Source organism: Rhineura floridana, chromosome 4 (genome assembly GCF_030035675.1).
Source record: "Rhineura floridana isolate rRhiFlo1 chromosome 4, rRhiFlo1.hap2, whole genome shotgun sequence".
NCBI lineage: Eukaryota > Metazoa > Chordata > Lepidosauria > Squamata > Rhineuridae > Rhineura > Rhineura floridana.
The window spans coordinates 37,403,255-37,521,395 of record NC_084483.1 but is presented as its reverse complement, the minus strand read 5'-3'; the positions used below and the strand labels follow the sequence as shown (position 1 = coordinate 37,521,395).

The following is a 118,141-nucleotide window of genomic DNA, read 5'->3' as shown; positions in this document are numbered from 1 at the left end:
GTGTTTTTCTTTAAATTCAGCTTCAGGGAGGTTTCACAACTGATTGGTAGGTTGGCTCAATACTTTGCTGTGGTGGGCCTGAAAGATCTGAAGGGAGGTGTGGCCAGCTGTCACTTCAAAATGCAGCCAGAAAAACCATTCTCCTTGCTTTTGAAGCAGCGTGCCCACAGCATAAGTGATTTCACTCAGGGCAGAACTAGAGATTACAAGGGTCACTACTTCATGTGTCATGCTAAATTGAGGGAGCAATTGCTAGAGAGAATTGACAGATGGGATGGGGCTATTTTTAATTTATTCTCCCCCAGTTTTTGAGGGGGTGTTTGTGTATATGGGAAACCTGAGGAACGCATCTACAATGGAAAATCAAGCACAGGAATGCCCCTCTCACATACCAATCCTCCCCACAAATGCCTCTGTGTTCCTATATTCTTGGCAAATTAGTTTGGAAACGTGATTTTGCCAAAATGGTCCAGCCCTTAGTAGCCTAGCTCATTTGAGTGGGCAAAACTGAATGTCCGCAAGACCAGGGACTCAAGGGCTAGAGGGAGGATGTTCCACACACAAATCCTGTCTCCCAGGATAAACATCATGGCAAGGGGGAGACCATTTTGGGCCCATCCGTTTAGACAGTGAAAGAGCAGCTGTATAGGAGCTTGCTGCCCCTCCCCTCCCCAGAAAGAACACTTGGCTCCAGTTGCCCTAGGAGTACAGGTCCAAAGGAAAGCATGCTCTGATGCTGTCCATCAGCAGGCAGACGTCAGGGCTCCTGGACTGCGTGTGAGTTATATGTTAATAATAAAAACTACTACATCTTGTAAGCTGCTTTGAGAATAATTCTATTGAAAGACAAGGTAAAAAAATCCTAGTAATACAAATCCTTAAAAAGAAAAATATTCAAAATGATAATTCATTTGGGTAGGAGCTGAAATGCAGCCTTTAGCTGCAATCCCTTTCATGTGATAGGGCTTTGTCCTTTTAACCGCACAGCCTCATAATATTTGAAATACAACTTTTAAGCTGATTACAGTGACTTGTGTACATCTGCAAGAATCAAATTTAGACGAAAGCCACAGTGTCTATATAAAGCTAAATACTGTATGCCACCGAGACAAAATAAGAATATGCTTTTTAAATGGTAATTCTCTTAATCTCTATTTTTATTGCTATAACCATAATCATATACAACAAATTGTGTCCAGAATTCTTCCATTCTTATATTTCCTTTATGTAGGCTTTTGAGATTAGTTCTCCCACCCCTCTTTCAAAATATGTAAAATACCACAGAAGCAATTATGGGGCTTGATTCCATAGTAGTTCAGCAAAATCTGCCTCTCTTCAGATGGAATGTTGCCTAAACACAGTTTGCAAGTCTGTATCCAAACCACATATCTTTCATTATGGATTGCATCAAGCCTTAAAACCACAAAGCCATCAGTGCACATGTTGGAAGAAGCAGGATGGCGTCTGGCATTCCAGCCTTACACCCAAGGCTCCTCTGCCATTACAACCATTGATCGCTGTTCATCTCTAGAATATTTGCTACTTAGCAGCTGAATATATTATAGCCTGTAGAAATGGATCTTCTAGCTTGGATGAGAATCTGTGGCAAGTGGTGTGGCTTTTCTGTACAATTCTGAAGTGGAAAAGGTTCTCAAATTTAGGGTGATTTGTATAGGGAAATTTACACTAGGAAGTTTTCTGATGCTTTGGAGAGTGATCTAATGTAGCATGTCTATCTTACTTTTCTTTAAGTAAACAAGGCTAAAACATTTGATCCTTCCAGTCTTGCCTAATACTGTATTTGCAGTTGGCATCCATTCCTTGTTATGGATGGACTTAGGAAAAATAACAAACTGGAAAAGTTTCCACTCTACATCACTGCTTGTGCCCCTCCAGATGTTGCTAGACTCTTAGCTCCTGTCATCCCTGCCCATTGGTTGTGCTAGCAGAGGCTCAAGGGAGTTAACTATTTCTGGAGGGCAATATGTTGGCTACCCCATCCTAGTCTAACGTTTTGCAAGAGCAGGTGGCCCAGAGAGGCAAACGACAATGCTTAAGACTGCAATCCTATCCCTACTTACTTGGGAGTAAACCCCATTGAATTCCATGAGAATTCTGAGTAGCAGTGAATAGGACTGTGCTGTAAATGCGTCTATAAGACCTTTCCAGACAGTGTTTATTGTACAGCTAATGTGTGAGTGTTTCTGTGTGGGGTATTGGCTTGAGATTAGAGATAGTAATTCATTGTGCAAACAAGGTGTTCAGTTCTGATGTGGAGGATTCTCTTGCTCACCCCACTCTCCCCTTATCCATGTGAAGCTGATTCCCAGTCCATCTGTCATGAACCACCCTGTTCAGATCTTGTAAGTTCAGGTCTGTGGCTTTCTTTATGGAATCAATCCATCTCTTGTTTGGCCTTCCTTTTTTTCTACTCCCTGCTGTTTTTCCCAGCATTATTGTCTTTTCTAGTGAATTATGTCTTCTCATGATGTGTCCAAAGTATGATAACCTCAGTTTCATCATTTTAGCTTCTAGTGATAGTTCTGGTTTAATTTGTTCTAACACCCAATTATTTGTCTTTTCGCAGTCCATGGTATGCGCAACGCTCTCCTCTAGCACCACATTTCAAATGAGTTGATTTTTCTCTTATCCGCCTTTTTCACTGTCCAACTTTCACATCCATACATAGAGAACAGGAATACCATGGTCTGAATGATCCTGTCTTTGGTGTTCAGGGATACATCTTTGCATTTGAGGACCTTTTCTAGTTCTCTCATAGCTGCCCTCCCATCCTAGCCTTCTTCTGATTTCTTGACTATTGTCTCCATTTTGGTTAATGACTATGCCGAGGTATTGATAATCCTTGACAAGTTCAGTGTCCTCATTGTCAACTGTAAAGTTACATAAATCTTCTGTTGTCATTACCTTAGTGTTTTTGACAAGCTGGCTGGCTGAGGTGGCTCCTGCTTTGCAGATTGCCTGGCTTTTTGCGGGTCTTGAGTCATGTGCCTGGGAGAGAGGACTCAGAACCAAGTGGGAAGACGTGAGGGCCCCCCGATTAGTGTAGTGATGGGTAGAGGGAGATATGGCGTTGTGAGGAGGACTTGCCAGGTAAGGGAAGTAGAATCCCCAGCCATTACAAAAATGCTATCCACCTGATTTTGCTACCCTTGGAAGGGATAGTGAATCTTTTTCAGCCGGTGGGCTGCATTTTCTTCTGAGCGACCTTCTTGGGACCACGTGCCAGTGGTGGGCGGAGCAATGAATGGGAGTTTCACCTTGGTACAGAAGGCTAGTTTCTACACTCACACCTCCCTCTCTATCCTCCATCTAGGCAAGCAAGAAACATTATCAAAGTTCAAGGGCACATTTCAGCCAGACAAATAGGCTCAAGGTGGGTGCAAAGCAGGGCCAGGAGGGCGGGAGTGTGGCTGGGGAAACAGGTGTGGCCTGGGAAAATGCCGAGGTCTAAATAACAGAGGTGTTGAGGGACGCATTTGGCCCCTGGGCCTGTGGTTCCCTGCCCTAGAGTCTCTCTAGGTGAAACATTTTAGCCATTCTTGACAGTTACTCTGGCAGTACTTCTACCTCTTGTATTCTAGGGGGGAGAATAATCCTCAGTATTAGTATTCCCCTCTGAACCGCAGGATAATTAAAAACTAGAGGTTTTGTTTATTTGTTTCCTGCATTCTGGGAGGAAGGGTGAGAGAGAAATTTTATAAATAAATTAATTAAATAATAACATAGTTTATATAACGAAAATTCTCTGAGTGTCTCATGAGAGCAACAAGGCACCCATTAATGTACAATATAAAAACAATAAAAGCTGTATTATGATGTTGTAGATGCTATAGTAAATTAATTTAAAACATACAATAAAAACACAATTTAAAATCCAGTTTCACAGCGATCCTCAATCACTAGGCTAGGGCTGGCTAAGTTGGCAGGGAGGTTAGTTTGTTTGAAAAAATCAGAGTCACCAGGTCTGAAAGTAATCAGGTGGTATTGCTTGTAAAGAGTGTTTCACACAGGACATGTCATCATAAAGTCCTTTCCCAGTAGCGCATACAATGTTCATCCTACTTACAATGGCCAGAAAGCACATTTGGTTTAAAATTGAACACAGACACGGATCAGGAGTGTTCGCACAACCACACAAATGAGAAGTGCCTTTGCAGTGTGTGAAAACACCCTTGCGACCTGCGCTCCAGCTCTTGGAGCACCACTGGCAGGGCTAACCCTACCACCGGACTGTGAGGATGCTGCTCCAGGCAGACCTTGACTTTGGGGGACCGAGGCTCTATTTACAGTTCCGTCTCAGGCAGCAAAATGTCCCGGGCCAGCCCTCGCCACTTGCTCCTTCTTTCCTGCCCTGTGCGCCTCCATTGCTGTCTGGCAACCAAGAGAAAGAGGGCTCATCCAAATGGAGCGGGATAATCCACATTTTCCATATCCGGTTTGTCATCGAGAGGACCCATATTTCTTCTCGCTTTTCCCCAGCTCCGCCCATAACACTCCCCCTATCAGCCAATTGGTCTGCAAAAATATGTTGTATGCTCCTCTCCCCCTTTGCAACAAAGCACAACAAGGCGCATGCGCTTGAATGTACGAGCGTGAAAGTTTGAATTTCCTGATGGTTTGGTAGTAGTGGCTGTAATGGAGTTCCTTGTCGCTCACCACTCTGGAGCAGCGCTGGCCAGGGTGTGTGTGTCTCCAGGTGCCCCTGACCATCCAGGGGGATTGTGGGCAGTGCAAGGGATCAGCGCTTGTAATCCCTGGGCGAATCCCCCCATAACCCTTGGGCTCATTCACTGCAGGGTTCAGCCCCAGTCCGTTATGCAGCTAGGTGGCAGGAATGCTGCCCCTGAGGGAAGCAAACAGCCCCCCCCATGGGTGTCCGCTCTTGGCTCAGGCAGGGAATGCGGGCAAACAGCCCCATGTGCTGCTGTGTCAATCTGCGCTGAAGCGACCAGCACAGGCTTTGCGGTGTTCCCTCTGATAAAAGAAACATACAAACCACTTATATGTCTATAATTCCTGTATTTTTGTTTGTTTGTATTTGCGATATTTGGCAAAACCAACTGTATGCTTTTCTACTTTTAACGTTTCTGGAGATACACATGATTGCAATTCCACTTATTTCTCCAGAAGAGCACGTAATGATGTGTCATGTCTAGGAAGGTAGACCACCAGTCTCTATGGTTGCGGGTGGCTGAGACGCTCTAGCAAACCACTTATATGCCAATAATTCCTGTGGGTTTTTTGCTTGTATTTGCCATATTTCGCAAAAGCCACTGTTGGGCTGCAGAACCTGAAGCTGTGGTTGAAATTGATATAACTGGAAGAGAGTAGCCTTGCAGCAATTTCAAGCGAAATTGACTAAGGGTGCATGAGTGTTTGTTATCCAAGAGGAAAGCCTCTATTTCTCTTCTCCCCCCCTCTCCCTCGACTCTGGATGCCTGGAAGCAAAGACCAATATGTTCAAGAAGGGCATTTGATGCGCGGGGGGGGGGGAGGTGGAGGTTAGGCAAAGATAAATATTTTCTCCCTTGAAAAAGTTTACAAACAACCACAATTGCAGATCTCACCCTGAGCGGCTGCCCAGTTTGCAGGCTGGCTAAAAATTAACGGCTGTTGCCGCTTCTGCACAAATGCGCTTTTTTGCATCCGCACAGTAGGAGTTGCAGGGCCTCCCCCAACACCACACCATTGCTCTGATAGGTTCCTTTTTCCCAGGCTTCCCCCCGACATTAGTGCACATGCGCAATAGTGGAAATATGTGATTGGCTGAGAATGAGGGAAGGGATATGGGGAACCGCCCAAGAACCCCTCATCAAACGCCCACAGCTGTAAAGTCTGCAGTATTGCATCTGAGCGCCTGAAGGTACAGAGGATGATTCCCACTTTAAAAAAGCAAATTGCATGATTTGCGGTATTGCAGGAGCGGATTTAACCCCGCGAAAATGCGCAAAAGCGCGTGGCGTCATATGGACGACCGAAAAATAATGAAAACACAAACGGATCATGTCACACATTTTACAGTCGTCTGGATCAGCCTAGAATCCTCTAGGCAACAAACCCGCGCCTCGGCTTGAAGTGAACTCGAAGGCTCAACCAGCTGCAACTGGCGCTGCCAGCAGGCAGGGGGCGCCCTAAGCATGAGCCGTACTCCGAATTTAGCGGTGGCTTCAAAGCGAAGCCGCTACGGCTGCGAAACCGATGAAGCTTAATGGCGTCCTTGTGCTCCGATTAGTTCTTTCCTTTCCCTCCTCCTCCTCCCACCCCACCTTCTTCCTTCCTCACGGGGAGGAGAGGAGGGGGCAGAAGGAAAAAAGAAGCAGCAGCGGCAAACGGCGCAGACTTCGCCTTCGCTGGGAAGAAAGGAAGGAGGCGGCGGGGATTCCACAATACGCCAGGCGCCGACACCCTTGAAAGGCAGCGCGGGAGACTGAGGAGCGAAGGGCACTGCTTGGTCCATGCAAGCGGCGGCGGGAGTAGCAGCAGCAGCAGCGCGCAGGAGGCGCCCGCTTGGAAGAGGCAAGAACGGCGGCGGCGAAGGTTTTTCCTCCTCCCAAAAGCATCAGCAGAAGCAGGGTAAGCACCCCCAAGCCTCTTTGTGTCTGCTTCAAGGCGGCATCCGATGGGGATAATGGGCTCGCTCGTGTGTTGCTAGGCCGCTCTCACCTCCCTCGCTCGGCGGCACGAGTGGCGGCTTGGCCACAGGCAAGGCGTTTGTATTGCGCGTCCACGCACACACACATGTCATATAGGTATAGGTATGTGTGATGTATTTCCCCTGCCTCTTCATCCCAACGATGCTGAAGGCGGCGGCTGCTCGGCGGGCGAATTGTACAGTTGTCAGCACATGCATAGGGTCCAGCTAGAACCAAGTAGCACCGAAAAAGAGGCGCGGGTGGGATTTTTCTTGAGGTAGATTTTAGGCCTCATAGATTATTGAGGCAGAAAACACCTTCTTAGAAAGTTTACATTGCCCTCCGGGATTGCTGGAAATGCAAATTTTGGGTGCTTGCTCCATTGCTCACTCTGTGTTTGTATTATGCACTCTGTAGGGTGCTCTGGAGCCTAGTGGCTAATGGATATCCTTTGCTGTTCTCTTGATTATATTCAGTGGAGCACATTGCACAGTGCCATGACGGTGTGGCATTGGGTCACACCAGTCAAATTCGTGTAGGAAGTTTGATTGGGCGGTCTCTTACCGGCCTGTATTTCTGCAACATCAAATCTCCCTGGAAAACTCTTGTAGAGGCGAAGAGATCACAGAGGCGTTGATTGAGTTCTTGTTTATTTCCATTGATGCTTTTCAATCCTATGGGCAATGGAGGCTGGTCTATTAAGGCAAATGTGGCACTGCCCAACGAACCCCAGTCTGCCCTCAGCCATCCCCCCACTTGCCTTCCTCCTTCTCTGTCTCAGTGTTGCCATTACAGAACTCAGTAGGGAGGAAGATGGGGACAAAACCAGAATGACTTGGCTCTGCTTGTCATTGGCTCTGGCTCCACCTACAGTTTGGGGTCCCTGCGTCTGCCCTACCAATTCCAATGGACACCTGCCACCGCTGGCTGTGGATTTGGGATGACGCACACATTTGGTGCCATACTGTTAATCAGTGGCAGGTACAGATGATTGTGGAAGTACTGTATTGTATAACTATGTCAAATGGACATAGTTATGTTCACTACCCCCCCACACACAATTTCATATAATTTTCGACTTCTCTCCTGTTGTCTTTTGGCACAGCTACATTTAACATCCTTACTGGCTTGATGTTCCTTTTACAAAGTCCTCCTCATGGGGTGCTTTTTTGCTTAATGCTTACCCCACACTCAGGGGAGGAAGGGAAGTAGAGTCCTATGAAAAGACCAGAGGGTGCAGCCAACATCCACAACTGCCATTACTTAAATACACAGGCAGAGACTTGGCATCCCTTTGGCTGGGGAAGGAGCAGCGAGAGCAATCTTCTAACTTAATCCTTTCTGCTGACAGATTTTCTTCAGGGGAAAAAAGGGCAAGATCTGACAACCTTTGGGCATACAGTAGGGCCCCGCTTTAGGGCGCTTCGCTAATGTGGTGGTCTCAATTAGACGCAATTAGACTAAAGCCCCAATCATACGGTGCTTGTTCTGCTTTTACGGCGGTTTCCGGGCATCACTTGCCATTCTATTCAATGATTTCCGCTTTTCAGCAGTTTTCCCTTTTCGGCGGGGCTCCAGACCTTAACCCGCCGTATGAGTGGGGCCCTACTGTAATTGAAGGTCTGAGTATGTTGGGAGGGCTGGTAGAACAGAGGGAGAAGTATTGGGAGATTATTTAAGAAGCTTTTGGAGCGTTTAAGCTTGGGGTGGGTGAACGATTATAACGATGGGAGATTCCCCTTTGTTGCTTTTCTGACTGGACAATATTTTGTCACTCAGAAGGGTCAAGGCTGTAAGACAGCGCTGGGAAATCTGACACCGTCCAGATGTTTCTTCGTCCCATCATCCCAGACTATTCACCATGCTGCCTGGGGCTGATGGGAGTCCAATAACATCTCGAGGGCCGCAGGTTCCCCATCCCTTCTGCGTAAAATAATCAACTTCTTTCATTCTTATACCTGTGTCTATGTTTGGATGAACTGTCCCTTCAGAATATATTGGCAGAGCAGCTGCACCTGTTGTCCTTTTGTCTTATGCTTATGGGTGAAATGGAGGTTTGTGTGTAAATCAACTTCATCACCAACTTGGACAGGGCTAGTGGATGGGGAGAGGAGGGGAAGGTGGCTGGCTTACATGTGTGAACCTGCTTGTTGTGATTGGGAGGAGCCAGATGGTGGGAGCGTGGCTGGATTAATTAATGGAATACAATACAATACAATACAAGGAAGGAATCTGGTTTATGGAGTATCAGGTTAACAATTTGGGAACACTTTGTAACGCATGTTCTCATGTTCAGTGAACGTTGTGGGCAGATATTAAATCGTTTCCCTTTCTTTTGCGACATATGCATTGGGCACGTCACAGAAGCGGTTTTCAAAATGGTGTTTTCTTTTGAGTATAAGGGTGGAAGGGGGTGAGGCTTTGGGTGCAACCCCTTCTCCTGCTTCCTCTTTCAGCTGTAATTATGTGAATGGTAAGCCTTCCTGTGTTGCTGATGGGATGCCCTGCTCTTCAAGTTCAAGCCTACTAAAATGGCTGAAGATTATGTATCTAAAATTAACCTAGGAAGAAGCAGCAGAATTTTTTAAGTCTTAAGTGTGGGAGGAGCTGTATATTGTATCCCACCTCCTCCTTCAGGCTGCAAAACACACAGCAGCCTCTTGCATGTTTTCTGAAGAAGCTCCGGTCATCTAATCCAAAGGCCGAACAATGACTATTCCACTCCCTCTAACTCTGCTACATGGATAGGCTCATATGCTATTCTTGGTATACTGAAGCTGCTGGCAGGAAATGCACACAAACTGACCCGGGACACTCATGAGTTTGCTGCAGGGAAGCTGAAAGGAGACAGATTGAGACAGGAGAGATGGTACCCTCAAATATGCTTTCATGTACTGTGCCAGCAGCTCTAGCATTTTTCCTTAACCTTGTGTCACATAAAGAGGCTCAGAGTGCGATCAAAAGTGTAAGAAATAAAACAAAGTAAGGCAACAGGTATTTCAGAATTGCTGTATGCAAGCTTTCAAGTTACAGAGGTTTCTTCCAGTAAAGGTGTTCAGTGTAAATGATAAATCAAAACTGAGAAAAATATATGTATAAATTACATTATATTTGGGCTATATTTATTTATAAACTCATTTATAGACATAACCTGCACAAGGCAGCTTACCTATAATAAAAAATGCAATACAGTTTAAAGCAGAACTAGACTATTTAAATGGCAACAGTACATTATTTAAAACATAGGCCAGTTAAATGAAACAGCAACTAATTCAAACAGCTAAAAAAGCTATGCATTTTGAATCAGCGATTTAATTTTAGATAAATTTAAAGTAGTTTTTTAAAGCCCACTTTAAAATTTACAAAGTTGACACTATCTGCAGTTTTGGATGAGACCTGAAACTTTTGAGTAACTAGTTTGTGAATTCACTGGGTGTCTTGTCCTGAGAGACACCTGACATTGAAAACTTCTGAATTTTAGCTGTTTCGCCTGTATTTGTCATAATTTGGCGGAGTTCTTTTTGAGCTTAAGTGCTGAAACCCTATGTCTTTTCCATCTTGGTTTATACTTGGGGGCATATTTCATTAATGTCATGAGTCATCTCAAGCTATTTCCAATCTCGTTACATCATAGGAATCTATTTTATTCCAGCAAACCTTCCACTCTAATAATACGATTCTCCACTGCTGACCTTTGCCCTTTATGTCCTTTAGAATTCTTGTTCTGTTCTGATTCCCTGCCATTTCCTGATACCCCCACGAAGCCTTATGGGGGTTATACGAATCCTATAGTTCACTCTTAAAAACATTTCCCTCCCCACCCCTTTTACTTTTTTGTTTTCAGTTTAAACAAGAACATCTGTTGAGGGTTTCTCTCCTAATTATCTTCATCAAAGAAAGAACTTGGAGGGGGGTGGGAATCACAGATGGAAGGAACTTTGCTGGAAATATTTACAGCATAATGGAGTTAAATCTGTATAAAGAAGGAAGCTCTATAAAGGCTTTCTTGTGCTCTAGTGTGCAAAATGATCTACAGCTTCTCAGTACAATGTCAGGATAGTTGTACCTTCCAGTACAGGGGCTGAAACAGCTCTTTTATAAAGAGAAAAATTATGAGATAAAAAGCATCCTGCAGTGTTAGCTGATAAAAAGGCCACGTTTTCTTTTTTTGCCCTGGTAGGTGTCATTGGCTTTTACAGCTCTCTGACAGGCAGACTTTTCCTCACATGAAGATGCATGTGTGGCTAAAGCTGCACCTGCTACATTTCTGCACCCTAGATAGGTGTTAAAAGCCCAGCAGTTCTGTCAGGAAACATTTGGCAATCTTGGCTGCAAAAATGAAAAGTAAAAATACTAATTGTATTGCTCACACACTAATCACTTATACTGGTGTGATCTAAATTTCTTTTTTAATGGGATACTAGTGTTTGGTTAATTGTACCCTTAGGCATAATGTGCATTTTGTCTGCAGTCCTCAAATGCACACTGTACTTCTGAATTACAAGGGAGAAACGGGCTATTTTAAGTGGGTTAGGGAGGCCCTCAGATACATTTCTTTAACAGGAATTATTTGTTCCATTTTGGGAGCACCTTCTCTCTCCCCCGCTTCCCCCCTCAATGCATAGAAACAGCTGGCATAAAGCACAATAAGGGTGGGCTTATGGAAAAAGTAGATAGTAAGCTTGCCTCACCAACCATGTAGAACTCTTTGAGACTGTCAGCAAATATAGAAGGAACAACCCATTGGATATGATACGTGTGGACTGATGTGCCCCCCCTATCAAAAGCTCCTAAGTAAATTTAGCAGTCTTTGGGTGAGGGGATGGATTCTCGCGTAGATCAGTAATGGATTAAAGAAAAGACAGGGTGTGTGCACAACTCTCCATGTATTTTGGTTTTGTGCATGGCACTGAGGCGTAGCAGTGTGTCTAAAAGGCTGTTTGTTCAGAGTTTCACATGCAGCATGGGCCTGCACGCAGCTGCCCCCACCTTTAATTTTTGGAAGGGAGAACGTTGTTTTAGTTGTAATTGAGTTGCCTTTTTTGGCAACTGCTTGCTTGTTCATCTCAGATTATTTTATGAGCTAATCGCCATTTTTGTGATATAAAACAGCCATCTATCTTTGTTTTGGCTACTTGTCCTTCTGGATTGCTTGTTAAATGCAAAGGCCAGTCTCTCCAACATAGCTTGATTCAATCAAAATACTGACTTATGTGTCTCGGAGTACACCAGAGTAGCACATCAAAAATGCTGCTATATTGTTTGAGCTGAAGTAAATGGTGCATTTATAGTAATATTTGGACTTTTTGTTTTATAAGATTAGGGCCTTCAAACCTCTTTGTTTTGCAGTACTTTTTGTCAAAATGCTCCAGCACCACCTATTTAGTGAGACTGCTTTTGGATTTTCCTAAATTAAAAATTATATTTAAATTAACTGGTTTGAAAATTGCATCCATTTAACAAAACTTACAGTATATCATTCCCAACTTTTTATAGCGGGAAAAAAGGAGCCCTGGCTGCTGCTTCTTTTCATCTATTTAGGACTTTTGGTACAGTATGTTCTGGATACTTTTGCAACCATTGTAACCATAAATGGCTCAGTTGCTCCATCAAAAGCGACTGGATAATGTCTCGCTCAAGAACTGCCCATGTAATCCATTCTTGTTGTCTCCCCAAAAAAGCAGTGCAAGAGAGAGAAATTTTTAAAAGCCCAGATATTAGCTGCATACTTCCAAGCTCCAGTAAACTACAGCAGAACAGTGTGTCTTTTCAAGTCCAGACTTTTAGGAAATGGAAGCTCCAGCTTGGCTGTATCTTTAAATAAATGTTCCAAAAGTGTGATTTTTGGAATGCAGGAGGTATCAGCAGAAGACTACACTCAACTGGACAACGTCATCACCTCATCTCATGCATGATCTGCTCAGTTCTGTGAACATGGGGTGAACAACTCTTTTCTGAGGTCTGCTTCACACATGATTCACATGCATCCCTTGATCTTTCTGTCAGTTCTTATTTGATTGACTGTTAAATGCCCAAGTCCACTGAAAAAACAGCATTGTGATGATAAAACTTTCCTATCAGTGATGATGGTCCACTCAGACATGCAGGCCATCACTGTCATGAAGTAAGGAGCATATGTGTGGACCTGACTGGAGATATGTATCAATCTAGCTAAATATCCCTTCTCCAACTTTTGGAAAAGTCTTCTGTTTTGTTTACTTAGCTGCTAGCCATCAGAAGTGCATAGAAAAGCTACTGCATGTCCAGTTTCAGGATTTGGAATTCACCTGCTGAGTCTCTTGTGCTGGATTCTTCTGAACAACCAGTGTCAGGAGCTAAGAGGGTTAGACTGAAGTTGGCTCTGTGTGTAGCAACTCTGTATTATGAGCAACTGGAACTGTGGCTTGAAGCAGCTTCCCCGGAACTAAAGTGCTCTCAGGACTGACCCTGCCCACCTAGGCTGGCTATTGGACAATCCTAGATAGGAATAGATAAATAAAAGGCTTTCTGGTTGGCCAGAGGCCTTGCCTCAACAACAATGGTTTTCCTGCCTGTAGTATGTTTTGGCTTGCTCTTTGGTTCTGATTCCTGGCTTTGACATTTACTCATAGCTTAAGTCTCACCCCCTCCCAAAAAAAACATTCTCTAGCCCAACTCTTGACTCCTGGTTTCCATTTCCTGACTCCCTTCTCACAGGTGCCTATGGTTCAGCCCTGACACAGCTGGTAAAGAGGGTGGTGATTTCTAACACATCCTTTGAGAATTGTCACTCAAGAGAGAACTATTTATTTAATTTTATTTATATCCCACCCTTCCTCTCAGTAGGAGCCCAGGGTGGCAGGACACTAGGAAGTGTGACACTTCCCAGGAGAGACATGTCTGTGCTTCAGATCCAGGTTTGCTAGGACTTCACCAGAGATGTGCTTCAAAGGTTATACATGGATACAGGATGCACATCCTCACTGATGCTTCCTCTGTCATAATTTCCAAAGCCACACTTATCTTAGATAAATTGCAGTATAGATAAACCTTGAGTTGGGTGCCACCCAGCAAAGGGTCTTTGTGAGTTCTGCACTGCAGTCAGCCTAGCCATAAGTGATGTGCAGATGTCCTGTGCTTTTCCTACCCATAAAGGCTTACCCTGGGCTTAGCAGAAGCAGGACTTTATCTGTAGCCATCTGAGGTGCCAGCCTCCAACAAAGCCATGGAACCCCCTGCCTGAGAAACATTTGTGAGAGGTACATCCAAGCCAGAGTATCTTCTGCAGAAGAAGTAGAGCTCTGTACCACCAAGAAGCTGGTTTCCTTCTGTCGATAACTCAGGCTTCTGAGTGCTGCCGTGAGACTGGATCAGTGTCCTCTGAGGTTCTATGAGAGGTGCTGGCAAGGTAGTATTCGGCTCCTGGATCTCTCAACCTTTGTATATGGGTATGTAATTCTAGTCGCATTCACTGTAAGCCAAGGTTTAATTTAGACACTCTCCATGCTGCTGACAAAATTGAACGTTCCTCAAGGGTGAGAGTGCAGAACAATAATTCCGTTGGGATGATGTGAACAAGACACCATTTTCTCCAGTGATTCAGTGAGGAAGGGGGGAGTCAAGGGAACAAACACATGAGCATAGAAAAAGAAAGCACCATTTATTATTCTGAGGGACTTCAGATGATTGGAGATGCCAGTAGGTGTTACATACATGGTGTCATGAAATACTGGGAAACTTTGAAATAAGCAAAAATTTAACATGTGTGGCCTTGTTTTATTCAGTACTGTAGCACATTTCCTGTGGCTTTCATTATCCTCAAGATGGGATGAATGGGATTCTGTTTTTAATGTGCCTTGGAACATTTACTCGTGAAGTATCACTGCCAGATACTGGCTGCAACCTTCAGTGGATGCCAGTCAAAGATACTTGTGTGTGTGCAGCAAACTTTCCAGACTCAGTGCCAAATTGCTTTTATGCCATACAGGATTTTAAAAATGATTTGACTTCAGTGAAAATAGAAAATCTCAAGAAAGCTTTGAGCCCCTACATCATGGGAGAGGAACCTGTGATCCTCTATATGTTGCTGGACTACAGCTCCTATCCCTGACTATTGGCCATTCTGCCTGCGGCTGATGGAAGTTGTAGTCCAACAACATCTGGAGGGCCACAGGTTCTCTGCCCCTGACCTACACAGTAACTTTTACAGGTATGTTGGTGGCTTCTGGTAATCAGAGTGGCAAGCTCCTGCTGCTATTGTTACTTGACACATAGCAGATCTTAAAAAATAAAATAAATAATAAAAAAAATTAAAACACACAAATCTCCTAGTTAGAGGCAATGAAATCTGGAATTCCATAGTGTTAGACCCACACCCCACTGCTGAATATTTTGGGGGTCATTCGTATGTGACTGCATACACCTTTGGAATGTTAAATTCAGCCCAATTCTGCATAACTGCCTGGCTGTTTATAAAATAATCACAACGTGATTTGACTGCAGTTATGTTTGCAAAGTGAATATTTTTTTTGAAAGTGCCCTTAATATGGTTGAGAGGATATATTAGCACCCACTGAAAATTAATTTGCCTTAGTGTGTAAATGCCAGCCTCTGCCACAAAAGAAGGCATACCAACAGAATATTAACCCACAACTTGATAAAATCACTATGTGGTTATATTTCCACATCAAAAACAGTCAATAGAATTTAATTTATTTAACATAATTTGCATATACTGCTTAATTGTAAAAACCTCTTAAGTGTTTATATAAAATACACAGTAAAATTATAAATAAAAGCCAGAAGTTAAAAACAAGTTCTCCTAAAACATGTCAAAATATAAATAAAATTAGGAGTTAAAAATACACATTGTAAAATAAAGCTGCATATTAAAATACATGTCACCTGTTCACATCTGGGTAGGCTTGCTTTCCCTTTAGATCAGGCTTGTGGAGTTGGTACGCCAAACCTTCGACTCCTCCTCTATTTTTTTACTCTCCGACTCCGACTCCACCCAAAATTGCTTCCAACTCCACAGCCCTGGAAAGGGCTGTAAATGTCTTTTTAAATTGGAACCTCTCATAGGAGCATTTTTATCGCTGCCTGAATACAGTAGGGCCCCGCTTACCAGCGTTCCGCTAATGCGGCGGCTTTCCTCCCCTCTTTTAAAGCCGCTTTTGCGGCAATTTGTGTCGTTTTCACGCGACACGCCCCATTAAAGTCAATGGGGTTCCGCTTTACGGCGATTTCCACTTTACGGCGGGGGTCCGGAACAGAACCCGCCATATAAGCAGGGCCCTACTGTATGCGCTGATCTTGGCATCACAGCATTTGTCTTCATCTGGGTCCTGTGTCATACACTGACACACAAAATGTTTTCCATCTTGAGTTATGGTGAAATGCTCAACTACAGCTAACTTCATGGGAAGCTTCTTTGACATTTTGGATTTATATTTTTAAAAAATTGTCAATCAAAATTTATTTTGAAGCTGGAGTTGGTACATTTCTACCAACTCTGACTCCACCCAAAATTGCTTCCAACTCCACGACTCTGACTCCACAGCCCTGCTTTAGATCATGTTGCTCTTCCATCCCTACACACTGTCCCCTGCCGTACTGGATGAGGCATGTATGCTTGAGCAGAGCTTGGAAAAGTTACTTTTTTTGAACTACAACTCCCATCAGCCCCAGCCAACATGGCCACTGGATTGGGCTGATTGGCGTTGTAGTTCAAAAAAATAACTTTTCCAAGCTCTGTGCTTGAGTCATTGGGTCTGCTTTGCCAAATTAATCACACTACAACAGAACCTCAACCTTCTTTTTGACTAATGGCAGACTTTTATCAATTTTAAAAAGCAATGAAATGGATTGAAGAGCTACGATTGATGGCAGAATAGTTTAGGATCTGTTTACTTTTTAGTAGAGACAGTGGGAAGATGAGTGAGTTTGTTACCTCTGGAATGTCCTTGTTGAATGAACATGTTGAATTTGTTGAACATGCGTAAACCTAATTGGTATTAGGCATGGCAGTTGAGAAGCCTGGTTTGATTCATTCTCCCTTCAAATTGACAATTTCCCAGCATTTACAGGTGACACAGGCTTGTAGATACGTTTTTTAAAAGTCACTATCCAGGATTCAGTCAAGTTGCATCTTGATTTTCCTCCAAGGAGTTTAAGATCAAGTATATAGTTCTCCCGCCTAGTTTTATCGTTCGTACAGCCCCGGTGAGGCAGGTGAGGCTGAGAGATGATGACTGGCCCAGTGAGCACATATCCACACAGTTGTGTTAGCTAATTACCTGTGGCATGTTGATGACCTGAAAGGGAAAAGAAACTCTCTTCCATTTATAAACCCTTCTAGGCCTGGTGGAATACTCTCCTCACCACAAGCGACCAGAATAATGGAATACTCTTGCAGAATAGAGGCAAGGAATTTTAGAGCCATGGCACACTGTGACAATTGAAGCCTGTTTGTTTCTGGTTTCTGTGGGGTGGTTGGCTGGGGTTTTGGGAGTATTTGCTTTTGCTGTTACTATGATAGCCCAGTGAGGCTAAGAAGGTAAGTACCAAACGAATGCCAAGTGAGATAGTTTCAGATCCCAACAAATTACAATCTAAAACCAGCCAGGGCGAGCTTAGGACAGTGGTACATTGAGGTGGTGATTTGCTGGGATTAAGATCCTTGTTCTCTCACTTGCCATCCAATCCGGTTGCCTAACCAATAGTGCAGAGCGCCTGGTTTCTAAATTACTTTAAATTTGACGCTTCTGCAGTTGTTACCTGAATGAGTGGGAAGCAAACTTCTAACCTCAGCCCCTAAAATAAACTGTTTTTGTTAGCATGTACTGCATTTTCCCAGTCTACTCAATAAGTGACGTAGATGTCAATAGGACCGGCAAGAAATCCACCAGTGTTAGAAAGCTTTCACTCACATTTTTAACTGATTACCAGATTAAGGAATCAGCAGGGTTTATTTTCTTTCTGCAGATGGAATTTGGCAGGAGACTCTGCATTTTTTTAATCCCAGGATTCAGTTTACTTGCCTGAGTCATCACATCTTTCTTGCCAGAATTAGAACTGCCATCTCGGAGCCAAATTTATACATTTTGCCTTGGCCTCATGTTTTTTACTCCCAGCTACCATTTCCCCTCTGCAAGTCAGAAGGTGTGATATGTGTTTATAGAGGGGTTGGACAGACAGGCAGAGAGAGGCTTTCCCCTGCAGCCCAGATTCCAGACCCATGTTTCTGTGTCCAGTTCTCTCTCTCTCTCTCTCTCTCTCTCTCTCTCTCTCTCTCTCTCTCTCTCTGTGTGTGTGTGTGTGTGTGTGTGTTTGGGGGAGCTAGGAAGAAAATTAGAGGGCAGCAGAAGGGTTAAGGTCAGCCTCCAACTCACTGCTTCTTCCATGCAGATCAAGCCCTCTTACCCATAAGTGGCCACACTTATTAAATATACTAGGGTGAAACAGAAAGTAGTTCCTCCTTTGAAAAGTAATGTTGTGCTTCCTGCTATTTCTTTGTGTTACAGCAGTGGTCCCCAAACTTTTCTTCTCATGGACCTCTTGAAAACTGTTCAGATTCTTGAAGGACTACTTAATGATTTTCCTGCCTACTACAATTGTAGTAATTGTAATGTGCTATGCTAGGTGAGATATGATTTTTAACTATTTTTATTGCTGCTTTTGTTTCGTGTATTGTATTTTATTACATTATAACTTGATTTCTATGGCATTCAAAGTGTAATACAATAAAATATAATACAAGAAATAAAAGAAGCAATAAAAATACAGTTAAAAATTCAATATAAATATTAATGCAGACACATTGTGGACCACCCAAATGAAACTTGTGACCATCCACCGACCACAGTTTTGGAATCCCTGTGTTAGACCATAATAGTCCAGTGCTGAGCAGGCTGAACTTTGCTTTTCATCATATATAATGTTTTTTGACTGTTCTTATATGATTTTGGGGTGCTGAATCCAAAGAGTGCCACACTCTAAACCTCGGGGAAATTTTACAGTATTACATTTGAATCTGAGGCAATGCAGATAACTGAAACAGCAGGTCAGAATTGGACTATCTTCACAACTGATTTACAACTTTATAAAGTTACTGCCAATTTAACTTTGGTAGACTGGCCATTACTTAATAATGTCTTATCGAGGCTGGGAGGCATGCACATGCTTATATCCTTTGTTGGTTGTGTTGGTACACTAATGAGTCGTAGGGGACTAGAAGACATTCTAAAGTGTGCTTTTGCTGGGGTACCAAAGCTGCTTTCAGGACAGAACTTTCTTCAGAATGTGAGAGCCCTTAGGATGATCACAGAAGAAATATTGCGGTGAGTTATTAGTGATCTCCCAGATGCAGGTATGAATTATGTGGTGGAACTGATTGATAAGAAGTCTGAAATTAATCCTGCTTGCGGGCTTCCCCCAGGCATCTGGTTGGCCACTGTGAGAACAGGATGCTGGACTAGATGGGCCATTGGCCTGATCCAGCAGGCTCTTCTTATGTTCTCATGTTCTTAATCAGACTTCAAAGCTATGGGTTGACTGCTTTCTGAAGCTTGTTTTTTTCATGATGAATTTCATCCATCCTGAGATAGAAAGTGATTGGTTACTGCATTTATATGCAGTAGAGTCGATGCTCCCATATTTCTTAGCTGCAGGGCATGTCAATTATGCTCAGTATAGGTCCTACTACTAGAAAACTGCAAAGGTTTTGTAAGTTGCCTCCAACACCAGGTGTACTGCAGCACACTATAAATGAGCACGCCTCCAAACAGCACTGTGGATGTATGCCCATTTAGTTAGTTCATCTCCAGTAGACACTCTGGATTTTGGATGGGAGATTTTATCAACCACAGCGGAGGAGTACACACATTAGAAGCAGCTATGAGGTACCTCTCTAGCACCTAACACGGTGAATCTTATCAGATGTTCATGCACCAAGGGTTGTAGTCATGCATTAAAGTCCAGTTAGGGTTTACGACATTCTGCACTTGCCAAGGGGAATGCAGTAGTGAATGATCTGGATGACAGTGATGAAGATATTTGTGCTGATACTTAAAATTAATAATGGAAATAACTATACTAATTTAATTCCTAAATAACAGTAATAAAAAACCTTCTAATGTTTAAAAATAACATCTAAAATTGTAAATATATTGTTGCGTGCCACCCCAATCTCCAAACAGTGAGATTTCTTGGGGTCCCTGCACTCGCCCTGGGTTTGGTTTCCTTGGGAAGGTCAGCGGAGACTGTGGTGTCTTTATGAAATATGGTTTATTTATTTACACACATTCCAACCTGAGCTTATGATGGAGGGGTTCAAGGCATCAGCAGTCTAATATTCAGTTTTCAGTCAGTGTTACAGGAGGCATCCTAAAGCAGTGGTGCAGAGAGCCAGTCTCTCTGACTGCCTCCAATTCCCAGCCTTTCCCAGACACACTGAAATACACAAGCCTCTCCTTGGCCCCAGAAAGGGGGGAGGGAAGGCTCTCTTGAAGAGTTTCAATGACAAAAGGATCTCCCTGGCCCGTTCACCGGTTGCTGGGCACCTGATAGACCCATTAACCCACCTGTCCACCCTATTAGCTTAACAAAGAAACTCATCTGATCAGAGTTTCTCACCCCAAGGCACAGCATTCCAAATCAGAGGCTGGAAGGGGACTCATAGGAATTATCCATTTCAACCCCCAAACTCACAACAATATTAATAAATGCTGTTTTTTAATTGGAATTCTGCATTTTATTTGAAGGTAGGCAACATTTGTAACACTCCCGGAAAAGCGCCTCCCCAACAGTATCCTTGGATCCACCACTGATCAGTGTCCTCAAAATTCTTAAATAATTTTGAGATGCTTATAATCCAACTTGGATGAGTCACACAGTTGAATAAAATGAAGTATAAAAGAAAACCAAGAAGGTTTAGTCTGCTATATTATGAAATTTAGAATTGAAATTGTGAAAATTCCCCAAGGTTTAGAGAGTGGCGCAGTTCGGATTCAGTACCTCAAAATCATAAGAGGATAGTAAAAGAAACTTTACATATGATGAAAAGCAAAGTTCAGCCAGAAAATGGCCCTTCTGCCTCGGACAATAACTACATTTTATAAGGGTTCTTGTTCCTAGTAAGAATGGGATCCTGCTAGGGTTGCCACTTTTTGTGCAGGTGTCTTGTGCTTTTAAGTGATAGGGAAACTTTACATGATGATTTTTTTCTTCATAATGCAGCTGTTAATAGTGTGGGAACTCCATTATTTATTTTAAAAAATGACAAACAGAGATATCTTAAAAGGGCAGCGTAGCAGGACTTAGGCACACTCTTGCACAGGTTTAGGCTGAATCCTACACACACTTACCTAGAACTCACCTTGAACTCAGTGACACTCACTGCTGAGTGCTGGATGGACTTCATGCCACAAAGTATTCGTGTAAATTCTTCTGATGTGTGTTCTTAAGTTCAAACGGATTTAAGAGAATTTACTAAAACAAGTTTTCTATAGGCAGAGGCTAAACAATAAATTAAAAAGTGCTAGCTGGCAAATGATGCTAGCTGTTTGCCAACTTTGTGTCCTTTTTTTTAAAAAAAAAACCCTCTGGAAAGAGAAGCTAAATATAGAAAAGTTCCTTTGGCAGTGATGTGGAAATACAACTTGGTATTTTTATTTGTCAATTTTAACCTCACATGTGCAACACACAAGCGTTCCTGGGTTGGCTAACAAAAAGAAAAAGACAGCGGGAGGAACGAGAGTGAGAACAATACAATAAATCACAACTCAAAAAAAACCAGAACAGCAAATAAAATACAACAGATAAAAATATGTAACACAATCCAATGCATGTCTACTCAGAAGTAGAGATGAGAGAGAAATTAGATTCCATTCGCATTTGAAGGCAAACCAACCTAATTTGTGCTTTCTGAAACAAGACGCAAACCAAAACTCAGCTATCTGAAATTTGCACTAATCTGAATTTTGCAGAGCAGTTCTCCACTCAAGTGATGTGTACAAATATGTGTATACTAATGTGTGCATAAAAATGGGTATATTAGTGAAAATAACATAGAAAAATGCATTCAATAAGAGGAAGTTGCTTTGCCAAAATGTGTATATTAGCAACATTGCATAAAATGAGTATATTAGGAGAAATTCACTGATGAATTTTCATGGGGACTTTTAGAAAAATTGCAAACTGATATGGAAATGTAGAAAACCAAATTTATGATTAGAAAAATGAGAAACTGAAATTGAGAGATTCACCCATGCGTACTCAGAAGTTAGTTTCATACTTCCAGGCAAGTTGGTATACAATTGCAGTCTGTTTTCCTGGCAGGGACTCTGTATCCCTGTTTTATCCCCTAGATCTCTCATACCCTGACTGCTGTGGAATAAATCCAGATTCCAGCTTGCTTCAATAAGCAAGAGAAGGTGGTCATTGAGAGGACCAGCGGAGGCCAACTTTTCAGTATGTCTCTACAGCTATGCCTTTTAATAGCCACATGGTGCATAAGAATTCCTGGGTAAAACTTTTTTCTGGTGTGGGGATGAACATTATCACATGCTAATTGCTGTAGATCACACTGTTTTTAAAGACTTAGTTACAGAGGCTGGTTGAAAAGTTGGCAGCCTTAGACACACAGGATCTGGCAACTCTACAGTTTGGTTTCATAACCATGAGTGATTATTTGCAACCGCTTTATAAAAATTGAGGCTGTTTATTTACCCAGGTATATAATGGGCTTATGATTGCTATCCTTTGCTGGATTAGGGTTTTTTTTTTACCACTGAGGAGCAGGATGCTGAGGCTTTCAATTTTTTTTCCAGAGGTCTAGAGCCTAGATGTGGGGTGGGGGGGAGAGAAAATGAGAATAATCTTGCATACAGTCTTTCAAAGCAGGATGGGACTATATTAGGTGGTTCCCTTTCTTTCTTTTTTCTTACTTCAAGTCGTCTGATCTAATTTGAACTACATGTTCCAGGTTGCACAAACATTGTTTTTGTTTTTGTTGATTATTTTCACACACTGCTAATTGTTCAGTAGGGTTAAAAAGCAGGGGATTGGAGTAATTTTTTCCACACAGGGCCGTGCTTTGCAAGAGTTGCCAATCAGTTTCCTGGCAGGCATTCTGTGCCTTAATACTTGCCTGGCTTTTAGTAATTTAGCAGGGAAAGCAGTTTCCCATGACTTGCTCTCCAGGCCTAGAAAAGTTTCCCCCGCTGAATGACTGCATGTCAGGCAGCTGTTAAAGGTACAGGAGCTCTGCCACCCATACAAAAAGGTGGAAATTGGCATTCTCTCCCTCGTTCCTGCCCAAATGAATGGCTTAGATTTACTCCTACAAGTGCCACCTTTTTCTAGCAGGTGCTCTGTGCAAGGTGTCACCTTACAGGTGCAGTGATGGCAAAGTTTCACTCTCTGAAGCTGTGCTCATATGACTGCAGCTGATAAAGGCATCGGAGCTGTGTCAGAAAACATGGTTGTAAACAGTTCCCTGAAGCCCCCTTTGTTTTGCGTAGCCCCCTTCTTAAGAGGTATGGGGAAGTGTGAGTCATTCCTTCGCTCTGGGCTTTAAAGGTACAGTCCTATACATGTCTACTCAAAAGTGAGTCCCACTGCGTGTAATGGAGGGCTTACTCCCAGGTAGGTTGGATACAAGACCTGGGAAGCCTGGCTTCATTCATGAAGCTTATTGGGAGACCTTAGGCTAGTCACTGTTTGTCAGCCTAACCTACCTCGCAGGATTGTTGTGAGGATAATATGAGAAGAGGGAGAACAATGTATGATACCTTGAGTTCCTTAGAGGAAAAATGGGATATAAATGTAGTGTATCATCTCCTGCTTTTCCCATGTTGCATTGGTAGGAATTTCAGTTTGCTTGTGTTCATATCCTATATGCTCTTGGCTTTTCTCTACCTCTCTTATAACACATGCAATGTTAATATAAATGTGTGTGTATATGTGTTGGTACCCCTTTAGCATTACATTTAGGAAGGCAGCCCAGCACCCCCTATTTAGTCTATCAGTAAGATCAGGCTGTTTACATAATTACTTCGCATTCAACCTTCACCTGTTATTTCAAGATGATGCTCCATTTAAAAACTTTTCTGGAAGGCAGATTTCACAGTGATGAGAGATTAATTTTAACTGCACTTCATGTTAGAGGTTTAGCTTAAAATGAAGCTTTGACATAATACCTCAAAGACTTGCAGATCAAAGCATTGGAATGTCTCTGCACACTGTAAGCTGGTGCTGAAATATTTTCGCCAGCCAACTCACATTTCATTTAAATTATCAAACAGCTCCACTTCACAGTTGTGCATAAATCCTAACACTTCTGTCTTGTTTCTTACTTTTGATCATGTATTAGCCCTCGTCGTATCGTTACTCCAAGTTTTCCTTGTTGTTTGTTTTTGCTTGTCACTAAATACAAGACGGTTGCTCTTTTTTAAACAATGCTGCTGCGTCTTTCTTCATCTGCCCTGCTCTTTGCTAAGATCATTTATGCTGAATAATTTAATTCCATTTTACAAACTGTTCCAACACACAGCTCCTGTTATTACTGAGAGCCAGCCTAAGTATTTTAGGTGCATGTGATCCTTACCGGGGGGGGGCGACTGTACCCACTATATATAGAATCTATAGATATTTATTTGGACTAGCCAGCAATCACAAAGAAGTAAGGGAGCATTTGAGTTTCATAGAAGTCTTGATCAGGCTTGATTTTAAACTGGGGTGCACAGAAGAGAGAGAGATTACTGAGAGTAGGTGTGATGGAAGTTCTGTTTCAATAGGTTAGGCTTCACATACTGATTCTGGAAATTCACGGTCAAACTAGATTAGACATGAAATGCTTTTCCATCTCTTTAAATGGCCTTTTAAAAAAATCACTGCAATGGGAAGCACTGAACAGTGATGTGTGATTTTTCTGGGAGAAAATTCTGGAGAGGAGAGGCTGACCTTAGTTTTTTAAAAAAAAGTTTGAAAGGAAGGAAATGCATTTGGATATTTCTTGTCTCATCTAGTTTGATGTTGAGGTTGCAATTCTAGGCATAACTTACTGGTAATTAAACCCATTGAACTCTAGGACATTGAATAACATGCTCTGTGACTGGGCTGTAAACAGATTATTGTGCCCATTGCAAGAGATAAGGTGTAAGACCCAGTAGGGCAGCGCACTAGTGCATAATAGGGAACAAATAAATCGCCCTTTGCATTTTGAAAATAGTTTAATCCCCCCCCCCATTCCCAGTGGAAATTGTTTTTCCCCAACCTGCTATTTGCATTGGGAAATTTTCTTTGGTGCCAATATTATTTACCAGCTGGTATTTATATTGCAGAAAAAGATAAATTCACCCAATTAACAATTACATCTAGTCTGGGTGTATGAGCAAGGAGCAGGTGTACTGTACTGGTTGTCTTAACTTTATCCACCATCTGGCCCATTAAATGTGCCTGTTCAGGAATCAAAACCTGCCAAGAAGTCTCTCGTGACCTTGTTATTGTGGATCTCTACCTTAGGTTTGCCCCTAATTTTCTAGGCCCCAAGGCCTTACAAAGTTTTGCTTTTTAAAATTTTGTTTATATTCAGCATGCTGTCATCCTGGTCACTTTCTGTTAAAAAAAATCACACTTTGAAAAGGCCCTTTAAACCCTACTCCTTGCCTCCCTTTTTGACCAATGCTCAGTCTGTCCTGTACTTTGAAGACATTCCTCCCAAATATGATGGAAACTGCAGGAAGGACTGGTAAGCTTAATCAAGCAGATTCTTGAAATGTGGGGGTCTTATTTAAAAACATACATGTACACAAGATGTTCAAATAAGTTGGTTGCTTGTTTATTCCTTAATGTACTCTGAGTAAAGAAGATTGTAAATAGCTTCTCTTACTTGCTGCCTGGTGTGTTTTGGTAGATGCTTTTGGTATATGCATTCTCTTCTGAAAATGCATCATAAATGCAGGGTATGTAAATACAAAAGGAATGGCTTCAGGGTAATCGCTCTCAAGACACACAAGAATGGTGGCATCTGATGCATGCTGAAAACTCATGTGCTTTATCAAAGATACAAGGACTTGTCATACATATAAATAGCCCCTTTAAAAAGACTTGCAGAAAACAAAAATGCTGAATGACTGACAGGCAGTATCGGTAGCATTTCTCTCTCCCAGTGCATAATACTAAAGGATCTTTAACTTTGTTTATAGTGAGAGCTGATTCCTACAACCAGTGCTTTTTTGGTTAAAAAAAAATGAGGTGCTGGTAATCAGACCTTGATGAAAGTACCGTGGGTGCCATCACAAAGTGCCATGAGCAGCAAAAAAGAGGGGATGGTGCTCTGTACTGGTGAGTACCAACACAAAAAAGCACTACCTAAAGCTATTTTTTAGTGACTTTATGTGCCAGAAATCAACTTAACCTGGTCCAGTAAATCCAGATGGTAGTGCAGGAAAAGAGAATGTGATGGAAATATATAGTGCCTGACAAAAGTTGACCCCTGACAAATGCTCTCATATTACTGAATTACAAATGGTACATTGTAATTTTCCACAGGTAGCCTGCCATCACTCTGGGCTATCACTGCCATCTAGCGTCCAAGGCAAGAAAGCACTGTAGATAAAACCTGGGCGTCCAGCCCCTCCCACTCCAGTTTTCATTCTTGCCTCGTCTGAGACGTTTGGATACCTACAGAGCGTGGATAAGTTCTCTCTCTTCTTCTTTTGCCTTCTTAGATAGTTTTGTTTGTTTTCCTTTTTGGTTGAGCGGCGACTGCTACTCCTCCCCCCCCCTCAGTTTTTGGAGTGGGGGATTGTTTGTTTGTTCTTGCCCCCGTTTTTTCTTTTTTCCCTGCTTGCTTGTTTTTTCCCCATGCTTGGGTAGAGGCGGCCGCCTCTCCCTCGTTGGAGGCCGCGGCTGCGGCCTCTCCTCCCCCGACCTTACTTTCTCCGTGGCCTTGCCTCGTTTCCCCGCGGCTTCAGCAGCGGCCTGCCGTTTGCAGCCGGGAGCCTGCGGCTGCGGCCCTCTGTTTGGGGAGCGGTTGGCCTTGGCGGCGCTTGGTTCCGACTCGGAGGGGGTGGCGAGTAGGACCCCCCCACCAGATCGCTCCTGTGATCTTTTTCTCCCCCCTGTGGTTTTGGAACTGCGGGCATCCTCTTTGAAGCTTTTCTTTTGCCGGCCGACATTTTAGCTGCTGCCTGATTTTTGAGTCATTTTCTACTCTGACTCACTGCGGCCTTTTTTCCCTTTATGAAGGTTTTTCTTATGCTGACTGAACCAGGCTGCCTGTTAGAATTGTAAGACTGAGCACCCCTCAATACCGCACCTTCCCTATTGTGTGCTGGTATTGGGCCTTGTGCTTAGGCCACATTAATGCAATATTTCCTCCTCAGTGCATATTAGCAGTACCGCACCTTCCCCATTGAGTGCGTGTATTCAGCTTTGAGCCACACTGTGTAAATATAAAAATAAAAATAAGATATAAAAAGCTTCTTTGCCTGGCGCTCAGCAGTGTACTATAGCGGTCTCACACCTTCCCCATTGTGTGCATGTACTTAGCTTGTGGCTCATATTGCATCACTAATCATTAATCCTGTGGGCAATTTCTCCTGTGGGCGTGCCCACACCTTTTTTCCTGGGCCATAGCGAACCTAACCTTCTCTTGCTTGGCCACCTAGCCTGCATGACGCTCCTTGTTCACTCACAGGGCTGATACCACACCTTCCCCATTGTGTGGGTGTATCCGGACCCTGACATGGCAGACCAGCAACCAGAGGCAGCGCAAACCTCAGGAGCAAGTCAGCAGTGCAAAGCTCCAGGGCAACATAAGGCCCATAAGCATAAGCACGCCAAAGCTCTCGCCAAGATGAAACATCTGTCTGCCCACAGTGCCTCCAAGCGGGCCCGGTATGTTTCAGCCCGACCTTAGAGGAGCCTGCCTGTCAAGCATTACCTGCTCTCTTCCAATCTCCTGCTGGGTCCTCAGAGGACGAGTTTGAAGGTTTTCCAAGTCAGACATCTCGATACTCGGATCCTCCCTCTGCCGCGCTGCCTCCTCCGGTGCAACCACATCTGCCCCCACAGGAGCCCCCTGTACCTCCTGAACCACCATCAGGACTACAGGAGACACCAGAATTTTTGTCACAGCTGCGAGAGGTACTCAGGTTTCTCTCCCAAGCTCAGCCTCAGTCTCAGGCATGCCTCTCGCCTCAACTTCCATCCCCGCGGCAGTCTACCTCGATTCAGCAGCCTGGTGGTCAGGATGACATCCCTCATTCTTCTCCTAACCCGTTTGATATCTCCAGAGGCAGACTTGGTGGTGAGCCCTCAGGGATGGACGACATCGTATCCCTCATGCACCCAGTCCTTGACGAATGGAGTGAAGAATCTGATCTGGATGAGGATTCATCCTACCGCCTCTTCAATTCGGCTGATTACCTCCCCCTCTGCCGTAGAGTGTTGGACACCCTGGACATCCAACCTGCACAAACACAGCAGGCGGCTCCTCCTGTGAAAGGCACCAGGGTCCTCAAATCACCCCGGTCAGCGGACCATTCAATTCCAGTACCAGATCCCATCAATAAGCTGGCCAGAGAGGAATGGGCCCGTCCTCTACGTCCACGTCGCTTTTCACCATTGGCCAACAAACTTTATTCTTTGGCCCCGGACTTTATGTCCTTCCTGAATGTCCCTGGCATCGACCAGCCGATTTCGGACTTGATTTCTAGGTCTCTCCTTCCGAAAGAAGGAGATTCGCAACTCAAGGACCCCTCTGAAAAGCGACTTGACTTCGCACTCCGCAAGAACCATGAGGCATCCGCCTTCTCCATCTGGGCCTCGGCTGCTGCCTCAATTTTCTCCAGGGCCTCCATGATGTGGCTTGATGACCTATTGGACGATCCCAACCAGGATCCAGCCACACTGAGAAAGGGGCTAGTCAAGCTACATAAGGCGGCCGCATTCATGGCAGATGCCACCTTGGACGCCACCCACCAAGGAGCAAGGGCCCTGGTCGCCGAAGTAGTAGCTCGAAGGACCTTATGGCTACGACACTGGGATGCCGATTCTACGGCCCGAACCAATTTGTCCATGGCTTCCTACTCGGGGTCACTGCTCTTCAGGGAAGACGCCCTTAAAGCGGTCCTGGTTGACTGTGATGTTCCTCTATTAGTGTATATATGGTAAGTGCTGTTTGTATAGGAGATACATGGTAAGTGGAATGAAAGAGGAGGGGGGAGTGAATGGGCAGTAGAATGCTGGATGATTGGCTGAATGTTTAAAATGGCTGACAGTATAAATGGAAGGATGACAGGAAAATCTGTGTGAACGGTGAGCGTGAAGTGGGTTGTTTTGGTGGGTTTTTGAGAGGAGATTGGGTGGAGAGTGTGGAGTTCGGATTAATACTAAGACCAGTACCTCAGGAATAGATGTAACCATATGCTTAAGTGCCTTTATGAAGAAATCTTGTTATCTTTGTTATTTAATAAATATATTTGGTTTACCAAAGGCCTGATCCTTGGCTGGGGTTTCACAGACCAGAAGGGAGGGTAAGGTAATGACCAAGGCTGAAGGGAAACTGTAACAAATGGTGGCAGCGGTGAAGGGGAGAATATAACACCACAAGTATTCAGAGCAAACCAGAATTATCTGCATTGATACAAAGGGAGTGGGACAGCTTGAGCACTCAGTCACAGAGGTAACCTGATAGAGAGCCTCAGGCAGAGTCTCTGGAAATACTGGTTATAGGACGTGACTGGTGGTGCTGCCTAGCAGGGGGATCTGTTGAGATCTGTGCTAGAGCGGGGAGAGAAACCATAAGAGAGGACAGTCCGGACTGGTGGAGTCCCTGGTGGTGCCTAGTGACAGGCAGTAACCACGAGCAGGTAGGAACCTGACAGGGAGAGCCAGGGAAGGGCGTCACATTGACCCCAAGGACAATCGAAAGCCTACCCTAGCCACCGCCAAGAGGGATGACCGCAGACAGTTTCGCCGGTTTGCCCCATATCGCCCCTTCCAGCCCTTTCGGGGGGCGTGGCCGAGATACACGAGTCCCCGAGTTCCGATCATCCAGGCCATCCTGGCCCAGACAGCGCTACCAGGGCAGATTCCAGTATCAAGGCCGACAAGCCCCTTCTTCGTACGGCAGAGGAGCTCGGCAGCGCAAGCAGTTCTGATGCCATTCCTATCGGGGGGTGGCTCTCTCTCTTTGCCAGTGCCTGGCTTCCTCTGTCAAGGGTCCCCTGGATCAGAAGCATCTTCCTATGTGGATACAACATGGAGTTTTGGCTGCCACCCCCGGACAGATACCGCTCATCACCAGTCTCCAATTCACGCAGGAGGGTCATGCAGGATGCCCTATGCCATCTACTCGACATAGCGGCAATAGAACCCGTACCACTAGCGGAAAGGTCGCAGGGCATCTACTCCCTCCTGTTTGCAGTCCCGAAGCGAGATTCGTCATGGAGGGCAGTTCTGGACCTCAAATTCGTAAACCACTTTGTCCAGCATCGCAGGTTCAAAATGGAGTCACTGACGTCCATTGTGGAAGCACTGCAACAGGGAGATTTTTTAGCATCTATAGACCTCAAAGACGCTTACCTCCACATTCCAATCTGTCCCACCCACAGGCGATTCTTAAGATTCACGCTGGGCCAAGCCCATTTCAGTACCGGGCCATGCCATTCGGCCTTGTGTCAGCCCCAAGAGTGTTTACCAAGGTAATGGCCACCCTGGTGGCCACACTCTGACTTCAGGGGGTCCATATTTACCCTTATCTCGACGACCTTCTCCTTCGGGCGAGTTCCAAGGACCAAGCTGACAGACAACTCTGCTACACTCTAGAGGCTCTCAGGTCCCACGGCTGACTAGTCAACACCGAGAAGAGCCATCTCAAGCCAACTCAGCGGCTCCAGCATCTGGGAGCAGTACTGGACACATCCCAGGCCATGGTGTTTCTGTCCCCAGAGCGCATCTCCACCATCCGAAGCATGGCAACATCATTGGTTCGACATTCAAAGGCGGACGTCATGTTCCTGGCAAAGGTCCTCGGAACGTTGGTCTCCACTATTCACATTGTCCCGTGGGCCCGACATCACACTCGGCCTCTCCAGTGGCCCTTGCTACCCTTTCAGGCCGACATTGCCATCTCCTCACATCGTGTGATACGTCTGAAGCCATTGCTCAGAGCCTCATTTCACTGGTGGACACTGCAGTCACACCTCAGCAGGGGCACTCCCTTTCGGGAACCAAACAGGATCACTATCACCACGGATGCCAGCCTGACCGGATGGGGGGCACACTGCAATTCCAGCTTTGCCCAGGGCACATGGTCCAGAGAGGAGCAATGTCAGTCTGTAAATTGGCTGGAACTCAGAGCCGTCCATCTGGCCCTCCGACACTTCCAGCCACTATTCTCCCTTCAGCACGTACTAATTCGCACAGACAACACCTGCGTCAAATCACATTTGAACAGGCAAGGGGGCACCAGGTCCCGAGCTCTTCAGGCAGAGGCGACCCTAATCTTCAACTGGGCCGAAAGCCACCTATTGTCATTATGGGCAGAACATCTCAGTGGGGTGCTGAACGTGACCACCGATTGGCTCAGCAGGTAGAATGTCTCCCCAGGAGAATGGAAGCTCCATTCGATGGTGCTCGATATGCTGCAGCAACACTTCGGCACCCTCTCGGTGGATCTGTTCGCCTCGAGCCACAACCACCAGCTGCCCCGTTACTTCTCAAGGTACCTGGACCCGTCCGCGGAAGCAGTGGATGCCTTGACAGCACTTGGCCAGAGGGTCTCCTGTATGCCTTCCCACCGATATCCCTCCTAGGCAAGGCATTGAAGAAACTGCCGCACAAGAGGGCCCAGCTACTCGTGATAGCCCCACATTGGCCGCGTCGACCGTGGTTCTCAGACCTCCTTGCACTGTCAGTCATGGAGCCCTGGACACTACCTGTCAGGCCGGACCTGCTCTCTCAGGGACCGATCTGGCACCCAGACCCAGCCTGGCTGAGTCTCACAGCCTGGCGTTTGAGCGGAGACATTTGAGTGCTGTGGGCTTACCCCCAGGAGTTGTGGATACCATTTTGGCTTCTCGAAGACCATCAACAGCACGTATATACCAGAGCACTTGGCGGGCGTTTTCCACCTGGTGCACCTCCAAGGGCACCCTGCCCTCTCAGGTCACTGTGCAGCAGGTATTACAGTTTCTCTATAGAGGGCTCAGAAGGGGTCTGAAGCCGAACACTCTACGCCGTCATGCCGCCACTATTTCATCTATCCTGTCTGCCTCTTCCTCGACCGTCCCTGTGGGTTCCCACCCCCTCATCAAACGCTTCCTGAAAGGGGCCTCATGTCTCCGCCCGTGCGCCACTACTTCCCATCATGGAGTCTCTCAAAGGTCCTGCAAGCCCTACAGCACCCATTCGAACCCCTCGCGTCTGTCTTTCTCCGGCTGTTGTCTTTTAAGGTTCTGTTCCTGGTCGCTATTACATCGGCGAGACAAGTCTCAGAGCTGGAAGCGTTGTCTTCGGCACGCCATCTCTGCATCTTTCATAAGGACTCTGTAGTGTTACGGCCAGATCTATCATTCTGTCCTAAAGTTTCTTCAGCATTCCACTGTAACCAGGACACCGTTCTCCTGTCCTTCTGTCCCAGGCCAGTCCACCCATTAGAGAAGTCCTGGCATTCCCTGGATGTTCACAGAGCCCTCAAGATCTACCTCTCACACACCCAAGATATCAGGCTCTCTGAGGCACTATTTGTATCCTTTCACCCTAGAACCTTGGGAAAAAAGGTGTCCTGGTCCACTTTGTCCCTCTGGTTGCAGGCCTGCATCACTCTGGCATATGAGTCCATGAATCTTCCTGTGCCAACTAATATCACGGCCCATTCCACTAGATCAGCAGCCACTTCGGCCGCCTTCGCGACCAACGCGCCCATTGCAGGTATCTGTCGGGCTGCGGTTTGGTCTACGCCGAACTCCTTTGTGAAACATTATAAGATTGACCGGTACGCTTCCTCTGACGCTGCTTTCAGGAGGCGTGTCTTGCAACATGTACTTCATGATAAATAGTTCCTTGGTGGTCCCTCCCTATGAGGGGCTGCTTTGGTACATCCCAGAGTGATGGCAGGAAAATGGTCCATTGGACTCACCTGAAGGGTGATTTTCACAGGTATGCCTGCCATCACGGCCCTGTTGGAGGAGTTCTGGCTGTTATGCTTCACCTTATACCCTGCTCGTAGGTAGTTTATGCTGCACTGTTGGGTTAAGTTCAAATCTCTAGATTTCCATTCTAATGCATTTGGTTATATATTGTTGTCAAGCTGGTTGCTCCATTTTCCTTGCTCCTGGGCCTATGGGCCTTTCCGTTCCTCTCAGATACGCCACTTCGGACTCATTCGAATGAAACTGGAGTGGGAGGGGCTGGACGCCCAGGTTTTATCTACAGTGCTTTCTTGCCTCGGACGCTAGATGGCAGTGATAGCCCAGAGTGATGGCAGGCGTACCTGTGAAAATCACCCTTCAGGTGAGTCCAGTGGACCATTTTGTTATGTATGATATTTTATTTTGAAACACTGAAACTCAGAATCAATTATTGTAAAGTGGCATTGGTTTTATGTTGGGAAGTGTTTCTAAGAAACATAAAAAACTGAAACATATTGCTTGCATAAGTATTCAACCCCCACACATTAATATTTGGTAGAGCCACCTTTCTCTGCAATAACAGCTTTAAGTCTTTTGGGGTAGGTACGTACCAGGTTTGCACACAGTGTCGAGGAATTTTGGCCCATTAATCTTGGTAGATTGCTCCAGGTCGTTAAGGTTGGTTGGACATTGCTTGTGGACTGCAATTTTCAAAGAGCGCCACATATTCTCAATGGGATTGAGATCAAGACTTTGACTGGGCCACTGTAGGACATTCACCTTTTTGTTCTTGAGCCATTCCAATGTTGCTTTGGAGTCGGAATCGGATTTGTGGAGTTGGTGTCAGAAGCAATTTTGGGTGGAGTCAGAGTCAGTAGAAATGTACTAACTCCAACTTCAAAATAAAATTAATATTTTAATATTTTAATGGATTAATATTAATATTAATACATTTATATACATTTTCCATTTATGAAGGAGTCAGAGTCAGACAGTAGAAAAATTAATATACATTTGCCATTTATGAAGGAGTTGGAGTTGGACAGTAGAAAAATAGAGGAGTCAGAGTCGAAGTCGACGGTTTGACATACCAAATCCACAGCCCTGCCCGCCCACCACCACCCTCTTGCCAAACCCCCCACTGCCCCCAGGCCTTGCCAAACTCCCCCTCCCTTTAGACCTGGCCAACCCTCTTCCCTCCCCCCATATGTCACCAAGCCTTCTCTCTTCTTTCCCTTACGGGTCGCCAAGCCACCTCCTCTCCTTCCTCCACCACAGGTCATCAAGTCTGCCTGCCCGCCCTCTTCACTCGCTCGCCCACCCCTCTCGCTCCTTTGCTCGCCTGCCCCCTCACTTACTCACCCGTTGTGCCTCACCCACCCACCAGCCATGGAAGGCTATCATGAAGACAGCCGAATACAAATGTAGTTATGGGAAGAAAGACAGTGTAGGTAACCAACAGCGTGGAAAAGAAAAGAAGACAGCTGCACCATTTGCTAGCACCAACAATGAGGCAAATCCTAAAAGGTGATAAAAGCATTGTGGGGGGGTGAGGTGCCAGTACAGGACAGTGATTGTTCCCAAAGTTCTAAAAGAGAGGTTCAGAGCTCCAGATTTAATGTTCTGTTTGGGTCTTTCCTGAAGCAGCATGCAGAGCCTGATTCTATTCCCATCTAATGTACACAGCAGCTGTGGACAGTTGCCTTTTCTTCAGATTCAAAAGCAACTTGCTATTCAGAAAATCTGCAACAGCTCATTTAGCTCTTTGGTTACCAGCCTAATGAAGCCCAAGGTATAAAAGAATGACTCTTCAAACACAAATAACAATAGTCCTGCGACTCAATGCTTTTATGTCTGTTTTAGTTCAGCAATCTATATAAAGTTTGGTCCTCTAGTCATTGCATTAGGATATTATGAGCTAAATACCTAAAGTGTTTTTTGCTGCCTTCTTGTGGGATAGGCAGTGCGGACAAAAGGGAGATTGTTGTCAAGATAGCTAACGAAAGATCCAGCACAACTGTTGACCTCTACACACAGTTTTTGCTTTTTATCCTTTTCTTAAAGTCTTATGCCAAGCAGAACATGAATTTTACTGTACTTAGAAATACATTTATGGTAAATTCCTTTGACGGGGTCTGAGATACATAAATAGAAGGATGCACCTCCTGCCCCCAACCCTGAAAATAATGCAGTTGCTTTGTTAGAACCAGAAATTATTATACAGCCATGAGAGTGGCTGTATACTATAGTCAGTAGGGATTTTTCGCGTTCTACCATGTTAAATGAAAATACCCCCCACACCCCTTTCTGGTGCTTTCTATAGTCCCAATTCAAAACAAAAACTTACGAGTCTTATACTGTTGAATTCAGAATCGCTTGCTCTACAACTCTGAAAGTTTTCTTGGTGATACACAACCCCCCCACAGAGAATCCACAGGTTAAAATGAAAAACGGGAGAGAAACAGGAAGCCGTTTGGACTTTTTTCTTGAGAAATTCTCATAATCTGTTGAAATTCATTAAAAATCAGAGATGACTGTAAGGTATCTCTAATCAAATCCCTGAGCTTGCCCCAAACACAGACCTTCATCTTCAGTAGGTTTAAAGTAAAAAAAACGGCATGGTTTGTTTGTAATTAATAGATTAAAAATGCATTACCGTGGGTTATAACATCACGCAGGCGCGGTAGAAAGCAGGAGTCCTTTCGTTTCACTCCCCTTCCCCCTCCTTCCCCCTCCCCTTCCAGTTACTTGGAGGAAGCAGGGGAAGTCTTCTGCTCCTTGATTGGTGGGCAACAGACATGTGACTCACACTGGCCTTCTGCTGAGCTTGCTCTTCCCTCATGCTCTGTGTGAGGAAGCATGAGAGAGAGAGAGAGAGAGAAATGGCTGGTGGAGGGAGAAACCCAGAGGGTAAGGATGACGGAGAAGGCAGCAGCAGAATGGAGGAGAGTGACGGTGATGTGTGTGTGTGTGTGTTCCCACCCCCTCTGTCTTCCGCAGCCTGCTCTTTCCACTGGCTCAATCGCCCTGCCACCCCCACCCCCTATCCTTAAATGGGTTTATAAAAGACAAACGTTCAAATACTTTTTGTTTGCAGTGTGTGTGGCTGTTTGACCTGTGCTCATAACATTGTTGTAGTTATTTTGAGATTGTATGAGACTCTTCGTTTGTAACACTTTAATCATGAATTTAGCTCTTGGTTCTTAAATCTCTCTCCCTCTCCCTCTCCCTCTCCCTCTCCCTCTCCCTCTCCCTCTCCCTCTCCCTCTCCCTCTCCCTCTCTCTCTCCCTCTCTCCCTCTCTCCCTCTCTCCCTCTCTCTCTCTCTCTCTCTCTCTCTCTCTCTCTCACTCACACACACACACACACACACACACACACACACACACACACACACACACAATCATTAGGTTACAGCAGCCCTGCAAAGTAGCCTAGTGTGGCTGTACAGATGATTGGGGGGGGGCTGAGAGGGAGTTGTGTATGATAACCCTGAAGTGTAGTCCAGTGTTGTTCAGTCTCTTGGTTTTGTGTTTTTTCTTTTTCTTTTTTGAAAAGAACTTTTAAATTGACTGTAGCAGCAGCATTTATTTCTTTAATTTATTAAATTTATACCCCACCATTCCTCCCAGAAGGAGCCCAGGGCAACAGTGGGTGGAGGGAACATTGCTTTCCCACTCATGGGAGAAAAATAGAGGCTTCTTCTGTTTGGGTTGATGCTGGTGGTATAAATCCTTAAATGGGTTTATAAATGACAAACACTCAAATACTTTTTGTTTGAAGTGTGTGTGGCTGTTTGACCTGTGCTCATAACATTGCTGTAGTTGTTTTGAGATTTGATGCTACTCTTTGTTTTTAACACTTTAATCTTGAATTTAGCTCTTGGTTGTTTAATCTTAAATCTCTCTCACTCACTATCTGAAATTAGTCCTGTTTTGAAGCCCCCATCTGAAATTAGTGCTCTGTTGGCTACTGCCTCCCACTTTTGTGAAAGCCTTTGTTGTATAGGGAAGAGGCATTTTCCTCTTCATCTTTTGCAGAGAACAGAAGGTCTTCATCAAACATTTGCAGGAGCATCAAACATTTGCAGTTAGTGTAATACCATATTAGACTAATGAGGTGGCCAAGTGGTTTTTGTGTTTGTGACCAGTAGTGCAGTAGCAAATTAAAAAGTGCAGGGTCTCTTCATGATAGTCACAGCCATGCCCCTCCTTTTTTCCTGCTGCGTTGAGAATAAGATCCTTTTTGATGCCTTCTCCCATAACAATAGACGTCCGTAGGATAAGCACAAAAGACGAGAGTGTTAGCTACTGAAAAGACTCTTCTCAGTGACTGACTGACCTCCTTTCACTCTGATTGGCTCCAATCAGCAGGAAAGGACAAGAAAGCATGTTAGAAGACTCTTCTTAGCAGCTAACACTCCCATTTCATGCTGATTGGTTCATAAGATGCTGGACATATAGGGACCCTGCTGGGACTCTGCTCCCAAAAAAGTAAAGTGTCTAAGACCCCCTGAGACCCTGGATGAGTGCCCTCCTGTTTGTGACTTAAACAAAAAATCCTCCTGCATCCATACACTGCAACGTAGAGTTCACCCCCCACTCTCTCCCCCGTCTGCGTCTCCGCACACTCGATCGCCCAGCCCCCTGCTCTCTCCTCCCGCCTGTCCATGCTCACTCGCTCAATCTCCCTGCCCCCCCAGCCCTGCTCTCTCCCTCTTCCTGCGTCTCTGCTCGCTCAATTTAAATAATAAATAAGTCAGGTTAGCTTGGAAAGTGACTTGGCTGTAATATAGCCTTCCTTTGCAACACTGCTGTTGTCTGCTATGATTTAATTTTAATCGGTATTTTCCATACTGTGGATAACGTGACTCTTTTCAGGTTTAAGAATCTCAGAACACACAGTTGCTTCTTAAGTGTATACTCCGTCACAGTGAGCCCCTATGACTGGCATTCAGAGATTAAAGCAGAAGAGGTAGTAACTGCTGATACTTTGCAAAGTAATATAGATTGCAAGATGCACAATGCTTAAAGAAAAGGGTCTCAAGCATATTTCTTTGTGTATCCCCTGTAGAGTATAGGAAACATAGGAAGCTGATTTATACCAAGTTGGACTATTGGTCCATCTAGCTCAGTACTGACTGACAAGGTTTCAGATAAGGATCTCTCCCAGCCCTAATTGGAGATGCTGGGTACTGAATGTGAGGACTTTTGCATGCAGAGCATGCTTTCTGCCACTAAGCCATGACCCTCTTGTAAAAGTAAAGGCATTCTTGATGGTAATATAACATTTAAAATACACTGCTGAACTATTTCTGTCACTCCTGGTGCTAACTTGCACAGGATCCCATCTCTTATCTCCCGGATTAAAAAGCAGGGAAATTCACTAATAGGTAAAAAACCTTGCGGTTTAAGAATGTACCTATAGCCCACAGCTATTTCTATCAAACTTTAAAAAGCAGGGAAATTGGGCAGCTATAGTGAATGCACCAGGGGAGCAGGAGACCTGAACTCCTCTCTGAGATATTGGACTGCCCTACAAATTGGTCAGAATGCAAACACCATTTGGGTTGGTCTTTCACAGTCCAATCCACTTGCTGTGTAGCTTGGAAGAATTTGGTAACATGTGCCTCTGAGCATATGGTGAGTGGTGGCAACACCTGCAATCAGCCCAAAGAATAGAAAGAAGACATGTGCTGTGCTGATCTTGCTTCAGCAGGGAGGAAGCAACATTATGAAGACAGTTGATACAGTTCACACGGTCACTTTGAATGTGTCTGATTTCCTTTGCAATTTTAGTGAAGTTTCCTATAGGAAATCATTCTCTTTTGTTTCTGTTTCTGCAGATATGTGAAGTACAGCAATACTTTGCAAAATTTACACTAAAAAAACTCCAAACATAATAATGGCACTGACTTCTGCAGAATAGTCTCCAGTGGACCTCAGGAGTGTCTCAATTTGCACAAGATAAAACAGTGGGAGGTGAAATATATTCTAGCAAAATGTTAGGTGTGCTCTATGTTTCTAATTGACCATGCCCACCTTGCCTTAAATGAAGTGGTTTAAACAGAGAAGGATGAAAACATGTATCCTCTTTTTCCCAACAGCTAGAGTCATTGCTGAAGGAGCAACATACTGGAATCAGTCTGATTTTACATCTAACTAGTTTCAGATTCCACTGTTAATTCACCCAATATAGAAATAGAACATAACCTCCAATTTGAAACACAAAAGGCTGTCTTCACCATCGTATGACACTGACCAATAAAAAGGCTTTGAAATTAATAAAAATAAATTTGACACAGATTTCCAGGATGAATAATGAGGAAAATAAAATTTTCTAGTGTAGATTCTGTGTAGAAACATTAGTAAGACAGGAAAGAAGCAAAGTAAGAAGAACACCAACAAACATACAAAAATATAATTCTCTATCTTTGGAGATGGCAGGTGTTGCCACCACTCACCATATGCTCAGAGGCACATGTTACCCAATTCTTCCAAGCTACACAGGAAGTGGATTGGACTGTGAAAGACCAACCCAAATGGTGTTGGCATTTTGACAACTTTGTAGGGCAGTCCAATATCTCAGAGAGGAGTTCAGGTCTCCTGCTCCCCTGGTGCATTCACTATTTATTTATTTATTATTTCAATTTATATACCGCCCTTAGCAAAATAGCTTTCAGGGTGGTGAACAAACAAGATAAAATACAATATATCATAATAAAAATACAAAAACATATACAAACAAACAACAAAAAAACACAGCAAAAACAAAATAAATACTACAAAAATTAAAAATACAGATTAAAAGATTAAAAAAGTTAAGAAGATTAAAATGCCTGGGAGCATAAAAAGGTCTTTACCTGGCGCCGAAAAGATGGAAGTGTAGGTGCCAGGCGTACCTCTTCGGGGAGGCTGTTCCACAACTCAGGGGCCACCACAGAAAAGGCCCTAGATCTCGTAACCACCCTCCGGGCTTCCCGATGGGTTGGTACCCGGACGAGGGCCTTAGATTCTGAACGAAGTGAACGGGTAGGTTCATAGCGAGAGAGGCGTTCCACAAGGTATTGAGGTCCCACGTCCCAGCTGCCCAATTTCCCTGCTTTTTAAAGTTTGGTAGAAATAGCTGTGGGCTATAGGTACATTCTTAAACCGCAAGGTTTTCTGCCTATTAGTGAATATATATATAATTTGGATATACTCTCTGGACACATTGGCACCACATGGCCTGAACCTGGAGGACAGTACCAGCATCATTTAGCTTCTGCAAATGAAGCCCCTCTGAGCATTCCATCCTCAAAGCTCTGTAACTGCCACCTGTAACAGCATTTGTATGTTAGCAGCTGATGAAGGCGGAAGCCGAAACGTTTTGGTATTACAATAAAAACCTGTTTTGTTAATCACAATTACATGTATATAGATGCGCTACTCAATGCAATATTCACTCTTTTCATCATATGAATGCACATTGCTAAGTATTTGGTAACAAATTCCAATGCAAAAAAAAGGAGAGTTCACTAGATTTTTGGCTGTTTGCTAAACAGGCTTAGGGTAAATTACTTTTTAAAGTGAATAATTGGTTGGGCCTTTTGTCTTTTTAACTTGAGGGTTTTTTATGTAAAATACCTAGCTTGGTGTACTTGATCAGTTTAATATAATACTTTAGTGTTGCATCATAAATGCATTCTTGGTTGAAATATCACAAAAATTTCTATTATCCAAATAAGGTATTAGTGAAGCAAAATGCCAGATTTCCTTTAATACTGGAGAGGCCCTGTACATTATATAATTAAAAGAGAATCCTGTAGTAGTGGTTTCTTATTAACTGTATCTTTGCTCATGGCTTAGAGTGGTAATCTTACGATTTTGTTCTTTGTGTACCGCTACTTTTTCTGACAATAGCCACCATTTTCTTTTCTGACATTATGGCCACCCTTGGGATGATTTCTGAATTGCTTCCATATTAAAACTCAACTCCTCCAGAACTCCAGTTCAGTTGTACTGTATACTCTGATGAAGAAAATAAATGTGTAAGATGAATTTATGTGCTGCTTCCTAATACACAGAAAACAGCCTTTGGTCATGCTACTGTGTCAAATATATGGAAATGTCCTTTTATTTGGAAATTTTACTTTATTATAATATCAGCCACAGTATATTTTAGGTCTGATGTGATGGAATTATGTTCTCTAGACTAGGGTTCTAACAATAAGCCTGGAGCCCACCTTCAACCCCAGCCCATGTTCTGTGACCATCTTGATTTATCCATAACCAAAGTGCAGACCCCCAATTTCCTGTATCTTATCCCACTTCATTGAGCCCTATGAGCAGACTGATGTCTTCAGAATGCAAGGTCAGTAGATGTTGAGTTCAGAAGACTGTGTCACCATGTGCTGAATACTCTCAAAATAACTGAACATTTACTGCACCACCACAAAATGGCTGAAAGTTGTACACTGTGTGGTTGAAGGTTGAATGGTTGAATGCTGGCAGAAAAAAATGGTTTAAGAGCTGGGCATGTGGTGAATCACTAGCCCTCTTCATGTATTACAGTCCCCCCCCCATCATGAGGATGAAAGCAGGAGTGAGGGAGCCGTGCCCCACTCCCTCCGTCACTCTCCATAAGTTGGAGGACAAACGTTTTTAACAAAGAGTGTGTTATAGCTGTGATGGCAATTTAGAAACTTAATTTCCAGGGCTCTAAGCTGCACTGGGAGACTCCATGAGTATAGGAAGCTCCTTGCTTCAGAGGTTCACCCTCCAATTTGTGGAAGGGGGTGGTAACAAAGGAGAGCGTTCACCCTCTCCTGATGGTATTCGTGTAGGCAGTTATAATGCCTGAAGAAGACTAATCAAATTGCCCAGTGCCAAAGTCATCTCAGATACGCTTGACCCAAATACTTGAGACCCACACCAATCTGGTCACATGAATTGCCCATAACTCCCTTGTTTCACCGTTCATTTTCTGCCTTATTGTTAGACTTGGCCAGCATCAGAAACCACTGCACAACTCATTCGTTCCACTCAAATGGACTTTTGTTTCTAAAACTGCAGCCCCCCCCCCTGCCCAAGTCTATACTAGACTGCTTTTAAAATTGAGCACCTTCAAAATACATTTATGTTATAGCCTAGTTGGGAGTTGCTGTTTGTACACTTAAACAGCACACCTAAAGTAGCTTCTTGGATCCTGACCCTTTTGCCTGCTGTGCTTTCTCCCTTTTCTGTTAACATTTCCAGCATCATGCTTATGAGTGAGCCGCTTGTTAATTTTGTTATAGTTACGCTTGGGGAGGATGAAGCCACTTCTTTTAACATAGTGAGGGGCATCATAACAATAGTTTTCTACAAGTGCAAATGTAACCTGGCCTACACAGGTCAAACACTTGTTTGTTTTCTTAAAACTGTCTCTAAAGGGAAGGAAGAGCTCTATCATTGGAATGTGGTGAAGGCTAAATTACATTTTAATTGTGTTCTGTGGTCCGGAATGAGCAAATTTAGAACTGTCCACAGCAGGTCTCCCACTGATAAAAACCCGGGGCTTGTATGGGTGACATCAGGACATTGCATAGTTAACTTCATTTCCAGTTAAGTAAGGTCTTTTGAGAACCATCAGTACTTTGGTTTTCTTTTTTTGGAACCTTGATTATCATGAGTAACCAGACCCTCACCACTTCCCTGGAAGTAAGTTGCATTGAAATAATATGGGCTTAATTTCTATTAATTCACTGGGTTTGGGTGTCGAATAAACACTAACATGGGACGTAGCTGCCCATGGCTTTGAAAATCTAGGCTTGAAAACCCTGAACATTGCCAGATGCATTAAGGAGAATGGATCACATTGCTGCTTTGAGCTTGGCTGCAAACCTAGTTTGGAAGTTTGCTCAAACCATAGTTTACATGTGTAGACATAATAGCATTTTAATTGTTTTACTCTGTTTTGTAAGCCACCTTAAGGATGATGTAAAGATACAATAAATAAATAAATAATATACTAAGCTAGAAGGGAGGAGGGAATGTGTAAATACAGGGCTTGTCATCTGAACCAGGATTGGAAATGTGAGTTGCACCTGAATCTTGCCAATGGGACTTCAGTCAGCTTGCAACTAATGTTTGTTCCACTGCTTTTAGTAAGAGTCTACAGTGCAATGGTAATCATGTCTACTCATCAGAAGTAAGTCCTGTTGAATTCAGGCTTACTCTCAGGTAAGTAGTGTTAGAATTGCACCATTAGTTAAGACTGGCCTTAGTTGCCTAATTCTCATGTTTCTTGCCTCAGGAAAAGTTCCATGGCCATTTCGCTCTCTGTGTAATCTATTGATTTGGACAGCATTTTCCCACACTATGAGCAAGCAGTATCAAATATCACAGATATGGAAAAAACTGTAGTCTCCAGATATTGTTGGACTACAGTTTCCACCACCCTTGACCATTGGCCCTGCTGATAAGAGCTGATAGGAGACGGAATCCAGCAACATCTGGGGGGCCACGGGTTTCCCATCCCACAAATACTAGGCTTCAAAATACCTTGCACAAGAAGAAGAGGAAGGAAATCAAGTGATTTCTGTATGGAAGGGTATTTTTTCCCCCACATGAGCAAATGGTATACACCACGGCTGCGGGGTCTGAGACAGGAGGTGAGATGACTAGAACGCCGGTGGCGGAAATCTCTCTCTGAAGACGATCGGACACTGGTTAGAGCAGCAATAGCTGCCTACCAGGTGGCAACAAAGGCAACAAAGAGGGAATTCTTTGCTGCCTCTATTGCGTCCGCAGAGTGCTGCCCCAGGAGGTTGTTCCAAGTGGTCCGAAGCCTGGTCGGTCCAGTTGCTCAGGAACCCATGGAGCATTCTAAAGCCTCCTGTGACATATTTGCTAAGCACTTTGCCAATAAAATCGAGCGCCTGAAGAGCATGACTCCGTACACCGTGGATACAGGAAGTGAGCCAGAGTAGGCCAGTTGCATTCCGGTTAAACGGTGGGATCGGTTTCAGCCTCTTCCTTCTGAGGAAGTGGACAAGGTGCTCTCTACTGTGAAGCCAACCACCTGTCTGTTTGACCCTTGCCCTTCATGGCTCATTATGAGCTGCAAAGAGAAGCTGAGCGAAGGGATCAAGGCAGTGGTAAATGCATCCTTGGAAGAGGGTGCAATGCCATCAGCCCTCAAGGTGGCAGTAATAAAGCCTATCTTGAAAAAGTCCTCCTTGGATCCCCAAGAGTTGAATAACTTCCGCCCAGTCTCTAACCTACCATTCTTGGGCAAGGTGATTGAGCGAGTGGTGGCCAAACAGTTACAGACACACTTGGATGAAGCAGATTATCTCGATCCATTCCAATCGGGCTTCAGGACTGGACATGGAACTGAAACAGCCTTGGTCGCTCTGGTGGATGATATGAGGAGGGCGTTGGATAGGGGAGAATATACCTTCCTCGTCCTCCTGGACCTCTCAGCGGCTTTCGATACCGTTGACCACGGTATCCTTTTAGATCGCCTGGAGGGATTAGGAATAGGGGGCATTGTTCTACGGTGGCTCCGTTCCTATCTCTCAGACAGGCACCAATGGGTGGCATTGGGGGATGAGGTTTCAGACCCTTGGCCTCTTAACTGTGGAGTCCCACAGGGTTCTATCCTCTCCCCCATGCTATTCAACATCTATGTAAAGCCGCTGGGGGCCATCATCAGGAGATTTGGGCTGCAGTGTCACCAATATGCGGATGACACTCAGCTCTATCTCTTGTTTAAATCCTCACCAGAGCTGGCTGTGAACACCGTGTCCAAGTGCCTGGAAGCCGTAAGTGGATGGATGGGAAGGAATAGGCTGAAACTAAACCCCGATAAGACCGAGGTGTTACTCGTGGGAGACAAGAGAAGGTTAGGAGATATAGACCTGGTGTTCAATGGGGTAAGACTACCCCTGAAAGACCAGGTCCGCAGCCTTGGGGTCATTCTTGACTCCCAGCTGTCCATAGAGGCTCAGATTTCGGCAGTGAGCCAGGCAGCTTGGTATCAATTACATCTAATACGGAGGCTGCAACCCAACCATCCTATCCATCTGATCCCATGGGTGATACATGCCCTGGTCCCTTCCCGCTTAGACTACTGTAATGCGCTCTATGTGGGGTTACCCTTGAAAACGGTCCGGAAATTACAGCTGATACAGAATGCGGCGGCACGTTTGATTAAAAACAGCCGTCGCCGTGATCATATTACTCCGGTGTTAGTAGATCTACACTGGCTGCCAGTTGTTTACCAGGCCCAATTCAAGGTGTTGGTGTTGACTTTTAAAGCCCTATACAGTTTCGGCCCAGTTTATTTATTTATTTATTTAATTTAATTTATATACCACCCTAAGCCCGAAGGCTCTCTGGGCGGTGTACATAAAAGGCAAAAGCAAGCACAATATATAAATACAATAACTCAAGAAACAAAAACACACAAACAATATGAAAACCAAACAACATCCAGAATACAACATAGTAATAAAATACTGTAAAAATACACTTTAAAATGCCTGGGAGTATAAAAAGGTTTTCACCTGGCGCCGAAAAGATAGCAGCGTCGGCGCCAGGCGCACCTCATCAGGGAGACCATTCCACAGTTCGAGAGCCACAACCGAAAAGGCCCTATTTCTAGTCACCATCCTCCGAGCTTCTTGATGGGATGGTACTCGGAGGAGGGCCTTAGATGTTGAGCGCAGAGTACAGGTAGTTTCATATTGGGAGAGGCGCTCCACCAGGTATTGCGGTCCCATGCCGTGTAAGGCTTTATAGGTCAAAACCAGCACTTTGAATTTAGCCCGGAAACAAATAGGAAGCCAGTGCAGACGGGCCAAAACAGGTGTTATATGAGCGGACCTTCTGGTCCGCGTCAACAATGTGGCCGCTGCATTCTGGACTAACTGTAGTTTCCGAACTATCTTCAAGGGCAGCCCAACATAGAGCGCATTGCAGTAGTCCAATCTAGAAGTTACCAGAGCATGAACGACTGAGGCGAGGTCGTCACTGTCCAGATAGGGACGTAGCTGGGCTACCAATCGGAGATGGTAGAAAGCATTCCGTGCCACTGAGGCTACCTGAGCCTCAAGAGACAGGGAAGGGTCGAAAAGAACTCCCAAGCTACGAACCTGTTCTTTCAAGGGGAGTGTAACCCCATCCAGAACAGGGTGAACATCCACCATCTGGGCAGAGAAGGCACTCACTAACAGCGTCTCGGTCTTGTCTGGATTAAGCTTCAGTCTGTTAGCTCCCATCCAATCCATTATCGCGGCCAGGCAACGGTTTAGTATGTTAACAGCCTCACCTGAGGAAGATGCAAAGGAGAAATAGAGTTGCGTGTCATCAGCGTACTGGTGACAACGCACTCCAAAACTCCTGATGACCGCACCCAGCGGCTTCATATAGATGCCGCCCGACGAGATCAGCCATACAAGACCTTCTCTCGGTCGCACCAGTTAAAATGGCTAGGCTGGTGCGGACCAGAGAGAGGGCATTTTCGATTGTGGCCCCCACCCTCTGGAATTCCCTTCCTTTCGATCTTCGCCATGCCCCCTCCCTGATAGGCTTCCTCCGGGCCTTGAAGACCTGGCTGTTCAGGCAGGCCTATGGGATCTCTGGGGTAGATTAGCTTTTGATGCTGTTATTAACTGGAAGGGTGGTGTTTAGATTAATTATTGATTGTGGTCCTCATTGGTTTTTATATTGTATTTTACTGTGTTATGTACGTCGCCTAGACTGGCTGTTCATTCGGCCAGATAGGCGACTCATAAATAAATTTTTATTATTATTATGAGCATCAGAACCACTTTTAGTCCTTTAAGAGCATTTTTCTGCAAGGCTTTTCTTCAGGGCTGACGTGTTCTTTCAACGTGTTTGATCTCAGCAAGCAACTCAGCCACACCCAGCTAGATAGTAAGACTGTGGGGGAATCATGGAGTCAGTTTGGCAATTCCTTTGTAGACATACACTTAAGATTTACTGTTTGCAATTCTTCCTGTTCCCCTCTCCTTCCCAAAAGCCATGAATTGCCTTTCAAGTATTTTCTGCTTCCATTTTCTTAATATCTGAGGGGTTCATTCGTTTAATACAAGTGTTACTTTATTGATTCATATATTCTATTCAAGTGCAGATCTCTTTGGTAGACATTAGTAGCTGCACATGAATACCTGCCTTGAAAAGTAGGTGGAAGTTTTATAACCATTCAGATTTAATTTGTTACTGGAAATGTATGAGAGTGGCTTGGAAATCCTAACTTAAGCATTCAGGTGTAATTTAGGTTGCAGTTTTTTAAAAAAAGAAAAGTTGAGTTAGTGCCCTCTTGGAACCCATGTGCTATTTTTGTATGTGAGATGGTATTTCTGGACTATAAGGCTGCCCTTAAGGAAAGAGTGGTCATTAAAGTAAATAGGAAAGAACAATAATGAAAGAGTGTGCCCCAGAAAAAGATTCACTGTTAGAACAGTGGGATTGCTTTAAATAGGCATGTATGTCCCAGGAGCTGATTTTGTTTTGCCACATGACTCAGCTGAACTACTGTGGATGGATCTCCATCTATGATCTTCCCAGAATCTTGAACAGAGGGCAGGGCTCTGTGGGTTTTGGACTGATTTGATCTCTGTCAGCACAAGTTCAATTTTGAGATTCCTACCTCCTAAAATATTCAGCAAACACTTTCTTTGGGAAATTTTAGAACATGTTTTTTCTTTGCTTTTTTTAATAATAGGAGACTGTGGAGCTTTTTTGACGGCTGTGAAGCTTGAAGGTTTTTCTTTATGTTTGTGTATTCAGAAAAGGCAGGCATTTTAGGCCTCTCCCAATAAAAAAAAACCTTTTTAGAGAACAGATTGCTGAGTAAAGCCCAATTCAAGCATTGCTTTAAATGTGGGGTTCTGCTGATTTTAACCTCCAAATACAGAATACAGAAAGAAGCCTTAGTTATGAAAACCATGAAAAAGGAGAGGGAGGGAGGCCTGGATTTTTCATTTACTTTTTAATTTTTTATCTACTTTTCATAATTACTGTACTCAACAAGGTTTTTCATGGATGAATGCGTATGCATTAGATTTGTCAGGAGGTTGGTGAAGTTTGGTAAGACTATAGAGCAGCATTCTGAATTAGCAAATCCACAAACTTTTCCCCAAGTCCTGCTGTTGGTATATTTCAGCAGCAGCATTTCAGAAACAGGATGTACTTCAACATTTCTCTTACTTCTGTTCCTCTTTTGCTTGCTTGTTTCAAAGTGGCTTCATATGAGCCTTTCTGCCCATGGCATGTGCTGTTTTTTTTGTTTTTGGTCAGTCCAGGCTAACTTCAAGCTGCACTGCAGCCATACACTGGAAGTGTCATACTGCCACCACATGCTGACGCTGGCGCAGATAAGCTTTCAGGACAACACCCCAATACAGTAATACCTCACTTCACGAAGTATATGTGTCCCTGGACATTACTTCTTTAACAGAACTTTGGTACCAGAGGTAGGAATAATGTGCAAAGAATACAGATAGATTCCTACACCACAAAAAAGAAGAGCAGTTCAACATATTTCAGCAAACATTTATTAAAAACTAACACTACGAACGTCTGAAATGAAACAATCCAATCAGGTAAGCCTACAGATCACTTGCGGGCTTCTTCCAAAATGCATCCAGGGATGCCTGCCTTGCCTTTTTCTCTTTTATTATGTAGCATCTTACTATAGCAATCTAAAGCTTTGAACACAGTTCTCTCTGTCTGCTCAACCAGACAGGTAAGGGGCAGCCATCATCACCCTGTACTTGGTCTCTGTCTCTCTCTCCCCTCCCCCTCCCCTCTTTCCATGCCATCTTCCCCTACACTTAAGCAGAAGTGTCTGCAGTAAACAGTGCTTCCAGTGCACTCGAAGCACTGTTTACTGTGCAGGCACCACCTGGCAAGTAGAGCCATTCCAGCCACATGTGAGAGAGCTGCCTGCAGCAGCTCGAATCCAGTAGACAAGGAGCCACATTCTGAGTATGTTACAGTGCCCCCACCCCACCCCCTGCACCCAAAAGAGACTTTGTTAAAAGGAGCTTCTTTCCTGGGGGATTTGTTTACTGAGCTTTACTGTAGTAACTTCTAAAGGGCTTGCAGCAGTGTGCACATAGTCACATAACCTGCTCCACGCACAGGCTGCTATTATTATTATTATTATTATTATTATTAGTCACTTGGCTCCCCAAGCAACTTCCGCAAAGTTTCATAACGTTAAAACAAAAACAGATAAAACACTATAAAACATAACAATAAAGAACAAAACAATAAAAATAGTCAGACCAAGCAGAAAATTGTGAGCATGGGCCCCTCAGTCCTATGCAGGTAAAGCTTTTCCTTCCTAGTTGTGTTGTGTAGTCCTATGCATGTCTACTCTGAAGTACCTCTCTCAATCCCTTTTGTGTCATGTCTTTTAGATTGTAAATTCAAGGACAGAGATTGTCTTAACGCTGACATTTTTAAGCGTCTGTGGAAGCCCTCTTTAGCTGAAGACTGGGATAAAAAAAAGCTTTAAATAATTTTCACTCTCTTCAGTGAGTCTTGCACCTTGGTGTGTTTAGGAGGATCACAGCATTACGGTGCAATCTACTCAGAAGTAAATTCCACTGAGCTCACTGGGATTTAATCCCTTGCAAATATGTATAGGAATGCCTAGAATTTGTAGGCACCGGGCTCTTTATAGAGCAGGAAAACAAAAGTTTAATCTCCAACTTTTTAAAGTTTGCAAGCATTCAGGATTCCAGAATATTTTTTACAGTCCTTCAATTGCGTCTTTCTTCTTGGGTGATGGACTCCTCACAAGACAGTCATAATAAAGCAATTTCTCTTTTCTGATAACCACTCATGGCTTATTCTCCAGTAGGGACATGTTGGATGTCATAGCAGGACGTGGTTGAAGGAGGATTTTGTTTGATCTTCTACCAAAACCACTTTGCTACTTGGAATGTGCAGTTCTGAAACACACAAGCAGATGCTTTGTAACGAGCACCAGGATTTATTCAAGAAGTCACTATGTTTGAGCCCTTCATAGAGTCTTGAATATTATTAACACTGACATAGGTAGGCTTGCAAAGGTAAAATAGCCTGAAAGGAAAATTCCTCCCAGAATAGTTTCTTGGCAGGACAACCCGTACTCCTTCACGGAGCATGGTCAGCACAATATGGCATGTGTTGTCTACTACATGGTGCATCCAGTCATAGATCCCAGAGGGCACACAATCCATTGGGAAGTTTTCCTGCGAAAGCCCCATTGTAGTGAATGGAATCTGCAGGATTCTGTGATGAGCAAAATGGTTTTGGATTATTTTATTTGGGTAAAGTGCCAGTCTGCAGTGGACCATTATATTGTCATAGCTTACATGCAGGTATCTGTAGAAAGCATGTCAGCTCTAATGCTATTAATCACTTGTTGAACTCTGTCCCCCAACTAGGCAGTGCCAAAGGGAAGGTGTGAGGGACGAATGCCCATTTCCCTAAAAATAGATCAATCTCTCATTGTTGGATCCCTGTGGTTACTTGAAGAAAATGCATTTTTCACATGCAACTTGTAACTTAATCATTAACTGGAAATTAAAATAAAGCTACAGTTCTGAGTGTGCTTACTTAAAGGTTAATTCCATCAAAATCAATATGACTTACTTCAGAGAAAAAATGTTTAAGATGGTATTTTTACTATCAAGTATCTTCTGAAATCTGACATGTGGGGTAGATCTTATCCTGCCCCCTGAAACACACTTTGGTCCTTTGTTGCATTGTTGCACTTTGCTGCAAAAAACAATCACAACAGCCCCTGATACAGAAATTCAGGCATAATTTCTTAATTTCCCTTTTAAGTACGTGTACAAAGATAGTACACCTTATTCTCAGGCTGGGATCTGTTCAGTCTGCTCTTGTCATTTGCACAAATCCAGCAGTTTGTTGCATGGCAGCTAGCAGGGCTGTGGAGTCGGAGTCGTGGAGTCAGGGTCGGAGTTGGAAGCAATTTTGGGTGGAGTCGGAGTCGGTAGAAATGTTCCGACTCCGGCTTCAAAATAAATTTTGATTGACAATTTTTAAAAAATATAAATTCACAATGTCAAAGAAGCTTCCCATGAAGTCAGCTGTAGTTGAGCATTTCACCATAACTCAAGATGGAAAACATTTTGTGTGTCACTGTATGACACAGGACCCAGATGAAGACAAATGCTGTGATGCCAAGATCAGCGCATATTCAGGCAGCGATAAAAATGCTCCTATGAGAGCTTCCAATTTAAAAAGGCATTTACAGCCCTTTCCAGGGCTGTGGAGTTAGAAGCAATTTTGGGTGGAGTCGGACAGTAGAAAAATCGAGGAGTCGGTGTTGAAGGTTTGGCGTACTGACTCCACAGCCCTGGCAGCTAGGCCACTTGATCTCTCAATCCAGGTACCTCGGAGGGGGTACCTGGGACTCAGCTCCTTTAGCTAGAATGGAGGAGGTAATACTAGTGAAGGGGAGGGTTTAAAATCCATGTATTTTGCACCATGCTGCTGCTGCCGCTCTTGGACTTGTTAGTTACTTGTTACTGAAGGTCCCCAAGCAACTTACAACATAAATATTTTTTTGTAACAGTACTCACCAAAATGGAGTACCAGCACCTCTATTTTTCCCCATGGCAGCCATTTTGTGCTGGCACCCATGGTACGTCTATCAAGGTATGAGTATGGGCACCTCATTTTTATATTAAAAAACCCTGTATAAATATAAATACATAATATCATGGTATAGCTGGTATAGCACAATGGGGAGGAGATCCTGGCTGGGAGTCCAGAGTGCGAGTTCAAATCCCTGCTCATGTCTCCTGGGTGTAAAGGGTCAGCTAAAGATCATCCCCACAGTGAGAGGCTCAGGGATTGCGTGCCCTGCCACCTGTGCAGCCGTGGGCAAACTGCATAGTCCCAAGGAGCCCAGTTGCCCCCCAGCTGGCAGTTGCGGACAAGGAAGGGGCTGGCTTGTGCAGCTGTGGCAAGCTGAGCAGGCCCTAGCCAGCTGGGGAGGACTAGCCACAGAGGGAGGCAATGGTAAACCCCCTCTGAATACCGCCCACCATGACAACCCTATTCATAGGGTAGCCATAAGTCGGGATCGACTTGAAGGCAGTCAATTTACATTTTTTCCAATATCATGAAAGCAGAACAAACAATCCCCACAACAGCCACAGGAAGCTTGGCAGCGTACTAATAACAAAACATCATCTCAGGCTATCAAATGCCTGGGACAGAAGAACTTGGCAGCAAAAATATATTAATGAAGGCACCAGGCAGGCCTCATTGGGGAGAGCATTCCACAGACAGGGAGCCACAACGGAAAAGACCCTCTTGTTTGTCACCACATATCTCACCTGTTCTTAAAACAGCTTACACTTGCTTGCCAGTCCATTCTAAGCACAGGTGCTTGTGTTTACCTTTAAAGCTCTCAGTGGCTTGGAACCATGGGACTTAAAGGGCTGTCTCCTCCTATATGAACTTGCCAGGACCTTACAGTCTTCATCAGAGGCCCTCTTCTGTATCTTTTTGCCCTCTGAAAGTGGGCAGGTGGTGATTGGAGAAAGGGCTTTTTAAGTAGTGGTACTTGTATGTAGAGTGCATAACCATCTGGAAGGTAGACTTAAATACAGGCATACCCTGCTTAACATCGCTTCACTTAATGTCACCTCGCTATAACATACATACTCCATATGCCTGTATTTCTCCAGAAACGCAGCGCAGCAGCAGAGGCTTTAGCGCGCAGGGGTGGAAATAGATGTGATCGCGCCACTGCAAATCAGCTGGGAGGCATGATCGCGATCAGCTGGGAGGTGCTGCACCACAGCAGCAGAGGCTTTAGAGGGCGGGGGTGGAAATAGATGCAATCGCGCCACCGCAAATCAGCTGGGAGGCACGATCACGATCAGCGGAGAGGCGCGGCACCACAGCAGCAGAGGCTTTAGCGCGGGGCTTTGAGGCTCCGCATGAAGGAGAGGTAAAAAAAGTTTTAAAAGGTAGTGCTTCACTTTAAGAACATTTTCGGTTTACATACTCGCTCTGGTCCCATTGAGTACGTTAATGCGAGGTATTACTGTATGTTTAGCTCCAACTGAAACAGAACATTAATTTTGAAATCTGGCATTCCCCTTTCTTAATTTGCTTAGCTCACTAGAATTGCTAAACCACTTTCAGGGCTTGTCTGAGAGAAGTGGACTAAACATTGAGGAAATAAATCAATTTACTAATTTATAAGCCTATTTTGAGTTTCTATTTGAGACTATTGTGGCAGCAATATCCATCTTCCAGCTGAGGCACTTTTTTGTTGTTATGTTTAAATTAAAGTAGCAGACCATAAAAATATAATGAAATTCTTCCCAAATTACAAAGTATGTTGTATTTTTTGTTGGTTTATTAGTAATATTCACTAATAGATTAAAAAAAAGCCTTGTGGTATAAGAATGTACCTATAGCCAACAAATATTTCTTACAAACTTTAAAAAGCAGGGAAATTGGGCAGCTATAATGAATGAACCAGGGGAGCAGGAGACCTGACCTGTACTGCCCTACAAATATGTAAAAATGCAAACACATTTTGGGTTGGTCTTTCACAGCCCAATCCACTTCCTGTGTAGCTTGAAAGAATTTGGTAACATATGGAGGGGCGAGGGAGAGAGGGGAGGGGAGGGGAGGGAGGAGAGACAAGGAGTGGAGGAAGGGGGAGGGCAGATTTGATCATTTGCATATTTATTGGGTTCAGTGGGATTTACTCTGTGCAATCATGCTTAGAATAAGTGAGACTGGCCTAGGGGATGGGCAGGTAGGGGAGGAGAGGTAAGGGTAAGGAGAGAGAGGAGGGTGGAGGAGAGAGGGGGAAAGGGGTAAGGAGGGGAGGAGGTTGGATGGGCACCAGGCAGAGGGAAAACCCCTTTCCTTTCCAAAAGGAAAACATTGTTAACAGTATTATTGTTTTTTGAGGAAAACATTGTTAACAGTATCATTGTTTTTGGGGGTTACCCCCACCTGTTTATTCTACAGCAGACACATGTAGTCTCCCACTCAAATTTAAACCAAAGCTGTCCATGGCCATATCCACACCAGACATTTATTCCACTTTAAACAGTCATAGCTTCGCCCAAAGAATTCTGGAAAGTGTAGTTTGTGAAGGGTGCTGAGAGTTGCTGGGAGACACGCTATTCTCCTCACAGAGCTACAATCACAGAAGAGGGGCTGACTGTTAAACCGCTCTGGCCACGGGAGCTCTGTCAGAAGAATAGGTGTCTCCTAACATAAACTACACTTCCCAGGATTCTTTGGCAGAAACCATGACTGTTTAAAGTGGAATAAACATCTGGCGTGGGTGTGGTCCCCTGATTAGCCAAGCCAAATAGTTGTGAGTCTGGCTTTTAGAACACTGACAGTTGGTTCTTACTGAGCATGCCTGTGCTGTCTTAGACTCCAATGTTAATTAAATTAATTAAAAATTAGCCATGCATTTTTTAAACTTTTAAACTGTAGAAGTTGAAGGCCAGTGTATAGGGCAAGGTCAGTAATAGGATTATAGGCACTCTGTGAACATGGCTGATTTTTAATTAATTTCAACACATTTTGACACCACTGACAGAAAAAAGTCCAACAGGGGTCTGGATTATTTTACTCTTGTTTTAGACTTTAAACTCTGGATTCTCTCTGAGTGTTTTGTGTATCATCACAAAAACATAGAGGGTTGTTAAGCAAGCATTTCTGAGTTCAGGACTATACGTTTTGTAAGATTTTGTTTTGAAATGAGCTTATGGGATGCAGCAAAATGGAATGGGGGTATTTTCAACTCTTGTGGCTGTATAATAACCATTTCCCTATACTTCAAGTAATTGCCAGAGGGGGTAGGAATTGCCTGGCTAAAATTAGGTTTTGCCTCAAAATTCCCACTCTTGAGACTAACAACCTTTCCTCTAGAAGAAAATGTCACAGCTAGGAATGTTTTTCAGAGGCTGCCGCACCTTGTCTATCACACTATAAAATGTAGCATCTCAGATAAGCCTTACTGTGTTTTATTGCCATTTTGGGTAGACTTGTACACATTGTAAATTATTATTTATGAATTGAAATAGCCATCAAGAAGCTTGTGGATTGTTTTTGTTGCTTACAGTTGCTTTCGGCTATTGTAAACTGTACCTCCTGATATTTTTCCATTGTTTCACTGGGACACTGTCCCTGTTGCAAACAAATTGTGTGTGGTTTTGTGAGCTTAAATAGACTGCTCTTCAGCATATTTATTGGGTAGTAAGTTACACTTTGTTGAAAGTGACTTACTCCCAGTTAAGTATGCACAGTTCTCCCACATGGACCTTTAGTAGTATAGCTTATGCTGACACTTACAGTCTTGATTCAACACATACACACAGCTCAGCAGAATCCTTTCCCTTAGGACCAGTGTTTCCTCGTTCAACTTCCCAAATATATATGCAGACCTTTGTTGTTCACCTGGATTGGGGATTAATTATGTACCACAAGCAGCAAGTGCATTTGGTGGGACTGTGACACATCATAAGGCTCTCAAACTGCTCAACCTTTTTACACCAGTACAGTGTTGTTAAACAATATCATGTCTAGGCAGTGGTAATCCACTGTTTTTGGACCTTGGCATTTAATTTCTGCGGCAGCCTTGTCCAATCTGGTGCCCTCCAGATGTTTTGGACTCCAACTCTCATCAGCCCTAGCCAGCATGGCCAATGATCAGGGATGATGAAAGTTGTAGTTCAGACACTTGGAGCCCACCAGATTGAAGAAGGCTGTTTTCTGTTTCACTTGGGGTCAATAAAACATTATGATCGAACCATGTGCAATGTTAGCGTGAATACTGCTTCTCCCTTTTTGAAATATCTTCAGGGAGGGGCAGTTTATAGCAAACAAGGGACAGAATGGGAATGTTTTTCTTTACCAGCCTTGAAACTCTCCCAAGCTGTTCCTCTTCCCTGCACAGAGCACTAAACTCATAATTAACTAGGGGTACTCTACGGGGGAGCAGCAGTTATTAGACTAACATCACCTGTAATGTATAGTGTAGCTTTACCCTAGGCTGCCCAGGCATGTGAGATATTTGCAGCTGAGCTATATGGCAGCCAGTGTAGTTGTGATATCATGGAGCTTTGCAGCCACAGATGACATCAGAGTTGATCAACCAGTGTGTACCAAAAGAACAGGTAACAAGGATAGAGTTGGAAGATGAGATTGCAAGAGTGACGAGGGCAGCAGAGAAAGAAGAGATCTTATGGGGTGATGGAAATTATATTGATGGGTTTTAAATAAAATTAGCTAACAGTACAAACTGATACTGTATTTCTTGATTCCCCAGAAGCTTGGCCTTTTAAAAACTTCTCTCGGATGATGTCTCTCTCTTGCTTCCTTTAGGTCATCCCTGACAATAACAGAGGAAATGCTCACCTTTTCTTGACAACCCTGTGCCTTTAATGGTTCCAAGGCATGCACACAGGCTAGCCCTATAGCAATTCGCAACAGGAAATAACACAACCCTGGATTTCAAAATATTAAGTGTTCTACTCCCACTTGGCTTCTGACAAGTAAACTGGCCTCTTTGTTCTCTGCTTTGCACCAACTAAGTTCCTGGATTTTTCTCACCCACAGACAACAGACTTCCTCTCTAGGAGCAGTTTGTTGTGTTACGTTTTGTACTTGGATAGACAGTAATCCACGTAGAAAATACACTGGCTCCACATCAGTTAGGAGGGTGCACATGTGTATAAATAACCACTTTACCCTTTAAAATCTACAGAGTTGGCAACTGGGGAAGGCTCTTCTCCCCCACTTCTGTGTACTTTAACAGGAAAGTAGCACAATAAGCCACCCTCAGAATTTATTTAAAAACAAACAGTGACTTGAACTGCAACAGAAGAAACAACATTTCTAATGTTCCCACTTTCAGATAAGCGATTTTGTAATGCAAAAATAAATTGTACATCCAATGCATCGCAGTGCTTAAAAAAGAACGATGTACTGCAAATTTCATTTCCTCTAATGATAAACACGAGTAATTTAGTGTCTGTCAACTTGGAAGTGAAATGGGGCCATCCAGAAATAATGTCGGGGTTTCTACATATTTGGGGGATGCTTTAGACTTGGAGACATGTTTGTGTGGAACATTTTTTTTTAAAGCATGGGGGTGGGGGCGAGGCCTAATAAACCCAAACCAAGAAAATGTGTGGTTTAATATACCCACAAATATCCCTCCCCCTCTTTCTGCCCGGCTCACACACTGTCGCACAACCCTTCAAATGTCACACAAGAAAAATAGTTTGTTGCAGCTCCACTGCATCTCTGTTACAACTTGTGATTTGGAGCTAATATCATGTTCAGTGACTTTTTACCTCTCTTCCCCCCCCCCCAATGGAACAAGGTTCATGCTTGTGGATTTTCAGAAGAAATTATCTGGAACACCCCCGGAAAACAGAAATGCTTGATCTTTTCTTTCCTCATTTCTCTCATCCAACTCTTGCCAGATCTGTGTTAGCTGCCACGATGCTGCTTTGTGGCCAAGAGCTGAATGATTTTGTTTGTTTCCTTGGCAAGCAGAAGACCAAACTATGAAGTGATTTTGCAACCCTTGAAACACATCTGTCTGCAATTGATAGTTACAGCAAAATACAACCTTTTGAACTAAAATATAAATGATGATAAAGCTAAAACATTGAAGGTGTAGCTCCTTACACTGACAAATCATGTAGGTACATTGTTAGACATGTGTGATGCATGTTGTCTTGTTTAGTGTTAATATATAGGGGGGAGTGTTTCACATTTAAAAGAAAAAGCTATAAATCATGGATGATGTAACTTGTATCTGAAGCAGTTAGCGTCTCTGGTGCTCCTAGACAGGAGCAGAAGGCCCGTAATACATTCACTTCTACCTGCCTATGTTGTGTTGTTCTGTTGCCCTGCTCCCCACCTAAGTAGAACAGAATTGAAAGCACATCAAGGCTCTGAGAAGCTGCATACACGGTATGTATTGTGTACCATTAGAGTGGCACAGTCCAAAGCTTTGGACTTCACTTACAGTACATTTCCCAACAAGACTGGCCACCACTGATATAAACATCCTCTATGACCAGTGGATCTTCTTTTTTGGGGGGATATGAAAACATTTCCCTTGCACAAGATTCTGTCTAAGCATTCACTTTAGCCTCTGCTGTTTGAAACAAGAATTATGATTGAGGCAATTAGTGCCATGATGAAAGTGATGAATAGCCTGATAGGATAAACTAAGCTGTGGTGCAAATCCAGGGGCAGAACATCTAATTAAATAGAGTTGCCATGGCTGTCTCCTTCTATGAATGTGAAAATGTATGTGTGTACTTGGTGAAAATATTCCATTGCACACACAACACATTTCCCAAACTTGGAAAATGGGGTACCTCCTCCCCCCAGGAGCTGCGCACAGCTTGCCATTGAGGCCAGGCTATTGAAAATTGATGAGGTACCCAATAAAGATTTTTATTGATCCACATCTTGTCTCTCTCATTTCAGATTACTCTGCAATGACTACAGCAAGATACAGACCTACTTGGGACTTGGTGCTTGACCCTCTTGTGTCGTGCAAGCTCTGCCTTGGGGAATATCCAGTGGAACAGATGACGACCATAGCACAATGCCAATGCATCTTCTGTACCCTGGTTAGTAAGCTTCAAACAATTTATACACCTGGTTCTACACCCACACCATGCCAATCTTAAGTCCTGTTGAAGTCATCAAGAGTTATGCTTGTCGATCTGTGGATTGCACGTGCCATTGTGTTTTGTTTTAATGTACATCTACATAGTGAACACTTGTTAGGCAGGTGAACTTAATCTTGGGGTGATATAGTGTTTTTGCACCTCCCGCATCACCCTGGTGCTTAACTCCACACATAACAGACCCTGGGGAGCATTTTGGGATGCTTAAGGGATAATCGGAACTTTCCAATTTATCAGTCAGATGCTCCCATGAAGCACTTGAGTAGAATTCATTTGCCTGGAGGGGAAAAGATCAAACTGTGGTGCCACCACCACTAGCAATATTTTTGTTTGTTGACAGCCTAGAATATAGTACAACAAAATAATTAAATCTCTCAAGTTTTAGAGATTAGAGTCTCAGAATCCCTGGGTGGCCTTGAGCCAGTCTCTTAGCATAATGTACCTCACAGGGTTGTCATGAAGATAAAATCAGTTAGGGGAAAAAACCACATATGCTGTTGGAAAGGGAGATGACAAAGCTTGTAGTTAGTGACCTTAACCAGGGTGTGTTGGGTGGAGTTAGACAGATAGAGCAGTGTTTGTGTTCCTCTCACTGACTGTCTTGTGACTTGTTTCTTGAGCCTCTTTTCCTCTTCCTTCTCAGACCACATTCCTTTCTTTGTTCTTCCGCCATGTTGTGAGAATATGCTCTCACTCAAATAAATTTTAACTTTTCTTTCTCACCTTTCCAGTAGTCTTAACAGACTGATTTGTGGCAAGTGCTGTGTTAACTCTGCTGACTTCCAATATATATCACCCTGAGCGTTTTGGAGGAAGGGTGTGATTACAATGTAACAAAAAAAGAGAGAGGTGAATAAAGATGTCTGCATTCAGTTCCGTGCTCAGCTATGGGTCTTGCTGGATCACTCGCTAGTTAGGGATGTAGGAAGGTGCCTTGCACTGAGTCAGACCATTGGTCCATCTAGTTCAATATTCTCTACTCTGATTGGCAGTGGCTCTCACATAGACATCACCAAATGGTCAATATAGGAATCAAATTTATTTCATAATTGGTAGCAGAAGATGGAGAAGTTCCATGCTGTCTCCAAAAACAAAACCAGGAGCAGACTGCGGTACAGATCATGAACTGGTCGTATCGAAAATCAGAGTAAAGCTAAAGAAGAACAACAAAGCAATCATAATGCCAAAATACAATTTAAATAACATCCCAGAAGAATATAAATATCAAATAAGGAAAATGTTTGAGGCTTTAAACTTAGTTGACAGAGAACCAGAAGAACTATGGAGTGAAGTCAGAGACATCAGGGAAGAATGCAAAAAGTTAGTTAAAAAGAGAGAAAGACCTCAATGGATGACCAAAGAAACTCTTAACATGGGAACAGACAGAAGGAAGGCAAAAGCAAGAGGAGATAGAAGCACAGTCAGAACCCTAAATGCAACACTACAGCGACTAGTACATAGGGACAAAGAGAACTATTACAATAGTTATTGTATAGAAATAGAAGAGGACAACAAAAAGGGAAGAACAAGAGCCCTATTCCAAAAGATTAGAGAAATGAAAGGGAAATTTAAACAAAGAGTAGGGATGTTGAATAATCAACAGGGGAACACACTGACTGACCAAGATGAAATAAAAGGAAGATGGAAGCAATACACTGAAGAACTATAAAAGAGATGCCAGGATAACAGATTCATTCATGGAAGAACCATATGATGAAGAACCAGAAATTTTAGAATGTGAGGTGAAAGCTGCTCTTAAAATACTTGGAAGAAACAAATCACCAGGAATAGATGGCATACCAATAGAGTTGCTACTAGCTACTGAGACTGAATCTGTCCAAATTTTGACAAAAATTTGTCAAGAAATATGGAAAACTAAACAATGGCCAACAGACTGCAAGCGTTCAATATACATCTCAAAGAAAGGGGATCCCAGGGAATGCAGTAATTATTGAACTATTGCCTTAATATCCCATGCAAGTAAAGTAATGCTCAAGATTCTAAACAAAGGCTCTTACTATTGTTATGACACATGTTCTTGGAAACCTGAGTGTGTGAATTTGCCACCCACATGTCCCATGAAACAGACGTCCTTGAGAGGAGGGGGATCTTTTGCTAGGGATAAAACAAGCGCTCTGCCGTGAAATGTGCTTAAATGGTGCATGTATAACCCAAGAAATGCAGGTCCAAACCAGACTAAAGCAAAGCTTTATTAAGAGAAAAGAGCAGACTAGTATTACAAATTACTGGCTGCGTGGCAGCATTAATCATTAATATCCTAACCCATTCATAACTTTAAAGAGATTAAAGGCCCCTATTACTATAAGAAGTGACAGGTAGGAGAGATTACCTATCCTAGGCCCAGGAGTGGGCAACTGAATACAGCTGAAGCAATGTGGAAGAGCTCTGGCCCCAAAACAGGAAAGATTCTGTTTGTCTCAAGGCATGTGCCGAGACACAAAATCCCTTCCTGGTTCTTCTCCCTGCATTCCTGCATGGAGAGCGTTACACGTGTTGGAGCTCAGATCACCACTAGCCTCTTTTTAAAAGACACTATTTCTCTCTCACCCCCCTGCAAAGGAGGGGTCTGGGTATGAGGTGATTTCGTGTGTGTGTGCTTGCGCGTGCACCTGTTTCTTGCTCACCCTGAGAAACTCAGGCTACTTTCTTTGAACAATGGGATTGTTCTGCTAGGCATGAGGGAAGTCTGTCAAGGAAAAAGATAACTATTTAAGTTCCTCTTAGTTATTTTTGTTACTTCCAAAATGGCCTTGTTGTCCTTCATACCATACCTCAGGAACGCATAACCAGCAAAACAAGGGGTGTTTGGGGTGGGAGTTATAGTTCAGCAGGCTCCAGGGCCTTTCACCTAACACCATAAATGGAGCAAGAAATGCCAGACATCCAAGCTGGATTTAGAAAGAGAAGAGGCACCAGAGATCATATCGTACACATATGTTGGATAATGGAACGGAGCAAGGAATTTCAGAAGAAAATCACCCTGTGCTTTATGGACTACAGCAAAGGCTTTGACTGTGTAGATCATGAAAAACTATGGAATACTTTAAAAGAAATGGGGGTGCCACAGCATCTGATTTTCCTGATGTACAACATATACTCTGGACAAGAGGCTACTATAAAGACAGAATATCATATGGAAAGTGGGATTGGACCAAGATGAAGAAGGTGTGGAAATTGGAGAGAGAAATATCAATAATTTAAGATATGCAGACGATATCATACTACTAGCAGAAACCAGTAATGATTTGAAACGAATGCTGATGAAAGTTCAAGAGGAAAGCACAAAAGCAGGACTACAGCTGAATGTCAAAAAGACTAAAGTATTGACAACAGAAGATTTATGTAACTTTCAAGTTGACAATGAGGACATTGAACTTGTCAAGGATTATCAATACCTCGGCACAGTCATTAACCAAAATGGAGACAATAGTCAAGAAATCAGAAGAAGGCTAGGACTGGGGAGGGCAGCTATGAGAGAACTAGAAAAGGTCCTCAAATGCAAAGATGTATCACTGAACACCAAAGTCAGGATCATTCAGACCATGGTATTTTCGATCTCTATGTATGGATGTGAAAGTTGGACAGTGAAAAAAGCGGATAAGAGAAAAATCAACTCATTTGAAATGTGGTGCTGGAGGAGAGCTTTGCACATACCATGGACTGCGAAAAAGACAAGTAATTGGGTGTCAAAACAAATTAAACCAAAACTGTCACTAGAAGCTAAAATGATGAAACTTTGGACACATCATGAGAAGACATGATTCACTAGAAAAGACAATAATGCTGTGAAAAACAGAAGGGAGTAGAAAGGGAGGGCAAACAAGAGATGGATTGATTCCATAAAGGAAGCCACAGGCCTGAACTTACAAGATCTGAACAAAGTGGTTCATGACAGATGCTCTTGGAGGTCGCTGATTCATAGGGTCGCCATAAGTCGTAATCGACTTGAAGACACATAACAACAAACTTCAAGGTTTCAGACTGGGATTTCTCCCAGCCCTACTAGGAGATGCCTGTGGTTGAACCTGGGACTTTCTGCATGCAACGCAGATGCTGTACAACTGAGCTACATCCCTTTTAGCCCAATCTCTCTTGCAGAACCTGTGAGAGGATAAAATGGGGGTAATTTTCATATGTGCCACCTTGAGCTCTTTAAAGAAAGGAAGAAAGGGATAAAAATATTATAATCATAATAATTTGCCCATTTTGGATTTGTAGATGAGCAGACACCTGGAACTTATTCGGACCCAGTTATTATTAAGTCATGTGCCTTTTAAAGCACATCTAAAAGAAAAGAAAATGGAGCGAACATGGAGGGGTGTCTTTGCTACATCAATGACATTTTGAACAGAGAAGCCAAAGAGCAATCTCCTAAACAGCTGTGTGGAGCTTTGACATCTAAATTTCAAAAAGCAGCATGCCATGAAAAAGAAACACCATCTGGTTATGGTCATTGAGATCAACATGGGCCGGAAACGAGTAGAAGTTGAACTTCCTCCATCAGTTAAAAACAAAAGCCTAAAGTAGCTGCAGTATGTATTTCCAGGGGGAAAACTTGTTCAAGGAAGTGTATAGAAGAGTAATAAGTAAGACAAGTAGTTTAAAATCAAAGAACCCACCCACATCTAACAAAAAAAAAAATCTGAACGTGATCCACAGGATTTTTTTTATTTAATTCACAACAGAACAGAGAAGTAGAAACATCTGGGGTGACTTTGGAGGGGATATATGGTGCAAAACTCCCCCTTGGCAAAACCAAAAAACAGAACCCAATTTACCTTCACCTTCATTCTTCTGCGGCTGTTGGCAGTCGTTACGATCTTTTCCGTTTTGTAGGTAATGGGACTCTCTTCTTTCCTTCAGACATTGCACTATGCAGAACAGCACAGGAAGACAGGAAAGTATTCCTGTGTTGCTTGGGTAACCAGGCACTTTTCTTGATATAAAACTAAGCGCAAGGGCATCTAACTCAGTATGCAAAGTTTAACAACAGCAACATAAACTCAGCGTGTAGTTTTGTGCTTACTACTATACAGATCTCAAAGGGGCCTATCCCAAGGCACAGCACCAGTCTCTGATAGGCCTAGACCACCTTTTCAAGTAGCTGATGACAAGTAGCAATTGTCACTTGTAGAGCTGGTGACTGGCAAAGTTTAACTACTTACTGGTCTTCCCTCCTTTTTCCATTTACCCACTTGCTCTTATAGGTCCCTGTTCCAAGCTTTTAAATCCATGATTTGCAGTGTGAGTTGCCCAGCCCTTCAGTTTTCAGCCTGAAGGACAGCACATGTGCCTCTGTCCTCCTCATTCTTCTGTTAAAGTAGGTGTGGGGAACCTTTTTTTCAGCCCCAGGGCCACATACTCTTCTACGCAACCTTTCAGAGGCTGCACGCCTGTGGTTGGCCGGGGTCAGAAGCAGAAGTGTATAGAGCATCAGGTGTTAATTTACTCACACCATCCTTTCTATCCATTCCTGAGCAATTAGGATCATTCGGTTTTTTTCCCTGTTTATACTGTACCAGAATGTTTCAAACATGAGAACTTTATTGTTTATGCATTGTTCTAATTAGCAACTTGTGCAAATCGTTGTACGTGATCTGACTTTCCACATCATTTGGTATGTAAGTACACAGATGGTTCTTTGTAGTTCATGCTTGTTTAACCTTTACCTTTTGTGTCTGGTTTATTAATGAGTTTGTTCATTTATGTATTTTAGCCCCTGATGAAGGCAGGAGTTTTTCCAGCCAAAACACGTTGGGCATACCTTTTAAAAATATTTTTACAATAAATCTCCCAATTTGATTCACCCACATTTGCCTCTTGACATCCTGGTCCCCCCCCCCTTTTTCCTGCGATTTTTTTCACTTAACCAGGTATTCTGCATTCCATGGCTACAGAACATGCTCATTCCTCATTGGGCTGTTTTTGAGGTTCTCTTCCTCCTCTCCCACGTAAGATTTTTCTCTCTCTTTTTTGTACTTCTGTAACCTCAAGCTAGCTGTCACCTCTCTTTTGTGTGTGGATAGTGCCATTTTGGCCACATAAGCAATGTCAGTGAAAACCTCAATGTTGCAAATAGAAGAATTAATGATAGGGGCCTTTTAAGGTAGGATTCCCAGGAGTGAGTGCAGGCATGTGACTCTGCAGAAGATTGTGTTCTCAACTCATTTTTTGTTGAGATCACTGGGACTTACTCCAGAGCCAACTTTATATAGAATTGCAGCCCTGAGCTGCTTTCTTAACTGGGGAGAACAAAATGTAGATAGAACAGTGATCTACTATTTATTTTAGTACGTAGTTGGAACTGCTGGAACATCTTTTTCATTTTTGTGGATTTTACTTAACCTCAGTGTAAAGTCATTTTTCTAAGTGCCTGTTAATGGAAAAAGAGTTACACAGAGGTCTTTCAGAACTGCACAGTCGTAATGAAGGCAGATCTTACACCAATGCTTAAGCCTGCTCAGATAGAGAAATATTAATCCACTGAGTAGCCCTCATTCCCTCGGCAACTCATGAAGTGTTGCTTTAAAGGCGCTCCTAAAGGATAATCCCCTTGATACACTTGCATACGTATGTCACTTTTGGATAAAAAAATTGGTTGGCTTTATTACAAACATGGCAGAAGAATAATCTGCACAATTTTCCATGTTTTGTGCCAGGCTTACTTAGGAGTACATGAGTCAACTTTCAGGCTACATACTAAAAAATCTATGTGAGGTTTGCAGGAAATAATCATTTCAGAGAACAATAAATAACAGTGATTAATAAATACTCTTGGGGAAGAAACGTACATATCTTACATTCACCGAAGCTCCCTTCAGTTATTCACCCTCACATGTTTAACAGTTGCATAGATGGGAGAGCAGGGCTGCAGTTATTAGCCCCGTGCCCACTGTAGCATTGCTGTCCTCCCTGCTGCCTTCTCTACTTGAGTAAGCTCCCCCAGTGATTTAGAGCCATGTACGATCAGGGTTTTAAATTGTGGAGGAAGCCAGTGTGTGTAGAGCAGACTCCTGTTTTCAGTCCTTCCACCTAATACGTGGACAGTTGCCCCCCATCATACACACACATTATTAATGGTTAACTGTGTGAGGGTGGACACATATTGGGGGGCTGAAAGCTTCTTTAAATTAAAATACAGTTCAAAAGTTGGGAAGCATCTAATTGTATTAACTAAGCCTATCAGTGGCCATTTCTAAGATGGATGCTTTCCCAGAATACATTCCAGTTTCTCAGCTATTAATCTCCACTTCTGTAATCTGCCATAAGTGTTCCTGGAAGCCATAGAACGATCTCTGTGACATATGTGTCTCCACTTCAAAGGAAACTGTGATTAAAGAGATATTAAATCTCGTGTATGGACACAGCCTTGGATCCAGCAGTGTGAACAGAAGGAACGTCTGCTCATGTAAGGGCAAAGGGTCTCTGCTTTCTGCCAAATCTCCCCTGCAGCCCTCAAAGCTGTATCAAAACGGTGTGTTCCAGAGGGGTTCCCAAAGGGTTCAAGAGGAACTTTTCAGCATGGGGGAGCACAGGAGGCGGAAGCAGGACAGAGCTCTTCAGATGCTTCCTAGGTTCCAAGTCAGGCTCCAGCATCCTGTAAGCGTTTCTGACAACTTAAGCTGGAAACCTCTGGCTTTAGAATCTGCTCTACCAAGTCAGGAGGTCACAAAGTCCATTAATATTAAATATAATATAAATAAGTGCTACTTGGATCCACATTCCTACAACCATGGAGAAGGCGAAAGTGGGGAGCAGTATGCAGATCTTTCTGATAAGTGAGGACTTGAGGGAAATCTTTCATGTGAAGCTGAGCTTTTAGAGCAGACACTGCCTGCTCTAAAAGCTCAGTGTACAGGAGAGCACCAACAGCTTCCCCGTTTCTCTGCAGAGGAACATTTCCTTCTGTCGTGCTGAGCTTTGGAATGAGAGCATTCTCATTCCAAGGAAGTGTGTGGTGTGCTTCTGTCTGCTGTGCTGAGCTTTGTAGGAAGAACAGAAAACTGGCCCCAGGGTGGTTGTGGTGGGGGGAGAGAATTGGTGTGTGGCAAGCACAAGTGGCTACTGAACCAAGCCAAAATCCTATGCCCCACTTTCTTTTTATCTCAAGTACCTGGGCTGAGAAACACCTCTCCCAGAGATCTTGGGGAGCCCCTGCTGCTTGTAGTAGATATTACTAGTTAGCTAATTACCCTGTGTGACTGAGATTCAGAACTGGATTGAACAGATGTTCGCTGTGACACCATAGTTTGCCCCTACATTTTGTTTTTCTATAGGAAAAGGCATCCAGATAGCTGACCGCCACTCTTATGCTAGCCATGCTTATCTCAACTTCTTTATGCTTTGTGAGGGCCTCTGCTGCATAATGTTCTTTGACTTGTTCTTAGACACATGCATAGCCCAGTGCCATTTTAAGAAAGTATCCCTTGTAGCTCCATCTGAGGCTTTGTATAACCCACAGCTGTGACTAAAAGTGCAATGATGCTTTGCAGGGAATTACTTGCAAGCCAAGTAGGATTAGTGTGGTACTAAGTTTGCAAGAATGGGCCTGTTTGTAAGCCTACATTTGTGTGCTGTGGGGACAGGAAGTATATTGGAGCTTTCCAAGGTTGCCAAGCTGCTTGTTCTCTTCTGGTGTAGAGAAAATATGTAGAATGTTGGCCCAGCATAGTTGCCAGCCTCATTTGTAGGAAAATGTAGGGAAACTAGTTTGCAAAGGGGGAGGGGAAGAGAGATTGTGTTCCTGTTGCTAAAAGAACTGGTCTGCTGCTTCCTCACATTTGGGTGTGCATTCCGTTGAAATTAACAAAGCACAGAGGAATGGCATCCACATTTGGATATGGATGCAATTCCTCTACACTATATTCCTTTCAGCTGGATGCACATCTTCATGCAATGTTGGCCTGGTTACTTTGGCAGCCGGAAAAGGGTATCCTCTGCCCCAAGCAGGGCAGATCAGAGAAACAGAGAATGGACATCCCCCCCAAATTGTAAGCAACATGAACTTTATCACACCTCAAAATGTGCAGACTTTTGCAGCAAATATGGACCCTCGATAAAATTCAGCCCAACAACTCTAAAAGATGCTATTTACAACAAAGATAAAATGGCCCCAGTGACACTGTCAGCTTTATATAAAAATGTTCTAAGGGGAATGAAGTATTAAGTAATTATTTCCATTATGAAAACTCATGGATGGTGTGTTTATTAAATGTAAATGATATATTTGTTTTACTGTATATTTCTAGGTTTGATGCATAAACGTGTTGTATGTCATCATACAGGCATGCTACTTCTGGCTTGTTTGTGACACAGCTGTCATCCTTTCCCTCTTGGCAGCTAACTGGTGGACTAACAATTGTGAATAGTGGGCATGGCTCTGAGGAATATGGTAGCATTAACAGATCCCATGATCATATTAATGCAACCTGACTATCAACTGTAGCAAGGAGATCTATTCTATTTCCTTTGCTTGAAGATGTCAGGAAAGGAAAATAAAATTCTGGTGACCTTGACAAAATACCTGGTCAGTGTGAGAAGAAGCCTTTTTTTGTTAATTGTTCATAGTTGCAAGGTGCACTCATCTCTAAAAGTGCTCAGTAAATGGAAATGGCCTGCATTCAAGTCGATCCCGACTTATGGGTGACCCTATGAATAGGGTTTTCATAGTAAGCGGTATTCTGAGGTGGTTTACCATTGCCTTCCTCTGAGGCTGAGAGGCAGTGACTGGCCCAAGGTCACCCAGTGGCTATGTGGGGATTCGAACCCTGGTCTCCCAGGTCATAGTTCAACACTCTAACCACTACACCACACTGGCTCTCAAAAGTGCTTGGTAGGGGCTAAATATTGTCATTAAAAATGTGTGTAGTCTCATTTTAATTAATATTCCTTATGTGCTGATAGGATAGTATGCTGGATCCATCTTCAAAGCCTGCTCATCCTCCCTCTCCAGTCAGGTATCTGGATCAGCCACGCTATCATACTGGATAGTGTGGCTGATGAGAATTAAATGGTGCTCATGTTGGAGAAAGAAGTCTGTTTCTTTCTGTGATCTCTTGTAAGTGTGGAGAGCTGTGATGTGCACAGAGCTCCCCTGTCCACAAGGCATTCCAGCTTATTTCACTGGAAAAGATTGCTCTGTTTACACAAAGGAGCTCATGTATATATTTATTTATTCAAAATATTTATATCCCACTCTTCAACATGCAAGATGATCCCAGAGCGAGTTGCCAGTAAAATATATAACCAACAATAAAACACAGGTACACATTAGCAAATTCTAAAAATATGAAATAGCAGCAAAATAAATAAACTACATAGCAGCAGGCATAGAGGCCAGTAAATCACCCAGAGGCCTGGGTAAATAAATAAGTTTTGATTGACACCAAAAACTTATTAGAGTAGGCACTCCTTGAATTTGTGAGGGAAGAGCATTCCAAAGTTGCAGTACCTGTACCAAGAATGCCCTTTCCCATGTCACTGAATATCTAATTTGAGGATAAGGAACCACCAGACATACAGAGTATCACTCTCTGTGAAAGAGAATAGGAGAGCCTGCTCTCATTAGAGGTCCATGTGTGCACTGCAGCACATTTGAGGGTCTGGGCTGGAATTTGAGTGCAGATCCGATCACTATAACCTGCATAGACCATGCAGTAGGCTCATTCGGCTTTAGAGTGCCCATGTGGGGCATCATGGGAAGAAAGGAAGATACCAGGGACTGCTTCATTGTGTAAAATAATACAAATAACAAAAAACTATGACAAAATAAAAAAAACCCAGCAGTATCAGGTCATATTAAAAGGTGAGCAAAATGGCAGTCTCTTTCTAAAGGACAACAGAGAATGGCAAATGGTCAGAGGGAGGGCATTCCAGAAGGAAGATGTTACAGCTTAGAATCCAGTTTCTTATTGCTACCTGCTTGGGTGTGACACCTTTGCCCAGGTGACTGTTCTGTGTCCCATCTCACCTTGTGAACTCCAGCAACTGCCAGAGGACCCTGAAGTGTGCTTTTGTCCAGTCTGACTGCTTGAATTGCCAGAGATGCTGGTTTCAAGCATTATGGCACCCAGCCACCCTCTCCTAATATCATTCCTATTCATGGTCTTTTCCATCTCTTGTTTCCTCTGGACTTGCCACTCCCTTGTTCCGTCAGTCCCCTTCCTTTAAGCTGAAGTGCAGGAAATTGAAATCTTCTGCCTCGCCTTCACGCAGACTTGTGGAGTAGTTTTGGCCCAGGGTGCACTTTTGTTGTGTAATTTACACATAAGTAGACCTACTGGGATGTAGGACATTGTCACACATTTTAATCTGTACAATGTCCCCAAATTTCAGCCGTTTACCACTTACTGTTTTCCTTCTGGAAACAAAACACTACTGGGGGCCAAAAAAATGCCCCAGCAGAAAGCCCTGGAGGCATACTTTCTGCCTTTTATTGTCTACTCAGGGCTGGCTCTAAAGGGTGGCAAGGTTGGGCCCTGGCCAAGGGCCCTGTGGCCCAAAGGGGCCTGTGAAGAGCCCTTCTTTAGGGTGGGGGAGTAGTGCTCCCCTTCTGCGATCCGCAGCAGAATTGCCGCAGATAGCATCGCCCGCACATTCCCTCGCTCCGCCCACCTTTCCTGTGTTTTGTGGCTGTGCGCACAGCGCTGCCCTTAACCAAGATAGCGGCCGAGGTTTCCCTAAGAGGCTGAAGCGTCTGCTGCCATCTTGGTTGATGGCAGCCCTGTGTGTGCATAGCACACATGTGTGCCATCAACCAAAATGGCGGTGGAGGCTTCAGCCCCTTAGGGAAACCTCGGCCGCCATCTGGGTTAAGGGCAGCGCTGCGCGCACAGCCACAAAACACAGGATAAAGATAGGCAGAGCGAGAGAATGGGTGGGCAGTGCAATCCACAGCAGCCGGGACCTGGAGCAGGCTGGAACCCAAGGGCTTTGCATGCCTGGAGCCGGCCCTGTGTGTACTTTACACATGAGTAGACCAACAGGGTTGTCCTAGGCCATTGTCACAAACTCACCTGTACAACATCCCCAAATTTCAGCCAGTTACCACTTTCCATTTTACTTCTGGAAACAAATAAAAACCACTGGGTTCTAAAAATACTCCAGAAATTGTGGTGTTTACTCAATATGCATGGAGAAGGGGTCAACATATACTGCTCAGAAATATGCTACCACCTGTGAATAAGTGCTTTTTGGCTTAAGGTGCTTTGATAGTGTCAAGGACATGTTTGACTGGGGGACAAAGTGACTCCATCCTTCTACTAGAAATCTCATTGGGGTCCAAATATACTCCACAGTCCGCTGTTGTGATTTTTTGGGGGGGAGGGGGGCTGGTTCTCCATAAGGGCAAGCCATGCCTCTATACCACCTTTCCACCTTCCTCTGTTGTAAGCCCTTTGGAGTAGGGACTTGCCATACCTGTTCATTGTAAAGTACCGTGTACATAAATGGTGCATTATCACCACCACCACCACCAGCAGCAGCAGCAGCAGCAGCAGTAATATATTAATGAATACTAACAATTTTGTTATTATTGCCAATGTAAATTACATTGGTAAGCGTATTCTTTGGGCCGGAATACCAATGCAGGTAAAACCAAGCCTGCTGAAGTAGGGTTTAAAAGGAGGAGAAAAGAAGCAGAAGGAAAAGATGGTGCAGACAAAACAGGGAGAAGCCCCCAGAGGCCTCTGTGAGGTGGGTGAAACGGCTTCAGACCCCTCTGAGGCTCTCCTGATAATATTCAAGGGATAGGCAGCTAGTGTGATATAGTGGCTGGACTAGGGCTGGGGAGATCCAGGTTCAAATCCATGTTATGTTATGTTATGTTATGGTTGTTTTCTAGGCCACCTTTTGGCCAAAAAGGCCCCCGAGGCAGCTTACATACAAATAGAAAAACACAAACACAAAATACAAATTAAAAACAACACAATTTACAAAAATTCAAGCCAACAAACTCCTAGCATTTCTAAAAAGCAACAACAGCTAAAAGCCAACAGCACTCATTTTCCTGGTAAAGGACAGTCCCCAGAAAAATGTCACTAAGAGAAGGGGTGAGGGGCAAGGCAGGTGGAAAAGCATGCCCCTTGATGGTCCCAGCACAGTCTCATCCCTGCAGCAGCACGTCTCAGCCTGCAGCTCCTCCTGATAAGGCCCAGGCAGAGGGGTGGGGCAAGGCAGGTGGAAAAGCTTGTCCCTTGAGGGTCCCAGCACAGTCTCACCCCTGCAGTAAATCCATGAAGCTCACAGGGTGACTTTGGGCCATTCACTGTCTCTCTGGTTAACATACTTCGTAGGGTTGTTGTGAGGACAAATTGGCAGGGGTTGCAACCATATTTTCAGCTTTGAATTCCTTGAAGGGAAGGGAAGATATAGATGTAATGAATAAATAAATAAATATGGAAAGATGCAAATACCTGCCCTAAGAGACTGCAATTCTCAGCCACTGGGAACAGTTACTGTTTTAACTGTTTTATGTATGTGGCTGTTTTATATATGTCTTTATTATACTGTAAATCGCTTTGGGATGGCTCATGGAAAGTGATTCATAAATGAAATAAACAATAATAACAACATGGGTAGAGAAAAGAAAGTTGGCCTAACTGTTTTTTCTTTAAAAAAAGGCTGCTAATTGCAGCACTATGGTAACACATGCATGCGTACATATGGAAGTTTGTCCTTTACAATACCATTACAAGGACCGCCTCCAGTATCATCAACTAAGCTGCCTCACAAGATCAGCCACACAGGACCTCCTCTCGGTCCCACCAGTCAAAACAGCTAGGCTGGTGCGGACCAGGGAGAGGGCGTTCTCGGTGGTGGCCCCCACTCTCTGGAACTCTCTCCCTTATGATCTCCGACATGCCTCCTCCCTGACGGGTTTCCGTAGAGCTTTAAAGACCTGGCTCTTCAGGCAGGCCTATAATTTCGGGATGGATTAGATTGCTGTATTAATCAGATGTTTTGATATCAGTTGTATTGTATATTGTAATTTGTATTTTATGTATTGTATATTGTATATTGTATTTTAATTGTTGTTGTAAGTCGCCTAGAGTGTCCGTATAGTCGGACAGATAGGCGACTAACAAATAAAATTTATTATTATTATTATTTAACATACATTCCCTGCTAATGATGAGAGAGCCGAGTCTGATCAGAATACAAATCTATATGCCCAGACTCTTTCATTTCTTCTGTAACCATTAATATCCCAAAACCTGAATTCTCAGTTACAACATACTGAATGCCATATAGGAAAAAAAAAGGTATGACAACCTTTTAATTTGGGGAATGTTATCTACTGAAGTGAACAAAAGCCACCCGCACATGCATTTTTAAAGGCATGGGTTTATTTGAGTTCTTATGTAAAACACTGTGGGTGGAAACAGTTATATAAAGAAAACGACTGTAGCAAAATGCTCTGGTATCGTATACTTGAAGTTGGGAACGGCTTAGTAGTTGCTAAGAGCATCTTGGAATGAGAATCTAAAATTCACATCGGAAAGAATAAAAACATTTTATTGGTCTTAGAAAACAAAGGAACTGCAATGTTGTTGTCTTTTTAAATTAACTGTCAGTAGATTCTGTATACTACGCTCTCAGAACAAAGGTCAGTAAGAAACCATAGAAATGCACAAATAGTTCCAAGGGTGATATGGGTGAGCTTATTCAATAGCAGCCCCCATGCCGCATGCTAATCTGCTTCTGAAACAGAGCAGCTTGTGATGTGTCAGGTGGTAGGCTGCTATTGAAAGGGGGAAAGTTCAACAAATCCTACCGGGTGAGCTGAAGTAGCCTTTGGATCTGGTCTGGGTCATTTGTTGCTGGCGAACCATAGTATGGCCATCAGGAACATGCTGTATTGTATGCTTGGGGGGAACCTCATGAGTGCTGATGTTTTCCAGCAGTTTCTGGTTCATAAGTAAATGTAGTTTGCCATGATGTCTGCCCCCAAAACAGAATTGGGAAGAACTTCAAGCTATAGTTTTTGACCCTGGTTTGGAAGCAAACTATGGCCAGCAGCAACCATAGTTACTTTGCCCAGCTTGAAGATCACCCTCAACCAAGACATGCAGAACAGCTACTTGTTCTAACATGCAGATGGCTTGTTTGCTATAGGAGGATTAGTTGTCCTTTTAAGCTGAAGGGCCTGCCAATTCTCATGTGGCAAACAAGTTCTGAATAACTATTCATAGTCTCCGTGCAGGATGTTGGGTGATTTTAACTAACCACAGGACTATGTTTTCTTCCAATAGCATTTTGGTTAAAAAGGGAATCAACATGTACAAGGGGAGGGTGCAAGAGTCCTCAGCGTATCTCTGAAGTTCAAACCATGGTTCAGCCATAATATCTCAGCTGGACCATGGACAGTTCAGATGTTGTTGGAGCTGTTTGATGAGTGCAACAAACATTCACACAGGGTGGGAGGTTGGGGTCTGATATTGCAGAAGGCATTCACAGAAAATTATAGTGCGAAAGGGTCTTAAAGAAAATCTGAAATCAGACTGCTTATGTGAGTAGACCCATCAGGGGTTGTAGTTTTCGGAAGACTGAGCATCTGAAAAGCTTGTTAAGCATTTTTTTTGGTCAGTAATATTTACAGCCCCTGTATCTGAATTCCTTGCAGTGCCTGAAACAGTACGTGGAGCTTTTGATCAAGGAAGGGTTAGAAACAGCCATTAGCTGCCCTGATGCTGCCTGTCCAAAGCAAGGTCATCTTCAAGAAAATGAAGTACGTTTCCTGATACAAAGTTGTCTTACATAAAAGTCTTGCTTAGTTATTACTGCAGGGGTATGTGTGTGTGTGAGTGAGAGATAGAGATGTAACTTTTGCTCCAACCTCATTGTCTGTCTTTGCCTAACATCCCTTTTGGTTATAGCTGTCGTTAATCTGCTGCTCATGTGTCCCTCTCTCTTTTTTCCTTTTCTATTTTTTGTATACAACAGATTGAGTGTGTGGTTGCATCAGAAATCTTGCAGAGGTACAAGAAGCTACAGTTTGAAAAAGGTATAGTATGCAACAGCAGTCATTACTCCAAAATTCCCATCTAGACCTAAACTGTGTGAGGAAAACTTTATTCCATATTTTCAGCTTTGTCCCATTTGATGGATATTCTAATACATGTTTCCATGTGTTTATATACTATTCATACAGTTGTAGATGTGAATGGATAGGTGTTTACATGTTGAGGATAATTTCCTCCCCCTCTCTTTCATGTTCCATCCCTGTAAAGGTCCGTTGATGTGATTTGTTCAGGAGCCTTTGTGTAAAAAATATAAGAATGGTCACAGAATGTTCTCCTGCCCGCATCTGCCCCTTGTGTTCAGTGTGGGAAACAAGAGCTTTAATCGAGCTCAAAGTTAGGCATGCTTAAACAAGTTGAAATTGCTGGATACAATTGCCTCAAACTTGGTGTTGGATTGTAGCTACATGCTAGCCCTTTTTAGACTGTTCTGATGACTGAGTTGTCCTGATCACATGGAGAACAGCTGCTCAAGCATAAGTTCTTATTTTCAGACATTCACACTCAACATGTGATTATTGGGGGGGGCAGAGATGTAGGCAGAGCACCCCACTCTTATCTTCCATGCCTTGGCCTGTATGTAGATCACTTTAAACAAAATGCTGAGGCATTATGACTAGGAATGTATCCTTGCATGAGCTTATTTCTAGATATATGTATTGATGCGAAGCAGAATGTGATTTTTTATCCTGAACCCTCCGAGGCAGATAGAATTCCCACAAGACCACAATATGTGTGTTATGGCCCAATCCAGCCGCAGACGGTCAAAATGGGATGTAACAACACAAACTTATATGTGAGTACTCAGCAAATCCCATTGAATTCAGTGGGACTTTCTTCTAGGCAAGTGTGTTTAGGATTGCCGCTTGAGCTAGTTCTGGCTAACCTTTTTCAATTGATTTCATGGTACAGGTACAGTATATAGTCTGAGAATACTCCTGGATCCACCAATGTCACTGGGAGGGTTGAGTATTCTGGACAGGGATAGCTTGGTCACAGTGACCCATGCGCTGGCAGCCTCTAGAGTGGACCACTGCAATGCACTCTGTGTGGGGTTACCCAGAAACTGCAGCTGGTGCAGAATGCAGCAGCATGGTTGCTGACTGCAGCATCATACTGTGCACATGTAGCACCCCTTTTGAAGAAATCATACTGGCTGCCTCTTTACTGAGCCATGTTATTTTTAGTTTATAAAGCCTTAAACAACTCGGGTTACACTGAGGCCGGCAGAGAACGCCCTTCTGATGATGCCACAGCCTTGGGAAATACATCTCCGAACCACCAGGAACAGGCCTTTACCTTATCATGTGTAACAGTCTTGCCACAGAAATATTATATGCACCTTATGTGTTGGATTTACAACAGAAGTTAAAACATATCTATTCACCTAAGAGTTCCTTGATTTTTTTATATTGATTATACATATTACCACCTATAGTAGATGTTTTATTTATTTAAAATATTTCTATCCCGCCCTTCCACCCCACAATAGGACACTCATGGCGGCTCACAATGCAATCATACACAGTAAATAAAAACACAATAAAACATTAAAATACATAAAAAACAGTTAACAATTCAAGGGGAGTGATATTAAAAGGACACTAAAGAGGTAAAACCCAAAAGGGGAAAAATAAAATCAGTTTCAAGCTATACCTTCAGTCGCTCTCAAAGGCTGTCTGGAACAAAATGGTTTTCAAAACTCTCTGAAACATCATCAGGGAGGGAGCAGAGCGGGCTTATTGGGATAGGATATTCCAAAGTCTGGGGCCCATGGCTGAGAAGGCCCTCATAGTATATGTGACTACATATATTATTTAATAATGTTCTTTTGATTTTTCTTATGTTATATTTTATGGTTATATACTACTTTGGATGTTGTATGTATAAAGCGACATAAAAATGTGTTTAAATAAATAAAATTAACTTGCTGTTCCCCTCATACATTCCATAATGGTCTAGATCACTTAGAATATGCTTTTGAATATAATCAGGAATTGGGCATTCCTCTGTTTGTCTCATGACTCAAGGTCAATTCTGCATTTTCACTTTTGCATGAGTCAGGCCATTGTTGTCACTAGCTCTGTTTGTTTACATTGACTAGTAGCTGCTCTCCAGGGTATTGGACCAGGGGTCTTTTTCAGCCATATCTGGAGATGCTGGGGATTGGAACTGGAACATTCTGCATGCAAAATATGTGCTCCAACACTGAGCCTGTGGCTTTTCCCAATTGTATTTTGTTTCAATGCAGAAGTGCTTTTGGATCCTTGTCGGACTTGGTGTCCATCTTCATCCTGCCAAGCAGTTTGTCAGCTTCAGGAATCAGGCCCTCAGAATCCCCAGCTGGTACAATGCAAAGCTTGTGACATAGAATTTTGCTCGGCATGCAAATCCAATTGGCATCCAGGACAAGGCTGTCAAGAAAATATACCAGTCAACTTCCTTCCAGGGGAGACAAGGTACAGGGCTATACGTTATCAAGAGATGTTGGTATGATTCTTAAGACATTAATAGCAACTCCTTCACTCAGAACAAAAAAAAAGACTGACTTTCATTGTCATTGCCTCAGGTGTCTCACTAGTCAACAGGTACTTAAAACCATTGCTTCCTCCCATGACAGACTCAAGCAAAAAAAAGCCAACTCTTGTGCAGATAGATTGTCCTACTAATGAAATCAAGAATTTCCCAAGATTCTGGAAGTTATAAGATGTTACCTTGTCAATGAGGTTACTTTTAGCAGTGTGGCTTTTTCCCATGCTGTTTGGTATTAATGGACGTCCATCTTGCCATGAAAGGATTCCATGCCATGGTTTTGTCTCATATCTGTGTTTACTCAGTTTCCAGAAAGGTCAGCAATGGTTTGGGAAGGCAACCCAGTGTGGATTCTCCACACATCTCTATGGAATTCTAATGCTGTTGAGCAGCATGGAAAAAAGCCACACAATAGCACACCACAAGAAGTATTTTTGGAAGGAGCCTAGAATAAGCTGCACAACTCAACTTTTTTATTATTATTAAATGTATTTATATGTTACATTTATATCCCACCTTCCCTCCCGAAGGAGTCCAAGGTTCACACAATACAGATCCTAGATTGGTGGGCAAGCTTGTTGCTAGTTGATCTGAACTTTTTGAGGGTTGTAGCTTGTGTTAAGGGTGAATGACAAAGATGAAGGATGTGTAGCCTCAGTGGAAACAAAAATCTGCCATTGGACAAGTTTGGATTTATGGTTGTGTCAAAAATACATACATACCTAGGAATAGCTTCAGTATGAAAGTGTCAGAGTGTTTAAAAATTGCTGCTTTTAAAAATCAAAATTTTCAAAATGTCTGTTCCAGCTCTGTTTATAAAATGGAAGAAGATGATGCACCAATCAAACGCTGCCCAAAATGCAAAGTTTATATTGAGCGGGACGAAGGCTGTGCCCAAATGATGTGTAAGAACTGTAAACATGCCTTTTGCTGGTACTGTTTGGAATCACTTGATGTAAGTATATAGTTTAAGACTGGAAGATGATATTCATGGAGGTTATCCCCTTACTAAATTCCTGTTAATTAAATGAAACATTTCGAATGTATTTTGATGGAATGTTCAAAAATTGTCCAGATGAACATTCAAAAGTTACAAGTCCTAGATATTAGGTTGCCTCCATAGACCCAAGACAGACTTTTGCACTCCTACAACTGTACTGCAGTGAACAATTAATATGATGGCATTGCATGAGATAGTGTTATTACAAAATGTTACATTTAGAGTTTATACATAATTTTGGCATTATTGTCATAGAAAAAAAATCAGAATTTTGGATAATTAATAGAGGAAATGAAATATTCTAAAGAGCCTGGTATAATTTGCTAGCCACACTGGAACAGAATCTGTTGCTCCTTCATTCAGCCCACATTACTTTTTCCAGCTAGAAGATAACTATTTGTCAGAAAAGGTGTAGGCAGTAGTGGCAGCCTGGAAGAGGCTTTTTAAAACCTGGCCTTTCTCTGTATTTTGGCTCATTTGGCATGGAAGTGGGTTTTAGTATGGAGTTATTTTGGCAATATCTGAGTTTAGGCTTGGCCTGGCTATGCTTGGAAGCTGCTGTGGAGGGCAAATGTGGCTTTGTTTTAGAGAGACATTTTTGTTGGTGCTTAAGTTGGTGCTGTTCCTGTATGTTTCGGTTACATTAATATGAACTGGATGATGATGATGATTTTATTGAATCCTTCCTCCCAAAGTAGCCCATGGTGCAAACACATCAACAAAACAATTTTATTATTATTGTTGTTGTTATTGTTTGTTTGTTTGTTACATTTATATCCCACCTTTCTTTCACCATGGAACCCAAGGCGGCATACATGTGGTTCCCAGGCAGTCTCCCATCCAGGCACTGACCAGACCCAGACCTGCTTATCTTCAGCAAGGTGGTGGCCTCATGTGCCTTCAGACTATAGCCTGGGACATTAACAACCAGATAAAAGCATTCTAAAAACAATTTAAAACTTTTTCTAATGAACTGTTCAATCTTAGCATTATATTGAATGTTTTTGTGAGATGTTTTGGAATTTACCTTTTAAAATGTTGATTCTATGTTGCTATAAACTTTGTATGTGTTTGGAATTAACTGCTAATGAACTGTTTTGAAATGCTGGTGTTACATTTTTGTTACATATTATTGTTTTACTGTTATCTTCTACCAATATTGTTGAGCATGGTTTATTATGGAAAATGGGCACAGAAAGAAGATGATGATGATGATGTATGTACTATGTACTGGTGAATATAGCCAAATTATTGTATATTCTGGTTCCTCTACATATCTTGGCAATGTCCACATTGGCTTCCCAGTGTAGGTGCTGAGATCAGCATATCTACTTTCATTTCCATTCTCTCATTATGTTATATTCTAGGCCGAATTCAAAGTGTTGGTCTTGACCTTTAAAGGCATTCTCAGCGTAAGACCAGGATACTTGAAGGACCACTTGCCTCCACATGTGATTACAGTAGGGACCTGCTTTTCGGCATTCTGCTAACACGGCAGCGCCAGCCGGGCGATCAGCTGTAGCGTGGGGAGCTCCAGCTGCCCTGCTCCAGCTGACAGCGATCAGCTGGAGCGCGTGGAGATCGCGTGCTCCAGCTGATCACTGTCAGCTGGAGCACGGCGGCTGGAGCTCCCCACGCTACAGCTGATCGCATGCTACGGCTGATCAGCGGTAGTGCGCGATCAGCTGTAGTGCGGGGAGCTCACACGCTACAGCTGATCGCTGTCAGGTGGAGCATGGCAGCTGGAGCCCCCGCGCTACAGCTGATCACACATTTAAAAACATTCTAAAGGACAGTTAAAAATATTGTAAAGTATAGTTAAAAACATTATGCATCAGTGATCTCCAGGTTGCCAGGAATATTCCCCTTCATCTGTCAAATGCCTGGGTAAATAAGAATGTTTTCAAATTCCTCCTGAAAGTCAGTAGTGATGGAGATAGACACAGCTCGCTAGGGAGGACATTCTACAAATGGGGAGCCACCTCTGACAAGGCCCTGTCACAGGTCAGTGTCAACTAAGCAGCACTTGGTGGCGGCACCACCACCAAGACTTCGCCTGCCAGTCATTAGCTGCAACCTGCTCAAAGAGGCAACTCAGTTGACATCACTGCACGTTGCAAAGCAGTGGAATCCATATCCGGTGACGTCCCCATTACATTGTGAAACGTGGCTGATGCCAAAAGTAGGTAGAAACAAATGGAAATGGACCTCTGAAAAAGCAAAAGAAAGTGCTATTACCTCTGGCCATGCAGCCCCTCTAGTCTCTGTCAGAATCCTAGGCCTGCAATCCTTTGCACATTTACTTGGGAGTAAACCCTACTAAATTCAGTAAGACTTACTTCTGAGTAAACATATATTGAGTTGGGTTCTATATGTCTAAGTGGCAAGTGTTCTTTTGTAATATTTTGAGTGTTTGGCAAGGGTCATCTCTCACCACCACTGAAATATCTTCTCTCTCTCTCTCTCTCTCTCTCTCTCTCTCTCTCTCTCTCTCTCTCTTAACTGATACTTTATAGGATGACTTCCTCCTTATACATTATGACAAAGGACCTTGCCGAAACAAGCTAGGTCATTCTAGGGCATCAGTTATTTGGCACAGAACACAGGTAGGTGCCGGTTTGATTACAGGTTTCTTTGCTGTTTCTCTAATTATTGTCTTCTTCATGCAGAATTAAAGTGAATTATGAGAACCATGAGTCAGAGGCAGGGAGGCGGCATGAAGAAAACAGGAAAGATTTATTAAAAATAATGCTAACTGCTTGCCTTGCATATAAGTACTACTGATGAAAGCTGATCTAAGGTATAGGAATAGTAGCATCTTAGTTCCTGTTTGAGGTGGAGAGAATGTAAATTCACATGGATGTTCCTTGGTAGTGTTGCAGGAAAATAGAAGCAATTATCCAACTTGAGGTGGAAAGTAATGAAAAATGGGGGACGCAGTCAGAGCTATTCTATTGAGCGATGTGGGTATGCTGCTGGATTTTTGTCGGGCAGAGAACAGTTACAGGATATACAGGCATCAGTCCCCAAACCCAAAATGACGCTACTAAATTGAGGTGGCCCACAAGACAGGTTGCTAGCTATTAAAATCTACAATGATTATTTGGACACAGAAGAATGTTGGAAGAATAATATTAAAGAGCAAAATGAGCTTTAATTCTTACAAAAGGCATGATATGATATTGCAATGGAGAGCTTTGTTACTATTGCTAAAATTACACTTCACAGATGACGGGCGATAGGAGATTTTGGAGGGGGAAGCAGATGTATTTTTCAGGGCATCCAGTGATGCAGATGATCATAAATTCACTACTCCACAAAAATATATACAAATATTTAAGGAATTGTGGGATTTAAAACAAACAAACAAATTGGAATAGAGACCTCCAAGTATACTATTACACAATACAGTAAGTAATGTATGCCATACCGTACTTTGGATGTTGTTCAACAGTGCCACCTGCCGACCAAAATCAAATTGATTTTTCAGGGCCAATTAAGAGAAAGTGAAGTAATAAAATCTGAGGGGGGGAAATACATAAATACATGATGATTGTGAAGTAGTAATAGTAGTCTTATTATTGTTATTGTTATTATTATTACTACATTCATTTATATCCCACCTGTTTCCCAGAACTGGGACTCAAGGTGGCTTACAAAAATTAAAACAAAGACAGTTAAAAACATATAAATAAAACTTAGAGACGTTATAATTAAAATGTAAATAAACTAACTATAAAATTAAAACTATTTAAAACATAGGGATTAAAAAAACCCCACAAAATACAAATCAGTAAAAACAACACTAATAGCTCTTGCATTCATTTCCCAAAAGCCTGTCGAATCAGAAAAGGCTTCATCTACCAATGGAAGGACAGCAGGGAGGGAGTCAGTAAAACCTCCCTAGGAAGGGGGTTCCTGAGCCTGTGAGGGTGGCGGTGCTGAAAGACTGGCTCAGACAGGCTCATATTGGAAGATGCGATCCTTCAGATAGCCTGGACCCGAGCTGTATAGGGCTTTGTAGGTCATAACCAGCACTTTGAATTGTGCTCGGAAACAGAGTGGTAGTTAACGTTAATTTCTACTTACTTTTTGTTTTTATATAATAAAATCCCCCCCAGCACCCCGCTTTTACTTAAACAACGACATGTACAGATGTATTATGCCAAACGCCAAGGGCAGCACCTTAGGAAGCTCGCTGTCTACCGAATAGCAGTTGTTGGGACGGCAAAGGGCGGGGGCACTGCATACCTGTCTTCTGAATGCCAAGTGTTCCTGCCGCTTACCAAGAGAGCGAGGTGTGGTGGCAGCAGGAGCATTGGGCTTGGCTCTGCACCACACTGAGTTTCCTCACACTTCATCCCTCTCCTTCTCAGTAAGTGGCAGAGATGTTCGGCGTCGGGAACCCAGGTATGCAATGCCTCCCCACCTTCACCGACTGATCGGCCACTACTGCATCTTCCACACAGTTCCTTAGGTGAACAATAGTGAAATCAGTGGAGTTGTATTATTCAAGTAGGTCAGCAATTTGGTGATTTTAATCCTCCATTAAACTAAATTCTTGGATTCATATTGAATCATACCTCTCCAAATCCCATAACTTTTTGTGAAGCCTTTGCCTCGACTCCTTAGTCCTCCTCATCCTCTACTACGCCTAACCCTAAGAGCACGTGACTGCATCTGTGCATAATCTTGCACATTTCCCTCTTTTGTCTAATTCACTATTGAAATCTGAATAGTAGGTTCTTTAGGGTAGGAACTTTGCTTATGTAACAGTGTTTAGCACCATGTATATATGCAGGAGGAGGGACAAGATGGCACTCTTAGATTGAGTCAGCAGGGTCTCTTCTTAGATTGAAATTCAATAAATACATCATTCTTGTTTGGAGCAGTAACAGCAGAGGAACGCTACTCTTCACTGAGCTTGTTGATAAGACCAAGTAATACTTACGCGAAATGCTGTAGACAGAATTAGAGATGAATTTAGGGAGAGGGTTGGAGTCATTTCAAAACTAACAGCCTGATTCTCTGAGACGCTGTGCAAGGGTGTTTCCAAACATTTATGCTGATACAAATCAGAGTGGTGTGCTCTTTCCTGGAATCTTTCAGACTCATGCCCTTTCGCTAATACAGCGGCTTGTGTGGAATCAGGTGGCAGTACTACAGTCTGGCCCTGCAAGGCAGGAAACACAGTCTAAGCACTGGAGGTGCTGCAGCTATTGGTGCTGCTGTGCCAGGGCTTTCCCCCACTATTGTACCAAAGGGTCTTGTACATGGACAGTTTCTTGAATAGAATTCTAAGAGCTGTTGGGGTAGCCCGGGATTCCCTGCATCGGTGTAGAGAACATATGGCAGCAGGGCTCATCCAGTGACTCAGGCTGTGTACACATGGCAGTTCAAAGTAGATTTGATACATCCCATGTGTGCATGTTTTTTGTGTCATCCGCACAATATTGTTCTCCACGTGGCAGCTTGTACTGCCCCCCCCCAATTTTTTTCTTATTTTCCCAATCCACAGATAATGCAGTAATGGGGAAGAATTCATAATAAAATTGTATCTTACCCATCTGTGGGCATACTGAAGCATGATGTGTAGTCGGGGTTTTTTCATGTGTTTGCTGCCATTTTTCTGGGTGCCACGTGTCACCACACCCCCTACTTCCATTGGTGAGGTTCTCCTTGGTGGGGCCAATCAACACGCACGCACACACACACACACACGGTATATAATTTTTAATCTGTTTTGTGCAAGTCTGTTATATCAGAAAACGTCTGTCTCAAAAATAGCTACATTGTTAAATTGGGCATGTGCACAGATAAATACCTGCATACATGCCCACATTGAACCTCAGGTTTCTGGAACTCAGGGTGGGTGGGGAAGTACTAATTGAGGGAGAGAACAACAACATGCAGCGCTAATACATCCCATCGAGCACCACTCACTAGTGTGGATGAAAAACATTGAAATAGAATTGAATTAAAAGCACTCCAGTGTGATCCACATGTGTGTTAATATTCTGGGGTGTACACGGCACCGGTACGTCAAGCAGCAGAGCTGCTTAGCTCTGTTCCATGTGTCATGAAAACCTTGCGGTTCAACAGCTCTTTTGGATTAGAGTGCCAGTCAGACTTCGGAGACCCTTTTTAATCACCCTTAGGAATGCCTTGCTTTCAGGGAGATAAACATTAGGATGGTAGTCTGTTCTTCAGTTGCCTGCCTGACAGCAGAGAGATGAACACAACAGATACAGCAGCACCTGAAATGCTTCACTGGGTAAGAAGATGGAGCCAAGCTCTTGTAGCTGTTTCTTCTCTCTCACCTGTGCCTCCTGCTCTCCTGCAGCAATTGTTATTCACCATATGCAAGTTGGGGAACGTCTTAACTCCATGACTAAGTGCAGGGCCTTTCATGAGAGAATGTTTTTATTTATTTATTTAATTTAATTTATATCCCGCCCTTCCTCCCAGCAGGAGCCCAGCGCGGCAAACAAAAGCACTAAAAACACTTTAAACATCATAAAAACAGACTTTAATATACATTAAAACAAAACATCTTTAAAAACACAAGTGGCACAAGCGGTGTTAGGTGACTTTTGGGATGAACAGTATATCTGTACAGGAATACCCCGCATTAACATACGCAATGGGTCCAGAGCGAGTACGTAAATCGAAAATGTACTTGTAGTGAACCTTTTCTTTTTATCTGCCATTAAATTGCAAAGCCAAACGTGTTTGAACGGGGAAATGGCAGCCGCCGGAGCCCTCCTAAGGAGGAGGGAAGGAAAGTAAAAAAAAACCCCACCGCCGCCTGGAAAGAAACGAAGCTGGCGGCAAAAGGCGAGAAGGCTCCCAGCCCAGGCTTGTCTTGGGGGAACGGCAGCCACCAGAGCCCTCAACAGGGCTGAGGAGGGGAGAGGTAAAAAATCCCCCAGCAAACGCCCCAGACAAAATAAAACCATGAGAGAGGGGAGGGAACGAGGAAAAGGGAATAATGGGTTCAGTCCCACACACTCAATCACTCATAAAACTTAGCTATAACGCTACACTAGTAAAATTAAAACAGTTAAGTGTCCGTTCTTGCGAAGCGAGCGTACGTAAACGGGGATGGTGCTACTGTAAATATGTCCGTACTCACGAGTGTCTGTAAATTGATAGTCTGTATAGCGGGGTATTCCTGTATTGTTTTCATGGGTCATGTATATTACATTTTTGTATTTTATTGTCTTTGTAAATCGCTTCAGAACAGAGATAGATAACAATAAAATTGCAGTTGCCAGGATTGAAAATAAGCCCTTCAGCTCACCAGAGGAGGCCCTATTCTAAGTGGTGTGTTTGTATGTGTTGCTTTTAAAGAAAAAACACTCCTTGACATTGAAACAGTTAATTAAAAAGATTAACAAATTCTCCCCCAGTCCCCCTTAAAGCAGAATTTGGTGACATTCTTTTTCTGTTGATTTTGTGTTTTCTTCTTTTTTCTCCAGGTTGTGGGGATCTTTGCGGGATTTGGTCTGTTGTTGTTAGTGGCTTCTCCTTTTCTTTTACTCGCTACCCCATTTGTTCTTTGCTGCAAGTGCAAGTGTAGTAAAGGAGATGACGACCCTCTACCTACTTAGATGGAGTGAAGATGGGACTGGCTCATCATCGCAGTTTCCTACCCCCTTCTTGCACTTAACATTGTGTTAGCCTTACTTGCCCTGATCCTGACTTCAGTGCACGAGAACTAAGGTGCCATGATTCCAGGCATTCTTACCCACAAGTCGGATTACAGAGTACAAGGCATTTTGGTGTGTTTAGGGGCCAGTGTAAAGCGAACTGAACATCAGAAACATTAATGTATTGGTAACACAAGGCTATGTTGGCAGACTTGGAACTATGATGGTACATCGTTGCAACAAAAACTCTTTTAACATACCTGTTTGCATCAAATTGAGGTATCTTACTGCTAAACGTGTATTTTAAAAAAATCACCATTTAAAATCAGTCTTTTTTAGGTGTGACTTTAAATATCTGTTTAATGAAACTGAAGTCTCTGAATACTTGCTGTAGGAAAATATCGAGCATCCACACACCCGTACCTGCCTCACACACAAAATTATAATAGCAACCTGGTAGGGTACATGTAGGCCAGGATGGCTAATCCTCTGTTGGGGAGGCCTGAAGTGGGCTCTCCAAGAAAATATTTCTGGCCCCCTCAAGATCCTGCCAAATTTGTCAGGGACAAAAAAAAATTCTAAAAAATATAGACATAGTCCTGAGAAGAGAGTTAACCCTCTCTGCCCAGGCCAGCACCCTAATGGGATACAAATCACCCCTTTCCCAATCATCAGATTGATCATTTTTTGAGTAGGGGGAGGCTATAATGCCCTCCTCAGCTGATCTGCATGTGGATGTGTGTTTTTGTGTGTGCATGCGAGAGTATAGAGTGGTCACACCCACCACCGGCATGCAGCCCCAGGAGGGATCGCAAAGGGTGAATGTGGCCCTTGGGCTAAAAAAAAGATTAGCCACCCCGATATAGGACATCCTTTGCCTGTGACTTTTCAATGAGATGCCATTTCTGCCTATTTACATTTTGGGAAACTTTGTGAGCTATTTGTGTGGAAATACATTTGGTTAAAAGAAGATTTGAGGCTGAGATACATGACCCAGACCTGCTAACCTATCAAGGCTCTTTTTAAAAAATGTTATTTTTTATTCTTTGAAAGTCTATCTTATCCTTTTTTCCCCTCTATATATCTTTGACCTGTTACTTGGCTGTCTGTTACATAAATAGGGCTACCTTTAATCAGGTATCTTTTTATGTACATAGAAAGTTCTGTTTTAAACCAAATAGATGTTCTCTTGAATATTATGAAGGTTCAAGGCACATGACTCATCTGTTTTTGATAGTAGATGCCATTTATAAAGAAACTATGGTCATGGCCATTTCCTACCTGGACACTGCTCTGTGAATGGGGAGGAGTAAGCATAGGATTCAGTGGAGCCCTCTTTGCTTTTTCACCCTCACTGTTACTTGTCAGATGCACTACACAAAATGGGAGATCCAGGGCTGTATTCACCCAGTCGTCCTGTTCTTCCCTAGTGCTCTGGTTCATATTATTTGACCCTCTAGGAATCTAGAGAGGGCTGGATGCATATAGGAGGAGACCTGCTATCTTGTGTAATGGTTAGCATGCAGCAGACAGGTAGGCAAGGAGAAGGAGGAAAAAGGGTGCCATTAAGCCTTATGTCCATCTCAGTCCGTATGGGGAAGGCTAATGCCCAAAGGTAATGTCCAAAAGTAATGTACAATACTCAGCAACCCCACCCTATAAAGTATGCAAATTTGGAGACTCGAGAGTTTGCTTTGTTTCAATTTGCTTCAGTTAATAAAAAATGCCTGTAATAGCGATAATGTAGACTGTGTTAAAATTACTAGCATTTTAGTTGATTTAAAAACAATTATATCTCATGCTGTGTGATACTGTGGCAACAAACATTTTGTTTTTGTTTGTTTTTAAGTATCCCTTTTTCCATCTTATTTTTTAATCATCTTGCTGCTTTATTGTTGTCCTGGCTCTTGTGTATTTTGAGGTGCTGCAATTCCCCTAATGTGGACATCAATTTGCTATTGACAGTTGACATTACTGTTTTTTGTTATTCCGTGTGAGAACTGTAAACAACGCGCTTAAAACACATAGATGTCCGTACCAGGAAAAAGTATTAGCTGAAATATAGTATAACCATATGAAACATGATCCCAAACAAAGAGGAAAACGCGAAATCTTTAGATGCATGTAACAACAGATGTAACAACAGCAAAACAGAAGCTGTTTCTGGGCATAAGTCCGCAGCAGTTGGGATTGAGGGGTAGTGCATGAATCTAATCAATACCTGATCCCTGCTATCCCCAGATGCCAAAGAATTGATCCATTGATTGCAGTCTGCATTTCAGGAGGAAATGTTCTGCCCATTTTGGGACCTCTGGCTTTATACTAATACACCCAGTCAGTGGCATAATAAGTTGTCATGGAGATGCACCCTCAGACATCATTATGGTACAGTAGGGCCCTGCTTTACGGCGCTCTGCTTTACGGCGCTTCGCTTTACGGCGCTTCGCTTTACGGCGCTTCGCTTTACGGCGCTTTGCTAATGCGGCAGTCTCAATTAGACGCAATTAGACTAAAGCCCCACTCATACAGCGCTTGTTCCGCTTTTACGGCGGTTTTCGGGCATTGCGCACCATTCTAATCAATGAGTTTTGCTTTACAGCAGTTTTCACTTTACAGCAGGGGTCCAGAACGTAACCCACCATATGAGTGGGGCCCTACTGTATTGGTGGCCACAGCAAGATGAAGATAGTATGTCTGCTCCTAACGGTCAAGTTACAGAGCCCACCATGCATGGAAACATGTAGTTCTCTGCCATGTTTCCAGACATTCTGCTTATTAACCACCAGTAGGTACAAATTCATTGCCCAGTTGTTCTTCCATTTCTCATCCTTTAAGTAGAGACAGAAAGCATCAATGAAAATTGGAGAGACCTGCTAATGTGGTCACTCACTTTTGTTCTCTGGTTTGCTGACTGCAGCGTGTATGCATGTGTGTGTGTGTGTGTTCGCTCACAGAACCTCCAGAGGAATTCTGTCAATCTGACCCCATCAGATTATAACAAATGTCTAAATCTGCAACACACAGAAACAAATGGCTTTAGTGAAACATTTCTTTACCTTCAGATTGCAGTCTCGGTCTTGTCTTTGGAAGCCATGTTCTTCCTAACATATCACATCCAATACCTTAAAGAATACTTTAAATAGCAAAAGGTTCTTAGAACTGAAGCACACTTTGAAATCCATTTTACATCCTGCATATCAGACATATCACTCTGTATTTTAAGTTTGGCTCCTTGCCTTGAATCAGGTAGTTTCCATTTGTTGAGAATTGATTGTTACATATTTTGACTGACCATCTTTCCCTGAAATAGAGGGTAATGTAATGAACTTGTTTAAACTTTAATTTTGAAGCCTCTGTACAGGAACATTAAACAATTTTTGTTGTAATTCTAATGAACTTCATCTCCTGATATCAGTCATGTTTTATTTCTGTTTCGATTGTATTAGTACATTGCCTTAAATCTCCTTTTAATGGAGGATTACATCATTTTGTGTATTCTGTTGGACCAGACTGTCAAGTTTATTCCATGGCCTAGGATGTTCCCAGCCCCCCCTCCCAATGACCTGGGATATAATTCTACACACTATATGACAGCAGCAAATAGCCAAATGTCCTGCTCCATTGAATGTATGCCAAATTGAGTTTTGTCCTTGTGGAGCTGGCCACATAATTTTAACTGCATCTTAGTTGGTCCACAGATTGCATTTTGCAGATTTGTTGTAACTTTAAAGCTTCTTTGGGAAGCACTTAGGGTATGATATCATTGTTTTCTACTTGAGCTCTTGTACCATACAAAGCTATCATTTTTCCAGTGTCAAGTATCTCAGTCTTTTAGATAACATTTATTCTGTGTAATTTAGATTGCAAAAAATAAGAATATTTAGACCAGTTCTTTTTATACAGTGAATGGTCTAGTATAATTAGCACAATATCTTTCTATACATACACTTGTATGTGATTATAAAGATTTGGCAGAGGGGAAAAGCAATAGGTTATTTTTCACAGATACCTTTTCCATGGATTTGGTTTCTGAATTACATTATCTGGTTTCCAGAGCAGCACCAATGTATTAGCAATCCCATCGTTTTTCCATTTTTGATTTCCAGACTTTGTTCAGACTGCCATGCATGCACAATTTGTCACATTCAGTTCCTGTTTTTTCCTTATCAGTTGCCAATGAGCATGAGTACATATGCATGCTGATTTTTGTTTCAGTGCAACTGAAGCAATGCTGTGATTGTATCAAGAGCCTTTAGAGCCTTTGTTTTAAATACTCAATGAAGTTCTTGGCCACCAGTAACCTGTAAGAGAGAGGACAGACTAAAAATGAGAACTGAAAACTGCAGCAAATTAAAAAAAAAACAATTTTAGACATTTTTCAAGTTAAGTGGGGGGGGGAAGGTGGAATGTAGGACTGACCCAACCCACAGACCAACAGCAAAACAAAGAACTCATCCCTAGTTTTGTACAGGCATACCCCGCTTTAACGTACGCAATGGGACCGGAGTGTGTATGTAAAGTGAAAATGTACTTAAAGTGAAGCAATTATCTATGCATGTACTGCACTGCAATCGCCACTAGATGGCAGTGGCGTCATGCCATGAAGTGTCCGTAATTGCAACGCGCGCGTATGTTAAATGGGGTATGGTGGCGTATGGAGCATGTATGTTATAGCGAGGCGACGATAAGTGAAGCGACGTTAAGTGGGGTATGCCTGTATAAATCAAAACTCTTTGGCCTACAGACTGCTCAATCTCAATAGGAAGTTTGTCCATTGTCTACTTAAAAGCACATGAAGGTTAGTGTTACAAAGAGACTTCTTCCAGGAAATCTGAAGATGGATAACAATAGAATTAGTTGCAGATGATGATGTTATTAGGGATTTCCAAACAGCCTGCAGTCATGCTTACTTACTAATAAGGTAAACGTCTGCCATTTTGTGTTTAAGGCCCTGTGGTAGTTCTTGCTTTGTTAACATTTCTATCTTTTAACAAAGACCAGGAACATTTAGTACAGGTATGTGCCATGTAACTGAACCTTCCTTACTCATTTTACCATGGATGTATTTTTAACCTTGTACAGAGAAGCACGGAGGAGTCATGCGTACGTATAAATGATGTATTTGACTAGGGTAAAAAGAACTTAATTTTTGTTTCTGTATTTGAAATGTAACTCCATTTTGTGCCACTAACACTGTGATGTATAAAAGAGCTGTTGAATGCCTTTGAATGTTGTTTTGTACTTTGAATCATATTGAAGAGTTTTATTTGTAATTTCAATAGATATTTTAAATGAATCTGTCTCCTGTATGGGTTATTTTCCATTCCCGTCTCTTAACATACTAGCCTTCTAGTAGACAGTTCCTAAGGGGCAGTTTACATATCTATCTGGAATGAGACGTCAACACAAAGTGATTTTTTTTCAGGACTGTACACGAGTATTGTAGGCCAGATTCCTCTTCCAATTGCAAGGAAAAACACATTAAGATTTGCATCCTGGACAGCAGCCAGCCACGGAGACTATTAGTTTATTTCCACTAAATCTCCTGTCACATACAGCATGTATTTCATCTGGCTCACTTTGAGCAAGGATAGTACTAAGAATCACTGCCCCTACTCCATGGAGCTAAGCAACAAAGCTTTAGTTTACAGAGATTATAGTGTCTCTGATGCTTCCTGTTCATGATAACTTGTCAGTCACTTATTACCTGAAGGTCTGCAAGCAACTTATAACACATTAAAAACTTAAAAATAAATACGTAATACCACAAAAGCAGAATTGAACAACCCCCATAACACCCATTGGAAACTTAGCAGTATACTAATAACAAAACAACATCTCCGTCTATCAAATGCCTGGCAGGAAAAAAGATGTCAACAAAGGCACCAGGCAGGCCTCGCTGGGGAGAACATTGCATAGACGGAGCCACAACTGAAAAAGTCCACTCCATTGTCACCACCCTCCAAGCCTACCTCAGAGGGGGAACTGGAAAAAGGGCCTCAAGTTGAGCTGAGGGTGGTAGGTTCATACAGGGCAAGGCATTCCAGAAGACAGCAACCCGTAATTGAGTAATAGAGATTTAATCTTGCCCCATATTTCATTAGTGGCCTACCAGCTACCTCTTCTCCACATAATCAACCCAAACATCTTGAGATTATGAAGAAATAAGGTTAAACATGTCTGTTACAGTGCTGTGGCTGTCAAAAGGTCCAGCTTAAATGTATAAGCCTGGGCTGATTCCAATTACATTTTGGCCTAAACTAGTCCGTTACCTGCAGCAGCCTGGGTCCACCTGTCCTCCCCATCCAACCTGGCATCCTGTCTCCATGACCTTCCACACTGGAATGGGACATCCAAATTTGACCTATGCCTCAATCACTTGGTCAGTTTTCCAGGGGGAATCATTCATATCTTTGATGCTTACACACACTGGATTTTACATGCAGAGGACAATTTTTGACATGCAGTCTGCACAGGGGCAGTGAGGACGGGCATACTTCCCTTTTGCTCCACATGATCTGCCAAACTGAAATGAAATTATCTAAACTGGCCTGGCAATATTTCCCCTGGAATTTAAGCATAATGTGCCCATTTCTATATCTATTCCTAATAACAGGTTGAGTGACCCTGTGCCACTGGAAATGTGAATAGTGAGAAATGAAAAAATTCCAGCATGCTCAAGAAAACCATAAGATTTGCAGATGGTTTCCAGGCTTTTTAGCAGTTTAACAGCAGTTTTCGGTGTTTCAGAGTTTTAACATCTCTCAGCTGGTGGTTTTGGGGGGAGTACTTTCTGAATGGAGATTCTTTCAGTTCTGTGCATAAAGTGGGGTTTTGTTGCTGTTAAGCATTTTAAAACTGGAATATTAATTGTTGTAAGTCACATAGAGGTTATTAATCAGTACATTAAAACACACACACACCAAAATGAGGCCATCCCACCAAAGAGCCCAGTGAGGACTGAACATGCTCAGTAGCTATCAGGAGCCACAAACTCTTGACTTTTAGTTGAGAAAGAAAAACAAAATTGGGGGGCTTAATGAATTGATTTGCTTGAGCCTCCTACATGTCTTCTCCTTCTAGGTGTGGGTCATTTCCCCCGCATCTGTATCGTTTTGCTTGAAGTATGCCTGAAAACTAAAAGCAGGCTTATTGAACCCCTAAAAGCTCCTGAGTTGTGTTCAGCTTCTTGGGACAAATTTTGTACAGTCCTGAGTTAAACCCAACAGATGCAAGTTGAGTGGATTTGTATGAATATTTGGAAAATCAGGTGTTAACAAATTAAGTGTTGTTTTGTTTTGAATAATTTGAGGGTGATAGAAACATTTGTGTTTCCTCAAAAAAAATCTACAATTATAAGTGGAAGACAATGTGAACTGCTAGCTCAAAGATTTTCAGGCAAAAACGGTCATGCATATATACATTTTATGCTTCAATAAATGTTCATTTTTTATTCTAAAAACTCAATGGCTGAGGGCCCAGTTGATTGTTACTTTAATGATGCAATTCTGCCCACGTCTTTTACAAGCAAGTGGGTTTCTTAACATCTCATTTATTCACTTATTTTGCTAAAAACCAGCAGGGAGCACTGTTTGCACACAACATTAAAGTATGCCAAATAGCTTCCTTGCTCAAATATTTAACATGCATCACATAGAAATGAATAGCTGCCAAATAGCTCAGATATTTAACATGCACCACATAGCATGTGATAGTATAACAGCTGTGATAGCATGTGGTAGCATGATAGCATGTGATGGCACAATAGCATTAGCATAATATCTGTCGAATAGCTCAAATATTTAACTTGCATCACATAGAAATAAATGCATCATCTACTTGTGCTAATGCACTAAACATTATCAGTCATCGCTAAATCCTTGCTGTCAACAACCTACACATGTTTAGGCCACTGCAGAATATTGTCTTTTGTTGTGTAAGAGCATGCTGTGTTTTAGGAAAAATACACCAATCCAAAACACAGATGCAAGGAGAAAAAAATATTACATTAACTGAGGTCAAGCACTTTCTTATTAAGCTGTGAGTGTCCAAAGATAAAATAATTATTGGAATAGAAGGCTGGTGAGAAATGGTCCAAAATAAATTCATTGCAGAAAAAAAATAAGAGGCAGGAGTCTGAAAGTGAGAACTACAGCAGACAGTTTTTCACAATTATTCTAGAGCAACAAGATTTTGAAGGAAATGTGCAATCACAGCAGAAACAGATTCGGAAAAATTGTTTTCAAAAATGTTTTTTGAGGTGAAATAGTTGACCATTGTTGCTGTTATGTGCCTTCAAGTCGATTACGACTTATGGCGACCCTATGAATCGTTGACTTCCAAGAGCATCTGTCATGAACCACCCTGTTCAGATCTTGTAAGTTCAGGTCTGTGGCTTCCTTTATGGAATCAATCCATCTCTTGTTTGGCCTTTCTCTTTTTCTCCTCCCTTCTGTTTTCCCCAGCATTATTGTCTTTTCTAGTGAGTCATGTCTTCTCATGATGTGTCCAAAGTATGATAACCTCAGTTTCATCATTTTAGCTTCTAGTGACAGTGCAGATTTAATTTGTTCTAACACCCAATTATTTGTCTTTTTCACAGTCCATGGTATGCACAAAGCTCTCCTCCAGTACCACATTTCAAATGAGTTGATTTTTCTCTTACCTGCTTTTTTCACTGTCCAACTTTCACATCTATACATAGAGATGGGGATGCCATGGTCTGAATTAGCTCCTAATTGCTTTTGCTACATCACTTCTCACTATTAAAGCAACCCTGTTTCTTCTTAATTTCTCATTTCCTGCATAAAATATTTTGTGCTTGCCTGATTGAAAATGTCCCATTCCTGTCCATTTTAATTCACTCACGCCAAGTATTGTAATGTTGATATGTTCCATTTCTTGCTTGACAGTTTCTAACTTTCCCTGGTTCATGCTTCTCATATTCCATGTTCCTATTGTGTGCATTACAACTCCAGACTCTCCTTTCACATCTGTGCGCATCAGCTTCTGGGCTTCCTTTCAGCTTTGACCCAGCTGCGTCATTAGTCACAGCGCTACTTGTCCTTGTCCTTTGTTCTTCCCCAGTAGCTCGGTGAGTGCCTTCTGACCTGGGGGTCTCATCTTCCAGCACTATCTCCTGTTGCATTTTGGATACTCTGTTCATAGGGTTTTCATAGTAAGAGGTATTCAGAGGTGGTTTACCATTGCCTTCCTCTGGATTTGGATGCATCTTAGTCTGGTGTCTCAGCTTTGACCATTCCACCTTGGGTGCCCCTGCTAGGAGTCTGGCCTCTTGGTCTAGACTCCTGACAGCATTGCTCTCAGCTTCTTCAACACTCTCAAACCCTCTCACCACATTAAGGTGTGCATCCTAAAGGGGGAGTTGACCATTAGCATGTAAATAATTGCAACCTTCTGATGTAAAATTACAGTTAGCTTGTAAACAGTGGGAATTAACACTGAACATTTTTTAAAAAATATATTCCCTTCCCCCAGGAGCATAGTTCAGTTTAGTCATAAATTCCTAAACCTAATAATCTTATAAATAAGACTTTGAATCAAGAACATCCATGAGCAGTATAATCAAAAGTGGCAGTGTTGGATACAGTCCTATAGGTACTTGAAATTTCTTCAGGGAGTGGGCCACAATTGGCCTGAGGGCTTTTGGCCCCTTGGCCCTAACTTGAGGTGTTGGCACAAGGAGAAACACATATCTTCTTAGGGTGGTTGTTGATTCATCCATATCCATCCATCTACATGTTCATGTCTAGCTTATTTGAATAATTAACCTTATAATTGTGGCCCTATATAGTTGCTGTAACTCTGGAGGAAACATTGGCATGTTTTCCCACAATGAATGAGAAATCCTATACCTGGCATTGGTTAGAGCCTTTCTTCTCTGCCTCAGTTTCCTCATGCCAGTGCAGCCCCCACCCTGCCCCTCTCCCATTGTTGTTGTTGTTGTTAATAATGCATCTCTTATATGCCAAAATGGCTTCTAAGGAGTTTAGAACTATAAAATCAATTAGAAAATACACACATAATATGTTGTTGTTATGTGCCTTCACGTCGATTACGACTTATGGCGACCCTATAAATACTTGACCTCCAAGAGCATCTGTCATGAACCACCCTGTGGCTTCCTTTACACACATAATTAAAATACAGAATAACAGTTCAATCAGGACATTAAAACATCCTTAACTAAAATATACAATAAAACAAGCCAGTTAAAAAGCATGACAATTAAAGCAGTTACAACAATAAAATTAGAAGTTCACATTCAGGGGAATGCTTGCTTGAACAGGTATGCCTACAGAAGCCGGTGGAATGCCAATTCCATTTACCTCTATGACATGGAGCCCACGGTTGCTCATCCCAAGGGGGCCGCTCTACTGGCTCTCTGAGAGCAGTATCTAGAATACATATAGAAGACTTAAGCCAGGGATGGGGAAACCTGTGGCACTCCTGATGTCATTGTATTCCAACTCCCATCAGCATTGGCGAGAATGGCCAATGGTCAGGGATGATGGGAGTTGGAGTCCAGCAACATTTGGAGGGCTGCAGGTTCCCCAACACTATTCTAAGCTAATAGGCTTTTATTATTTTCCTTGCATGGGAAAGAAGAGAAAGTTGGGTGTGCTGCAGGAGCCAGAGAAGTCAATAACTGGAACCATAATTGAAAGGACAAACATCACAAAAACAATATGCTTACTTTAAAATTGGGAGGGAGTAGTAATTGGATATTTCTAGCATTGTGTGCATTCTATCCGTTAATTAAAAACCACTGAGTTTCTTCACCTAATCCTACCCTAAACAGAGAAAAGCATTTTTAGTGTTTTGGCCTGTTCATTGTTCATCTGCATCAGGTATCCAATTGCTACATTTCTACCCCTGGGCTCAGAATTTACAGATGAGATCCAAATGTGCAAAGCTCAAACATTTTAGGAGCCTAGAAGCTTAAATCAATAACATTTTATACAAAATATATCTTCTGTCCAATATTTCATATCTGTGGGATAAAGCCAGTCTTCCAACCTGAAGCAGTGGTTTAAAAAGAAGCTGGATGTCTGCACTTGCAATATTGATAAGTACTTTTGGTTCTTTTGGTTCTGGCTGATCTTTATTATTTTAAGAGCAATTAATCACATTAAATGTAAAGTAATGCATTCAATTCAAGCATCAGGATGAGTGCTTTCATGATGGCTTTGTATTCCAAGTTCTGCCTGATAATTTTTTCTCAGCTGTCTCTCTGTAAGAATTATCACCAGCACTTATCTCTTCCTGAACATTTCCACAAACTGAGCTGGTATTTTTTTAGCATACAGGGAGTGGATGATCACACTGTCAGCATGAACATGTTTTTGGCAAGTACTTGCTCTCTAAGGTATTTCAGGATAAATCCTCAGTTTATTCTTGTATTTCAGTTTCTGCTTTTGTCTGAAATGCAAACTGCTAAATTGACAAACTCTTTAAGAGGGAGAGCTCAAGGGAAAGGAATGTAAATATTTTTTTAAAAAAAATTGGGCATGATCCAGACTCTGCAGGACTCAAATGCAAACATGGGGTTCTTCCTATGTAGACAGTGCCTGGATTCATCTGTGGTGATCAATACTTCATGCCTGCAAATATGCAATCTCCATTCAGATCTGTGTGGAGCACCCCTAAATAGAGATAGTTTTGGGTGTTGTTTTGTTTAGTATATTGTCTCTTAAAGAGAGAGATAGTTGATGGCACCTGTCATGCCATTTTGTAATAAAAGCATAATACAAGTTAATATTTTTAAAATATATATTCATTATAAAATGGCACAACAGGCTGTTGGAATAAAGGAAATCAAAGTAGAAAAGTCAGTTTAAAAAATGGTCAAAATAAAACATTCTAAAGTTCTAAAAGGAATGATAATACTGCATGTTATGCAGAATCTTTATAACATGGAAAGAAGCCATAATCTCTGTTAAACTCCAGATTAATCAAGTCAAATTTCTGTATCTTGATTACATATATCACATTTCATGTGCCCACATGCATATCAAATTGTTCAAGTGGTTGTCATGACTAAGTGGATTTGAACAAATGCAGCTGCTAGTTTAAAGCTTATTTATTTATTTATTATATTATTAAGTACATTTTTAACCCATCCTTGATCACATGATCCCAGGGCAGGTTATAATCCCATTAAAACATAAAACAATTCTAATGATAAAGAGCAGGTAGAACAATCTATTCCTAAAAAAAGTTATCAATGGAGTCATCCACAGTTCTTCATTCCAGCCACAGGTTAATCTGAAAATCTCAGACATGCCCAGGCAAAGAGGAAGGCCCTCACCTGGTGCCAAAATGCCAACACCATCAGAGCCAGTTATGCTTTCAGGGGAAGGGCACTCCATAGCCAGGGTGTCACTGTGCAAAAAGCCCCTATCTTATGTCACCACATAATGTATTTCACCCCATGGTGGGAGCATGAGAAGGGCTTAATGAGAAGGGCTTCATAAGACTTACTTCTGAGTACATATGGTTAGGATTGTGCTGTTGGTAAGGCTTGACTAGGGATCTTCTGCAAATATATCCAAATCAAAGAGTTGGCCTGCCTGGAATGCCCTGCCTGCCTTTTAATGTGGCTGCTCCAAACTTTACAGAATTGACCCTTCACTGCAGAAAGAGGTATGAGAAATGAGTAAGAGTTAAGAAGATTCTCTACCCTTTTCTGCCTATGCTGTGGGCTGAGCAATAACTGACAGAGAGAAAAGACACATGGTTGGTCTTCCTTCACAGGCAGCAGCTTCGGAACAATAGCAATTGAAGCCACATTTCCCAGTATGTGAATACTCTTTTACTATTATTGGGCAAGAAACAAACAGTCATGCAAACAACAAGGTGCATCATATGTGGGTTTAAGGGGGTTGAGCTGAGCATATGGAACCACTCTTGTTGCTTCTGTGGATGAAAGGGAGTGATGTCAGAGGTAAATGAAATGCAAATAGAAAAAGAAAAAAGACAGTGATGATTTCTTAATCCAATACCATACCAACCACAACAAGATTCCTATGAGTACGGCAGAAAATTCAGCATCCCACAACCAGTCAGGGTTCTTAACCAAAACTAAAAAAATCCTAGCAGCCAGTCAACCAAGGTCACAGAAATCCCCATGCAGCACAACCTGACCTGGGGGCTGCAGTTAGTGCAAAATGCTGCGGCACGATTGCTGACATGAGCGAGACTCTTTCAGCACATAATACCTCTGCTCTGAAATCTGCACTGGTTGCCAATTTGCTACCAGGCCAAGTTCAAGGTGTGCTTTTAATGTTATGGGTGCCACATAGTACTTGTTCTGCTCTTGTAAGAAATTAATCCTATGCTTTGCAACTCCCTTCTTATTTACATTAGGCAGGCACCTTCATTGTACTCATTTTGGCACCTGCTAAAAACATTTTTGTTTAGGCAAGGTTACCTAGGCATGTAAAAGTTATTATGTTTTTATCTGTTTTAACTCATTATTGGTTTTATTATTTTGAAAGTTTTTAAATATCTGTCTTTAACTGTTTTTGCCAATAATGTCATTGTTTTAATTTGTTCTGTAAACTACTTTGAGGTTTTGTTTTTTTACAATAACCGGTATATAAATGTTGTAAATAAAATACATAAATAAATTTCAGAGTCACTGTGGCCCTTGGGTCTCTTTCATCTTTTAGGAACAAAGGAATCTGCGTTATATCAACATAGGCCATTGAGTACCATCTAGCTCAATACTGATGACATGGACTAGCACTGGCTCTCCAGGATTCCAGGCAATAGTATTTTCCAGAGATTGGATTTTGTACCTTTGCATGCAATGCACGTGCCCTACCACTGAGGTATAGCCCTTCCCACTTCAAAAGTATCTTTTAAAATTGTTCTTTTCAGTTCACTAATGAATGCACAGCATACCTAGGGCAGATCCACACCATTCATTTAAAGCACATTCAACACACATTTGAAGCACATGAATCCTACCAAAGAATCCTGGGAACTGTAGTTTGTTAAGGGTGGGGGAAACTTTAACTGTGAGTGGGAAACTACACTTCCCACGATTCTTTGGGGAAGTCATGTGCTTTAAATGCAAGTTGGATGTGCTTCAAATGTATTGTGTGGATCTGCTTAATAAACTTTGCCTGCATATACATTATTTTAATTATTTTTTTAAAATCAAAGCCAACCCAAAATTAATTATCATGCTACTTTAAGCTGTTTTGCAACTGTTTTATACTTGTTTTTATGGATATTAGATTTTAAAGGGATTTATTTCTTGTGAGCTGCCTTAGTTTCCAACCCTACCTCACAGGGATGTTGTAAAGATTCTATATATACATACACACTGGAGATGTAAAAATACATACACCTCATATAATACTTTATTGCCAAAACCAGTTGGTCATTGCAGAATATTTTTTTAAAAAAACTAAAATATTAGTTTCCTACCAAATAAAAGCAGTGACACCTAGGCAAGCTCTGCCTAATTGCTTTTAAAAATAGGATTGGAGGAGGAGAGGATTTACAAGACAAACACAATCCTTTGCTATGTTCGCTCAAAAGTCCCATTGATTTACAGCACAATCCTAACCATGTCTACTCAAAAGTAAATCCTACTGAATTCAGTGGGGCTGAGCTTGTAAAAGTTACTTTTTTGAACTACAACTCCCATCAGCCCATTCCAGTGCCCATGCTGGCTGAGGCTGATGGGAGTTGTAGTTTTAAAAAGTAACTTTTCCAAGCTCTGCAGTGGGGTTTACTTAAGGTATGTGGGATTAGCATTGCAGCTTTACTGCCAGAAAAGTGAGTACAGGATTAACGTTTCATATTGGAAAGGTTTTCAAAATCAGGCTATGAATTAGTCAAATAAACTGCCCTCTTTAACAGCCCAGAAAATTTAAACTTGATTTAAATTTCTGTTTGAAAGATAACATGTATAACATGCTATTTTTGCAAGTAATTTAAAAAATACTGCATGTACACTTTTACTATAATCATAACTGAAATTGTTTACAGCAAACAACTGCCTACCAAGATCCTGCTGTGATATTTTGTTCTACATCTTCTGACCTGCACACAAAGAGAAAAGGACTTTTGCTACTGCTGAAAGCTATAAACTTACTCAATTATGAGATTTTCAGACAAGCAGGAAAAGACAACCGTTTTCTGGCCTTGCAGTGGGTTCTAACTATTGCCTGGAGGTCAACAAATCCCTTGTCAATGACTTCACTTATTGGCTACAAATCTGAAAGGGCAGGATTTGAGTAGCCAGCTATGGCTCATTTAACAGATGTTGCAGGGGGTAGCTACCGTTTGTTGTATATCTTTTGAACCAGACCACCTAGAAATTTAATTTTGAAATTTTAGAACTTTTGAAAAAAATGAAAGCTGAGAGTCAGGAGATTGGGGCGACTCACCCGGAGACCCAGAGAGGACCCCAAAAATCCAGAGTCTCTGGGCAAAAACCAGAGACCTGGCAACCCTATATTACAGTTTATTGTTGCTAACCACCCTTAATGGTGCATAATCACTACAAAGCAGGATATAAAATAACATTAAATATTGCCTATATGCATAAAATCAATAAAGCGCCTTCTGTGCCTAGGTATGTTGTGCTGAAAGTATGTCCTTGGCTAATTCAAATATTAACAAACATTCTCTGACACCACAACAGGTAGCCAATGGCTGAGGACTGATTTAAAAAACTGAAGGTAGAACTCTGGTACCTCTGACTTTCAAGGGCAGCTCAGAGGCAACTGCAGACTGTGTTTCCCTCAGATATGTCTTAATACTACCTACTACTTTTGGAAAATTACTAATACTCTTCAGGAAATAAGCATACTCCATACTTTAATTTGACACATTATTCAAATGCCTTGGTCCTTTTGGAAGAGAAGGGAAAAAATCTTGACAGGTTTTTTAAGTCTCCTCTGGGGTCTTTTATTGTTGCTGTTTTCATTGTTATATTCATAATATCCTTTATTATTTTGGTATGCTGCTTTGGAAAAGCACATAAATAGAAATGCACACGCTTACAAACATACATAATCTATGACCAATTCTAGCATTAAAAATTACCCCCTTATACCAATAATCATGGGCTCATAACAAGAATATAAATTCCACAGGCTGATATAGGAAAAGAAAATAGATGAAAAGTATAGTGGGGGAAAGGTAAGATAATTTAGACAGATATGTAAGTTTGGATGCTAAAATAAGCCACTGTATCAGTGAAGTAATACTGTTTTGAAATCCACAGGAATAAGCTGCTGAATGCTGTGCCTCTCTTACAACTTCTACTTACATAGGAACAAAGGAAGCTGCCTCATACTTGGTCAAGTCATTGGAGCATCTAGCTTAGTATTGTCTACACTGACTGGCAGCGGCTCGCCAGGGTTTCAAACTGGGAACATTCCCAGCCCTACCTGGGAAAGCCAGAGACTGAACCTGAGACCTTCTGCACACAAAGCAGATGCCCTACCACCGAGTTACTGTGCTTCCCCAAAAAGTTCTGCTTCCGTGTTTTTGTTTACATTCTTGTAGTGTTTTATATGCAATCCTCTGGTCCCTGGGAGGGTAACTAAGACCTATAGGATGCATCAGATCTACCTCTCCGAGGGGAGAGAGATCCAATCTCAGATTGGAAGATCCGATTGTCAGATGCACCCTCCTCACAGCAGAAATGTCTGCAGATCTTTCCTTACTGACATAAGAGCTCTGATGTCGGTAGTGCTGGAAAGGGGGAAATCTGCTTGAACAATTTGAAAAAGGGGCATGCTGAGCACATTGGGGACATGATGGGGATAAACTGGGGGGGAGCATGGATATGAAGGATTTATAGCATTTCTAGTCCCCCAACATGCCTCCAGACTAGGGAGAAAACTACTCTTGGAGCAGGAATATTTCCCAATGGGAAAGATATAGTTTACGTTCTAAAAAACAAAGGAATGATAGAGTGCAAGAGTTGTGTTCTATCTTGACTTCTGTCCCACCAGTGAGAGCCCAGCAGACCCTTGGATGAGATGGTTCAACCTACTTTGGCCCCACTCCTCACTACCACCACTGCCTTTAGGACTGCACAGTTACTGTTTTTATTATTTTGTTGAATGCTATCCTGGCAGCTTTCACTGAAAGGCAGCACAGGAATGTGTAAAAATAAACAAGCTGTGCCCTTGCAATGCTATATTCCAAGAGGCAGTGTGGCGTATGAGGTTACACTCCCCCTAAAGGACCGGGTTCGTAGTCTGGGAGTCTTTTTAGACTCTTCCCTCTCACTTGAGGCTCAAGTAGCCTCGGTGGTTAGGAATGCGTTTTACCAACTTCGGTTGGTAGCCCAGCTACGTCCCTATTTGAGTAAAGAGGACCTTACATCAGTGGTACATGCTCTGGTAACCTCACGTTTGGATTACTGTAATGCGCTTTACGTAGGGCTACCTTTGAAGACAGTTCGGAAGCTACAACTAGTGCAAAATGCGGCGGCCAGATTGCTGACAAGGACCAAGCGGTCCGAGCATATAACACCTGTTCTGGCCAGCTTGCACTGGTTGCCAATATGTTTCCGGGCTAGATTCAAAGTGTTGGTATTAACCTATAAAGCCTTATACGGTGCGGGACCACGATACCTTGCGGAACGCCTCTTCCGATATGAACCGGCCCGTGCACTACGTTCTGCTACGAAGGCCCTCCTCCGGGTTCCAACTCACAGGGAGGCCCGGAGGGTGATGACAAGATCTAGGGCCTTCTCAGTGGTGGCCCCCTGAACTATGGAACAGTCTCCCTGAGGAAGTACGCCTGGCGCCGACTCTGCTTTCCTTCCGGCGCCAGGTCAAAACCTTCCTATTCTCTGAAGCATTTTAAGTTACATTGATCTGATTTTAATAATGTTTATTGTATTGTTGATTGTATTTTAATATTATTTTGTTATTCATTGTATTTTTATACTATTTTATGTTCACCGCCCAGAGAGCTATTGCTAGTCGGGCGGTATATAAATTTAATAAATAATAATAATAATAATAATAATATGACACAGACTAATTTTGAATTGAAACTAAAACAGATAATACTGCTCTGGTAAGCACAACAAAACTAGCCACCTAAAATATGAGATGATAGGGCTTTTCTGTCTGTCATAGGAATTGAAACATCAGCATATCATTCAGCAAGTTAAATAAGTAAGTCAGAATCACTTGACTGATTTTGTGGAAGGAGCAGATTTGTATTCTGCTTGTCATCTAAGGACAGTGGACTGGTGGGGGGAATCTCTCAAAATCACGCCACATTGTGATGCTTTGAGACAGTCTCAACTGAGTGTAAATAGTGTTCCCGGTTTATGGTAGAGACAAGATCAAAGTAAAGATGGCATCCATATGGGTATATTGGCAAGCCACTATTTTCCAGGTGTGTGCTCTATTCTCTTCTGTTCCTTGGAGCTGTCTGTGAGCTAGATAATTATACAACAGAACAATGAACACTCTTGAGGACCAGTAGCCAGGGGCAACAATGCTTATGCAAATCTTATCCACTCTGATCATACTCACCACTATGCTGGCTTTATGAACCAGCTGGACCTAAAGTTTTCCTTCCAAAGGAATGAAACAGGACCCTGCTAATTTAAATCTGAGGTCCCAAAAGAGAGTATCAGCTGGGGTTTCATTCTCATGGCACTCTTCTAAAAACGAAAACGGGGGGAAACTCAGTAGCAAAATTAACATAGAAGGGACAAAGACATCTCACACATCTATGGAAGAAATAACCCAATAATTTTAAATAAACGATTTATGGGCATTCTCAAGTAAGTTATTTTAAAATCCCACCTCTAAAATAAAACGTTTTTCTAAGGCAGCTTGCAACATGAAAAATAATACAAGTACAATTAAACCATCAAAACTTGCAATAGCATAGCATGTAATATATAAAACCAGCAAAACATTTACTCATACAGGTTTTTTTTTTTAAAGGTATAATAAACAGTCTTTTAAAATAAGTTTGTTTAGGTGTGCAGATTATTCTTAAACTGTGTCCCAAAGAAAATTAGAAGCAGTAAGATCTTTTTGGTGAATCAAACTATTTGTACGTTTTTTAAAAACATACTTTGGAAAAATAGAATGTTGACATTGGCTGGCATGGCACTAATTTGAATTTTAAAACTAGAAACAGAATACACTGAGATCCAAATTAAATGTATGTACCTATCTCTATCTCTAGATAGATATCCAGAGTCATTAAATGTTATCAACAATGTTTAGCTAAAACATGTTTTAACACTGTAGTATTGCATCTGTGCTACTGCAGCAAAAAGGCAGTCATAACTAGGGTTGCCAGGTCTCCGGTTTTCTGCTGGAGTCTCCGGCAAAAGGGGGCCGTCTCCGGCCTCCGGCAATACTTTGTTTAAACTGGAGGATCTCCGGCTTTTCATTGGTGCCCTCAGCCACGCATGCGTGATTGACACACACATACGTTTGGCTGTGGCTGGCCGCTTTCCTGCCCTCTTTCAGTCAGGCAGTCGCAGGCAGGGACTAGAGACGAGGAGGACTGAGTGCCGCCGCCCCTGCAGGGACCCCCAGCAGCAGCCCCTGCCCGCTCCCGCCACCCACAGAAGTACAGGTGAGGGTGATGGGTGGAGGCGAGCAGTGGCAGTGGAGGCCAGGCTGGGCCGGCTCCTTCTTAGCCCCGGTCTGGAGCCAGTTCCCCTGGGGCTCAGCAGTCTCTGGCTGGGGGAAAGGACGGACGGCCGCTTCACACCTCCTGCTGTGGGTGCCGCTGGGCGGCAGCGGCCGCGATGGGGCTCAGCAGACTCTGGCTGGGGGGGCCTATCACGGCCGCTGCTGCCCAGCGGCGCCCACAGCAGGAGGGGTGAAGCCGCCGGCCGTCCTTTCCTGAGCAGGGGAACCGGCTCCAGGGCTAAGAAGGAGCCAGCCCTGGCCGGCCTCCAATCCTGCAGAGGCTGCCCGGCCGCGTGGGCCCCGTCTCCTAGCAACCGCTGCCGAGACGGGGCCCACGCGGCCTAGCAGCCTCAGCAGGAGCCGTGGAGGGCAGGCCGGGCTGGCTCCTTCTTAGCCCCGGAGCTCCTGCTCCGGAAAGGATGGCCGACGGCTTCACCCCTCCTCCCTCTGGCTGGGGGGGCCCATTGCGGCCGCTGCCGCCCAGCAGCGCCCACAGCAGGAGGGGTGAAGCCGCCGGCCGTCCTTTCCTGAGCAGGGGAACCGGCTCCGGGGCTAAGAAGGAGCCGGCCCTGGCCGGCCTCCACTCCTGCTGAGGCTCTCAGGCCACGTGGGCCCCGTCTCCTAGCAACCGCTGCCGAGATGGGGCCCACGCGGCCTAGCAGCCTCAGCAGGAGCCGTGGAGGGCAGGCCGGGCCAGCTCCTTCTTAGCCCCGGAGCTCCTGCTCTGGAAGGGACGGCCGGCGGCTTCACCCATCCTCCCTGTGGCTGGGGGGGCCCATCCCAAGAAAGTACTAAAAAGCATATAAAATCTGTATTTTACTGAAAGTGTGTCGGGAAAAATGGCATATTTTAGGCTAAAAATGCATGCATGCACCAATTAGTATTTGATGTAAAGCATTTAGAAGTTTCTTATGATTAAGCAGTACACAAATGTCATTAAATGAACAATGTCCACAATAAGGTAATAAATAAGGCAAAATGCCCACAACTTGCCTATTTAAAAAAATACAAAAATGAAATGCATTCTGTGCATTAAAAAAATCACAAATTTATATGGAAACACGACAGAAAATATTTAGGAATGAAGGTATGTGAAACTGGGTTAGGCCAGAAATAGACTGATCTAGCCATCCTTCATAAAGAGCAAAGTGTTTGGATCTTTTTAGTGTACAAAAAAGTCAACTAAGTGTGTGTGTGCAAGGGAGGGGGGCATAATAAAGATTATGCATGATGTGGGGAAGTTCATTTCCCTCTCTCACAGTACTAGAACTTCAGACATTCAATGAAATTAACTAGCAGAACTTCAGGACAGACAGAAGAAAATCTTGAATAAACATATTCTTTAAAAAGAAAAGACCTCCACACATCTTCATACCAACCTTGTGAGGTAGGCTAGGCTGAGAGCTTCATGGCCCAGCAGGGATTTGATCCTGGGGTGTTCCAACCTCACTGAATCTCATATAGAGTGGTTAACTGGTTAGTGCGCGGGGTGGGTGTGTTCTTGTCCAGATACATTAGCCCTCCTTAGACCGGGGCTTAATCTGAGTCAGTGCTCAACCCCTAAACCACTTTTCCATGAGAGTGCTCAGCTATGGCAGTAGTGAAGCAAAGTACCTCTGAGGGTGTGCAGAGTGCATTTCTTTTGCTGCTAAGTGATTATAGCCACCCTCAGCCATACATTAAGAACTAGGCCAAAGGGCATCCTGGTCAGAGGGTATAAGCTTTCCAACATGCTCAAAACCTTGGCGCCTGTCGTTATAGAAATAAAACCCACTGTGCTTGAGCATAAACAGTCCTTTTTAAAACAGGAGGTGGCTTGAGAGAGAGATTTCGCTTGCCGTGGTGTGGGCACACACATGCACACTTCTTTCTTCCTACTGTCACTTCTGACAGAGCTGGCAGTAGGTGAACATAAAGCCAAAAGCAAGCTGGACACCCTTCTTTTCATTCTTTCTCTCACCCTCTTTTCTTTATCACCTCTCATTTGTCTGTCCTTCCCTAATAAAGGCCATGTCAAGTTACTGAACTGTAGAGAACTGCTAAGGATACACAACAGCTTTTGCAAAACTGAGTTTATTATGGAAACCTGATTCTTAGCTGATCTTTTGCCACTGGTCCTTGAACTCATTGGAACCAGTGAATGTCACCTGGCAATTTACAGTGTGGCAGAGATTGCCTCCTTGCATCCAACTACAGAGCCAGAAACTTCAGCAAAGCACCCAAGAGATTCATCCCAATCTACTTTCTGCCCACTTGGTCCTGCCCTGTAGCTAGCGTGGGGCAAATGGGTGCACTGCCCTCCCCTAGAGCTGTGTTTTTCTCCCCACCCCCACCCCATTTTTTTTTAAAAAATGTGTTTTTAATTTGTGACATGACAGTCTCCATTTAAATAATGACAGCTTGTTTTAAGAACAGGAGCAATTTAAGAATAGGACCCTCTGAAAAATTCAGTGAATAAGGTAGAGCGAGTGCACAACAAAAGCTTCATCTAGAAGAGCCCCCCAAACTATGCTCATTCAAGACTTTTCCCTGACTGAGGGTGGATTTTTCATTATCACAATCACCCTATAATTAAGGGATCCAGAAAAAAAGCTTATATAGTAACATGGCCATTGAGGAATTAAATATTAGAACTTTGTATTATGGATTGAGAGCCAGTATGGTGTAGTGGTTAGAGTATTGGACTAAAACCTGGGAGACCAGGGTTCGAATCCCCACACAGCCATGAAGTTCCCTGGGTGACCTTGGGCCAGTCACTGCCTCTCAGACTCAGAGGAAGGCAATAGTAAACCACCTCTGTCTGAATACTGCTTACCATGAAGACCCTATCTGGGATCAACTTGAAGGCAGTCCATTTCCATTTTGCATCACCCTAAGCTTGTGAGAAAGAATGACCTTGTCACTTCAGATGGACTTAGGAACACCCTATTTTAGGTAAGATTTCTATTTTAATCTCCAATCAGAGAATTTTTTTTGAATGGTATGCTCCAAGCAACTGTGGTTGATACAATGTATAATGTTTAATGATGTCACTAGGGCCCGCCCCATGACATCACTAGGGCCTGCCCCGTGACATCACTAGGGCCCGCCCCGTGATATCACTAGGGCCCGCCCCGTGATATCACTAGGGCCCGCCCCGTGACGTCACTAGGGCCCTCCCCCATTTTCTCAGGTTTTTGAATGGCTCTGACCTGGCAACCCTAGTCATAACCTGCAGTGTAACTAATAATAATACCTTCAAAGACACCATCTATAGTACAATGTGACAGCTGGTGACATATACTAATAGCCTTCCACCAGCTCAGGCCAGGATCCATATTTAACCTCAGCTTACAACATGGGGCCCACTCCTCAGTGTTTCCTATACATGTCTGTCTTTCCATTTTCCTCAGCCAAGGTAGACCAAGACACAGAGTGCAGCAAAGCTATACTATGTATCATCCCATGATTGTAGTATACAATGAACAAAACATTTGAAGTTACAGGAGGCTTCTTGAACATGAAGGCCCTCAGTTTCAGGAAAATGAGAAGCTCCCATGTGCTAGCAAACTTTCCATTGTTTTTCTCTACTACAGCCATAGGAAGCTTCTGGCAGAACTTGCTTAGATCTGTACCACTGCAGTACAGTGGAGCTCCACAGTGCAAGCAACACTGGACATCAACCAATACTAGTGTCAGGTCCTCCTCACTCATCCCAACTTCATCTCATATAGTACAACACTCCATGTCTAACATCATTAGGCTGTGCATTTCCCTGCCCTACCAGTGGTACCCCAATGATGTGGATCACTGGCAGAGAAACTCACAGAGTGAAATGATGTCAGACCATGAGGTAAGCTGTGCTATATGTTGTGGGGTGGGAAAAGGAGAATGCATTTTTGGCAGCTGCTTGTTTCATTTTATTTATTTAGAAACTAGGAGCTGATGCCCCTGCTCGCTTTGCTTGCCAACCCCACCTACCCTCACTAAACTTCCCCTATGCCTCACTAATTCCAACTTCCCCCATTGTAACCCGTTATACCTTTCCCTTTCATCTCCTGCAACTGCTTAAGCCTCCTCTCTTTCCCCTTTTAGACCTCATTAACCCCCCCTCCCCCTGTAGACCTTTAGACCACACAGCCCGGAGATGGAGCGAGGGAAGCAGCAGAGCTGGCTCATGAGAGGCCTCAGCCCTACCATGAGGCCTCCCATGAAGCGGGTCAGCCAAGCCACTGCCAGCCACTGTCAAATGCTGGTGCCTGCACATTATTGTGGATGTCTGCTGAGTCTAGCTGCAATTTGCAGTGCTCGGTCACCATCCCCTTCGCCACTGCCCAGGTACCACACTCTCCACCCTAGCCTGCTTTCCTTTGCTGTTGCGCTGTCGCTGGCCTCCTGCACACCCACCCAGGCTACAATCACTGCCATGTGGCCAACTTGTTCATTCATTTACCACCACCCGTCCCCTTGCCACTGCCACCACCACAACCACCAGGCGCCTACTGACTATTGCAGAAGATACTGCAGAAACATATCTTCTCAGTCTTTGAGAGCCTCTCAGGGCTATAAAGCAGGGTGTAAGCATTCAAACAGACAGACTGTCTCAGAGGATGTTGGACTATTCCTCATTTTAAGGAAGTGGCAGCTGGATGGCCACTATCAGGGATTCTGTAGCAGTGGATTCCGTCATCACCAGAGGTTGGCCTAGATAATCCTTCCCCAACCTGGTACCCTCAAAATGTTTTGGACTACATCTCCTATGAGTCCCAGCCAGAGCTTGGAAAAGTTACTTTTTTGAACTACAACTCCCATCAGCCCTAGGCAACATGGCCACTGGATTAGACTGATGGGAGCTGTAGTTCAAAAAAGTAACTTTTCCAAGCTCTGGGACTCCCAGCCACCTGGCCAATGGTCAATAATTATGGAAGTTGTAGTTCAGCAATATCTGGAGAATGCCAGATTGGAGGAGGTTGGACTAGATGACCTTTGTGGTGCCTTCCAACTCTATGATTCCATGCCATGCCACCAGGATTGTAGCCATCCAGGGTCTCAGGGGGTCTTAGACCCCTTACTTTTCTGGGAGCCAGGTTCCTGCAGGGTCCCTATGTCTCCAGCATCCTACAAGCCAATCAGCATGAAAGGGAGAGTGTTGGTCACTGAGAAGAGGCTTCTAACATGCTTCCATGTCCTTTCCTGCAGATTGGAGCCAATCAGAGTGAAAGGAATCAGCCACTGAGAAGACTCTTCTCAGTCACTAACACACTCCCCCTTTATGCTGATTGGCTCCTAGGGATGGCTGTTGTTTGTGGGAGAAGGCATTAACAAAGATCTCATTTTCAACCCAGCAGCAAAAAAAAGGGGGTTGGGAAAGATGTGTGGGTTTGTTCCAGTTCAAAACTAGGAGTAAGGGAGGAGGAAAAGAGAGAAAAAATTGTTCAGAGAGGGGAAGTGTGTGTGTGTGTGTGTTCGTGTGTGTGTGTGTGTGTTTAATGGTGTTTCAGCTTTTAATGATGTTGTATATGTGGCAAAGTTCAGAAAATTACTAATTCCTGTGCAAAATGAGTGCCTGGCCTGGTTAGAGAGTGTGAATTCCTTCATTTAGGAAAAACAGGCTTTGTCTTCACCCAGCAGCAAAAAAGCAACCAGAGAAAGAGAGGGGGTGGTGGGAAGCCTGTGCATCCAGCAGTTTTTAAAGAAGTTTTATTGCTGTAGGACTTTCCGAGTCTGTTATGCAGGTCCCAATGAGTGTCAATTGCAAGCAAGACTTTATTAGTACCTGTTTCAAAAAGCCAAATTGTGGAGAGTGAGAATTATGCAACTGCAGAAGAAGAGACAGTAACTCCTAATGATAGCATCTCATCTACTTCATAAAGCAGTTTGGTAGTAGCAGGAGATAAATACGAAGACACTGAATTCAGTAATTTAAGCAATATCTCTGACAGTGAAAAAGGACAGTCAACTGGGGACAATGATACAGAAGCAGAAAGCAGTATTCAAACCTGGCCAGATTACTCTATAATCTTAGAAGGGGGTGTGGCTGTGACTATCATGAAGGGATCCTACACTTCTGAATTTGCTACTACATACTGAGTGCCACCCTTCATGTTCTGATTTATTGAATAAAAGAAATCCCTTGCAGGAGCCATGGCTATAGTACTGTGACTCCTGAATGTTTCTTGAAGAACAATGTAGTCTTCATTACAACATACCCCCCACCACACACACACACACACACAATATAAGGAATTGTGGCACTTGTGGTTGCAGTGTATAGGAATCTCCTGTAAGATGAAGTGAATTTAAGTGAATCTTTATTTATTGTTATCTGTCAACCTGCCCACTCCTTCCTACATTCTTCTGAAATTATCCATGTACAAGACGTAGGCAGGTTTACAAGAGGGATTGCTCTTTTATCCATAAACATCAACCAGTATATTAAAGCCTACATCACTGTCCCCTAAGGAATCAGAGATGGCAGCTTCTGCCTTATTTTTAAACCTCAGTGTATTCGTTGATGTACAGGAAATCCAAGACTATGGACATCTGGCTTTGCTTCCCAGCTTTGCCACAAAGGTCCATTATGATCTGTGACAAATACAGCCTATCCTTTATATGTTCCATTTCCCCCAGAAGTTGAGACACCCTTTTCAACAAGGATTGGTTTTAAAGCAGACAACTGCAAGCCATATTTAATATTTAAAAAAGCTCTGTCCTATAGAATGGCAGGCGTTTTTGTGTGTGTGTGTGTGTGTTGGGGGGAACAAGTGTACATCTTTAAAGCAATCTGTTATAAGGAATCCTGTGTAGAAATGTAATAACAAGCAGAAATGTTAACAGAATTTCAGAGAAGTTGCAGGGCAAGTGGGATCTGTTCCAGCTACTTTTTTTTAAAAAGCCTCACTAGAAAGCCTGCCCTTTGGCTGTAGTAATAATAATGATAGTAATAGTAATAGTAGTAGTAATAATAATAATAATAATAATAATAATAATAAACAACTTTATTTCTACCCCGCCCTTTTCCCAATAGGACTCAGAGCGGCTTACAACTAAAAACAACACCATTAAAACATACAGAAGTATACAATTAAAAAAGAATTAAACTATGAGAAAAATTAAAACCATAAAACATACGTTAAAAACAGCAGACAATTTAAAATAATAAAATATTAAAATATTTAAAATAATAAATCATATAATATAGTCACCAATCCTATGACACTTGATCCTGGTCGTTCTCTATCCCAAATGCCCGTTGAAATAAAACTTTACTTGTCGCCAGAAGGACGGCAAGGAGGGAGCTAATCGCACCTCACTCGGAAGGGAGTTCCACAACCTAGGGGCGGCCACCGAAAAGGCCCTATCTCATGTCCGCGTCATATGTACTTGCGAAGATGTGGGGAGCACAAGAAGGGCCTCACCTGAAGATCTCAAATCCCGGACAGATTCATGTAGGGAGATACGATCTGTCAAATAACCTGGACCTGAGCCGTATAGGGCTTTGTAGGTCAAAACCAGCACTTTGAATTGTGACCGGAAACAAATTGGCAGCCAGTGGAGCTGTTGTAACAGGGGGGTTGTATGGTCCCTGTAACCAGCCCCGGTTAGCACTCTGGCTGCAGCTCTTTGTACCAATTTAAGTTTCCGAACAGTCTTCAAAGACTTCTTTATCTGTTCTCACTTACCTGGGACTTAGTCCAGGGCCGGCGCTAGGCCTGGACAAGTCCTTGGCATACTGCTGCGGATGCCCTCCTTCCATACTGACTGCCCTGACATCCATCATCCTTCCCACCCCCCAGCAGTGCATACGCCGCCACCCCCAGCCTCTTCCTTATCTGGGTGAGCTGGCTGGCTAGCTATTGCTAGTACCAGCATCATAATCTGAGAGAAGGGGCCCAAGCAGCCACTGTCTTTATACTCCACATGCAATGCCCAGCTTCCGACATTGCATTCTCTGGCCTAAAAAATGGCAGCTGCCTAGCTCTGATGGGAGTCAAGCACCTTCCCCACTCAGCTTCGTTCTAGCCAAATGCAGCACCATCACTGCTTCTACTGGATCAGTCTGTCTGTTCATCCAGAGGAGGAAAGGGCTGGCATTGGGCACAGCATGCAGGGGGCCCAGTGGACTCCTAAGGGCTTCACTTCCAGGCTCATCAGAAATTGCTATAATAATAATAATAATAATAATAATAATAATAATAATAATAATAATAATAATAATAATTTATTTATTGGTCGCCTATCTGTCCAGGTTAGTGGACACTCTAGGTGACTTACAATAACAAAAAGCTATACATAATATACATATACAAAAACAAACCACAGTCCTAAACAATTTAAAACCAATTTCCAGTTAAAACATCATAAAATTAATCCTCCTTAATCCCACACACACAAAAAAAGCAGCACACAAAAACAAACAAAAAACAAACAAACACCCAGGCCACCCCAGCCAGCAGGCTTATGTATCCCTCCAAAGAGGGACAGGTGGTAGCAATCAGTCCCAGCTGGCTGGGTACCTGGGGCCTGGTCCTGCAGGATGCAGGTCCGCCAGGCAGAAGTCCCACAGGGAAGACTTTGCCCCCAGATTCATCTGTGTAAGATCCTCCATGGCGCAGAGAGGTAAGCAGCGGTAACGCAGCCGAAGCTCTGCTCAGGGCCGGAGTTCGATTCCAATGGAAGGAGGAAGTCGAATCTCCGGTAAAAGGGGTCGAGGTCCACTCAGCCTTCCATCCATCCATGGTCGGTAAAATGAGTACCCGGCATATGCTGGGGGGTAAAGAAAGGCTGGGGAAGGAACTGGCAATCCCACCCCATATATACGGTCTGCCTAGTAAGCGTCGCAAGACGTCACCCTAAGAATCAGAAACGACTCACACTGTAAGCAGGGACACCTTTACCTTTTTTCCCCATCTGTGTACCTTCTCTGGGATCTGTCCATACATCCTGTTCAGTACTACCATGTTTTTTCAGTTTCAAGAGATGACAATACAGCTTTCAGGTTTGCACACACTCCTTTGTAGAAGGGCAAGGGTAACTTTTAATGTTGGGGTATGCATCACACCACAGTTCAGTGGACAGAAGGAATAAAGAAAACATTCCTATGCTAAACTGAATTAAACAAAACCAACCCCGCTGTAGTCCAGGAACGTTAACCCTCTAAAAGGCAGTGGACCTGGAAGAAAAGTTTTAAAAACTGAAATTTGGTACATTATTGCATGTTGACCTCCTGGGTAACATAATAAAATCTGAAACAATCCTCCTTCAGCAGCAGCAACCATCTTAGAAAAAATGGTGGTCATTATATGAAAATGGAATGTGATCAGAGCATGAGTTCTGTACTATCCAGGATCATGAATTTGGTGTCTACACCTAGGATGTTGGGATAAATAGAAGGGGAAAATGAAGGACATAATGTTTTAAATTTGATCACTGGGTGAAAGCGATTTTGTTTGTTTCATCTGTTAATCACATCATGATGCTGCAATAGCGAGGAACAGCTGCAAACAAAATGTTTTGTTTTGGCACCACAGACCTACTAGAGACGAATGAATGTTGCTGTGTACTTTGTGATGGTAATCTGTGAAACGCTATAACTGTGTTGTGGTCAAAAATTGTCTGGAAAAAATTAAAACCATTAGTGCAGCAACGGTAGATGGCCTAAAAAAATATATGTGACTGACAAATGTGGAAGTATATGTCAAGTGTCGTAAGAACTACACGCAGCATATATAATACCTCAGAACCTCAGGTGGAAATACTGCTGCCCAGCCTGCATACACAAACATGACATATGCCATACAATGAAAGCACATTTTAAGCAAATGGCTTCCTCACAAGAATCCTAAGAAGTGTAGTTTGTTAAGGCGGCTGAGCACTGTAGCTCTGTGAGGGATAATCTACAGTTCCCAGGATTTTTTGGGCGGGAGGGGGAAGCCATGCACTTTAAATGTATGGTGTATATGCAGCTCCAGTCTTCAACTTTATTTACTTATTGGATTTATATGCCACTTAGCATTTTTGCAAAAATCTATAACTGGTTGACAAATATTGTGATGTTCAAGCATTGCTGTGTTTCATTTCAAGACGTGTTGCATGCTTTGAGGCTAACCAACAGCCAATGAGGTTGAGAGAAAGAAACATCCTGACTGAGAACCATCAGTTAATATGGTCACCACAATGTAAATTCGTAACTCAGCTAGGGAATTTACAACAAAATGTGATGGTAAACAGGGATGTATAGCATTGCGTTGGACTAACAGCATAATAGATCTTGGTGCTGCATAAGAATGGTGCCATTGTATTTTCTACCATCCCTTTGGCATGAAAGGAAGATGTGATCAGTTTATTACAACTGAATGATGTGCTGATCCAGAAAAGTCCATGGCATTTGAGAAACTATGCGAATATCTTTGGGGGGGGGGAGAATGCCAGTACAGTATTGGCAGGTTGGTTGGCACATTGAAGGAGTTACCCCCTTCTCAGGAATCCTAAGGCAAAAACACATCACGAATAAATTAGAAGGTGCTCCTGGGGAAGTAATGTCTGTCATGTGTTCCATGGTTGAAAGACATTGCCACCATTCCTAGCTTTATGGATAAAACTCTAACAGACCTTTGCTGCCAGAACAGGAAAGAAGATATTGATGATGAATGTGCATGCATAATAGAAATGGCAGCAACAATAATTTGTGAGGACATCTGTTCAAAGCAGGTCTATAACATCAACAAGTATCCTTCAACTGAAGATGAGTGGCACAGAAATTGTTCCTGAATTACTTGTTTTTCCATTTACTGTGCGGTCAAGGAAGATGAAACTGGAGAGAAGGAGACCATGGAAAGAAAGTGCTTGAGCACTTAACATGGACTCACAGCAGCAGTAAGGGTATGATCATTTCTGTCCCGACTCCACATGAGACTCTCGACACTTCCTCACAGGTGTTATGGACCAGAACATTGTAGATATGCTGTGTATGTTGAACATAATAAACAAATAAACAAACAAATTTATTCCAGATATAGGGAGGCAGAGTCATACAAATTATTAGTTGTTAGAAATTCACATCCACTGTTGATGTCAATGCATATATTCAACATGTTTGATAATGCTCATGACAATATTTGTACCTTAGATGGCCTCAGCACACTTGGTGTCATGGGTGGTAGTAGTTCTGTCTAAGCAGACTTACCTTTCCATAGACCAAAATTACATGGACCTGCTTTAGCTACTGGAAATATTTCACATAAACATGACTAGTGCAAATGTACAATCAGTCAAAGAAGCCTGGTCTTCATACATTCATAATGGAAAATCTGATGGATGACATATGACAGGAAGTGCTGTAATCCAGCATAATGCACATTGACTGGATATTCTAGGGATGGCAGGACATTGGCTGAAAGATGACTGCCATCTTGGTTGGAGCAGATTTATGTGAACAGCAATATGCATTTACAAAGTCATGAGAAATCAACAATCCTTCCATTTCCTTTTAAATTGAAACCCTTTGCCCATTTATGCCCAATGAAACAGGCTGGACAACAGCTAGAGCGCAAGTGGTGAGAGACGTGCTGTCAGGCTGATTGGGCACAAGTAAAACATCATAACCGTGCCTACTGTGTGGTGGTGAGGGCGGTGAAGAAGACCCACTTCTCTGCCTCCATCGCATCCTCAAGTAGCCATCTAGTGGAGCTTTTCCGTATTGTCAGGGGTCTGTTGACATCAACTCCAGGAAATGGAGTCTTAGACCCTTTGGAGGCCCACTGTGAATTGTTTGCAAGGCACTTTGAGGGTAAAGTTGCTGGCCTCCGTAGCAGTCTTGATGCCCCATCCACATCTTCTGTAGTCCCCAGTGAGGTGTCCAGTGCAACGTCTGCTGCAACTTCTTGGGAACGGTTTCAGTTGATGTGGCCTGATGACATAGACAAGGTGCTTGCGATGATGCGGCCAGCAACGTTTCCTTTCGACCCTTGCCCTTCTTGGCTTATTAAAGCTTGCCGAGGGGGTCTGACCAAGTGGATCCAGGGTGTGGTCAATGCATCATTGCGAGAGGGAGTAGTTCCAGCCGTCTTGAAAGAGGCGGTGATTCGACCACTCCTGAAAAAGCCCACCCTGGACCCATTGGTTTGTGACAACTACCGACCAGTTGCAAATACCCCCTTCTTAGGGAAGGTGATTGAGAGGGTTGTGGCGCAGCAACTGCAAGTACTCGTGGATGAAACAGATTATCTTGACCCATCCCAGTCTGGGTTCAGGCCTGGTTATGGGACTGAATCGGCCTTGGTCGCCCTGATGGATGACCTTTATTGGGAGAAGGACAGGGGGAGTGTGACCCTGTTATTCTTACTTGATCTCTCAGCTGCTTTTGATACCATTGTCCATGGTATCCTTCTGGGCCGACTTGGTGAGATGGGTATTGGAGGCACTGTTTTACAGTGGTTCCGATCCTATCTCCAGGGTCACTGTCAGAGAATAGCATTGGGTGATTGTCTTTTTGCCCCCTGGCAGTTGTGTTGTGGGGTGCCACATGGTTCCATCTTGTCCCCCATGCTGTTTAACATCTATGTGAAGCCCTTGGGAGCAGTCATCAAGAGCTTTGGGGCAAGGTGTCAGCAGTATGCTGATGATACCCAGCTCTATTTCTCCGTAACATCTGAATCGGGAGAGGCCGTGCAAGCCCTGGACCACTGCCTGGACTCAGTGGTGGGCTGGATGAGGGCCAATAAACTGAGTGAATCCTAGCAAGACGGAGGCACTGTGGGTTGGTG

The 118,141-nt window shown here is 43.0% G+C and overlaps 1 protein-coding gene across 3 annotated transcripts; it reads left to right on the top strand.

Moving 5' to 3' along the window:
• Positions 1 to 6,146: 6,146 nt before the first annotated feature.
• Positions 6,147 to 90,978, top strand: RNF144A (ring finger protein 144A). 3 transcript variants are annotated; one of them, XR_009762149.1, is made up of 9 exons: positions 6,147 to 6,594; positions 58,293 to 58,438; positions 74,142 to 74,246; positions 74,462 to 74,522; positions 76,790 to 76,997; positions 77,878 to 78,025; positions 80,587 to 80,676; positions 81,299 to 81,480; positions 85,552 to 85,641. XR_009762149.1 is itself a non-coding variant. In XM_061622833.1 (8 exons), exons 1-8 carry the CDS (start codon positions 6,477 to 6,479, stop codon positions 85,681 to 85,683), a joined length of 1,008 nt encoding a protein of 335 aa, XP_061478817.1. In that variant the 5' UTR covers positions 6,159 to 6,476; the 3' UTR covers positions 85,684 to 90,978. The 3 variants fall into 3 exon arrangements, 2 of the variants coding, with proteins under 2 accessions (XP_061478817.1, XP_061478818.1); XM_061622833.1 differs by lacking the exon at positions 81,299 to 81,480 and having other exon boundaries at positions 6,159 to 6,594; positions 85,552 to 90,978; XM_061622834.1 differs by lacking the exons at positions 6,147 to 6,594; positions 81,299 to 81,480 and adding an exon at positions 27,855 to 28,810 and having other exon boundaries at positions 85,552 to 90,978.
• The last annotated feature ends 27,163 nt before the right edge of the window (positions 90,979 to 118,141 follow it).

What these genes read in the sequence shown, in the direction of transcription:
- RNF144A (XM_061622833.1), top strand. Translation starts at nt 6,477, where the DNA reads ATGCAAGCGGCGGCGGGAGTAGCAGCAGCAGCAGCGCGCAGGAGGCGC. An exon ending in GAAGCTACAGTTTGAAAAAG is followed by an intron (nt 74,523 to 76,789) that starts GTATAGTATGCA and finishes GTTTCAATGCAG; the next exon opens with AAGTGCTTTTGGATCCTTGT. An exon ending in ACTGTTTGGAATCACTTGAT is followed by an intron (nt 78,026 to 80,586) that starts GTAAGTATATAG and finishes GATACTTTATAG; the next exon opens with GATGACTTCCTCCTTATACA.